The sequence below is a fragment of the Meriones unguiculatus genome, chromosome 3 (genome assembly GCF_030254825.1).
Source record: "Meriones unguiculatus strain TT.TT164.6M chromosome 3, Bangor_MerUng_6.1, whole genome shotgun sequence".
Lineage (NCBI taxonomy): Eukaryota > Metazoa > Chordata > Mammalia > Rodentia > Muridae > Meriones > Meriones unguiculatus.
The window spans coordinates 25,182,313-25,323,800 of NC_083351.1; the positions used below are offsets into that span (position 1 = coordinate 25,182,313).

General features: G+C 48.1%; 3 protein-coding genes and 1 long non-coding RNA gene across 8 annotated transcripts; all 4 read right to left on the reverse strand.

Annotated features, from left to right (window-relative positions):
• Positions 1-3,611: 3,611 nt before the first annotated feature.
• On the reverse strand, positions 3,612-36,274 carry Oscp1 (organic solute carrier partner 1). Of its 3 annotated transcripts, XM_060379563.1 has the most exons (12): positions 36,039-36,163; positions 30,098-30,261; positions 29,848-29,877; positions 18,485-18,639; positions 17,118-17,285; positions 16,495-16,575; positions 10,180-10,283; positions 9,532-9,660; positions 8,514-8,580; positions 6,783-6,922; positions 5,400-5,463; positions 3,612-4,950 (listed from the first exon to the last, which is right to left on the reverse strand). In XM_060379563.1, the coding sequence occupies exons 2-12, from the start codon at positions 30,156-30,158 to the stop codon at positions 4,834-4,836; spliced, it is 1,116 nt and encodes a 371-aa protein (XP_060235546.1). In that variant the 5' UTR covers positions 30,159-30,261; positions 36,039-36,163; the 3' UTR covers positions 3,612-4,833. The 3 variants fall into 3 exon arrangements, with proteins under 3 accessions (XP_060235546.1, XP_060235544.1, XP_060235545.1); XM_060379561.1 differs by lacking the exon at positions 30,098-30,261 and having other exon boundaries at positions 36,039-36,274; XM_060379562.1 differs by lacking the exons at positions 29,848-29,877; positions 30,098-30,261 and having other exon boundaries at positions 36,039-36,274.
• A 2,069-nt stretch (positions 36,275-38,343) lies between these two features.
• Positions 38,344-47,317, reverse strand: Mrps15 (mitochondrial ribosomal protein S15). The gene is made up of 8 exons (XM_021627124.2): positions 47,048-47,317; positions 46,786-46,827; positions 45,624-45,702; positions 43,780-43,828; positions 42,724-42,808; positions 40,614-40,672; positions 39,009-39,200; positions 38,344-38,791 (listed from the first exon to the last, which is right to left on the reverse strand). Exons 1-8 carry the CDS (start codon positions 47,175-47,177, stop codon positions 38,663-38,665), a joined length of 765 nt encoding a protein of 254 aa, XP_021482799.1. The 5' UTR covers positions 47,178-47,317; the 3' UTR covers positions 38,344-38,662.
• A 3,022-nt stretch (positions 47,318-50,339) lies between these two features.
• Csf3r (colony stimulating factor 3 receptor) lies at positions 50,340-67,562 on the reverse strand. Its single transcript, XM_060379564.1, has 16 exons — positions 66,015-67,562; positions 64,799-64,876; positions 62,821-63,120; positions 60,676-60,799; positions 60,280-60,467; positions 58,896-59,065; positions 58,660-58,813; positions 58,493-58,572; positions 57,907-58,120; positions 56,584-56,769; positions 56,077-56,178; positions 54,420-54,566; positions 54,170-54,310; positions 51,941-52,034; positions 51,693-51,774; positions 50,340-51,263 (listed from the first exon to the last, which is right to left on the reverse strand). Exons 2-16 carry the CDS (start codon positions 64,854-64,856, stop codon positions 50,799-50,801), a joined length of 2,505 nt encoding a protein of 834 aa, XP_060235547.1. The 5' UTR covers positions 64,857-64,876; positions 66,015-67,562; the 3' UTR covers positions 50,340-50,798.
• A 63,812-nt stretch (positions 67,563-131,374) lies between these two features.
• On the reverse strand, positions 131,375-136,375 carry LOC132653002 (uncharacterized). Of its 3 annotated transcripts, none has more exons than XR_009590604.1 (3): positions 135,836-136,375; positions 132,904-134,450; positions 131,375-132,420 (listed from the first exon to the last, which is right to left on the reverse strand). It is a non-coding gene; the product is annotated as an uncharacterized LOC132653002 (long non-coding RNA). The 3 variants fall into 3 exon arrangements; XR_009590605.1 differs by having other exon boundaries at positions 132,904-133,779; positions 135,836-136,366; XR_009590603.1 differs by lacking the exon at positions 135,836-136,375 and having other exon boundaries at positions 132,904-135,829.
• Between the last annotated feature and the right edge of the window lie 5,113 nt (positions 136,376-141,488).

The window sequence follows — 141,488 nt, forward strand, 5'->3', positions numbered from 1 at the left end:
TTTCCCTATGTAGCCTTGGCTGTCCTGGACTTGCTTTGTAGACTTGGCTGGCCTGGAACTCACAGAGATCCACCTGCCTCTGCCTTCCAGAGTGCTGGGATTATGCCACAGCACCTGGCTTTTTTTTTTTTTAATTATTTTATTTTTAAGATTTATTATGTAAACAATGTTCTATCTGCATGTACAGCTGCACGCCAGAAGAAGGCACTAGAATGTCTGCTTCTTTCCTACAGTCAAGCGTATTGATGCTTTCTTGATGTGGTAACTGGCCCAAGACAACAGAAACTTTGAGGCAGAGATGGGACCAGAGCTGCAATTCCAACAGTGCTGCAATTCCAACAGTGCTGCAATTCCAACAGTGCTGGGCATGGGGCCCTTGTGCCTCTTTGGTATTCATTCAATCATTCATTCACTCGCTCACTCACTCACTCATTCTGTGAGAGTGCCTGATGTGTGCATGCACGTGACATAGTGCACATGTACAAGATAGAGGACAAGTTTGAGGAGTGGATTCTCTCCTACTTTTACATGCATTCTGTAGCTTGAACTCAAATCTGTGTGTGTGGGGGTGTGTGTGTGAGAAGCACTTTACCTGCTGAGCTATATTGTAAACCCTTTGGTCTGATTTTAAATGGAGACTTGTATATTACTTAGTCGAAATTTTATTTAGAGTTTCTCCCCCCACCCCCACTACCCCGTGCTAGGAATGGAGCCTGAGGATTCACACAGCAGCTCCTATTTTCTTTTTGTTATTCCCTTCCTGACTCCCATGCTTTAACCACCATGCAAATAAACTTGCTTTTCTCAATATTTGTGCAGGTCTAGGAGCATGAAACTCAGGGATTACTTCATCAGCAGAGATGTGTATCTCTTGTTTATTTACTGAGAGGGCAGGTATGTCTCAGGCTGTCAGCATCTCTGCAGGACAGGTGGAGGGAGGAGGCTGTGACTTCTGGGCAGCTTGTGGCCTGTCTCCTAGATCCCATCCCAGATGACAGTGAAGTATACGGGTGTGACAGTGTGGAGAGTTGCAGAACCTTCCCTTCGCCTTTGCCCAGTCAGTCCCCAGCTGCGGGCCAGATTGGTTGGAGGCTAAACAGAATGCATGTAGTATATTTGCAGCAGGCAATCTAAGAATCGTCTTCTATAACAGAAACTGGTAGACCTAACCTGCAGCCTGTGGGATGCATGTGCCTCAGAATAACCATAAATGAATAAAGGGCCCAACAGAGAACTTTAAATTTAGCTGTACTCAGTAGTGAACACCTTTATTCCCAAGTACTTGGGAGGCAGAGGCAGGGGCATCACTGTGAGTTCCAGGCCAGCCTGGTCACAGGACAGTCAAGAGTACCAGGGCAGTCAGAGCTACATAGTGAGACCCTGTCTCAAAAAAAGCAAAAAGCAAAACAAGAAACAAAACCAACAACCAAACAACCCCAGAACCCTCATGATTGTAAACGAAGACATTAAAAAAGAGGCCAGCGATTGTAGCTCAGTGGATTGAGCTCTTCACTTCTAAGCCTGATGATCTGAGTTTGACCAGTGGGACCCACTGTGGAGTAAGAGAATAGATCCTGACAGTTGTCTGATGTTCTCCACATGCACTGCACGTGCTAATAAATACTAAATGGAAAATAAAAACGAACATTTCCTGCCGATGAGCAGTTATCTTATTCAGCTCACCAGCCAATGTCCATTCTTGTGCTTTCTTCCTTCCTTCCTTCCTTCCTTCCTTCCTTCCTTCCTTCCTTCCTTCCTTCCTTTCCTTCCTTCCTTCCTTCCTTCCTTCCTTTCTTTCTTTCTTTTTTTTTTTTGAGACAGGGTTTCTCTGTTTCGCCTTGGCTGTCCTGGACTGGATTTGTAGACCAGGCTGGCCTCGAATTCACAGAGATCCACCTGACTCTGCTGCTGGGATTAAAGGTATGTGCTACCACACTCAGCTGAAAGAAAACCCCATACCCCCCCTCCTCCAAGTTAGGGTTCTCTGTCTAACAGCCCTGGCTGTCCTGGACTGGATTTGGAGAGCAGGCTGGTCTCAAACTCAGAGATCCGAATGCCTCTGCCTTCCCGGGTGCTGGGATCACAGGCGTGTGCTACCTGGGGAGGGTGTCTTTACTGGGTAAGAAATAACAATTTCATCTGGTGGCTAATTTTCAGAGTTGAAACTCAATGCCTTGGGGCAGCCAAAGGGCAGGTTCCCAGATCTTGCGTTCCATCACCGTATCACCACACTTCCCATGGGGTGTGGACTCAGTGGCTCTTCAAAGTGACCCCATCTCACACAGTGGCCTGCTCAATTGTGTTGCCCTGCCATTCAGGTATTTCTCTTATAGGAATGGATTCTGACCTCTGACAGTTGGCTGGCCCTGAGGGAACTCAGGGTCACTGGTCCCAAGAGGGAGCATTTGGGACAGGGCTCCATTCTCAGGGAGCCCTGACTTGAGGCAGTTCACATGAGGCCCTGGGGGAGGCACACCACACACAGCCAGCCTAAGGCTCTGCCTCGTGCTTAATGGTAATGTAGAGGAGACAGATGTCACGGCACATTATTAAGCTGATGTCTTTGGAGATAAAGGTAGACTCAGGGAAAGAGTAAATGCCATGGGAAGAGCAAGCATCTGACCCCCAGGTGTCCTCCCTGGGCCTAGCAGGGCCTCAAAAAGCCTGTCTTGCCCTTGCCTGGCTTACACTGCCTCTCAGAGGTGACAGGTCCTCATGTGCAGGGGGTGGGAGGTGGGGGACAGGGGGCCTTCTAAGTGAGCCATGACAGACTGTCTTAGGGATTCTATTGCTGTGATGAGACATGACTGAAGCAAGCTGGGGAGGAAAGGGTTTATTTGGCTTACTCTTCCACGTCATTGTTTATTATCAAAGGAAGTCAAGTCAGAAACTCAAGAAGGGCAAGAAAAACCTGGAGGCAGGAGCTGAGGCAGAGGCCATGGAGGGGTGCTGCTTACTGGCTTGCTCCTCATGGCTTGCTCAGCCTGCTTTCTTATGGAATCCAGGGCCACCAGCCCAGGGATGGCACCACCAATCATGGGCTGGGCCCTCCCCCATCAATCACTAATTAAGAAAATGGCCTACAGCCTTGCCTACAGATTGATCTCATGGAGACATTTTCTCAACTGAGGCTCTGGTCTTTCAGTGACTCTAGCTTGTGTCAAGTTCACATAAAATTAGGTGCACACTGAGATAACTGCTCTTTTCTCTGATCTCAGACTTACCTGCAAGACAAGCTGAACAGAACACTCCTCAGAAGCTTTGGCTTTTTTTTTTTTTTTTTTTTAAAAAGACATTTAATCTTTAAATCTTTTTGTGTGTGTGAGTGTATGTGTGTGTGTGTATGTGTAAAGTGCAGATACACGTGTGCCATGGCACACGTGCAGGAGTCTGGGGACAGCTTCAGGTGTTGGTTCTTGCTGCGACTGCCTGGCCAGCTTCTAGGGGCTCCCCTATCTCTGCTTCAAATCCACCTGTAGGGTGCTGAGAGTACAGACACATGCCATAGCATCTGGCTTCATGTGGGTTCTGGGGTCTGAACTCAGGGCCTCATTCTTCTGCTGTACATCACCCACTAAGCCATATCCCCATCCCTGGGTTTCTTTTCTCTCTTGTCTTTTTTTTTTTTTTTTTTTTTAAGTCTAGGCTGGTCTCAAACCTATGTTGCTGAGGCTGCTCTTGAACTCCTGATCTTCTTCCTTCTACCTGTTAAGTGCTGGGATTACTGGTATGTGCCACCAAGGCCAGCCATTTATTTTAGAGTGTGTGTGTGTGTGTGTGTGTGTGTGTGTATGCGTGTCTGTGTATCTGTGTATGGTGCATGCCATGGCATGCATGTGGAGGTCCCAGGTGACCTGGCCCACAAGCCTCGAGACCATCCTCCTGTCTCCACTTCCTGTCTTGCTGTAGAAGTGCTGGGATTACAGATGTGTGCTACCACATCAGCTTCTTAAACATTAACTGGTTAATGTATTTTACGTATGAATACACTAGATGGGTGCCTGAATGCCAGAAGAGGGCATCAGCACCCATCACAGCCAGGCAGCGGTGTCACACACCTTCATCCCAGCATTTGGGAGGCAGAGGCAGGCAGATTTCTGAGTTTGAGGCCAGCCCGGTCTACAAATGGAGTCCCAGGACAGCCAGGGCTACATAAAAACCCGTGTTAAAAAAACACAAACAACAAACAATAACAACAAAAAAACCAAAACAACAACAACAACAAAAGAACCCATTATAGATGGTTGTGAGCCACCATGTGGTTGCTGGGAATTGAACTCAGACCTCTGGAAGAACAGCCAGTGCTCTGAGCCATTTCTCCAGTCCCCACATTAGGTTTTTTCCTAGGAATCAAATTTTGGTCAACAGGTTTTGTTTTTTTTTTTGTTTTGTTTTTTTTGAGACATGTTATGCAGCCAAAATGGCCTGGAACGTCCTATCCTCCTGCTTCAGTGCAGGGATTTCAGGCGTTTCTCTTTTGTCCTTATAGGCACTTATGAGATGCAGAAAAGCAGCCTTGGTAAAGCCACAATGGTAATTAATGGCGATGCCCCCTTATTGGCTTGGGCTCAGCCTCTGGCCCAGAGACTTGCATGAACATCAGCAAATTCATTATAATGGGGAAGGTCTGGATTAAGAGCCAGGATATATTTTGCTGAAAATACACATATGGATGCTGAGAGATCTTCACAGTTTGTTCTGACATAAAAATAGACCAGAAGTGCAGGCCTCAGTTGGAGAATCCAGCAGGCACACATTGGGTGCCCAGCCTTCTATCCCCAGGGTGGTCATCAGGCAGTCTCTTGAGGAGGGGGAGGAGTGCCATTTGTACTTCTATAACCTGTCCATCATGGCAAGCAGATCATCTCCCTTGCTTGCGCTTTGCTCTGGCTGCTCCGTGATCTCAAATTCCCCCATGATCCGGGCCAACTCCTCGTTACGTTGCTGGTCCTGTGGAAGAGGGGAGGGCAGAGGGAAGGAGAGGACATGTCTGCAAGGCTCCTATCTGGGGCAGGAAGTCATTTTACATTTTCATGCTACCAAAGAGCTCAGCTCTTTGCCAGATTAGGGAAAAGGAGAATAGGGGATCTTTGGCAATCAAATGCTTACAAGATCTATTTTACCTTTATTTTTCTGTGTATGAGTGTTTTGTCTTCATGTATGTCTGTGCGTCATACTGGGCACATGCATGCCTAGTGCCCATGGAGGCCAGAGAAGGCATCAGCTCCCTTGGAACTGGAGTTACAGATGGTTGTGAGCTACCATATAGGTACTGGGAATTGGACGGGAGTCCTAAGAGCAGCCAGTGCTCCTAACCACTGAGCCATCTCCATGCCTGGAGAGCAAACTTTTTACAAGATGATGAGGACAGGTCTGGACCCTGTGAGGCGCTCGCATACCTGTGTAGCCTGTATGTTGATGACTTCGTAAGATAAATCTTCTGGCCTGGACTGTGCTGCGTGTCTGGATGAGGCAGGAAGAAAGAGACCCATGGTTAGTGCAGTGTTCCCCTTCCCAGCATTGTGAACCATCTCACGAGAACATGGTAACCTGTTTTCTCTGCTTCATTTTCTGTCATTTCCCCTCGCCTTTCCACCCCAACTCTCCCCCACCCCCATTCCTGTATTTCAGAAAGTCATGTGCATTTGCGTCTCTGCCAACATTTTCCCTCTCTCTGCTCAGCAAGCTCTGAGGCTCAGGTCATGCTAGCCTCATCAGTCCACAGTGCAAATCAACCGTCACGTAAGGCATTGGTGACCTCGTAGCTGAAATATGTTCTGCATTCTCCTACAGGGCTGGGAGCCTGAGGACAGCTCAGGGTCCCATACTCCACATTTGTGTGTGTTCATGTGCCATGGCAAGCATGTAGGTAGTCAGAGGACAACTCGTGGGCATCAGCTCTCTCTTACCATGTGGGACCTGGGGCTGGAACTCAGGTCCCGGGCTTGTGACTGTTAATTGCTGAGCCATCTCACAGGCTCAGTCTGGTCATCTCCTAACTTTTCTTTCTCTCTCTCTCCTTTCTTTCTTTCTTTCTTTCTTTCTTTCTTTCTTTCTTTCTTTCTTTCTTTCTTTCTTTCTCTTTTTCAGTTTTTTTGAGACAGGGTTTCTCTGTGTAGCCCTGGCTGTCCTGGACTCACTTTGTAGACCATACTGGCCTTGAACTCACAGATATCTGCCTGCCTCTGCCTCCCTGAGTTAGGAGGAGCTAGCTCCTCCTAACACTTCTTGTGTATCTTTGTGCTTAGTAAAACTTTAGAGCTTTTGGAGGAATGATTTCAGGGAGCGACATCTGCTTAATCCTCAGGGAGTCTTTAATCAGGACAGCACTGATTGTTGGTATTTCACTTGTGGTTCTTACACATGTGTTTATGTGTGTTGGTCTGCAGCTGTCATGTCTGTGGTTTATATATGTATTTACACTTGATCTAAGCCTTAGGGAAAAGAAATGTACTATATATCTTTAAAGAGTAAGTCTAGGGCTGGAGGACTATCTCAGTTTGTACAGTACTAGATCCAGCATGGGCAAAAGCCCCAAGTTTGATCCCATATAAATGGAGTATGGTGGCACACACCTGCGATTCCAGCACTTAGGAGGCAGAGGCAGGAGGATCAGGAGTTCAAGGCTAATAAGAATTTGAGGCCATCTTGGTGATATGAGACCCTTTCAAAAAAGAAGGAAAGAAAGGAAGGAAGGAAGCAAGGAAAGAAGGAAAGAAGGAAGGAAAGAAGGAATGAAGAAAGGAAGGAAGAAAAGAAGGAAAAACAGGTTTCAAACATACTCCTCCTCTTCATCGGTCATAAACAGATTCAACCGGAATCCTGGTTCAGGGCCACTCGGTTTCTTGATTTCCATCCCTCCCATTAGCCTGGCCAAGAAATTCAGCTCTTCTTTGGCAAGAGGGTTTGGAGCAATGTTTTCCTGTAGAAACAACTGTGTGATTTGTAGCCACACAGGGAGATCACATTTCCTGCCAAGACCCCAGAGATGCAGGGAGGAATTATACAAGGCAAAAACAATAACAGTTTAAATTATTTCTGAGCTCAGCTAATGCACAGAAAGCAAGTTTAGCCAGAAGAATAATTCAGCCAGCAGCAGAGGGACTCTAGCAAAGACGCAAACGGCAGGCTTTCAACTTTGAAGCTGAGTGGAATGCCCCAGGGAGACACACTTCTCAGACTGCCTTCCTCCTGGAGGAGAGGTGGAGGGCCCTGCTTCCTCTTGAGTTAGTCCAATTTCCTCGGCCAAGTGGCTCCTGTCAAGTCTGCAGGTCAGGGGTACCATTCCGGAGGAACTCCCATACTGCCCTCTGGTGGTGACATCCAGGAACAGCGACTCTAGGCCATTCCCCTCTCTCACCACCTTTTCCAGACTTTTCCTACATGGCTCTGGGCTCTATGTAATCACTACCATCAGTTACAAAAAACACACTCTAATTTCTGTCTTGCTTGAAACAAAGCCCTCTACCTCTTGTATAAAGAACAAAATGGTGCCTGCCAGCCTGGTCTTCAGAGGAATTCCAGGACAGCCAGGGATACATATAGAAACCCTACCTCGAACGCCCCCCCCCCAAAAAAAATCTCAAAAAAAAAAAAAAAAAAAAAAAAAACCCAAAATCAAACAAACAAAGACTCTAAAAAGGAGCTAAGAGCTTTTTAAATTAGGCCCCAGTGTCCAGTACAGCCTCTGCCATCTGGCTCTGCTGTGCTATATTCAAGCCACGTGGAGACTAGCCACCTCCACACAAGACATGTTTCCCTGTCTCTGCTTGTCCTGCCACCCACTCCTCCTCCTCTGCTCTTTGGTGTCTTGCCCACTCTGGAGCCCTGTTTCCCTGCCACCTCCTATGAAAGCCTTTGCGATGCCTTGTCCCCCTGCCCCCACCCCGAAGGACAGAACGCAAGGTCTTCTGGCATAGACTGTCAACGTGCTCCTTCTTTCTTGTTGCCGTCTGTGTCTGCCATTGTCCTTCCCAGGGAACCAAAAGCCCCTTCAGGGTGGGACCGTCTATACCAAGCTTCTGTCCTGGTACCCAAGCATGGACACAGTTCCATTAGTACTTAATAACTGAACAGTCCGTGATTTGTCCCGTAGCTAGTATGCGGCTGGTTGGTGAAGAGTTGTGACCATGGAGCTCAGAGGAAGGAAGACCTCATTTTGAAGGTGGCTATAACGTTCTTACGACCAGGAAGCACCGGAAAGGGATGATTTGCTACCCACATCTGCACATGCGCTGGATGCAGCAGCCACGGGCCTCATGGCTCTGGTACAAGCTATCTGCCGCGTCCTGGTACGTGGCTCCTATTTAACTAGTCAGATCCATGGAAGGCTCTGGGTGAAGTGACAATCAAAAACCCGTGTGCATGTAAGGCCGAAGGGGAAGACTGCAAGCAGTGAGGGAAAGTTGACCGGCTCTGAAGGCCAGTCCTCCCTCACCCCCGTTCCTGCCTCCCCATATTGATTTCTGTGTGCAGAAGGAAGCAAGAGGAATAAGTGGGGAGCAGACACTCACCTGCGTTGAGGCTAAGCCCTTTGACGTTGCAGACATGTGGGTTTCCACAGGACGATTCACACTGTACCTGGTGTCAACAGAAAACCTGCTGTTATCCAGCCTGCGTCACTGACTTCTGTCTTTCTTTCTTTTTTTTTTTTTTAATATCAAGTGTTTTTAAGAAAAGATTTATTTATTTTTCATGTGTATGAGTGCTCTATCTGCACGTTCACCTGCAGGCCAGAAGAGGGCATCAGATCCCAGTATAGGTGGTTGTGAGCTACCATGTGGTTGCTGGGAATTGAACTCAGAACCTACTAGGAAGAATAGACAGTGCTCTTAACAGCTGCGCCATCTCTCCAGCACCACTGACTTCCTTCTAACTGGTGAACACAGCTGTGTTTATTCTGAGATGTTAACTGGCATCCAGAAAGGTGTGGTGAGTGTAGAACAAAACTGAGCCCTGAAAAGTTCACAGTTTACTTTTTTCCCTAAGAAAAGGCCCCAGAGAGAATTGTGCTGGGACACAGGGAGCATTGCGGGGAGGCTGTGTGGCCCTCCACAGCAGAGATGCTGGCTGCTTCTCCACGGCTACTTAAGGTTATGACTCTTTTTGCCTATGGAGGTGTTGCTAGGGATCCTTGGCACCTAAATGCCAGCACTCTGCGTGAGTTATATTTGGGGGAAACGGCTCCAGGGATCGATGGGTTTGGTTTGTTTTTTTCCCCATACACGGTTCCCATGTACTCCAGGCTGGCCTCAAACTCACTGTGAACTCACCTGGGCTAACCTTGAACTTTCCTGCCTCCTGACTCCATATCCCAAATGTTAGGACTAGAGGCTTGCACCATTATGCCACTGTACGTGGTGCTGGGGATGGAATGCAGGGCTTCATGCATGCTAGGTAAGCACCCTTTTAGTTGAGCCACTGCCTCAGTCCAGTTAGTGGGGATTTTTCAGAGCAGAAGTCTTTTTTTTTTTTTTTTAAATGAAGCAACCTCTGTATACGCAAGTTCATTCAGAGGGGGAATTTGCTTACATGTTTGTTCCCAGTTTCAAGACTCGGTCTCCATAAAGTTCAAAAGAGCCTTCCTTGTATGCAGGGATGTAGTTTCCACCATGCTTGAATTCTATCTTCTCCACTTCTTCGCCTTTGCCATTAAACATTCTGAAATAAAAAGCTGTCATGACGGGGAGTTCTCTGAGCTTGGGCAGTCTCAGAGGCCAACTCATTTGCACACAGCAGGACAAAAAGGAGTCTAATCCCTCTTTTGGGAGAAAGACTCTGAAGTTGGAGGTGTAGCTCAGCACACTTGCTTAGCAGGCCAGACCATGGGTTCCATCCCCAGTGCCCCTAAAGCCAACCAAAGAAAAGATTAAGACAATGGTTTCAGCTGGCAGAGTGACAGGAACTGTGTAAGCACTTCAGAGCACGGCCATTTATTCTCACTGCAGTCACTTAACAGATGAGGAGATGAGCCTAGGAAGAGGGTGGCTTTCCCCGGGATCCTCCTTTGACGTGGTAAAGCTGGGATTAGATCTTTGACCACTGTATAGCTGAGCTTTACTGAAGAAGGGACAGATAAGTTGAGCCAAGGGGCTCGGCAGTGCTGTGGTCTACGGGGTGGGCACCCTCTGTGCTTCTGGCCCCTCAAACACTGCTGGCTAGTCACCACGGAGGATTTACCTGATCACGCCAGGAACTTCAGTTCCCCAGGGAACAGGCCCAGACACTGGCAGCACAAAGCGACCGTTAGAATTCTGAACTTTGTCCTTTAGAAATGTGGACACCTGGAAAAAAAGATATGCATTCTGTGTCATTTTTCAGGTATGCTTTCATGGCCACAGATGTTCTGAGGATGACCAGTGGGCAGTGTTTTGTGAGTGCTATCTAGTGGGCTTGTAACACGAAGAGAGGGACACAGCAAAATGAGCATACAGGGGTAGAGTGGCCCCATCCACACAATGACTTCATGTGTGTGTGTGTGCAGGTGTACGTGTGTATGTGTGCATAAGTGAATGTATGTTGTGGGTGCTTATGGGAGCCCTGGAGCTGGAGTTATAGGTGGTCATGAGCCACCCAAAATAGGTACTCCTAACTGCTGGCCACTTCTCCCGCTTCGTATGATTGGATGACTTCTGAACTGCATCCTAGACCGTCCAAGTGTTTTCCTATTTTAAAGATAAGAAAAATTTACATCTAAAGAAACTAATCAAGAGGGAGGACCCTGCCTAAAATGCTCAATCCCCACCTCAAAAGGCAAAGAGGATGGACATCAGAAGAAGGCCTCTGAAAGGCTCTGCCCTGCTGACTATCAAAGCAGATGCTGAGACTTATGGCCAACTGTTGGGCAGAGTGATGGAATCTTATGAAAGAAGTGGGAAATAGTAAGATCTGGAGAGGACAGGAACACCACAAGGAGAGCAACAGAACCAGAAAATCTGAACACAGGGGTCTTTCCAGAGACTCATACTCCAACCAAGTACCATGCATGGAGATAACCTAGAACCCCTGCACAGATGTAGCCCATGGCAGTTCAGTGTCCAAGTGGGTCCCATAGTAATGGGAAGAGGGACTGCCCCTGACGTAAACTGATTGGCCTGCTTTTTGATCACCTCCCCCTGAGGGGGGAGCAGCCTTACCAGGCCACAGAAGATGATAATGCAGCCACTCCTGATGAGACCTGATGGACTAGGATCAGAAGGAAGGAGAGGGGGACCTCCCCTATCAGTGGACTTGGGGAAGGGCATGCATGAAGAAGGGGAAGAAAAGGTGGGATTAGGAAAGAAGGAGGGAGGGGCTTATGGGGGGGATACAAAGTGAATAAAGTGTAATTAATAAAAGTTAAAAAAGATAAGAAAAATTTACGAAAGAAAGAAAGAAAGAAAGAAAGAAAGAAAGAAAGAAAGAAAGAAAGAAAGAAAGAAAGAAAGAACTGGGAATGCAAGTCATCAGTAGAACACAACTTAACATGTATGCAGCCCTGACATCAAGGATGGGGAGTAGGCAGAGCCTATACATGGCACATGCTCAATAAATGTGGTAGCTAATTCTCTTTACTAGCTTGCTTGGAGGCCTGGGGCAGCAGCTCTTGCTGAGCATGGCTGAGGCCCTGGGTCCACACTTTAGAGAAAGAAAGAAAGAAAGAAAGAAAGAAAGAAAGAAAGAAAGAAGGAAGGAAGGAAGGAAGGAAGGAAGGAAGGAAGGAAGGAAGGAAGGAAGGAAGGAAGGAAAGAAAGAAAGAAAGAAAGAAAGAAAGAAAGAAAGAAAGAAAGAAAGAAAGAAAGAAAAGGAAAGGAAAGGCCTATTTGGACACAGGACACAGCATACATGTAAAAAGTACCATGTGGTGGCCTGAATGAGAATGCAAAGGCACCCAGGCTCATATGCTTGAATACTTGGTCCCCAGCTGGTGGAACTGTTTGGAAGGGATTAGGAGGTATGGCCTTGTTGGAGCTGTGTCCCTGGGGGAAGCTTTGAGGTTTCAAAAGACTTCTGTGATTCAATGTTTGCTTGCTCTTTTGCTCATTCTCTGCCTTATGGTTGTAAATCAAGAGGTGAGCTCTCAGATGCTCCTTCACACTGCCATCACAGACTCTAGCCCTCTGCAAGTACGCCCAATGAAATGCTTTCTTTTATAAGTCGCCTTGGTCATGGTGTTTTACCACAGACACAGAAAAACAACCAAGACACACCATAAAGCAAGACAGTCCACACAGTATACTTGAGCATAGCAGTTCACTGACGAGAACGATGCCAGGCCAGGGATGCTGGTGGCTAGGATGCTATTTGCTTTGGGGGAAGCAGGGATTGTGTATGATGCTTCAGAAGCAGCAATGAGCAGGCACAAGTCATGTTCTGAGGGGAATGGGTAAACTGGCTTGGTCAGAGGTAAGTGAATGACCTTCAAGAAAATTTTCACACCAGGCATGGTGGTGCATGCTTATAATCCTAGCACTCTGGGAGGTAGAGGCAAGCAGATCTCTGTGAGTTCAAAGCCAGCCTGGTCTACAAAATAAGTCCAGGATAGCCAAGAGACTACACAGATAAACCCTGTCTTGAAAAACCACATACACACACACACACACAGAGAGAGAGAGAGAGAGAGAGAGAGAGAGAGAGAGAGAGAAAGAGAGAGAAATTTCACCTTCAGGTTCTGTGATGAAGGAATATGAGTTTAGCAGAAATGAGAAAGCTGAGTCCATTGAATGAATGCTCCTCTAACCCACCTCAGAAAAATGTTCACTTTTATCTTTCCCAGCCTCCCTCATCCTTTAGAATTTCCAGTCTCAGTGAGTACCACTATCAGGCCACCAAGATGGCAATCTGAGCCACCTTCAACCACCTTCCTTTATCTCCTTGGATGCCAAGCCCTGCCAATGTAACGGGCTCCTGGCACCTGGCCACCCTACCCATTGCTCCTCACTGCTGACCCCTTCTCCTGTCTTCCTCATCTGTTTCGAGCCAACTCTCCATCCTAGTGATGAAGACACCCTTCTGGACTCCTCAGCAACCATGAACCTTTCTTAATATCCTTGGCTTCCTGCTACCTACCAGATCATGTCCAGCTGCAGGCACATTTCTGACTCCTGTGTTTCCCATATGAAAGTGCTGAAGCCTCCCCTACCAAGACCTGGCAGCCATATCCTCAGTAAGGTAACTGAGCCAGGAAGTCTCCTTTGTCCCTCTCCCCCACTTTTTTCATGGGCCCGACAAAAATCTGTCTTGGGGTGGAGGGCAGAGAGACAGAGACAGACAGACAGACAGACAGACAGACAGACAGACAGAGAGCAGGTGTACTGCATGCTGTGTAAGCACAGCGAGCCAACTTCTCCGGGGTGGGGGGTCATGTGAAACTAGGTGTAGTTGGCTTTATTGTGAGAGGAAGAGTTCAGAGTTCAGCTGCAGCTGCTGCCAGAGAGCCCTGTCCATCCAGAGACAGACATTCAGGACAAGCGATACTGACCAATGCCCTAAATATGTGCATGCCTATAACACCAGACAAGGACGGGCAGCTCCCTAGAGCTTGCCAGCCAGCCAGCTTAGCCTACTATGCCAGCCTCAGATCCCAATGGGAATCTCTATCTCAGAAAACGAGGTCGAAGTCTGGGTGTGGTGGTGCACGCCTTTAATTCTAGCATTTAGGAGGCAGAGGCAGGTGGATCTCTGTAAGGTCAAGCCTGGGGTTTGATAAGTAGCTGAAGGGGATTGTGAGGCTGAGATGGTTGTAATCGACTCTCAAGGAACCTAAATGGAAGCAGTCTTAGTGCAGTCTGTCTCTGTCCAGGTCTCTATGGACAGGTCAGGACTTTGGCCATGTCGAGGCCCGTCTAGACATGTCCAGGCCTTACTGTATCACATAGTGTACAATTCGATACTTGCTGCTTAGAACAGAATAATAAGATGATAAATCATAATATCCTGCTATGTTCCTTTTTCACGGGAGCAGGGAGCTGGAAGGTCCCTAAACTCCCAGGAGAGGGAACTGGAAAATCCCCAAGTTCACCTGCCCTATATACCAGCGAATCAGCTTCAAATGCTTTGTCTCGATACCTAGGCACAATGTACCTGGACATTCCATAAAGTCCCCACTGCAGGACCAATCAAATTAAAGGTCAGTTAGAAACACTTTGTCTAGCTAGTCAAAATGATGTCATGTCCTCCCCTGGTTAGTCTTTTCATAGAGACAACCTGCCTTAAAAGCAGACTGGCATCACAGTCTTGGGTCCCAAATCCAGACTGTGTCTCTGACCAGTTAGACTTTGCTAAGCGTAAACTTTCATTAGTCTGAGTCTAGTGTCTGAGTGGCCAGTGAGCAGCTATTCCTGAACCTCAACAGGCCACATTTATAATGCCAAATGTGGTTTCGTGAGATGGAAAGCTTGGTATTGGACATGCAGTTTTGTATTTGCTCTGCTTAAAATGGCAAGAGTTCTCGGTGCAGAGCTGTGTTTTCTTGATTTAGTTGGTTTTGCTAACAAATCTTAAAAACTATCAAGACTATTTTGAAAACAGAAAATTTGTATAGGCAATCACAAGTTGCAGCTGAACAGAAACATTAGTAAAGACCAGACATGGGAAGCCAGCCCAGATGTTCAGATCATCGGAAGAGGACTGCCAAGCTGTGTGATTCATCATCCTGCTTCAACTCCCCGCCCCTACCAATAGAGCTAAGGATGACTTTGAACTCCTGTTCTTCTCGCCTCACCTCCCAAATGGCGCATTACAGCCTGTGCCACCATGACTAACTATAATTTTGATGTTTCCTTGTCTACCCATTTAGCAATTAAAGTATATTTAGTAGCATGAAACATTTCACTATAGAATTATGATTAGGCCTGTCTTTTCATTACAGTGGATTTTATCTCCTCACAACTGAGAAATCAATATGGCTGTTTATATTATTACAATCTATAAAATATGCCTAAATATGCATGGCCCTGGTAACACTACTAAGTGGAATTTTCATTATGTTCAAATTGATTTTAAATCTGCTGCAAACTTAATCTTGCTTGTACTTTCATAATTTTATGTTTCACCCACAAACATTAGAGATTTTAGTTTAGATTCACGTTGTTCTTGCTCCATCCATAGTGAATACAATGAAATTATTCATGAGTGTTAAAAATAAAATTGGCATTAGGGCCGAAATTTATTTGTCATCCTGCCTTTGGAAAAAAAAAATGCATTCAGGCACAAACAGTATTCTAGTCCTTTTCTTGGTTTGGTTTTTGTGTGTACATAGGTACCGGGTTCCAAAGGAACAGAAAGGGCTGTGTCTCCCTGTTCCCCTCATCCTCCATCCTCCCTCACTCCCAGGAGGCAGCACTATGACCAGTTTCATGCCTATCTTTTGTAGACGTGTTCTATTCTACCATTCACATATGAGCACACATACATTATATATGTTCCTTCACTGGGTTCTTCCAGCAAACTCCAAATTATATCCTGTCATTTCCACTTTCAGTGAAGGAGACAGGAGTCGAGAGCCCAGGGCTCGACGTGGGGCTGATGCTGTCTGGCACCAGGGCCAGAGCTGGGCTTGCTGCAGCACGCCATTTTCCCACCTCAGCTGGGTCAACTTTAGGATGGAACAAAACCCTACCTAGGAGAGTTACCGCTGCCCACCCCCCACCCAAAAGTTTAGAAGTGTGTTTTTGAAAGTTAGGGTATAGAACTGTTTGGAGTAGGCGTGGCATAATGAGAGGGGGACATTTAGGGGAACAACAGCATGCAAAAAAAGAATGCAGGCTAAATCCTAGCTCAGTGGCAGGGAACTTGCTTAGCATATACAGGGACTTGGTCAGGGTCCCAGAAACTGGGGGAAAAAAAAAGTATGTGAGCCTAATGTGTCAGTAGCTTGGAGAGAAGGGCAGAACCGTAGGAAGAGCAAACCCTATGCACTTTAGAAGCAACTGGACAAATCAAGGATGGAGAATCAGAATGACGCTGGTTCTGAGCTGAGCGAGTGGTGGAGAGGAAGTGTCCTCAGCAGAAGCTGGAGAGTCAGGCTCAATTGGCTTTCAGGCAATCATCTAGTGGCAGACATGGAATTATAGGCTCACTGGGCCTGACTGTGATAGATCTCAGGAAGTAGGTGGATGGGCGAAGGCAGGAGGAGGAAAGCTTGGAGACAGGTGGAGGAAAGGCCGAAAGAAAGTGGGAAAGCCAGGGAAGGGAGCATCTCATGGAGCAGGAGGGCAGCCATGTGACAGTGTCTGATGCTGGGACACTGAGGATGGTGAGCCTGAGACAAGCTTTGAGGTCACACTAGTACCTGAACAGCACAGTTCTTTTGTAGAAGCTAAGGATGAGCCCACATTTCAAAGAAGCTTTAATGGAGGTGGGGAGACAATGGCTGAAATCTATTATGAGAATGCTTAGAGCCACATATCCAAAGCATGATGGGAATCACTAGCTGGGCAAAATCCTGTTCCTGGTCTTTCTGGATGACTGGCTTGTGGGCGGGGCAGCAGCAGAGAGGGTGTTCCAGGGACTTACTCGGATATGCAGGTCTTGGAAGAAGATCAGCAGGGTCTGCCGGATCATTTGGAACTCCCCAGCAGACAGACTCCCATATACCTGCCAAGGCAAGGCGGGGCAGGGGGGAGCATTGCACTTTCCACCATGAGCTGAGTTGTGGGGACAGGCAGGGTTGGGCCACCTGTGGTGGGACTCTGATAAGCAGGGACCCTGGCAGCGGGAGTGTCAGCACCCTCCCTCCCAGTGCAGCCCAGTGCACAGTGGGCCTGGACACCCTGAGGAGACACAGAAATGGGGTGGTAGTCCAGTGCCCAGTCCAGAACTCTCAGCAGGCAATGTGGTGGCAACCTGCCGTGGCACGTTCTCTACAGGTCTATTGAGCAGACACGCTCTCCCAACACCCTTTCAGATGTCAGGGGAAAGTTCTTTGTGCTATTTTCCCACTACAAAAGCCACAGTAGAAAGCATAAGATGATAATTGCCCATGGTAGTTACAAAATAGGCAGTTGTGGGATTTTAGAATGTTGTAGGAGAGTGGCAGGCTTTGGCCCTGTCGTTGTAATCATAGGGTCTGTTGGTTCTTACAGTTGGCTGAGAACGAGGGCTATGCCAGGGAAGGGACAGGCTGGTGATATGCTTACTTCTGTCAGTTGCCGGAAGGTTTCGTCTACTTGATGCAGGATGGTTGGGGAGTCTTGGATGAATCCCTTGATGGAGTCTAAGTGGTTGAAGGTGATCAGCAGCACATCCTTGGGGCGTGGACACAGCAGCACTTGATATTTGAAAGCCATGGTCATCAAGTCATAGAGCTGTCAACCAAGACACAGAATAGATGGGATCATAAAAGCAGATCAGAACCTGAACAGAGCCATTGCTGCAAGGCAGCCACGGGCTTGCCTCAGGCGGCCACATGGGTTGTCATCCAAGCCGGAGCACTTCTGGGAATTTGAAAGGGTGATGCCAGTAACTGAGTTAAGACAACAGGAGTAGCCAGAAGATCCCTGGGCAAACCGTGGTTTCTGGTCACCCTCTGTGTCTGGGACACATGAAACCACATTGCCTGCTGAGAGTTCTGGACTGGGCACTGGACTACCACCCCATTTCTGTGTCTCCTCAGGGTGTCCAGGCCTACTGTGCACTGGGCTGGACTGGAGGGAATGAAGCTTGGCTGGGGGAGGTCAGTGTGTGGGCAAAGAGCAGACCAGGAACAGCTTCCAAGGACTGGTTTGTTTATTGGGTGGGGAGAAAGGGATATTTATGCCCTTGGGGAGGTGGCCAGGGTCTCTGGGGCAAGGATTGTGTGGTCATGTACAAATGGCCACGACAGGGGTGTTGGAAGATACTTCATCTGCATACTCCAGGGCTGGCAGGAGACCTTATAGAGTTAATAAGGAGGGAAGCCTGGTAACTGTCAAAGTAACAAATTCTCACTAGGATTGTTGGTGGGGCAGCCAAACAACTCCCCCCCCCTTTTTTTTTCGAGACAGGGTTTCTCTGTGTAGCCCTGGCTGTCCTGGACTCACTTGTAGACCAGGCTGGCCTCAAACTCACAGAGATCCACCTGCCTCTGTCTCCTAAGTGCTAGGATTAAAGGCATGCACCACCATGCCCCGCTAAAACCTAATTATTAAGGCATATTTATTGCTCATATTAATGGGCCTCACTGTGACTTCTGAACATATCCACATCATGCTATGGTCACATTGGCTTTCCTAGGTGCCCTCTTTACCCTCTTCCCAGAGGTAAAGCTTAGGGAGTTGAGTGCTCGGTCCGGGGTAGCACACGTTCATGCCCGTAAATAGGCATGAGAACAGCTGAGCTGTCTCTGGACAGGTGAAACGTAACAGAGAGATTGGTACAGACGCCTCCTGAGATCCTCTCAACCTCACAACATGACCACAGATCATGTTTATACATCCTTGTTTTTCCCAAGACACCACTGCATATGGAATCCTATTTGGTCCTATCTAGGACCATCCACAAGCTGACTAAGTGGCTGCCTGCTCACCTTATCCATGCTGGCCTGGTTCAGCCGCATGATGGAGGCATGGGCCAGGCGGTCATACACAGTCCTCAGGGCCTTCTTGGAGTACAGCTCCTGGGGTTTGAATAGCTCCTCCATAAACTTCCTGTTGAACATGGTTGAAATGATGTCATTCAGAACTGCGGAGACAAGAGAGAATCCAGATGAGCAAGGAAGGTACAGCAAGAAACCTTGCTTAGGAGTGCTATGGGTACAGGTAGAGCTGCTTCATCTAAGATTAAACTTCACAAACATCGACAGAGCTGAGGTACGGAGTACTTGCTGAGATCAGCCCAGGTGTCCAGGAGGAAGCAGGGCTCAGGGCTGCTCCATGACAAGCTTTCAGGGCAAATTTCCACAGTGACAATGTTCCAGAAGACTGTGCTTTAGCTGTTACAGGCCACTTCACAAACACTCTCTATAAGGAAAATCTAATAAGGAAAATCTTTCTTTAAAAAAAAAAAAGTACTGCTGTTCTTGGCAGTGGTGGTGCATGCCTTTGATCCCAGCACTCCGGACGACAGGTGAGATCTCTGAGTTTGAGACCAGCCTGGTCTACAGAGTGAGTTCCAGGATGGTCAGGGCTACACAGAGAAACTCTGTCTCAAAAAACAAAAAAGAAGAAGAAGAAAAAAAAAAGAATGTGGGGATGGTGAGCTGGCTCAGCTGTTAAGACCACTTGTTGCTTTTTCAGAGGACTCATGCTCAGGGCCCAGCACCCACATGACGGCTCTCAGTCGTCCTTAACTCCAGTTCCATGGGATCTGATGCCCTCTTCAAATTTGTGTGGGTACCAGGCATTCATGTGATATATAGATATAGATATAGATACAGATACACATACAGGCAAGGAAAACACTCATATATACTAAAGAAAGAAATCTAAATTTTTTTCTATGAAAAAAGACTCTATAAACAAACAAAGATAATAAGTTAGAGCACATCCTTGGAAAGAGAAACAGCTCACATTCTTTAAATAATTGTTTTATTCTGGGTACAGTGTTGCACACCTTTAATCTCAGCCCTTGAGAAGCAGAGGCAGGTCTCTGTGAGGTTGAGGCCAGCCTGGTCTATAGAATGACTTTCAGACTAGGTAGGGTTATATGGTGAGATACTATCTCAAAACAAAACAAAACAAAATACCCAAAATAAATAAATTTAAATTTCATTATTTGTGTGTGGAGGTGTGGAGCGGTGTGTGAAGGCGGCCATGCTTCTTTCTATACTGCCAAGGGTTGTGGGAATTGAGCTCAGCTTGGCATGTTGCATGACTTAGCATGGCTCAGCATGGCAAGCCTTTTATTGCCTGAACCATCTCACTGGCCCTTTTACAAACCATATTCTACCTTATTATTAGTGCATGTGTGTGTGTGATGTGTGCTGTTTTTCTTTTGGGCAATCTAAACCGTTTTTCATCTAAGATTAAACTTCACAAACGTCAGGCAAACAGTGGCGATTTACTTTTCGTAACAAACATTTCACGAAAATGGACACACTGCCCACTGCCCACTAGTCATTACAGTGTCTTTAGTGCGTCTACAAAGCATGTGGTTCAGACTGCTCCATCTTAGCACGTCCAGAACCCTCTTTGTTTGATCTGTGATACTGATTTCACAGCATAGGAGCAGACCCCATCCCGTTGGGCCGGTGAAACTCCCACCTGTTGAGAATTAGAGACTTGTGCAAACCAGCATGGCCTCGGCTCTGCTGCAGATATTCTGCAGTAGCCAACCAAGTACCTGGTGAAGGTATGGGGATGCTCTGGGAGAAGGGCAGCAGGTACAGGTGAGCAGAGATTGCTCTGAACGCTTCTTATATTGTTATTGTGTGTTGTGGGTGGGGAGGACATACGCATGTGCTAAGGTGCGTATGTGGAGGTCAGGCGACAAGTTGGTGGCACTCCCTCTTTCCTTCCACCTTTCCAAGGCTTGTGGGGATTGAACTCAGGTTGGCACGTTTGCCCTTACCTCCTGAGCTATCTTCGGGTGCAGACTAGTCTTTGAAAAATTTAAAAAGATTATATGTCTGTGTGTCTGCGTGAGTGTCTGTGCAGGTGCCCTCAGAGACTAGAGGGGTCTGATGCCCTGGAGCTGGAATTCAAGGTGCTTGTAAGCCACCTGGCATGGGTGCTGGGAACAGAGCTTGAATCCTCTGTGGCAGCAGCACATGCTCTGATCGCTGAGTCCTCCAGATGATTCTTAAGCCAATTATTTTACTGTTAAGGGGAGAGTATATGGATATCAGGAGCATACATTCACAGACAGCTGGGTTATTTAGTTATATAAAATGAGCTTTTTAAAAAAGATTGTTTTTAAAGGCATATTTTTGTTATTTTAATTATGTGTGTGTGCAAACATGTGTCCGTGGTATAGGCAAGACAGTGAAGGTACCCGACGGAAGCCAGAGGAGTTGGGACCCCCTGGGACTGAGTTACAGGCGGTTCCGATGCACCTGGTGGAGTTCTGGAAGACGGAACTCTGGTCTTCCGGAAGAGTGGCACACCCGCATGCTTTTAACTGCTAAGCCATCTTTCTAGCTCTTATTATTATTTTTTATTTTTCAGCCCCTTTTATTTCTAATTCTGTGTATTGTGTCTGTGTACGAATGAATGCAGGTGCCTGTGGAGACCAGAAGAAGGCCTCAGATCCCTGTAGCTAGTTACAGAAGGCATCGAGGCACACAGTGTGGATGTTGAGACAGGGTTTCTCTGTGTAGCCTTGGCTATCCTGGGCTTGCTTTGTGGACCAGGTTGGTCTCGAACTCACAGAGATCTGCCTGCCTCTGCCTCCCGAGTGCTGGGATTATAGATGTGCACCACTACGCTGGGCATGAGTGCTATTTTTTTCTTCTTCCTTCTCTTCCTCCTCCTTCTTCCAAGAGACAGGGTTTCTCTGTGTGGCCCTGGCCATCCTGGAAGTTCCTTAGTAGACCAGGATGGCCTTGAACTCAGAGATCTGCCTGCCTCTGCTTCCCAAGCACTGGGATTAAAAGTGTGTGCCACCACTATCTGGCATGAGTGCTTATTTCTGAAAGATGTAAACTCCACTTTCTCATGCTGAATACAATGGAAGTGATATGGCTATGGCTATATACTTTTAAAGAACCAAGGCCACAAGAGCAGGAATAGTTTATTATTATTATTTTAAAAGCATTTTATAGAGAGAAGGGAAATAGGGCTGCACTTAAAAAAAATTTTTTTTAATTTTTTTTTTTTTTTATTTGAGGCCGAGTCTCATGTATGTAGTCCAGGCTGGTCTGGGATTAAGGCTTCTAGTTAAGGAAGGCCTTGAATTTCTAATTCTCTTTGGCTCCACCTTCAGAGTACTGGGATTAGAGTCAAACAACTACTCAGCTGGTACTTGAATCTTAAGTGGAATTGCTTCAGAGAAAGGGAGGAGGGGGCGTATTTTCTTCCCATAGTGACTATGGTGGTTTGAATGAGAATAGCTCTCAAAGGCTCATATGTTTGAACACTTGGTCCAAAGTTGAAACTGTTTGGAAAGGCTTAAGAGCTGTGGCCTTATTAGAGGAGCAGTGTCATTCAGTGCAGGCTTTCAAAGGCCCATACCATCCCCAGTGCTCTCTCTCTCTCTCTGCCTTGTCCTTGTCTCTCTGCCTTATAAACTCTCAGCTGTTCCTTCAGTTGCCATCATGGCCTCTAACTCCCTGAAGCCATATCCCAATTAAAGACTTTCTTTTATAAGTTGCCTTGGTCATGGTGTTTTACCACAGCAACAGAAAAGTTAAGGCATGGACACACACAGCTGATTCCTCACGGAAGCGTTGAACTCACACTTGACTTTTGCACCTTTGCATTTTACCCTCAACTCTGTCCTGCTCCTCCTCAGGCAGGAAGAATTAGACCCATGGCCAACACAGGCATTCTCGCACCAGAGGATGCCAGCCCAGCACGGTCAGCTGTCCCCCCTCCTCCCCCCCCACCGAGAGACGCTCAGAGACACAGGAAACAAGCAAGGACCTGCAATAAATTGGGTTTTCTAACTTTTTCTTCTTCTCATTGCCTTTGTATAAAGTACTGAATCTTCAAGGAACAGATGCCACTGAAAAGCCACAGAGTCCTCAGAAAAGAAAACAGGGAGAGTTTCCCACAGTTGATATAGGCCAGGGAGGAAGGCATCAAGTTAAAGCATCCCTTGTCAGCTGTGATTGGGTTAAAACTTACAAAGAGCTGAGTCATTTCTCTAGGGTCTTTGAGTGCACTCAGGATCCAGGAGAATAGTTTACTCTCAAATAAATTGGCTTGAAAAGTGACAAAACCCCAAGGCGATTGTTACTGACTTTAGCAAAGCAAAAAAGAGAAGTGGAGTTTTTCCCCAGAGACATGAACCAGCCAGGCATCACCATGGCTTCTGCATCAGACTTCAGTGATGTTCACCTCCTGAGAACTGAGGGCAGCAGGGTCTGTCTCTGTGGGCACAGCAGGGGACACATAAGCTGCCAATGAAGAAATGGAAGTTTCATGGCTGGGCCCTGCATCCGGGATCCCTTGTCCCAATTCATTCTTTGTGCAAGTGTGGAGACAGATGCATTTTTCTCTCCCAGTTTGCTTTCTGTGGCACTTGGATCAGGCAGGTGTGCAGTGTACAGGACCAAGGTGACCACCACAGGGACACAGAGGCAGGAGCAAAGCAAGCCCTGAGATACACAGTGCACAGATTCACATCTGCACAGTAGATTTAGTCAGACACTCAGGCTGCAGTTAGATTTCCCTGTCTCTTTAAAAGGCAACAATGAGGAAATTCAACTCGGTAATGGAAAATGAATTTATAGTTTGCCTACACCAGGGCGAAAATGTCTACTTTTCCTTGTCTCCTCTGCAACATTACAATTTTATAGAAGTGATGAAACACAGGCCTTTGTGTGCATATCCTGATGTAGTCGTGAGGTAAATGACCAGACCTGTATGAAATCTTTTCCTATAAGACAAGTTCCTCCTTTGGCTGAGGCCAGAGCGTCATAGTCCCTGAGATACACAGCATGGGACTTTGGGAAATTTGAGTTTTTTGGAGACCGTTGTTCCAACAGTCTGACAGCTAAAGGGAGGGGCGCACATGTCTTCAGCTAGCAGATCTGCATCCCTGCCAGGGCCGGGCTTCCACCTCCGTGTTTGTTTTTGGCACTCGAATGAGCCTTGCCTCCTCTTCATGAGGCAGAATGCAGTGGGAGTCGGACTGGATCGTGAGGAGAGTGAACCCAGGAGAGGGAGGGTCTTTCACAAGGACATCAGAAGGGCTGGTGGCCGGGCTCCTGAGGAGACTCCTGCTCTGGGCTCAGACAGCTGATGAAGTCAGTGTCTGCTGGTTATTTTTGATCAATTATATTAAAATAAGCTCCAGTGATCTAATCACACACATGAAAAGCCCTCAAGATCCACACTTCACACCTGAAATTCTGCCAGGCGTCGAAGCATGGGCCAAAAACTGCTCAAGAGAAGTGTCAAAAGATGGTTGTGAACTATAATAAAAGCAGCCCAGCACTTCAGCGGGGCTTCTCTGAACCTAGGCTGATGAAATAATTATCTTGATGAAAGCAATTCAGTTTCTATCAATTACCCCTGCTCCAAAATCACTTGTTCATGGAAAATCACAGGATGGAGCCAAGGTTATGAGAGAGAAGCCAGGGAATGTCTCCAGTTACAATGGTTTGAAGCTTTATGCTGTTCTAGACATTAGGCTTAGACCTTCACATGCATTATCTCACTTAATGTCCAAGGCAACTCTAAATCATCCCCATCCCCACATTGAAGAGGGAAATTTAATCGAAGAGGGTTTAAAATCCAAGCTGACACCACTGATGATGGAGGTGAAATTAGAAAGGCTCTGTCTCACTGTATTATTTTTTTTATTTTTTATATTAATTACAGTTTATTTACTTTGTATCCCAGATGTAGCCCCCTCCCTCATTATCTTTTCCCAATACTACCCTCCCTCCCTTATCTCCTCCCTGTCCCTCTCTAAGTCCACTTATAGGGGAGGTCCTCCTCCCCTTCCATCTGACCCTAGTTTATCAGTTCTCACCAGGACTGGCTGCAATGTTCTCCTCTGTGGTCTAGCTAGGCTGCTCCTCCCACAGGGGGTGGGGGGTTGGGGAGGTCAAAGAGCTAGTCATAGAGTTCATGCCAGAGACAGTCCCTGTTCCCCTTACTAGGGAAGCCACTTAGATACTGAGCTGCCATGGGCTACATCTGAGCAGGGGTTCTAGGTTATATCCATGCATGGTCCCTGGTTAGAGAATCAGTCTGTGCCCAGATATATTTGGTCCTTGTGGAGCTCCTGTTCTCTCCAGGTCTTACTCTCTCTTCTTTCATATGATTCCCTGCACTCTGCCCAAAGTTTGGCCATGAGTCTCAGCATCTGCTTTGATACACTGCTATGTCGAGTCTTTCAGAGGCCCTCTATTGTAGGCTCCTATCCTGCTTCTCATTTTCTCCTACTTCCAATGTCCATCCTTTTTGTCTTCCTAAGCAAGGACTGATCTTCTAACTCTGGGTCCTCCTTCTTGTTTAGCTCCTTTAGGTGTACAGATTTTAATAGGTTTATCCTATCTTATAGGTCTAGTATCCACTTATAAGTGAGTATATACGGTGTGTGTCTTTCTGCTTCTGGGATACCTAACTCAGGATGATCTTTTCTAGGTCCCACCATTTGCCTGCAAATTTCATGGTACCACAATTTATGTATCCATTCCTCCATTGAGGGACATGTGGGTTGTTTCCAGGTTCTGGCTATTACGAATAAAGCTGCTACAAACATGGTTGAACAAACGTCCTTGTTGTGTACTTGAGCTTCTTTTGGATATATGCCTAGGAGTGATATAGCTGGATCTTGAGGAAGCACTATTCCTAATTATCTGAGATAGCGCCAGATTGATTTCCAAAGTGGTTGTACAAGTTTACATTCCCACCAGCAATAGAGGAGGGTTCCCCTTTCTGCACAACCTCTACAGCATGTGTTGTCACTTGAGTTTTTGATCTTAGCCATTCTGATGGGTGTGAGGTGAAATCTCAGGGTCGTTTTGATTTGCATCTCCCTGATCGCTAAGGATGTTGAGCATTTCTTTTAAGTGTTTTTCTGCCATTCTACAACCCTCTACAGGGAGTTCTCTGTTTAGCTCCATACCCCATTTTTTAATTGGATTATTTGATTTGTTGCTTTTTAACTTCTTGAGTTCTTTATATATACTGGATATTAGCCCTCTGTCAGATATAGGGTTGGTAAAGATCCTTTCCCAATCTGTAGGCTGTTGTTTTGTTTTGACAACAGTGTCTTTTGCTTTATAGAAACTTTTCAGTTTCATGAGGTCCCATTTATTTATTGTTGTTCTTGGAGCCTGTGCTGTTGGTGTTTTGTTCAGGAAGTAGTCTCTTGTGCCAATGAGTTCTAGGGTCTTCCCCACTTTTTATTCTAACCGATTTAATGTTGGTTTAATGTTGATTTAATGTTGGTGTTTTGTTCAGGAAGTAGTCTCTTGTGCCAATGAGTTCTAGGGTCTTCCCCACTTTTTATTCTAACCGATTTTATGTTGAGGTCTTTGATCCACTTGGACTTTAGTTTTGTGCAGGTTGATAAATATGGATCTATTTTAATTTTTCTGCATGTAGACATCCAGTTAGACCAGCACTATTTGTTGAAGATGGTCTTTTTTCCACTGAATGGTTTTGGCTTTTTTGTCAAAAATCAAGTATCCTTAGGTGTATGGGTTTATTTCTGGGTCTTCTATTCAGTCCCATTGACCTACTATTCTGTTTCTATCCCAATACCATGCAGTTTTTATTACTATTGCTCTGTAGTAAAGCTTGAGATCAGAGATGGAAATACCTCCAGATGATCTGTTGTACAGGATCGTTTTGGAAATTCTGGGTTTTTTGTTTCTCCAAATGAAGTTGAGAATTTTTCTTTCAAGGTCTGTAAAAAATTGTGTTGGTAATTTGATGGGAGTTGCATTGAATCTGTAGATTGCTTTTGGCAGAACGGCCATTTTCACTATGTTAATCCTACCAATCCATGAGCACGAGAGATCTTTCCATCTTCTGAGATCTTCTTTAATTTCTTTCTTCAGAGACTTGAAGTTTTTCTCAAACAGGTCTTTCACTTGCTTGGTTAGAGTCACACTAAGGTAATTTATGTTATTAGTGGCTATTGTGAAGGGTGTTGTTTCCCTAATTTCTTTCTTGGCTCTTTTGTCTTTGGTATACAGGAGGGCTTCTGATTTTTTTGACTTGATTTTGTAGCTAGCCACTTTGCTGAAGGTGTTTATCAGGTGAAGGAATTCTCTGGTTGAATTTTTGGGGTCGCTCATGCATACTATCATATCATCTGCGAATAGTGATACTTTGACTTCTTCCTTTCTGATTTGTATCCCCTTGATCTCCTTTAGTTGTCTTATTGCTCTAGCTAGGACTTCAAGTACTATGTTGAAGAGATATGAAGAGAGTGGTCAGCCTTGCCTTGTTCCTGATTTCAGTGGGATTGACTTAAGTTTCTCTCCATTTAGTTTGATGTTAGCTATAGGCTTGCTGTATATTGCCTTTACTATGTTTAGGTATGTGCCTTGTATCCCTGATCTCTCCAAGACTTTAAACATGAATGGGTGTTGGATTTTGTCAAATGCTTTTTCAGCATCTAAGGAGATGATCATGTGGTTTTTCTCCTTCAGTTTGTTTATATGGTGGATTACATTGATGGATTTCCGTATGTTGAATCACCATTGCATACCTGGGATGAAGCCTATTTGGTCATGGTGGATGTTATCTTTTATGTGTTCTTGGATTCAGTTTGCAAGTACTTTATTGAGTATTTTTGCATCAATGTTCATAAGAAAGATAGGTCTGAAGTTCTCTTTTTTTGTTGGGTCTTTGTGTGGTTTAGATATCAAGGTGACTACGGCTTCATAGATTGAGTTTGGTAATGTTCCTTCTGTTTCTATTTTGTGGAATAATTTGAAGAGAATTGGAGTTAGCTCTTCTATGAAGGTCTGGTAGAATATTGCGCTGAAGCCATCTGGCCCTGGGCTTTTTTTGGAAGGGAGACTTTTGATGACTGCTTCTATTTCTTTGGGTGATATGGGACTATTCAATCTTTCTACCTGATCTTGATTTAATTTAGGTAGATGGAATCTATCAAGAAAATTATCCATTTCCTTTAGATTTTCAATTTTTGTGGCATACAGGCTTTTGTAGTATGGCCTAATGATTGGATTTCCTCAGTGTCTGTAGTTATGTCCCCCTTTTTATTTCTGATTTTGCTGATTTGGATAGTTTCTCTCTGCCTTTTAGTTAGTTTGGCTAAGGGCTTGTCTATCTTGTTGATTTTCTCAAAGAAGCAGCTCTTGGTTTCATTGATTCTTTGAATTGTTTTATTTGTTTCTAATTGATTGATTTCAGCCCTGATCACTGCATTATTATTATTATTAAGCATTATTTATCTGAGACAGAGTATGTAGCTCTGGCTAATCTGGAGTGCTATGTAGACCAGGTAGATTTTGAACTCTCAAACATCTGCCTGCCTCTGCCTCCTGAATACTAGGGTTAAGGGAGTGGTGCTTCAGAGGTTAAGAGCACTGGCTGTTCTTACAGAGGACAAAGGTTCAGTTCTTAGCACTTACATGGTGGCTCACAGCCATCCATTACTCCAGTTCCAGAGGATCAAATTCCCTCTTCTGACCTCTGTGGTCACCAGGCATGGATACAGTTCACATACACTCATGCAGGAAAAACACCCATACACATAAAAAACAAATCTATCAAGTACACCACCACATTCAGCCTAATTATTTCTAATTATTCATTTCGTGCGTGAATGTGTATGTGAGTGTGTATATGTTTATACAGAGACCAGAGGACAAAGGGCAGTACTGGGGTTAGTTCTCTTCTACCATGGGGGTCCCAGAGATAAGACTCAGGTTGTCAGGTTTGGTAGCAAGTGCCTTTACCCACTAAATGCATCAATGGAATATATATATATATATATATATATATATTTTTTTTTTTCCTTCAGAGATAGCATTTCACTGTATAGCCTTGATTGGCTTGGAACCAGGTTGGCCTCAAACCCATAGAGATCTGCCTGCCTCTGCCCCCTAATTGGTAAGATTAAAGGTGTGAGCTATCACACCCTGATATATATGATATATAACATATGGATTCAGAATGTTGTAATCCATTAATATATCATGCTTAGTTCAATTTATCAAAATTTACTAAATAGATATTTTACCTTATTTGTCTCTCATTATACTGTTCTAAATTCTTTTTCATTCCCTATCCTGGCATTATTTGTTTTAAATTTATTTTATAATAGTTTTTTGTTTTCTATAATATCACATTCTAAGTAAATTTCTATTACAATTAGAAAAATATTTACAAAGTCAAAAACATTATATAATTATGCTAAACTTTCAAAAATAAAGAAAACAAACCTACACCTTTAAAGTCAAAATCATAAATATGCTTTTAAGTGGGCCTTTTATATTTTCTCTTACATATATTTTATGCACAAAAAGTCAAAAATGTTTTTGTTAGCATATATTAATTACGCATAACAATGGGTTTTGTTATGCCATTTTCACACATGTACATAATGTACCTTGATCATATTTACCCATTTTGCTTTTAGGCATGATAAATATACAGAACTGGCATATCTGGTGTGATAAGAGATTTAAAAATACTGGGGATGGCCAATGATAGGCATAAATTGTTCCCACTTGTCAAGGGAAGGTGGGCACCTGAGACATATAAAGACTGAGAGAAGCTTTGGTTTTGTTGTGACCTGCAGCTTGCTGTGGCTGAGAGGGAAATAAGATTTAACGGAAGGCGACAGTGCATGCATGATCCCATGCCTTCTGCCCACTCTCCTGGCAGCCATGCAGCCACATGCTTCATCGCTTCAGCTGCTCCACCGTCATCTCTGTGTGTGCTAAGGGCAACAGCCGGGGAGGGCCACTCCCACTGAAGCCCAGGACCGGAAGGATACTTTAGGACTGCTGCAGTTCCCGGGAGTGGAGCTTCTGCCCCAGCTGTCCCTGAAGGCTTGGAACAAGGACAACAACAAAGAGGGTGGTGGAGAGATGGGGGTGGGGGCGGGGAGTCCTTCAGATGCAGTGTGGTCCTTATTTGGAGTCTGCTGAGTTTTCAGCTTACACAAAGTTGTTTATGCCTTTGGAGCACAACATCCCAAGGCAAACCCAATGTCTTAGCTAAAGAAACTCACACCTATTTCTTCCCTAGAAATACTTAAAGTGGTCTTGCTTTAAGAGAATCCACTAACCGACCGACCGATTGGACCTGTGAACGCAGACTGAACGCATGCAGCCCAGAAATAGCATACCTCGTTTTCTGTCCACCTCTGTCCATTCATCTATATGAAGCATACAAAAAGAAAAGACCGGTTCATGAGGCAAGAATGTTAGTCGCACGGAGGCTTTACAAACTCTGTATCTAGTTATCTGGCCTATCGAATCTTATCTCCTATATTTGAATTTAATGTCTTATGTGCATGCTCCACCTTCAATTGGAAACTGGATAAATGCCTAGTGAAAAAAAAAACAAGGCAAGAGGAAGCTCAAGAGCACTGCTACCTTGGGGCTCCTCTTGGAAGGCTCCAGAAGTCATGTTCTCCAACGCTATAAGAACATACATTGGGCCAGGTCGGGGTGCTAGCCAATATCTTTAATCCCAGCACTCAGGAGGCAGAGGTAGGCAGATCTCTGTGAGCTCCAGGCCATCCTGGTCTACATAGACACTGTCTCAAAAGAAAAAAAAAAATCAAAGCAGGCTTTTACCACTAGCTCCCCAGTGAAGAATAACTCCAAGAGCAGACTGAAAGAGTAGTTTCTTTTTATACAGTCCGATTTCCCCCTACCCCTGGGGCCCTGTGCATTTTAGGAAGCAACTGTTGTACCACTCACTAATCTATCCCCTAAGCCCTGAAAATCAGCCTTTTTCCTTTCTCATTTCTTTGGTAGGAAAATTTCACTCTATAGCCTTTCTCCACTTCCATTTTCCCAGCCCATCCAACCATCCAATAAAGAGTTCTACACATATCCACATGTGGAAAATATTTCACAGCTAATGGCATTTTGGGAAACACTTGCCACTATATTGTTTGGAAATGATTTCTGAAGTACACTGAAATTATGCATGTTCTTACCACACACTGGCATAGCCTCAGCATGGAATACAAACAGCTCTTTTTAGACTAGTGTGTACCACTGCAAATCACCATCTTTCTCTCTCAAGAGTCACAGGCTTAGCTGGGCCTGGTGGCACAAGACTGGAATTCTAGCTACTCAGGAGGCGGAGGCGGAGGCGGGATCAATAGTTTAAGATCTGTCTGGATCTGCAGAGTGAATTCAAGGCAACTTAGTGAGACCATGTCTCTAAACCAGCAGGGCTGGAGAGGTAGCTGAATGGCAGGGTGCTTGCCTGGTGTGCAGGAGGCTCGAGGTCCAGTTTCCAGTCCTGGAGGGAGGGGGGAGTCGTGATAAAGTCATGGGCTGTGTACAGCATGTAGTAGAGAAGCAGGCCCTGTCCGGACTTCCTAAAGCAGTTATTTCTGTCTGGGCATTGTATCGGTATCTTCTGTTCTCTGTGGTATTAGAATCACAGGCTTGCAGCTATTTAGAGGTGGGGAGCTTTCATCCTCTGGAAGGTGTGTCTGGGGACAGTGATGCTCTCTCTGCGAGGGATAAAACAGAACTGGAAAACACTGCCTCGTCCCTCCGGTCAGCAATGGCACCCAGCGCCAGCAGAGGGCTCTAGAGAGCTGCTGTTTCCTCCCCACTTCACCCTTTAAAGAGCCAGGCTAGGTATGCCAAGCTCTGCCTTTCACTCTCCAGACGACTTGTTTGGGACAATTCAGCTTCCGTTATATTTTGCATGGGATGTAGGCCCAGGGGTTCCAGGGCTGGCTGTTATAGGTGAACCAGAAAAACCAGAACAGAGCTCCACTGCTATTTAGTCCTTCAGTACTAAATAGTCTTAGAAAAACACAATAAAACAACAACAACAAGCAAACAAACAAAACAAAAACAAAAGCCCACTTCGCAGTCGTGGGCTCATGTGTCTCAGTTTCCTCTCCTGTAATGAAGAAGATGAACAAAATGTAACAGGGTTGTAGTTGTAGGGCTTTTATGAGGACGGGAGTGAGGCATGGGCAGATTTTATTGCTGCTTCTATTGCTTAAAACGTGGGACATTTAGCATGCAACTCTCACAAGCCACGCCACTCAGAGCACACGCCCCTTCTGCTCAACACTAAACTGTGGCTGCACTGTGGGAGAAATAGCAATGCCTGCACTGGCCTTTTGGGAACAGGGATGGCCTCCAGGAGACCAATTAGTTGTGTAAGATAATGGAAACAGCTCCAAGAGATACGATTTCCTTCAAAGCGTGCATGAGGACTAATTTACCACATCTGGGTTTTTATAGGCCTGTGTATAGGCACCTGTCATGATGGCTCTGGCACTAGTTCCTGCAGCCTTGCTGACTTTTAACAGTAGGACAAGCTCTTCTCAACTCTCTCTCTCTTTTTAAAGAGTTATTTCTTTATTTGTTATATATTCAATGTTCCATCTGCATGTACACCTGCACTCCAGATGAAGGCACCGGATTCTTTATGGATGGTTGCGAGCCACCGTGTGGTTGCTGGGAGCTGAACTCAGGACCTCTGGAAGAATAGCCAGTGCTCTTAACCTGAGCCATCTCTCCAGTCCCCTCTTCTCAACTCTTAACTTTTAGGCTGTTTTGCTTTCTCTCTCTTCTCCAAGGCCCCACTGACAAACTGCTTCGGAAAGTAGGTGGCTGTATGTTATGCGTCCACATGTGGACATCACGTTCATGTGTGTGTGTGTTTCAAAGCCTTCCCTTTCCTCCTGATTTGCCAAACCCCGCACAGCTCCCGTACAGCCCCTTCAGGCGAGGCAGCACAGCGGAGCACTTAAGGACACGTGGGTTAGGAGAGGGGGCCCTGGGGTCTCCAGGCCCGGAGTGCTCAGATCACTTACTCCCAGCAGCCATGCCACCCTGGGCAAAGCAGCTTCGGTTTTCCTCGTAAATGGGTGGTAGTGTTAGCTATGGGAGAGAATAACTGTGGGCACCGTGGCATTGAAATGAAGTACTGATACAACTGAACAACTGTTTCAAGAGTCAGGAGTGGTGGCTCGCGTCTACAGGCTCGGCACTCGGGAGGCTGCGGCGAGGCGGCTGCTGAAAATTCCAGGGCCGTCTGTGCTAATCAATGAGTTTGGGGACAGCTGAGTTTTGGGACTGCAGCTGCAGTGTGAACCCTGTTTCAGAAAAGGCAAAATATTTTATTGTTGTCTCGATGTGTCTTGAGCTTTAGAATCATTTATGGGTTGGACTCATCAACGGCCCCTTCCAGGCACTGTACAGAAGGACTTCGCTCAGTTCTCTCCAGAACAGGACCTGGTATGACATCTGCCAACACTCCGGAGTGAGTGAACGTAGGAGAAGTTGAAAATGACTTACTAAAGATGTCTGAAACTTGGGGCTGGAGAGAGGGCTCAGAGGCAGAGAGCACTGGCTAAGAGGTCCTGAGTTCAGTTCCCAGCAACCACATGGTGGCTCACGACGCTCTATAATGAGATCTGGTGCCCTCTTCTGGCGTGCAGGCACACATGCAGGCAAAACATTGCATATATAATAAATAAATAAATCTTGAAAAAAAAAAAACAAAAAAGAAAAGGTGTCTGAACCTCGATAAAACTGAATCTAGGTAAACCAGAAAGACTATCACTTCTTTGTTTGCTTGTTTGTTTTTTGAGATAGGGTTTTTCTGTATAATAGCCCTGGCTGTCCTGAACTTGCTTTGTAGACTAGGCTGTCACAGAGGTCCTAAGTGCTGGGATTAAAGGCATGCTCCACCACTGCCCAGCTAAGACTATCACTCTTAAATTTTTTTTTCCTGGATATAGTGGCATACTACTGTGATACCAACACTAAGGTGATGAGAACCAGGAAATCAGAGTTCAAGTCCAGCCTTTGCTGCATGAGACCCTGTCTCAGAAAAACCAAAATAGTGGGCTTTTCTGTAGAAAAAAAAATGTATATATTGTACTTTTGAGATAGGGTCTCACTATGTGGTGCTTGCTGGCCTGGAACTTACTAGATAGACCAGGCTGGCCTTAAACTCTCATTGAAGCCTTCTCGTACAGCCCCCAGCATCTGGTTTAAGGACTATAGTTCTTGTTTTTTTTACATTTTTAAATTTTTAATTATGTGTATCTGTCAGGCTATGTGCATGTAAATGCAGATACTCTGGGAGGCCAGAGGAGGGTGTTGAATTACTTAGAATTGGATTACAGGTGGTTGCAAGCTTCCCAGTAGATGCTGGAAACGAAAAACTGATCCTCTCAAAGTACAGTAAGTGCTCCTAACTGCACTGATCCCTTTCTCCAGCCTGGGACTACAGTTCTTAAAGGCAAATACCCTTGTATTCACAGAGTCTTGCCCAGAACTCCTTTTGAAAGACAACACCAGCTACTACTAATTGTGTAGAGCCAGTTAGGGTGGCACATGCCTTTAATCCCAGCACTTGGGAGACAGAGGCAGGTGGACCTCTGTGAGTTCAAAAGAAGCCTAGTCTACAGAGTGGTTCCAGAACAACCAGGGCTACACACAGGGAAACCCTGTCTTGAAAAATCAAAACCAATCAACCAACCAAACAAGTCACCCTCTTAGTGTAGTAGGCAGCTTGTCAGTCTCATAAATTAAAAAAAAAAAAAAAAAAAGTGAACATGAAATGCATGTTCATTCAATCCTTACAGCTTTGCTTTCAGGTGCGTGTTATAATTCTCATTTTATAGAGAAACTGGCTTATAGAAGTTACACCCCAAGATCCCACAACTAGCTACATGTGGGATCTAAACCTGTACTCCTCCAAAGGGCAGACTCGTAATTGCTAATTTACATCGCCTTTCAAGATGCAGGCTACCTAGAGAAGTCCAGTCTGTCACTCCACTCAGCCTGAGTGAAATCATGTGACACAGGCAGCAAAGAAACAAAGGAGCCTCCTGAGGAAGGAACACAAAGCCTTATCAAACTGCCAAGCGGTTCAGCAGACCTTCAGTGAGCACGGATTCATTCTGATCTGGGTCCCGATTGCTGGATGCTGAAGTACTAACATCAGTAGGTCAAATAAGTGGGGACACACACACACAACAGTTGAGTACAAAACAGCCAGGTGGTGAGGTAAGGGGAGGCACGGACAGGGTGCTGTGGGAGCACAGGGAGGCCCTTTTCCTAGGGAAGGAGGCCTTCCGAAGAACAACGATTCTTCGGTCAATGGTACAGAGATGAGGGAAAGAACGGAGGGGTAGGAACCGCAAGCACAGCGTCATGACGGACATTTTTTTTAAAGATCTACATACATTAATTAATTAATTAATGGTGTGATTTGGACTCAAAGCGTGAATCAAACAGCGATGGGAAATCAGGCTGGAAAGGGCCACAGCATGACCTGCACAGGACTGGGTCTCCGCTTAGACAGGAGTGGGAAGTTGACTGCAGGCTCTAAGGAGAGATGGCCCTAGGCATATCTGCATTTTGTAACGCCTTCTGGTAGCAATGCTCCAAATGAATGGAAGGGAGTGATCTAGGGAGTTCCCTTGTCTGTCTACACATGAATTTACACGCAACCAGACACAATGATTATTATCTGAGTGTGTGTGTTTAGCATCAGCTGATTATACATAAGCTGTTGGGAGAAAATAGTGTTTTCACCAGTGTTCACGTCAACTGTTAAACTTCTACTCCTCTACCTAGAAATATAACAGTTCATACTTAATACCAGGAAATTGGTGAACAAAGTTGTTTGCTAAGAAGAAAAATTGTGGCAGTGTTCTGGGTGGTCGTTTCTCCGTGAATTAATATGGCATAATTTTGCACTTTACAAGCTTTCCAACATTTTCACAATTGCATTTCCCGCCAACACTTTCAAAATAAAGAAGTATGTTTTCATTCTTACATTATTTTAGGACCCTACCTTTATAGAAATGGCTTGTGGAATGGGCAAGACTTATCTTCAGCTTATGTGGGAGGACGGAGACACCGGGGAATCAGTATCTCTTCCGTGGGGGGTTAACAGGGATGGTTTTACTAGACAAAAATATATTGCCAGCTGGGAACTACTTTTGGAAAGGGGCAAATTTTAAGGGACCTGAAAATTGAGGGTTCAAGCTCTGTAAGTATGTCCAATGTACTAGGTTTCTCTGTGGGGAAATGCTCTTTGAGAGCGTTAATTCGACTCCCAAGGGCTTCCAACTGCGTGGGTGCTGCGTCTTTTGGGAAAGACAGCCGGCTGTCAAAGAGAAGTGCGTAGAGGCGTTGGTCTGGCTATTGGGGGTGCAGAAAAGAGGGCCAGGGGCTGGCTTGGCCGTAGGTGAGGGCGAAGGCGGGCAAGCGGGGCTTTCGCGGAGTTTGGTGGGGGGAACTAGGCTGTGGGGCGGGATGGGGACATTTAGTGTGGTGATGAGGGGACCAGGCTGCGGGGGCCTCTTACCTTTGCGGGCCTTGTCTCCGGGGATGTTCTGGGCCCTCAGTCGCTGGTCTAGGACGTAAAGCATCTCTCCACCTAAGTTCAAAAAGAGCAGCGGTAGAGTCCGCACAGACATGGTGCAGGAAACCTGCAGGGCAGGTGAAGGAAGAGCCCCAAGGTTTAGGATGTGCCAGCTTGGAGGCCCCTCCGCGTCCCATAGCCCGGTTGCTGGGGCAACGCCACAGAGCAGAAAGGCCAACCAATCATATGGCGGCTTGATGGGAGGTGGCCCGAGGAGAGCGCTCATTGGGCTCAGTGACAAAGACCGCGCTAGGCGATTGGTCCGAAGGGAGGCGCACAACTTCGGCCTCCGGGGAGCGCTGCTTTTGAGTTTTCCAGCGGATCCACCTTGTCGCTACAAGCCTTCCAGTCAGCTCCAGCGTCTTGGGTGCTGCCCCGCCCGTCCCGCTAGTCCCGGCCCCTGTCGCCTGCTGTGCTGCGCCGGGTAGATTTGTGATCCACCGCCCAGGGACTTTCAAGAGGAACTGGTGAGATCACTGCAAGCGCCACGAAGGCACCCTGGAGTTACCAGTCCCTCATCTGTTAGATCATCTCTATTTCCTGTCTAAACCCTCCAGGAAGCGATGCCTCACCGGATTTCCCAATCGGTGGAGCCACCAGTCCCGGTCCTCCTAGCGGTTTAAGTAGGCCCCGTACACATTTCTCCTCCACCGTTGGCTCCAGGATCACGTTCGGCTGGTCCTCTTCAGATAATTCTTGTAGATTTCAGTGTTTCTGCTAAGCATTCACCCCTGCAGCCACAGCAGTCTTGAGTCTTGAGCTTTGGCTCCCACATCCACCTCCTTGGGTCCTATTAATAACCAGCCACCTACTTTTCTTGCAGAATCTTGTTACATTTGTTCCTTAATTTCCATTTCTGTATTCCTACGTTTCTCCATAACAAGTGCACTGGCTGCTGCCCTTATGTTGGGCGTTATGCATTGTGTTACCTGCTGGTCGGTGGTGGCTAAGGTGTCCAAAGCAGCATTCAAAACAGTGCCTTTCCTGCAGGCCTGATCCACTCGTGTGACTTTCTCCTTACCTGGTGGTCCGCTGAAAGATTGGCACCTGGTCCTGCAGCACAGGACCTCTAAATAGGTGACTACTCCAGGCCCATTTCATTAAGGCCTTTATTGTTCCTGGAGGGGACTCCTGTGCCCTCAGGAATCACGTTCCCATCCTGACATGGCCAATTTTTCTTTCGTATTTCTTTCGTGGGCAATTTAAAATCTCAAAGCGTTTCATGTAGTCAAGACTGGCTTCAAACTAGCTATGCAATCAAGGATAGCGTTAAAACAATATTTTTGCCTCTCCCACGTGCTGTAATTACAGTCATTCAAATACTATAGCCCATAATCCCTAGGCAGTTACACAGCCAGGGCTTCAGGAACCTTAACAGCTCCCAAACCACTCTGGTTCAGACCCAGCCCGGGTCTTCCAACAGTTCTTTGGTAGCACTCTACCATATCTTTCGTTTTGTGGGGTTTCCCTTCTCAGAATGAGGTCCAAAGTATGATGAACTGAAGGTTTCTCTATGTAACCTTGGCTGTCCTGGAACTTGCTCTGTAGACCAGGTTGGCCTCAAACATACAGAGATGAGCCTACCTGTGCCTCTCAAGTGCTGGGATTAAAGATGTGTGCCACCACTGCCAGGGAACTGAAGGTTCTTATGCCCCAGTTTCATTCATAGGCTGAAGCCCTAACTACAGTGTTACGGTATTTAATTGCTGAGTCCCACTGTCTAATACGTACGTCTACATTTCCTTCCCTTTTAACTTCCAGTTTTTTTCTGCCTGGGTGCCGTTTCTCTCTGCCCAGTGAACTTCTCTTCATCCTTTAGGGCCCAGGATAGCAGATAGCTTCTACAGCAGCCCTCCTGCCCTGGCAGCATCACCTCTCTATTGTGGGTGATTCATATTTACTGTTGCCTTATCTTTTAGTTAAGCAGCGGTTATTCCTAAACCAGCTGTATGCCCAAATCACCAGACACTGGGATTTATTTAGTTAACCTAGAACACAATGCTGGGCAATAGGTACTCCATCCTAAACCTCCAAGCCCGCATAGTTTCCTACCATTCAGATTTCACCCATTATACTTGCTTTTAGTCACATCTTAGGTCTGGTTCATCTCTCCTTGTGGTTCCAAGTTCTCTCTTGCCAACCTCTCTCCTACTCTTCTGCTTCCTTCTCCTCCCCTCCAGACCAGGATGTCCCACCCTGTTCTCCCCATTGCACAGCACTGACTGGTTGTTTTATTGACAACACAACAAATGGTGGCATGTTTACACAAACTTGAGACAGGTGATGCTTACAATAAATATCACAATGCAATGTCCGAATTAAAACCAGATAATGGGGTAGAGAAATCAGCATTTGAATGAACAAGGGTACATTCCACAAGAATATTATACCAATACCTCTCTAAAACATACTAAATGACATTTGTTTCTGTGACTGCATCCTCCGGGGTGATGGCAGGGACTCTTGCCTCTGAGATCCCAGAGCCAAATGAAAAATAAATTCCTCTTCCTCAGGCTAAAAATACAAAAGTCCATTTTCTATCATTTTTCAAGGTGGAACAGACTTTATTAGTTTTCTTTGGTCACCTCTGGTAAGGATTGGGAAGGGTTCTCCGGCGAACCCTGGTTATGTTGTTTGTTGGCAGCAGCTTCTAGGGCCTGTTTTTGCTTCTTCAGCTTTTGCACCTCCTGGAAAACCTGGTGGTGGAAAGGTGATAGGAAAAGACTTTGTAATTTTATGCAAAACCTCAGATTTGGAGCAGGTCTGTGGGAATTATCTCAATGGAAACCTCATTCTTTCTCCACGTGTTCTCCACGTGTGTAGGCCTTGGTCAGAAACAGACAACTTATCCCTTCTTTTTTGCCCCTCAGTCCAGGGAGGCCGACCAAAGCAACCAACCATACTGATTCGTACCCGAATGCACAGAGCCTTCTTGGCCAGGAAGCGGCGGTGGACCCTGTGGAAATGCAGAGGGGGTAAGGTATACTCCACCCCAAGCTCCCTGCACGTCTTCTCAAAGACATCATAATTGGTCTGACGGAGGATTCTGAGCATCTTTTTCCTCTTGTCGATGCTCTTCAGCAGATAGCGCTTGTGGGCTTTGTCCTATAGAAGAATATGTATTACTATAATTATTTGTTGTTTTGAGACAAGGTCTCACTCTGTAACCCAGGCTCTTTTCAAACACATGGCAATTCTCCTTCCTTGGCTTCCTGATTGCTGGGATGACAGGCCTAAGCCAGTATACTTACTCTTAATTTCAGTATTTTGTAAGAATTAATGTTTTTTACCATTAATGATATATGGTCATGTCATCATTTTATTGAAACATCTCTACAATCTTATGCAACATTACTATAGTTCTGCAGGAGCTACTGTCACACTGTTCATTGCTTACAGACAAGAGAATAAAGGTTTAGAGGGCTTATCTGACTTCGAGTAGCTCTTTAGACTGTGGACCGTTAGGTCAAGTCTTGAGTCTACTGACTGGTCTAACACTGAATCTCAGTCTTCCCCTGTACCATCTGCTCAGCTGTTCCAGCACTGAATCAGACTGTCAGCTTGAGCAGAGAAAAAAAGCACCTCATCCTCTGTTCCAGGTCCTGCTGTGTGAGGGGCCTTTGCAGTAGAGCTAGGATTCTACACCTCAAATGAGCAAAACTGTAACTTCCAAAGCTCATGCAACCAGCTCCTAGGAGCACTAGACCAGTCTATGTTTACAACTGCATACTTATTTAAACACACACACACACACACACACATACACACACGTAGCTGGGTATGATGGCACATAACCTATAATTTAGCTCTCAGGTAGCTGTAGTGAAAAGTTGGAGAGGTTAAAGTCAGCCTGTGTAGCACAGGGGTCAAAACTAATGACAATTTCCTATTTCTGGCGGCCCCGTGCTGCTCAGCTGAGCAATGACACAGTGCTTAAGAATATGGGCCCTTGGCAAGACTGACTTATTCCAAGTGTCAGGCATCACTTCCTAGCAGTCTCTTGAGGGATAATGCCACTCCATGGCAAGACTGCTCCTCTGGAAGATTTGAAAGAAACAGTTCTAAAGGTTATGAGATGATGTTAATGGCCTAGAGAAGTGTTATGCACCATACTGACTGCTAGCAGTAATTTTTGTAATCCTTGCAATCCTGTGGCAGTTTTCCCACTTTACAGATGTGAGAACATAGGCTCAGATCAATAAGCTTCCCTAAATCACAGCGACTTTAAGTAGAAGGGACAAAGCTTTTATCCATGCATTTAAAAAACATTTACTAAGCACCCTCTATGTGTCAGTGACCATGCTCTACAGTTCGTTTTCTTGACCACTGATGACTTGGCAGAGTCCTGTAAGGCTCCCTTTGTTGATGTAGAGGCAGGAGGGAAGTGTTTTCCTTTTAGAGTTGATGTGTGGCCTCTCCTTGTCACAGTCATTAGCTTCTTGGGACCAAGAGCCCTTTACTCTCAGACTCCCCTCGCCCTAGCTTCTGTGGTTTAGTTGAGTGAGGCCAAGGCCTTACCTTTCGATGTTTCTGCATATGTTCTTCATAATTGTGGATCCTGACAGTCAAGGCAACAACTGAAACCACAAACCACAGAGGATGAGAGCTGGGCACAGAGGAAGGAAGGGCCCAGGCCCACCTCATGTTTTAAGAACCAAAGGAACAACAATCACCAATAGCTCTTTCTAAATCCCAAAGCACTCTGAATTGCAAGATCTCAAAAGCTTGATTATCTTTCTATTAGAAAAGCAAGTTCAAAAAAAGGAAATTACTTAGTTCCATAAAGGTCATTATCTGTCATAGCAAATAGTATTGTGTGTGTGTGTGTATAGTGGGAGAACGCAGTTGACATGAAGTCTCATTAGGAGGCTTAGTTTGACCATAACCTTGCTATGTAGCCTAGACTGAACTTGTAATTGGCCTGCCCCTTCTTCCTTTATGGGTGTGTGCCACTCTGCCTGGCTGGTAATCAGCACTCTCAATGGCAAAATTGTACTTCTCTATTTTTTGACCTCGTGATACAATGTTTTCATCTGTAAAGCTCATGCTTGAGAACCATGCAATTTAGTTACAAAAATAATAAAGGTACAGGCAGGTGGATCTCTGTGAGCTATTGACATTGTGGAGTTTGAGGCCAGCTGGGGCTACATGGTGAGACAGAGTCTAAAACAGTGCTTCTCAACCCTGTGTGTCACAACCCTTTTGGAGGTCAGATATCTTATATATCAGATATCTTGTATATCAGATATTTACAGTACAATTATAATAATAGCAAAATTATAGCTATGAAGTAGCAATGAAATAATTTTATGGTTGGGGGTCACTACAACATGAAGAACTATATTAAAGGGTTGCAGCATTAGGAAGGTTGAAAACCACTGGTCTAAGAGGAAACAAATACCTTAAAAAAAAACAACAACAATAAAACAAACAAACCCCTCTATGTTTTAACTATGATTTTGTGCTGAGCTGGGCTGCATTCATAGCTACCCTGGGGCACACGCTGCCTGCAGGCCACAGGTTGAACACACTAGCAAGGGCATTAAAATTAGGAGTTAACTCTAGCATGCCATCATGGTTAATGATTCACTATTATACTAGAGGTCCCAGCCAGTCATTAAGATGAGACCCTACAACTGTCAAGAGGACCCAAAAGTGTCTCAGTGGGCAAAGGTACCTGTGGCACAAACCTGACAACCTGAGTTCAATCCATGGAATCCATGGTGGAAGGAAGGAATGGACTTCTGAAAACTGTCCTTGTGCGGCACACAAGTACATGCACTCACACATCATATACTTTCACATACAATAATAATAAATGTCAAAAATTTACTCTTCTTTCTGTGCTTCCATTATCAACTTTTCATAATTAAAACTTTTTACTTATAGGACTGGAGAGATGGCACAGGTTTAAGAGGCTTCTCTTCCAGAGAACCTAAGCTTGATTCTCAGCACATGGTGGCTCATACCTGTAACTCCAGCTCCACGGGATCTGAAGCCCTTTTCTCTCTTCTACTGGCATCAGACATGCATAGTGCACAGACACACATAGGCAAAACACCCACACATATGAACAAATTTTTTAAAAAAGTGAATGAGGCATGAAGAGGGAGGAGGCGGTCTAAGCTGTAAGAAAAAATGCAGATGCTGCATAGGGCCACCAATTCACCCCACTGGTGCAGTGGTTCAATGAACCAGGTAGGCTTTCACTCATATCTAATGAGGGATACTGCCAATTCCAGCTGGAAACCAAAACAGGAATCTGGAAATGTTCCATGCTGGTAGGCACGACAGCACTCCACAGATGTGCACTGTTATTACCCTAAGTTTTGTTTCCAAGTGTGTGTGCATATTCTTTAGCTTCTTAGTCTTGCCACAAAGTAGGAAATAGTACTTCAGCCTGGTCCCCATCCATCTAGCTCCACCTCCAGACTAGGAAGCAGACTTCAGAGGAGACCTGTTTGATTTCACAACAGAGCAGTGGGCAGGACTCAGCTGATGACTTTAGCATCACTGAACGTGGAATTCAGAGTTCCAGTCCACCATGCCTCTCCCCTTCCTAAGTCACATCAAGAGCCCCAGGCCAGGTATTAGCTGTACCCCCACTTCCAAGGGCCCCTGGACCAACTTCGAGCTTCCAAGGTTCTGGTATCTTCAGGGTTTTCCACAGTCTTGTTCATCAATTGTTCTTGCTTGATTTTTAACTTCTCTTTCTGTTGGAGAGAGAAATTTGGGGAAATCTGTGGTTTATGGTTCTCTAAGGACTACCCTTCCTGACTGCAAGGGTACAGTTACAACATGTAGGCCCAGAAAAATTGGGGTCGGAGTTTATTGCATTTACTATGCCTTGGCCAACCACATGGCTATCCATATCCTATGATCCAAGGCCAAAGCTAGAGATAAGGAAAACTGAAAATGTGCTTACTCAGCTGGGCACAGTGGTGCGCACCTGTGATCCCAGCACTCTGGGAGGCAGAGGCAGGTGGATCTCTGTGCGTTTGAGGCCAGCCTGGTCTACAAACTGAGTCCAGGACAGCCAGGGCTACAAAGAAGAATCCTGTCTCAAAAAACAAAACCAAAACAAACAAACAAAAAAACCAACCAACCAATAAAACAAAGAAACTTGCTTACTCATTCATGTACACGTCTCTGCTGATTTGAACAAGACTGACCCCTATAGGTTCATCTATTTGAATGCTTGATCATCAGGGAATGACACTACTTGAGAAGGATTAGGAGGTATGGCCTTGTTGGAGAAGTGCATCACTGGGAAGGGCTTTGAATTTTCAAAAGTTGAAGCTAGTCCCAGTGTCCCTCTTTGCCTATGGATCAGGATGTAGTTCTCAGCTACTGCTCATTGCTTCCACCATGACGGTACTGGACTAAACCTCTGAAACTGCAAGCAAGCTCCCAAGTAAATGTTTTCTTTTATAAGAGTTCCCTTGGTCACAGTGCCTCTACACAGCAATAACAAAACCAAAAAATGGGGACTAAGACAACATCTTTACTGCATCTATCAGACGTCAGAGGCACAAGAGAGGAGCAAAACTCTTCATGGTGCTTAGTTTGAGTAGAGAATGACAGTGGGATAAATGTTCTGACTGGGGCAGCCTGGGAGGGATGTAGAGAGTTCCCAGGGAGAAGACTGAGGGAGGCCAAGATTTAGGGTGGCACAGGCACTCACCTTGTTGGCCATTTCCAAAGACAAGATTCTTTTCACAACATCATCAACCCTGCCAAAAAACAAAGCAATGAGACAAGGACTGGGAAGGGGAAGAAATGCTTTTTTCTTAAGAGCTAAATGAATTTATATGTTTGTAGATTATATTAATGGGCACTTAGATGCCTGTGGAGGCCAGAAGAGGGTGTGCAACTCCCAGAAGCTCTGAGTTATAGGTGATTTTGAGCTATCTGGTATGGATGCTGGGAACAAAACTCGTGTCCTCTGGATGAGCACCAACACTCCTAACTACTTGTCTAGTTTGTCCAGAAATGCTATTTTCACAGTTGTTTAAAAAGGAAGAATGGCAGAGTGTGAGAGCTTATCTTGAAAGGGGGAGGTGGGGCTGGAGAGAGGGCTCAGTGGTTAAGAGAACTTGTTGCTCTTGCAGAGGACCCATGTTTCCAGGACCCATATGTGGCTTATAACTATCTATAACTCTAGTTTCAGGGGATCCAGCACCCTCTTCTGACTAATGTAAGCACCTGGCACACACGTGGTACACAAACATACATGTGAACAAAACATATAAATAAATAAATCTAAAAAGTTGAAACAACCCTCTCAAGTCAAGAATAGGGCTGGTCAGAGGTATGGAGGTGCTTTCTGTGTAAGCTTGACCACAGGAACCATAAAGCTGTAAAGGAGAACTGACCCTACAAAGTTGTCCTTCAATTTCCACATGTGAGCTTGGTAGGAGACCCACCCCTCTGCCTTAATTAGGCACACATACATACACAAATAATAGTAAATACAGATTAATAAAAGTTAGCGGCTAGAAAGATGGCTCAGTGATTAAGAGCACTTGTTTTTGCAGAGGGCCAGAGTTTGATTCCTAGCACCCACATAGACTCACAACCTCCTGTGATTCTAACTCCAGGGAATCCAATACCTTCTTCTGACCCCTGTGGGCACTCACACATACACATGCTGACACACATGCACATAAACAAAAATTGTTATGAAAATTTAAAAAGCAAACACAAACAACAGCTATTTCTATAAGAAATGCAGCTCTCTGGAAATGGGCAGTCATTTCTCAGGGACCCAAAGACAACATGGGTTTGTTGGGCAGAAGACAGAACCAGACAACTGGGGCCACTGGCTTGAACGTTCTGGTCTCAGGGAATGCAAAGGGATGATCTCCACCTCAGACAGACACAGCCAGAATGCATAGTTAGATTGGAGCTAGCCCAACTCCCACTGTGCAGAGGACTCTGGTTTTGGTGTCCATCAGCTCTGGATTCTAGTCCTAGCTCTGTCTCTTAGATGTATAATACAGAGCAGTTAGGAATACTTAATACAAATAGGACACAATTTCTTCTCTTATAGGGCTTTCTGAGGTCAAGAGAAGAGAGATTTCTACCAAGACCAGTAAAGTATGTTAGTTCTTTGGCATCTATTGGTACAAGCTCTTCATAGTACCAGAAAAAGGACAGCTGAGTTCTATGAGCACCAGCTGCCCCAGCTGCCCACCTGAGACCACCATACCCAGGGCCCGTACTAGGCTCACCACAGGCAGGGCTTTACATAATCAAGCTTCAAGTATAACAGGCCACGTCTTTTCTTTTTTTCCTCCCCATGAGGCAGGATTTCTCTTTGTAGCCTTGGCTATCCTGGACTTGCTTTGTAGACCAGCCTGGACTCAAACTCACAGAGATCCGCCTGCCTCTGCCTCTCCAAGTGCTGGAATTACAGGCCTGTATTACTGTGCTCAGCTCAGCCAAGTCTTTAACTCACCCTTTTCCCACTCCCTGCCCACTCTCCCAGGTACTCCTGTATTCTTAAGTAGGTTTCTTTGTGCTTACTTTTCCATTCTGGGGATGACGTTCTTGTAGTCTTTGATGATTGTGGAAGGGGGTAGTTCATCATGCTGTTTGGTCTGGACTGTCAAATACAAGGATGGAAAATATCCACTGTTAACTCTCATTCTCCCAGGCTCCACTCTTTTCAGACAATCCCCAAATCTGTGAGAAACACCTAGAGTCTCAAGAAGGCAATGGGCAAATCAAAGCTCAGGTTCTGTTTCTGCACACCCTGTGGGCACCTGCTTTGATATTTCATGTTGCCAACAGATGGCCTTTTCTAAGACATGTACTGTGCCTGCACTTCTCACAAACCCTTTTGGTTCTCCAGTTATCAGATTCCTCAGTGGGATAGGTTCTCCTGTGGACAGGAGTGAGCGTGGCTTTGTTTGAACCACTCACTTCCCAGTCTGGTCTATGGTCTGGCCTAGATTAAGCACCTAACAAAGCTTGCTGGTTGACCACACAGGAATGAAATAAAGAGGTAGAGGAAGTGCAGCTAGTTTTAGGGGAAATGTCAGTATTCAATACAGGTCACCAAAAGCTCAGCTTCGGTGCGTGCATTCTTGCTGTGTCCCTTAGAAGTGAGGTTGAAGCTTGGAGACCAAGTCCAGCCCAACCAAGATTATCTCTTCTCTCTAGTCAGACTCTGTTCTGCCACTATGCAAAGGACACAAACAGCAAGAAATATTACTATATCTTACAGTTTATTGTGCACAGGGCTAAGGGTGCTTTTCATATGTCATACTGATTGAATCCTAGTAACAGTATGTTTCAATGGATCCTCTGACACTTACTCATTTCAGCATTGGCTCAAAAAAAGTAATTTGTCTCAAATAACATCTGCTGGTTAGAGGGCCCTAAGGTATACTAACTTGGGATGGGAAACTACACCCTTCATCTCAGAATGGCAGATAAAAAGCGGTACACTCTAGGAAGGTCTCAGTGTTGCCAGCCAAGTACTCACTCATTTTCGGTAATATACCACTCCAAAGCTTCCTCCTGCTTCCTCGTGGTCACCATAAACAAGGTCTTAGGGCTCTCAAGACGTGGATGTAAGGTTCTTCTGGCCCGCCCCTTTGAACACTAACTCTGTCTCACTGTCCACCCCAAGCCTTCCAGGAGGTCTCTCTTCTCCCTCAAATCTCAGCCTAAGTCCTCCTACCTGGTTTCCGGATGGCGTAGCTACGAGCGGCGTGCAGGAGACCTACGCAGAACAGAAAAAGCTGAGGCTCATTTCCTGAACGAGCCAGCGTGACCCTTCTACCACAGACTGCGTGCACCTGCACCTAACTAGCGCCCCATTTCCCTCTCTCCCGCTTCGTCACCCCTTTCCTAGCCACCGCCCTCTGTTTCTCATCTTCCCACTCCTTTTCTCCGGTCCCCATCTGCGCCCAGCCCCGATCGGCCCCTGCTCCGCAGCTCACTCGGAGGCTGCAGGCCGCAGCGTGCTGAGGGCAGACTGGCGCTGCCTCCGCCCCGCAGCGCAGAGACCGGGTCCTGGGCTACTGCCTGGGCACGAACGGAGCTCAGCGCGCGCCACGCGGCCCGCAGCATGGTGACTCCTATCCCCGCAGGCCCGCGCCTGTCACAGTCCCCTTAGCGCCGGTCCCGGGTTAAACGGGCGCAGCCATGACGGCTCAGGCTCGACCAATCGAGGTGAGAGCTCGACAAGAGCAGTCGAGGGCTGAGCGAATGGATTGGCTCCGGATTGCCTTCGGAGGTGGTGGGGAGGAAAAGTAGGGGGTGTAGGGGAAAAGGGCCAAGGAAAGAAAACTTTGCCGCTGGCCTCAGACCAGGGCCCAAGGAAAGTGGACACAGACATAGATAACCGCTTTTCTGAAAAAGGACTCCAACAGCATAGGAAGTAATCTCAAGAACTGACTAATGTCTTTGCATGAATTAAGAGGACCTTTGGGCAACTGGGGATGTAGTTTGGTTAGCAGAGCCCTAGTACACTGTCTAGAATGCACAGTCCTGGGTTGGATCCCCAGCAGTACGTAAAAATGGGTATAGTGTCATAGGCCTGCAACCCCAGGACTTTGGAATTGAATGAAAGAGGATTAGAAGTTGTTCAAGGTCATTCGTGTTTGCATAGCAGGTTTGAGGCCAGCCTGGGCTATGTAAGACCCTGTCTCAAAAAGGGGTGGGGCAAGGAAGATGGTTCAGTTGGTAAAGTGCCTGCTGGGTGAACTTGAGAATCTAAGATCCCAGCAGCCATGTAAAAACCAGGCACAAGGTCTATAGTTCCAGGGCAGGGGTTCGGGGAGGTAGAGCAGATGAATCTCTGGAGCTCATGGACCAGCTAGTAAACCCGTGGGCTCCAGGTTTAGCGAGAGACCCTGCTTACAAAGTGAGGTGAGGGCTGGAGAGATGAACACTTGTTGCTCTTGCAGAGGACCTGGGCTTGGTTCCTAGCACCCACATGACAGCTGACAACCTTCTCCTGTTCCAGATCTATTCCGGGGGATCTGATGCCCTTATTCTCACCTCTGAGGGCTCCAGGCATTCATTTGATGCACATACATACATACTTGTAATCAAAACACTCATATATGTAAAATAAGCAAGTCTAAGAAAAATTAAAAAGAAAAAAGTAACATGGATGGGCATCTCAGTGCATGCCTTTAGCCCTAGCCCCTAGGAAGCAGAGACAGGTGGATTTCTATGAGCTTTAGGCTAGCCTGGTCTATGTAGCAAGTTTCAGGCCAGCCAGAACTAGTGAGATTCTGTCTCTAAAACAAACAAACAAAATAAGACAACAATCATGGAAAATAAAGCTCAACCTTTGATATACACATGTGTGTGGAGCCTACAGAATGGGAGAAAAATTTGTCAGCTAACGGTATTACAGATATTATACAAAGACCCCCAATAATTAAACTCCTCATACCAAGTCATCTGTCAACACGTGGATAAATGAATTGATCAGATAGTTCTCAAAAGCAGAAATAAAAATTGTCAATAGATATTTGAAAAAAAAAATTCAGCACACTTGGCCACAAGGTAAATGCTAATTAAAGGTGCATTGATATGCCACCTTACCCCAGGAAGAATGACTATCACTAAGACCATAAGTGACAGCACATGTTGATGAGAATGTGAAGAAAAAGAAATTATTATTATTATTATTATTATTATTTTGTTTGTTTGTTTTTTGAGACAGGGTTTCTCTCTGTGGTCCTGGCTGTCCTGGAACTCACTTTGTAGACCAGACTGGCCTCGAACTCAGAGCTTGGCCTACCTTTGCCTTCTGAGTGCATGTGCCACCACTGAACAGCTGAAAAAGAAATCCTTATTCATTGCTGCTGGGAATATGTGTGTGTAATCACCACATTAATCAGTATTGGAGCTTCCTCACAGGGGAAAAACAACAACAACCAGATGACACCAACAAAAGAAATCAAAAACCCAAACAATTAACAATAGGGCTGGGTAGGAGGCTGGATTAGGAGTGCTCGCTAATCTTGCAGAAGACCCGTGTTCAGTTCCCAGCACCCAAGCGGTGGCTCTCAGCCATCTGTAACAACAGTTCCAGGGAACCAGATGTTCTCCTCTGGCCTCTGTGGACACTGTCTCCATGTGGTGCACAGACATATGCAGGCAAATGCTCAGACACGTAAAATAAAAATAAATCCTTAAAAAAAAAAAGGTAAAGCTTATTTTTTAATTAACCTCTTAGTGATAGCCTGCCATGACTCTACATTTGGCTCAGTGCTTACTAAATAATAATGATTTTTTTTTTCTGTCCAGTCAATGGAAAGGGACTTTCTTTGGTCCCAGGGTCACTGGCTCCAGCTTTACTTGACCTCCATCTTGGGGCCCAGGTTGCTGGTGTGGCCACACTTCCTGCGGCGGTGGGCTGCAGGGGGTGGGAGGCAGACCTGTATAGTGCTTTCGGCAGATCATTTTGTCACTGTTGTTTGTTTTCTCAAGACAGGGTTTCTCTGTGCTGCCCTAGCGGTCCTGGAACTCACTCTGGAGACCAGGCTGGCCTTGAACTCAGAGATCCACCTGCCTGTGCCCCCTGAGTGCTGGGATTAAAGATGTGCGCTACCACTGCCTGGCAGTGTCCTTTACTTTTCAGGGCCCGGCAGTAGGAAGATATTTCTCAGAATGATTCATCTGTTAATTTATTCCTTCCTTCTTTTGGTCAGCTCTTGCCTAGCATCTAAGATTCAGAAAGGACAGCTTAGTCCCCCACAGAAAGATGCCATACTAGCGATGGAGATTTGAAACTGATTATCAGGAAACGGGCAAGACCTGGAAGGAATTGGAGTGCTGGGGAACATAGTGATGAGACCTGGGAAGAGGCTAGCCCTGCTGCTGCTGCAATTCCAACATGTAAGGAGACTGAAACAGGATGATTGTACATTTGAGGCCAAACTGTGGCACAACAAGTCAAGAGCTCCCACCACCAGGTGTGTGTGCATGTGCATGCATGTGTGTGTGTCTGAGCATGGCTCTGTGTGTGTGTGTGTGTGTGTGTGTGTGTGTGTGTGTGTGTGTGTAGTGGGGTGGTAGGAGAGAAGGCTTAGCACTTATAAATAAATATAAGTCTCCATGTCATTATTCAGAGCAGAGGCAAGCATAGGATCACAGTGAAGCTTTGAGTTCACTTCCCAGGTCCCACACACTGGAGGACAGAACTGATTCTCACAAGTTCTCTTCTGACCTCTGCATGAGAGCCCCCACCCCCAACAAAATAAGTAAATGTAATTTAAAAAAAAAAGTTTACTTTTTATTTAGTTTTTGCTCAGTTTTTGAGACAGGAGCTCCTTATGTAGCCCAGGCTGGCCTGGAACTTGCAATGTTCCTGCGTCTCCTCCCAGTGCTGGGATGATAGGTATGTGATACCACCATGTCTGGTAAGAATTTCTGAAAACGCCAGTCCCAACTCAAAACCTAAAATCAGTTTAACAGACTGAAATGATAGTAAATACAAAAGGTGAGTGCTGTGCTGGAAACAGCATCTATCTGGACCTTGAAGAGTGAGGGTGACTTGGGGGTGCAACCTGTGGAGGTTGGGGTGAAGGAGAGGTGCTAGGAACCAGGGATGGAAACAGACTGGGCCTTTCTGCTTCTCTCAGAGCCAGTAGTTTTCAGCGGAGAGCTCTTCTCCTTTAAACAGCCCAGGGCCTTTAAGATGCAAGGCCCCAGAAAGTCCTAGAAATTCCCTTATTCTTCAACTCCCTGGACCTGGAGCCCCTGAAAGAGGGGAAACTCAAACGGTGGCCCGAAGACACAGTCATCTTCCTGGCTTGGAGGCTGGGGCACAAAGGTCTCCTGGGGTCTTGAATGGAACCAGGCATTTTCATAGGATTTAGGGCTGGGTGTGGGGGCCCCCAAGAGGGGTTGAGTGGAGTCACAGCGAAGGTACCGCACTATGTCTGGGCTGGTGGGGCTCCCCAGCACCTGACCATAAAGGACCTGGTCACCAGTGTCAGAGTGGGGCTGGAACTGGTTGGAAATTGCTCTTGAATCTCCTTGGAGAACATAGCCCTGAACCAGGGCGGGGAGGCTGCTGGTCCCAAAGCTTTCACTGGAATCCCAATGGGTCGGTTTCTTGTCTTCCTCCAGTACAGTGATCTTGGTGATCGGTGGCATGCCGGAGTCCCAGAAATTAGGCAGCTGGAAGATTTCCTGAACACAGGGATACAACGTGAGGCCTGGTTTATCTCAGACGTCTCCCCCTACACTGTACCTTCCTGAGATGAGACAGCTGTGGGATCTCTTTTGCTGCTGTGTGGCGGAGCGCAAAGGGATGTACTTAATTGGCACCTGTACATCCCTGACGAGTGGCCTCTAACCCCCACCTGCCCGACCCACTGCAGCACCCATGCACCCATTGCCATTGCGTAGTGAGGTGATGAAGCTTTGAGAGTCAGACTCCAGCCTGCATCTCTCCAAAGCAGCGTGCGTGTGTTTGTGTGTCTGTGTGTGTGGGAGGGCATCTCTGGTAGGAGGGTGAGGCTCAGGTGTGCCCTCCTCCAAAAGGCAGAAGGCCACCTGTTTAGTGACTGTGCCTTGTATGCCAGTCATAGTTTATATCCGTTTCTGCCTCATGAATACCTCTGGCATGATGGTGGGCACCCAGGAGCTCAGGCTGCTGTGGGCTGGGTCTGGCACATTTGGCCAGAAGAAATTCTTCCTGCTGGAGAAGGAGACAAGTGACATTTGGGTCAGGCATGCTCTCTCAGCTTGCCATCTGGCAGCTGAAGAGGGGGTGGGGTGGAAGGCCAGACTTGCAGACTGGGGCCTGGAAGTCTGGGAAGGCATGGAGGGACTTCTGCACCCATGGGTAACAGGAAGTCACTCACCTGTGCTTGCAGCAGAACCAGGCAGCTGCACAGAAGCTGATGAACAAAAATAGAATGCAAAGTATAGCCAGGAAAATGTGTAGCTCGGATGTCTCTGGGGTGAGAGAAAGCGAGAAGAGTTTTTTCCACTATGGTGGCAGAGGCAGGTGGATCTAGTCAGCCTGCTCTACAAAGTGAGTTTCAGGACAGAGAAACCCTGTCTCTAAACAAACAAACAAACAAACAAACAAACAAACAAACCAACTAAAAAGTTTTAAAAAAGTCTTTGCAAGGCAGAAACCTTTGTCTGTATAGCAAACATACTGAGATTCTGGGGTTCATAGGGTTCAGTAGTCTTGAATCTGAGACAAGGTGCGCAGGGTTTAGAACAAAGGCTGCAGTGAACTTGTGTGAGTTCACTCACACGGGTGAGTGCTGCTGGAAGTATGTTGGATTTGTTGTGTGTTTGCTTTTAATTCCTTTTATTTTATGTGCACTGGGGTTTTGCCTGCATGTATGTGTAGGTGAGGGTGTTGGATCTTCTGGAACTGGAGTTACAGAGAGTTGTGCACTGCCATGTAGTTTCTGGGAATTGAACCTGGGTCCTCTGGAAGAATGGTCAGTGCTCTTAGCTACGGAGCCCTCTCTCTCTCTCTCTTTTTTCAGCCATCTCTTCTTTCGGTTGAGTTGTTTGTTTGTTTGTTTTTTTGTTTTTGGCTTTTAAGACAGAGTTTCTCTGTGTAACAGTTCTGGCTGTCCTAGAACTCACTTTGTAGACCACGCTGGCCTCAAACTCGAGATCCACCTGCCTCTGCCTTCGGAGTGCTGGGATTAAAGATGTGTGCCACCAACTACTGGCTGGTAGTTGGTACGCCAACTACAACCAAAATCAACTTTTGTTTGTTATTCTTTAGAAACATTTTACTCCTGCCAAACTTTTTACCATTTTGTTCTAGGACTAAAGGCATGTGCCACTACACCTGGCTGAAAACAGAAAGCTTTAAGATTTTCCTGCCATCAATCCTTGGCACATGTATATTAAATTCGTGTATCTTTGGATTGTATCATATTCAAATGGCTGGTTTTAGGAGTTGCTTTTTTGAGTTGCTGACTTGAGTTTCCCAAAAAAGAAAGTAAAAGTGGGTGAATTCTGACTTGAGATTAGGCCAGAATTTCCAGCAATTTCTGAAATGGTCTTAAGCATATATTTTGCCATTTGGTACTATATATATCTCTGCAGTGTGTTCTCCTCAGCATTGATGACTATAAAACTCAAAATAGTGATTAACTCTGAAAAATGCTGATGAGAGTTGAGGATGCCCTTTGACCTGCAGTTTCAAACATCCAGTCAACATTTAATTATCTGTGTAAAAAGAAACAAGCATGTCCATGCCATCAGTATGCGTGTTTGTCTTAACCTTTAGTAAACGAAAGCCTATATGCCTACCAAAGAGTTGTTTCAATATAAGAGTACGGTTTGTTTTCAGTGTTTGGTCTGGATGTGGTTTACCTGTGTACGGACCCAGAATAATGTAAAAATTTCTTGTGTGGAAAGGGGTTAAAAGTGGCAAAGTTGAAGAAGCCTTGGGCAGGAGTGTTTGTAAGTCAGCGATGATGGGTAGGACTGCGTCTTCTCTCACCGGTGGGGATTCTTGGATGGGCTCTGGTCTTCCCTCAGATCAGCAGATCCGAAGGCAGGGTCCCTGTTACTCTCAAGATTAAGACTTCACTTTTGTTGTTTTGAGACAGGATTTTTCTGTGTAGCCCTGGCTGTCCTAGGACTCGCTCTGTAGACCAGGCTGGCTTTGAACTCAGAGATCCACCCACCTCTGCCTCCTGAGTGCTGGGACTAAGGTGTGCGCCCCAACCACCTGCCAAGGATTTCCCTTTTTAAACTAAAAACAACAACAACAACAACAACAACAACAACAAAAACCAAACAAAAACAAAAACAAAACAACAACAACAAAACACTTACATAATCTCCTCTCCTCCCTTTAAAATCAGGTTTTCTATTTATTTTTATTTCATTATTTATTTTGAGAGAAGGTCTAATAGTAAATGAACCCTGGTTGGCCTGAATTTCTTTGTAGATCAAAATGGCTTCACACTCCCAGAGCTCCACCTGCCTATGTGTCCTTAGAGTTGAGATTAAAGATGCGTGCCACCACACCTGGCAAAATCCAAATTTCTTGAAAGACAAAGTGGGGCACCCTCCCAATGGCCATCACTGTCAGCCTTTCCCCTTACCTGGGGCCATGGTCATCAGGGTAAGGCCCGTACTGTTGGTGGACCCTGCCCGGCTAGTGGCCATGAGGTAGACATGATACAAACTGGCGGGCTGCAGGTGGTTCAGGACAAAGCCATGGAAGGAGATGTTCAGGATGACAGCTGCGGGCAGAACATATGGTCAGTTTGGGGTGTTACAACACCTCTGTGTCTGCTGAGGAACACCCCTTCCAGGCCCTCTAGGCTTGTGGGGAGCTAAGGGTAGACTCACAGAAGGACTGGTTGTGAGCATCGGTCCAGAGGATGGTATAGTGCGTGAGGGGTATCATCCCCAGCCACGGGGTCTCAGGTACCCACTCCAGCTGTGCCCAGGTCCTGCCAATTTGTTTTAGCTGTAGCTCTGGAGCATGAGGAAGGGCTGTAGAGAGAGAGAGAGAGAGGAGGTAAAAGGGCTGGTATGATCGGAGCAAGTACACCTGACTGGACTCCCGTGGTTTCGGGACCCAGGATCTAGAACGTACGCTGGATGACTGAGAAAAGAGAGCTCAGGGGGCTGGGCGTACTTGTGCATGTCTATAATCCTAGTGCTCTGGAGACCGAGGCAGGAGGATTGCTGTGCATTTGAGGCCAGCCTGAGCTATGGCATGAGACCCTGTTCTAAAACAAATATGAAAGGAGCCGACAAAATAGCTCAACAGGTAAAGTTCTTGCCCTGCAAAGTTGAAGGCCTGAGTTCAATCCCTGGAACCTACAGGCTCTACTTTGCTTTTCTGTTGCTGTGATGTATACCATGACCAAAAGTGATTTGGGGAGGAAAGTTTATTTCAAGCTTACACTTCCAGTTATAATTCACTGTTGAGGGAAGTCAGAGAATAAATTCAAGGAGGAACTGAAGCAGAAACCATGGAGGAATGCCGTTTGCTGGCTGGTGCTCATCTAGCTTTCTCATGGCCCATACCCACCACCTAAGTAGGGGTGGTGCTGCCCGTAGAGAGCTGGGTCCCCCCACATCAATCACCAGTCAAGACGATTTCTCATAGATGCAATCACAGGCTGATTATGAGGTGGGCAGCTTGCTCGGTGGAGGTTCCCTAGCTCTGGGTGACTCTCAGTTGTGTCAAACTGATGATGAAAACTATCCAGTACACCACAGAAGCTGTTGTCTGGTCTCCACAAGTACTGTGGCACGTGTGCAACTGTTTCCACATATCATGCACACATGATAGTAAATGAATTAAAACAGCAGCAAAACCAACAAAACATCAAACATAAAACCCCCAAACAAAAGCAAATGTGTGTGTGTGTGTGAGAGAGAGAGAGAGAGAGAGACAGACAGACAGACAGACAGACAGACAGGTATCCCTTCCAAGAGGGTACTCTGTTTGTTTGAGATGGTGGGTGGGTCTTACCACAAAGCTCAGGCTGTCCCTGAACTCACAGTTCTACCTTGTCAGAGTCCCTAGGGGAAGAGGCATACACCAATTTGTCCCATCCCATCCCTTGCCAGCTCATCTGAGGTCCCTTTATGGCTCCTAGAGGCAGAGCCTGGGTTTGAATCCAGTTCTGTCTGGTTGCAAATCTTTGCCCTTCAACTGCTGCCACACCTGGTTTTACCTGATGTGGTTTCTGATTTCTCACTGACCCTCTGAAGTGTGTCGGGTGCTCTGTTTAGTTCTGTCAGATGTGACACTGTGTTTCTGTTGGGGATGTGGATTGATTCTGTGAAATTCCCTCCCTGATTCTCTCCCTGTCTACTACCCTAAAACCTGAATTCTGCCCAGCTTTGGGGAGCCCATTGTAAGCCAGGATGAAAAGCATTCCTCTCAGAGGCCACAGGGGATGGGGTACCATTTCCTTATTCTCCCTGTCGCTGGGGCAAGTCAGGGAGAAAGGAGAGGATTCTGGGAACAGGCTGATGGTAGACAAACCTCTCTCTCCAGAGTAGGTGTAGACCTTTACAGAGGGTCCCACGGTGCCTGGGTATAGGGGAGCCACTGAGATTTCGTAGAGCTGAAAGGGACTTATGTTGTCTGCAGAGAGAAAATAAGATGACATTAAGGTTGGGGGCTAACCTCTGCTATCCAGCCTTAGAGTTTCATTTCTGCATGGCCTGATTTTTGACTCTCAGAGCTAACCTCTGCTATCCAGCCTTAGGATTTCATTTCTGCATCACCTGATTTTGGCTCTCAGAGCTCTCTTTTATCTCATTTGATGGCTGTCACAAAGGGAAAGAGGAACAGAGAATTAGAATAGGAGCAGACTGTGGGCTAGACAAGGACAGGATCTGGCCAGAGTAGAGGAAGAATGTCCCCCATGTAAGGGTTCAGAAAAGGCTGGGGAGGCTGCCTCTGTTGGGAGGTTCCAACTGCCCCTGCTACCCTCTAGACATGCACCACAACCTCTGTTCCCCTTTCCTGTCCCACAACTCATCTCACCCTCTAACAGAATTCCAGTGATGTTCCCATCAGGTTCCATCCTCCAGTTCTTACTGCTGTAATTGGAGATGGGCCCCAGGCCCCACTCAATCAGATAGCCCTGAGGCAAAGAGCTGGGCGCTTCCCAGTCTACCCAGATGCTATCAGGGTCTTGGGCCATGGCATGGAGTCTGGTCACAGCTGGACCTGGAGATTAGGTGGGAATTAAGAATGAAGATTCAAGTCCTGCCTTTGCTACTGACAAGACCTGTGATCCAGGGCATGTCAACCAACATGAGCCTTGATCTTCTCATATGTAAAGGGGAACTGACAACAAAAATCCTCACCTTGGAGATGTTTGGTGTGAGTTAAAGGAAGGTGCATAGAACAAGCCTATTGCAGAGTCTGGCCTGTGGATACTTCCTGGCACCATTCTGCTTGATATATATGATTCATTGAGTTCTCTATCAGTCACATCAGGCAGGCTCTATGGTTGTCTCCATTTTATCAATGAGTAAAAATGGGAGATACAGAGAAGGTGAGAGGCTTACTAAAGATCACACAGCTCGGGGGCTGGAGAGATGGCTCAGCGGTTAAGAGCACTGGCTGCTCTTCCAGAGGCCCTGAGTTCAATTCCCAGCACCGACATGGCAGCTCACAGCCATCTGTAATGGGGTCTGATTCCTACTTCTGATATGCATGAAGACATGCTTATAATATATAAAATACACGAATAAATAAACTTAAAAAAAAGATCACTTAGCTCAGGGCTGGAGAAATAATTTAACTGGTAAAGTGCTTGTAAGGCAAGCACAAAGACCCGAATTTGATCCCTAGAATCTATGTGGAAACAACAACAAACAAAACAGGTATGTGGCATTTCTAATCCCAGCACTGGGAAGGTAGAGGCAGGTGGATCCCTGGGGTTAAGACTCTAATCAGTGGGATATCCTGTCTCCCAAAAAAGTGGACAAGAACCCCAAGAATGACATTCGAGGTTGTCTGCTATATTCATCCACACACCCAAGACTTGTAAGTGGGAATCTGAGCTTCTCTCTCTTTCTGTGTGTGTACGTGTGTGTGTGTGTGTGTAGAGTGTGTGTTTGAAGGTATGCATATTCTCCCAGATCAACCTAGTTCTGGCTCAAAGTTTTCTGCCCCAGAGAGCAATGCTAGTGCGTGTGCTTGCAGGTTCTGGAGACAGCAGGGGCCAGGGAGAGAAGACACCTACCTGTCCAGGCCACTCCATTAGCAAGTGGCTGGACTAGACAGGCAGGCGCCTAGGCAGTCCGGCCTTCAGCTTCTCACGCTGCTCTCTACTCTTCAGCCGCCGGTCCCATTTACCTTTGTTCTCCCGGAAAACCACTGGAGTAGGCAGAGAGGTGCCCCCTGTGTTGTAGGCCACAAGGGTCACATTCTGGGCCTCTGAGGGCAGGCGGAAGGTACAGCTGAGCTCCGTGGTGTTACAGAGGTGTGTGTCCTGCCCGGGCCGATCTGAGGAGCTCCAGGAGAGCAGGTAGCCCTGTATCTGCCCACTGTCTTCCTGTAGGGGTGTTGGCTGTGACGTGTGAGGAAGAACATAAAATGAGGGAGTTGTCTAGTTCATTGTGGTCAGTACCCCAGGGTCATGGACTGGCCATAGGACTGGGCCCTAAGTCCTTTCTTCCCCTCCCTCTCTTCCCCTGTGGCAAGAAGGAGGAAGCCAGTTAGTACACGAGCAGTTGCTTAACTATTCTTTGACTGGATCCTTTGGGGCACAGGTGACCCCAGAGGGGAGCCGCGCATTGCAGTCTCTCCCCAAAGCCGCTACCCAGCGTCTGAGGCACGGGTAAAGTGTAAGCAAACTACCTCCTAGCCTCCCAGGCATACTGCAGTCTTGAACCCTACGTTGGGGCTCTGTTGAGGTGTGTGTGGGGTCTTAGAGAGTCACCTTCCAGAACAGTTGCACACCCACTGTCCCAGGATCCAGTTGCTTCTTCTGCCACCATGTGTCCAGTCTGATGATGGGGGCTGCAGATGGGGTGAGATGAGAGGGTTTTGATGGGGAGGGGCCCTGGGGACTGGACTGAGCTCTGATGGCTACTCCTGGGTTCTCACCTTTAATGGTGGGCCTCAGCCGCAGGCCAGGACTCCAGCTGCTCCAGAGTCCAGGCAGAGGTGAGCGGATGCATCGCATCTGCAGGGTGTAGACTGGGGCCTGTTGGAGCCCGCAGAGCTTGAACTGGTCCTTGCTGGAAGGCAGGTGGGACACCTGGTGTGTGGGAGGTGACACTAAATCCAGCTTGCCCTCTCTCAGTCCCCCACCTCCATCCGGAGAGTGTTCTCTGTCTCACCAGTGTCCAGTTGGCTCCTTCGAGCTCTGGCTGGTAACGGAGTTCACACTCCTGCTCCATGAAATTACTGGGTTCCCATGGCTTCCAGCTCAGCCACAGGCAGCCAGGCAGGCGTGGGACCATATCAGGGCTAATGTCCAGGGCCCGAAGCGTGGGGGGCTCCAATTTCACTGCAAGGGGTAAGGTTGTCAAATTTTTCGATGCCTCATGGAGAGTCCCCTGTCTTAGCTCCCCTTTTCTTTCTGGGTCTCTTTGAGTCTTTTTTTTTTTTTTCCCTCTGTCTGTTGCCTTATCTCTAGTTGTGCTTGGGTATGAGTATTATTAGTAGGTGAAGACCTGTCACAGGGACTATCAACTAGTTGTTATGTCTGCTAACAGCATTTTCTTTCCGGATATTCAGCGGCTTGCTCCCTCAGTTCCTCCAAGAGTCTACTTAGCTGTCAACGCCTTTTTTGTTCGTTTGTTTTGAGACAGGGTTTCTCTCTGTAGTGTTGGCTATCCTGGACTGGCTTTGTAGACCAAGCTGGCCTCAAACTCACAGAGATCCACCTGCCTCTGCCTCCCTGAGTGCTGGGATTATTTATAGGTGTGCTCTACTGCACTAGCTAGCTCTCAATGCCTTAAGTCACCTGACATCCTATTTTATTTATTCTGCCATCGAAATGGTTACAATATTCCGAGGGTGGAACTTTTGAAGTTCGTTCACTGCCATGTCTTTAAGACCTCCACAGCCTAGCATGAGGTGAGGGTACTTCAAGAAATCAGCTGAAGGCTGGCGTAATGTATTGTTGGATAAAAGTGCTAGTTAGCTTTGTGAGGCTGACAACCCAAGTTCCAGTCCAGTCCCCAAACTCATGTCAAAAAGCCCAATGCAAGGTGCATATTTGTAATACCATCACTATTGTGGCAAACTGGCAGGTGAAGACAGGAAAATCACTCTGAAGCTCCCAAGCAACATTGCCTGGAGTCAAGGGCAACATCAGAGACAAGAGAGACCCTGCCTTCAAAGTAGAAAGAGAGAACTACTCCAGAAAGTTCCCCCGGCCTCCATGTGTACCCTATGATATGCATGCACTGTGCCTACAAATAAGTACATAAATAAGATGAGCAGGCAGTGGTGGCACATTCTGAGGCCAGCCTGGTCCACAGAGCAAGTTCCAGGACAGCCAGGGCTACACAGAAAAACCTTATCTTGAAAAACCAAGAATAAATAAGATGAAAGAATGAACATGTTCCCTAGCCTCTGGTCCCCATTTCTCCCTTCTCTGCCTCTCTCCAGGTCTCCCAAAATCTCCCTGCCTGAGCCTAGGTATTTCTTCCCTGTGCCTCTCTGGGCCTCCCAATTTAGGGACTTCTCCCCTTTCTGACAGCCAGTGTCACTCACCAACATCCATGGGGTCAAGGCACAGCTTTGGGGACTCACTGGTCCCTAGCACATTCTTTGCTTGCACCCAGATGACCATATTCTGGTACAGGATCAACCGTTTGCGGGGGATGGAGCATTTGCTCTGCCTTTCCTCCGGCACACAGTCAAAGATGGAGTCCTCCTGGTATTGGCAGTCAGCACGGCTCCTGCCAACAGGCTGGGCTTTGGTGCCAAGCAGACGAAGGAGGCAAGGCTTCTCTCTCTCTCTCTCTCTCTCTCTCTCTCTCTCTCTCTCTCCACACACACACACACACACACACACACACTCCTTTCCCTCTGGATCCTCACCTCCACAGGGACTTGTGTCCCAACCCAGGACCTGGAGGAAGGGACTGACATGGAACCCCTACGTACCTGAAGCTCTTTAGGAAGAAATTGGTGGGCAGGTGGGTCTCAGGGCCTGGCTCCCACTGGCAGACCAGGTTGTTGTTGGTGAGGTACATGAGGCAGGACAGGTTGGAGGGGCTGGCAGGAGGATCTGTACAGGTGGGAAGAGTGTTAGGAGCCTGTATAGTGTGTGTGTGTGTGTGTGTGTGTGTGTGTGTGTACACCTGTGGCCTTACTTCCTTGGTGGGATCTTCTTCCTGCAGTGTGGACCTGTAAGGACAGCTATGTTACTGTCAGGTACACGGGCAGGCATCCCAGACCATCAGTACCCTGGTGGCCCTCTTCTCAGTGACAATGCAGCTTGGGTTCTACTCTGGTTTGGTCAGTCATTAGCCATTCGATTGTCAAGTGAATGAACTGTTCTCTGCCCCAGTTTTCTTATCTGTAAAGAGGGTTAATGCTAGTCAGCTTCTTTCCTATGTTTCTTTTCTTTCCCCTTTCTTTCTTTCTTTCTTTCTTTCTTTCTTTCTTTCTTTCTTTCTTTCTTTCTTTCTTTCTTTCTTTCTTTCTTTCTTTCCTTCTTTCTCTCTCTCTCTTTCCTTCCCTCCCTCCCTCCCTCCCTCCCTCCCTCCCTCCCTCCTTCCTTCCCTCTCTCTCTCTCTCTCTCGCTCTCTCTCTTCTTTCTTTCTCTTTCTTCTTTCTCTCTCTTTCTTTCTTTTCTTTCTTGAGACAGGGTTTCTCTGTGTAGCCCTGGCTGTCCTGGAACTCACTCTGTGGACCAAGCTGGCCTTGAACTCAGAGATCCTCCTGCATGTCTCCCAAGTGCTAGGATTAAAGCCTGTGCCACAACCTGGCTCTCTCGGGTTTCTTTAAGGCTGTGGTGGTTTGGTTGAGAATGAACCCCAAAGGCTCATCTTTGAACAATTGGTTCCCAGTTGGTGGAACTATTTTGGAAGCTTGTTGGAGGAGGCGTGTCACTGGGGGTGGGCTTTGAGGCTTTAAAAAATCTGTCCTATTTCCAGTTAGTCTTCTCTGTCTCCTGCTTTTGCTGTTCAAGCTATAAACTCTCAGCCGTTTCTATTATCATGCTTTTGCTCCACCATGATAGACTCTTAAACCTTTGGAACTGTAAGGCCAATTAAATGTTTTCTTTTATAAGTTTCCTTGGTCATGATATTTTGTCATAGCAATAGAAATAGCATACAGCATCGGAGTGACTTCCTGTGTATAGGGAACTCACAACTGTGCCAAGAAGGTGGCAGCTGAGATGGTCACTGCTTTCTTTTCTTTTGGAGACAGGCTTTGTGATATGGTCCAGGCTAGTTTCTAACTCACCATCCTCCTGTCTCAGCTTTCAAGTACTAGGACCACAAAGTGTAGCTCTGTACCTGGCTCTTTTATTGGTTGGTATGTTGCTAGGATTAAAACTCAGAACCTTACTCATGTTGATTATGTATTCTACTCTGAGGCTATGGCACCCATTTCTTTTTTGGGGTGGGATAGACAAGGACTCATTATGTAGCCCTAGCTGCTCTGGAACTCTCTATGTAGATTAAGCTGTCTTCAAAAATCACATAAATCCTGAAAGGCAGAGAGAAAGAGGCCTTTTCTGGGCAGGTGGCACACACCTTTAGTCCCAGCACCAGGGAGGCAGAGGCAGGCAGATCTCTGAGTTCAAGGCCAGTTAGGGCAACACAGAAGAAACTCTGTCTCAGAAAACAAACAAACAAACAAACAAACAAACAAATTCACAGATATCCATCTTCCTCTGCTGGGATTAAAGAAAGACCACCATGCCTTGGTTCTTCCTTCTTTCTTATAGCTCATCTTGGCACAAACTCCAGCCTGCTCAATTTAGAAAGAAAACTGGGACCAGACTTAGGAGGAGCTGGAAGCCAGCCCCTCTTATGGCTAAGAACCTAAGCGTGCTAACCAGCCACACAGACAGGCAGTTCTGCAGGGACCACTGTGGGGTGCAGCCTTTAGTAAATCACTTGTTCTCACTGGATGGCAGTTTCCTCATCTGGAGAATAGGCTAAAGAACAACAGCTGACAGGAAGACCCACACCCTCTATCATGCTCTCAAAGGGCTACCTGAGTGAGGTCTTAGCTCTCCCTGGTTTTGGCAAAGGGGTATTAGAAGCAGATGGGTGGATGGTGGGAGGGACTTACAGCCTGCCTGAAGCTCAGCTTGATCCAGGATCTGGAAGCTGTCAGCCCACGGCACTAAGCAGGAGAGAAAGGCCTGGGTGTAGTTCAGGTGAGCGAGCGTGATGGTGGATTCCTGGGTCCCATCAGGCAGAATTCGCTGTCTGTCTCCATGCTGGTTTGGCTCATTTTCCAGTCTCCATAGGATCTGTGGCTCTTGGTCCAGTTTGCTGCAGTTTGGGCTGATAGTGCAGGAGGCCACGACAGGGTCCCCCAGGCGGACAACGGGGGTTGAGATCCTGATGTGCCCGCAGCTCTCCAGACCTGAATTGGTTAGAAGGTGGGCCCTGGAGGACTCTTGCTAGGCCAACTTGGGCCATGCCGAGACCTTTGGATTCCCAGTCTTAGAGCCCTCCTCTGTCTTTTGACTTTCCCATCAGGATCTGGGGGACTAAACAGGAAGAGGAAGTATGAGGCCTTAGCAAGATGTCCTATGTGGAGAGAGAGAGGAGAGAGAGAGAGAACCATCTGCCCGCAAATGGTTATCAATGGGCTCTGCAGAGAAAAGTAGCTCCTGCCTGTGTTTGTCACTTTCCATGGTGTGAAACCTCCTTATAGTGTAAACCAGAGGTGTGAACCTTACTGAAAGTAGGGCTACTTCCTGGGGTGTGAATATTCCCTAGGTTACAAACACTCCCTGTCACGTGAGTGTGCTCCATGATATGATTGTCCTGTGGCATAAATACTCCCCATGGTGTGAACACCCTCCCCACCCTGAATGACGTAAATACTCCCCAACTGTGTGAACCTTTGCATCCCCTACCCTCCCTGAACGTGGCTGTGAATGAAGTCTAAGTCCTCCTAGCCAGCTCGAGTTCCCCATTAGAGAGGGACTGGGCGGTGCAAGCCACAACTGGAGTGATAAGAACCCCCAAGGCCACAGCAATCCTTGTCAAATACAGATCTGATTGTAAGAGCCCTTTTTGATTGAGACACCCCGAAGGCATGCGTCTGCCTGCACAGGCAGGCTGGTACGATGGGTGTGAGCCTGGGACACACAGACTAGACTGCATGTCTTGTTATTAGTGACCCTGGTATATACGTAAGTAAAACTCCATGTGCCTTTCTTCTTTCATCTGTGAATGGAGATTTAAAAAAGAATAACACCTCAAAACCAAAATGGTTTCTATAAGTTAGCTTCCAGAGCCATCCCTGTCATGCCTTACATCTCCTCCACTCTAAAGGAATGTCCCCTGTTCTGTGGGATGCTGTCACATCTCCGCCATATTCCAGCCTTCTGTGGCAGGGTGGCTGGCATTATCAAAGACCTGACTACTGGCAATAGTAAGTCTCAATGCCTGTCTATGATGAGTCAGCATCAGGCTTGTTTTCCTTTTATTTTATTTTTATTTTTAAACCTAGCACTACCTTTGTGTCGCAGGAAAAACCGAAAGGTTTTGTTGTTCTCTGTCTTTTGAGACAGGGTTTCTCTGTGTCACTTTAGTTGTTGAGGAACTCACTTTATAGACTAGGCTGGCCTCAAACTCACAGAGATCTGCCTGCTTCTGCCTCCCAAGCGCTGGGACTAAAGGTGCCAGCCACCACCACCCAGCTAAGGGAATCAGAACAGTATCTGGCAGGTCATTACATGCGGCCAAGGTTAGGATGACATTTCAGATCCTCCACATTGCCCCCGGCCTCTCGCTGTGTTTGCTCAGACACCAGGTCTGTTCCTGAAGAAACAACACGATCTCTCCTCTGCACCTGCTGCCACCCCTTCATGGCACTCTTCCCACCCTCTCCCACCCGGTGAGCATGTGAACATCCTGGTGAACCAGACTATAGCCTTTGTAATTAGGGTCGTAACTGCCCTGCTACCTCTGAGTTTTGTGATGTAGAGGCCTTGGCTATTTTGTTCATTGCTTCACTCCCAGGGTCTGGCACACAGCCACCTGGGGACCAGCACCTCTCTTTTAATCTTCCACCCCAGCCCCTGACTTACTTCTGGGGAGCAGCGAGAGGATCAGGGTAACTTCAGCCAGGCTGCAGGCTCCCACCATCACGCCAGCTTGGTGCTTACCTGGAGGCAGTGAGAGATGCTTAAGGACAAGCCGAGTGGCCGAAGCTGAGTCGAGTCGTTGCCCCGCTGCAGTTTGGGTAGGTTACCTGACCTCTAAGCCTCAGTGTTTGCAACATGGAGGTAACATTGGCCTGTGCCACTTGGGACTTTGAGAGGAAGATGAGAAATGGTTCGTATCCAGGGTTTTCCCCTGAGCTGGGCATCAAGGAAATGACTATGTGAGTGTATCACACCACCAAGTTCAAACCCGCCTTCCGGAAAACAGGGACCAGTGCCACGAGGAACACACGCTTTCCTTCCCTCTTAGCCTGGCTACCTCTGTTTACTAATCCTTCTTTGGTAACTTTGCTGGCTAGTTTTGTGTCAACCTAATAGAAGCTGGAGTCATTCTGGAAGAGGGACCCTCCGTTGAGAAAATGTCCCCACAGATTAGCTTGTGGGCAAGCCTGTGGTACACTTTCTTGATTGACTCTCCACGTGGAAGGGATGAGATCACTGTGGATAGTGTCACCTGGGCTGGTGTCTCTCAGGGTTATAAGAAGGCAGGCTGAACAAACCGTGGGGAGCAAGCCAGTAGGCGCACTCCTCCATGGCTTCTGCATCAGTTCCTGCCTCAAATTCCTGCTCTGACTTCCTTCCGTGATGATGGTTGCCTGGAAGTAGAAGCAGACCTAAACCCTTTCCTCCCCAAGTTGCTTTTGGTCAGGGTTTTTTTTTTTTTTTTTTTTTTTAATCACGGCAATGGAAACCTTAACGAAGACAACAACCTCATATTAGCACACTAGTCTGATTATCTCCTACCCCCACATTCTCACACACATATACACACTGCGTGGGAAAGACACAGCCCTCTGGTTCTCCTCTCCACTCATTTGTGCTTGTAGCAGGCCTAGCCCACACCTGGTACCATCGTGTCCTTCCCACAGGCCTATGTCAAGAGCAGACATAACGGAGAAGACCAGGCATCTGCCCTATGTTGCCTGCGGCTGGCATGTTCAGCATCAGTAGTTCCCTGCAGAAGGCCTGGGGGTGGCCCATGTTTAGGGGCTGGGGCCCATTGGAGCCTATGCCTATTGTTCAGGGAAGACATGTGAAAAGAGGCAGGGAGCCCATTTCTGACCCTGGCTCCAATACTTACCTGCCTGGTGAACTTGGATGAGTTACTTCACCTTTCTGAGCCTCAGTTTCTCCATTTGTGAAAAGGGCATTAACAATAAGACTCATGTCTCAGCAGGGCTATAACGATGAAGTGACACAGTTAAGATTAAAGCCTCTGGCCCAGTGCTCCAGGAACAAGCTCTCAGAAGCAGTGGGCTATTTATATGAGCCCTGAAGCAGGAAATCAGCCAGTGGAACCAGCAAAATTTAGTGCCGGTCCCCACAGCCCTCTGTGACAGCCACCTTCTCTTTGTGCTCCGTCGCATGGTTCCGTTTCCGGCTCTACTTTCAGCTCCGATGTTCTCAGGCTGTTCCCCATCACTGTAGCCATCTGTTGGGCTCAGCAGCTGCTCACTGTGCCCACTGTGGACACAGCTGGTGCCATAAGCCATTGCTGTGACAGCATCCTCCCTTCTTGCTGTCCTCTCCTTTCACTCATCATTGCCACCTTTCTCCCTTGGCTCCCTTCCCCTGTCCTGTTCTTTTGAAATTCTGTCTGTGGGAAGAGAAGGGGGAAAGGAACACTGGGAATAAACTAAGGGGGAAGGCTTCCCAGGTGTGACAGAGGTAAAGATAAGGATGGATGGATGGATAGAGAGCTGGACTGATGGGTAGACAGATGGGTAGATGGGCTGGGGGATACACAGAGACAGACTGAGACAGAGCCTGGTCCAGTGTTATAGGCCTGAGATCCCAGCTACCCTGGAAGTGGAGGCAAGTGTATTGCAAGTTCAAGGCCAGCCTATGCTATAGAAGAAATTCAAATCTATTTTGAGCAACTTGCTGAGAACTTATCTCAAAAATATAAAGCAACCAGGGCTGGAAATGTAGCTCAGTTGGTAGAGTACTTGTCTAGAAGGCACAAAGACCTAGGCTTGATTCCGCAGTACCATATTGAGAACCAGGCATGGTGGTACAGGCCTGTAGTCTAGGAGCTGGGAAGCAGGAGGATCAGAAGTCCAAGGTTCGTATTTGCTTACATGGTGATAAGCCTCATCTTCATGAGAGCTACATAGTTCAGTAACCACCACCACCACCATCACTACCACCACCACTAAAGACTAGGCTGGAGAGATGGAGAGATGCAGAGAGACAAGGAGAGGCAGGCAGAGAAAGCCAGCCGAGTGGATCTAGGGACAGAGGCCTGGCAGGCCAAGCCTTGCACCATTAAAGTTACGAGGCAAGGCAAAGAGAACCGGGAGAGGAGAAAGAAGCCCAGGCTGAGACAGCCATACTTGTTGAGAAGAGGCAGGCCAAGTGGCTGAAAACAGGGAGCAAGCCAAGAGGGAAACCAGAGCAGATGGGGGCGGGCAGTGGGGGGGGCAGTGAGCGGCGGGGGCAGGCGGTAGAACACATCTGAGGGGTAGAGACTCCAGAGGGATGTGTTCATCCCTGAGCTCAGCTCAGCTCAGCTCGTTCCCAAAGAGGTTCAGCCGTCTGACTTCCCTGATGCTACACACAGATAAACTCCCATTTCCCAAGGGTCACCTGTCCCAGGCCCCCTGCTGTGGCTAGCCCTGGCAGGCCTGAGGTCTCCAGGGCTCCACCCTCCCCTACTTACACCGGGGCTAGGGCAGTGTGCCCAGCCTCCAGCCTCCGTGCTTGCTCTCTCTTCTCTTGTCTCCTCTCTTCTTGGGGCAAGTTCCTGAAACTTCTCTTTCTAGCCCGGTCGTTAATGACAGGCCAGGGGACCCAGGATTGCGACACCTTCCTGGCTTCCCTCCTGCTCTCTACCGTGGGCCTTCACCCTTGGGGGACATAGACAGCCCCTTCCTCTCAGGAAGGAGGTTGAGGGAAACCGGTGAGCTAGCGACCTTCCTGCTTCAGGGGTCTTAGAGGGCTGGGCACATTGTGGCAACCTGGCCGAGGTCCCCCTCTCCCTTCTCTCCGGATTTCCTGAGCTCCACATTTTGAGGCTGGGCAGGGCACCGGAGACAAGACAGGCCCGGGGTTGGGGGGAATAGGGGTGGAGGTGTGGTGACGCGGGGGACTGGGGTCTTCAAGTGTTTATTCAAAGCTGAAGCAGGAACAAAAAGACAGGGAAAGTTAAGGGGGGGCGGACCCCCTCCCCCTGAGTCTGGTCGAAGCCCCTGTTGGAGGAGAATCAAGATTCCAGCACAGCTAACATTTACTTAAGGTTTTTTTTTTTTTCTTTTTTTCCTTGTCAGATGTAGACCTGCTGTTTTCTAGGACTCTGATCAGAACTCCTGACGGTAAAAGATCACACCCTCGCCCCTTTGTACATTCCTAGTGGCTCCTGGTTTTATCTCATCAGATTGTAATCCCTTTCAAAATGCCTCCGGACCCACCCTATAATTTCAATTCCCAAGAAAGAAAAGGGAAAAACGGTTCTTAGTTTGAAAATCACCAAAATAGCATATATTAGTATATTAGTCAGGGTTCTCTAGAGCAGTGGTTCTCAATCTTCCTAATGCTTGCAACTCTTTAATATATGGCTGTGGTGACCCCCCCCACCATAAAAGTTATTTTCATTGCTACTTCATAACCGTTACTGTTGCGAATAGTAATGCAAATATCCGTGTTTCCGGATGGTCTTAGGCGACCCCTGTTGCTCTAGAGGAACAGAACCGACATAGCGTACACGCACACGCATACATGAATTTATTAAATTAGCTTATGCAATACAGTGGAAATAGTAACAGCAGCTGCCACACACCTGAGTGAGAACCCACCTGGGAAATCCAGGACATGCTGGTGCCTCAGCATTCCCAAGGTGGTCCTCAAGACCTGGAGGGTGTCCGGTCCTCAGTGTTGAAAGCCTGGAAACTCTGCTTTTGACTTGAGCAGAGGAATCATCACCATGGCGGTGGCAGCACCAGGGTGGATGAACTAGCAGCAAGGGGGAAGGACAGGCGAGCAAGGGCTGAGCAGTCTTCTTTCAAGTCCTGCTTTTGATCAGCGCTTTTGCGACCAGAAGGTGACACGCCCATATTTAGGGTGGGTCTTCCTGCATCAATCAAGGCAAGCAAGATAATTCCTCAACTAAGGGCTCCTGCTTAGGCCGTTCTGACACACGGCAAGTCGACATTTAAGATCAAGCAGCGCCATCAATCCCTTGTCAACAAGGCATGAACAGGTCACTTTGAAAACCATAATTCTCTCTTTTTTAAAGAATTACTTATTTTATGTATACGAGTGCTTTGTTTTCATGAACACCAGAAGAGTGAATCAGATTCCATTACAGATGGTTGTGAGCCACCATGTGGGTGCTGGGAATTGAACTCAGGACCTCTGGAAGAGCAGCCTGTGCTCTTAACCACTGAACCATCTCTCCAGCCCCCAAATTCTTAAAAATCTCAATGCTTCAAAAGTCTCACATCTTAGCCAGGTGTGGTGGCACATGCATTCAATCCCAGCACTTGGGAGGCAGAGGCATGCAGATTTCTGAGTTCAAGGCTAGCCTGGTCTACAGCTCAAGTTCCAGGACAGCCAAGGCTACTCAGAAAAAAACAAAACAAAACAAAACAGAAAACCTGTCTCAACAACAACAAAAGTCTCATATCTCTTAACTGTAAACTTCAATGAATATCAAAAGCAAATTACACGTTTTCAACATTATAGCACTAAGTAAATATCTGTTCTAGTTTGCTTTCTGTCACTGTGATTAAAAACCATGACCAAAAGCATTTTGTGGGAGGAAAGCCATGCTCAGCTAGTTTTCTTATATAATCCAGGTCCTCCCGAACAGGGATGTCACAATGTGCTGGACCCTTCTATATCAATCATGAATCAAGACGCTCTGATCTGGACAATTCCTCGAGTGAGCTTTCCTTTTCTTACCTGACTCTAGTCTGTGTTAGGCGGGCAGTTAAAAATTAACCAGCACATCTGGCTAGGGCAGCTACGTGTGACCATTTTTGGGAAGCGCACATCCATCCTCTTAGGTGCAACTTATTTCTGAGTGTCTTTCTTGTAGGTATGTGTGAGTGTGTGTGTGTGTGTGTGTGTGTGTATGTGTATGTGTTTGTTTGTTTTCAGGCAGGGTTTTTCTATGGAGCCCTGATTGTCCTGGAATTCATTATGTAGACCAGGTTGGCCTCAAAGTCACAGAAATCCATCTGCCCCTGTCTCCCAGGTGCTGGGATTAAAGACTCGTGCCACCATGCTGGGCCTTTCTGCCATGTTTTTTGAGACAGTATGACTCACAATGGTTCAGAGACCTGGAATGTTTTCCACAGATGATGTTTTTTTGTTGTTCATGTTCGAGATTCTCTTGCAATTATCTACAGGTAGTTTTCTGAGGATTCAGCTGCTTGCAGTTATATACAATTCACTAACTGCTAAAGGTTAGGTAACAGCACACAGGTCCTCACAACATGTTAATCCCATGACTCTTCCTTCACAATATACCCAGCATCCTGTGCATGTATATAATGTGTACGAGTACACAGTAAAATTCAGCTTGGCTCCTGTGTGTCTGGATGTTTTCATGATCACACGTTGGAATAGCGGATGTCATGCTGCCCTCTGCCCCAAGCTCTCTGATGGTTCCCATCAGCCAAATCAAAAGACTGCTCAGTGATCTGCGTGGCATCCTTTATCTTCCACAGCCCTCTTCCCCCACCCCTACTACCTCTTACTGCTTTCTTCTAGCTTCTCTGCTTTTCTTGTTTATTGAACCTGCTAGCCTCTCTGCACCTCAGGGCCTTTGTGCTTGCTGCTTCTTTGGCCTGGACGCTTTCACCTCAAATGAGGAAGGTAAGTGAGGCCACTCCTTTCCCTTTTCAGGTCTTTGCTCAAATATCACCTTCCTATTGAAGGAAGGTCTTCTGGGCACCCTTAAAACAATTGTCTCTTTTGTCCCTTCTATCCCCCTCCACCTTCTTCTTCCCTTCGATATTGATTTTCCCCACCCCAGCTAGAATTGAACCTCTGTGCTGGAAAGTATTTTTTGCCTGTTCTGTCCAAAACATCAGCCTCAGATGACGGTGGTGGCACACACCTGTAATCCTAGCACTTGGGAGACTGAAGCAGGAGGATAATTGTGGATCTGGGGTCAGCCTGAACATCACAGTGAGTGTTAGTTCAGTCTGGATTACTGAGGGCGACCCTGTCTCAGAACAAACAGGGCTGGAGAGACAGCTCAGTTAGGAGCACTCAGCGCTCTTTCTGCGCATGGAGCCAGAGGACCCAGGTTCAGTCCCCAGCACCTACATGGCAGCCCATAACTATCTGTAACTCCAGTTCCAGGGAGCCTGCTGTCCTTTTCTTGTCCTTTTCCTTGGGCACCAAGTAAATGTGTGGCGTGCAAACTTATATGCAGGTGAAATATACACATTAAGAGAAATAATTCTAAAAAAAAAAACCCATAAAATAAAGTAAATAAACCCAAATCAGCTCACTACTCCCAGCGTCTATAATTTGCTCACCACAAGGTAAGTCTGCAACTTACTGAGTTATTGAAAGACTGAATGTTTTCATTTCGTCAAAACGGTCCCCAGCCTGGCACGGTGGCTCACACCTGTAATCTCAGCACTCAGGGAGGCAGAGGCAGGTGGATCTCTGTGAGTTCAAGGCCAGCCTGGTCTAGCGAGTCCAGAACAGCCAAGGCTGCACAGAGAAACCCTGTCAAGAAAAGCAGAAACAAAACAAAAACAAACAAACAACCCAAACAAAGCTGTCCTCAATTCTCATCGACTTGACCCAGTATTTGACCACAGTTCCTTCCCCCTCCAAATGGGGTCTCTGCACAGTGTTGCTCCTCCATGTGAGGCGAGAAGGAAGTCGGGTTCAACGTTATGAGACTCGGTAGCTAGTGTTGGCTCAAACTTCAAGATTTTAAAATCATTTTAGGCATGCTTAATTACAGCAGAATTTCGAAAAAAGAAAAGAAAAAATTCCTGCCTATGGTTACCTCCAATCCTGTGTTCCACAATAAAGCCTAAGGCATGACTGCACTGACATTCTTCGTGAAGAACACATGACACCTTCCATAAAGATGGGTTCTCTAGATTGACTACATGTGACGTCTGAAGGGTCTGGGGGAGGATCTCCTGTGATCTTAGTTCTATAGATAGCGCAAAGCTCCCCAGCCCATAAACCACCTCCATTCCTAGCCTTCTGGGCAGAGAACACGTTATATGACCCTAAGTGTTTAACGTGCCTGGTTTCCCTGGTGCTTATCTGAGACACAAGGACCTCGTACTCTCTCCCTCCTCTTCTCAGGGCTCGCCCACACCCGTCAGTCTTTCTGACGGAGGAGAATCTGCCTAGCATCCCAAAGACGGGTTTTTTGATCCAGTTTGGGGCTGGGGATGTGGGTGCTAGTTCCAGCTCTGGCCTTTCTAGACTTCTAAACTCTGTCTTCCTGCTGCTCCAGCTCTACGGCTTGTCTCCCTTAGGGGGAGAAGCCTGATCTCCCCTTTTGCCTAACCGCAGTTGCCTGGTCTCCTAAATTCTTAGACCATTGGTTCTCAACCTTCCTGATGCTGCGACCCTTTAACAGAGTTCCTCATGTTGTGGTGACCCCCGCAACCATAAAATTCATTGCTACTTCATAATTGTAATTTTGCTACTGTTATGAATCATAATGTAAATGGTATTTTTTCCCCAAAGGGTCGTGTCCCACAGGTTGAGAACCACTGCGTTAACGGTTCTAGCAAGCTGCCCACCTCCTGTCCCGTTTCGTAGGCCTCTGCTTGCACTTGCCTCCTGCTCTGGCCAGGTAGTGTTTTCCAGTCTCCCTAGGCTCTGTGTCACTTCTGTGCTTTTGTTCTTGCAAGACAGGTGAGGCCCTGTCTTCTCTCTGCCGAGCGAATCCCTGTCCTGGTCTCGGCTTCCAGCTGCGTCAGGTGTCCTTTCCCTCGTCCATCTTGTAACACAGTAGTGGACCGTTGCTGTCTGCTTCCTCCATTAAACTTCGCAGTCTATGAGGCCAGAAAATACACCTGGCCTCTGCTCCCAGCTGGGCACAGTGCTGAGCTACAGACGGAATGCTTTCCTGTTGGGCTGCAGGGACACGGTTAATCCTCCAGCCTTGGCTTTCCCTCCTACCACAGAGATAGTAGCTCTCCCCAAGGGAGGATTAAAGCAACTCTCAGAAACGCAGTGCCGGAGCCTGCCATGGTCGTGCTCTTCTGCAGTCCCAGGAGGATTGAGGTCCTCGTACTGTACCCCAATGAATGAAACAAGACGACGACAAAAAGAAGTGCAGCCAGGTGCTCGGCGCGGTAGTCAGCGCATAGCGGGCATTCAGTACCGCTGCTCCGCCTTTCCCTCTGCCCGTTTTGATACTTCAGGAAACCACCTTTCTGTTCTCTTGGTCCAGTCGCCTCTGAGGACTCAGGCTAGGAAATGGAACTGTTGGGGCTGAAGTATAAATTAGATGTAAGGAAACGAAAGTTGGGTTTGCGGAAGCACTCCCCTGGGCGAGGATCAGAGAGCAGAGAGGCTGAGAGCACTCGCTGAAGAGTCCCGCTGCTCGCTTTTGTCACGTCCTGTGTGAGCCTGGCAAGTTATTTAAGGTCTCTGAGCCCCAGTTTTGTTCTATTCTGTTTCTTTTTTTGGTTTTATGTATCTTTCTGTGTGCCAGATGTGCACCGCATGTGTGCAGCTGCCTGGAGAGGGCAGAGGGCATCAGCTCTCCCAGGACTGGAGTTTTAGATAATTGGGATGACTCTGACGTGGGTGCTTGGAACCGAGTCTGGGTCCTCTGCAAGAGAAGCGGGTGCTCTTCACGGCCAGCCTGTCTCTCCTGCCCTCGTCCCCATTTTGAAGAATCTTTTGTTTCTGTTTTACATACACGTGTACTGGTGTTTGCCTGCATAGATGTGCGTGTACCGTGTGCATGCCTGGTAGGCCTTGGAGGCCAGAAAACGGTGTCAGATCCCTGGAACTGGAGTTACAGATAGTTTTGAGCCGTTGTATGGGCGCTGGGAACCAAACCTGGGTCCTCAGGAAGAGCAGCCAGTGCTCTTCCCTGTGGAGGCACCTCTGGGTTTTTTTTTTTTTTTTGAGACAGGGACTCATGTAATCCAGGCTGACATTTAACTATTATATATAGTGACTTTGGATTTCTGAGCCCCCACCTCCTTCCTGAGTGTTAAGATTACAAGCATGTACCACTATGCCCAGTTTATGACATGCTGGGGTCAAACCCAGGGCTTTGTCCATGCTGGGCGATCTCGCTAGCAACTGAGGCACATTCCCAGCCTGTTTTGACAGCTGAAAGAAGGGGATCACGATATCTGCCTCACAGGATCCTCGCGGGAAATCAGTGAGAAGTAAGGCTCCTGGAACGGGGTGAGGTACCAGGTAAATGCTTAAGGGGTGTTTAACTACGGAGAGGCGAAGCGCTCAAGGCAACGAGGCGCCGCTTCTTCACCTGCATCAGGCGTCTGCCGCGCGGTACTTCCTCCTCTTATGCCCGGTTCTTCCTCCATCAAACAAGGCCTCCGTGGGTTAGAGCAGCCCCTCCCTTCTCAGCGATGCCCCATTCTCAAAAGCCTGAACAGCAAGAGCTGGACCATGGCGGACTGCAACGAGGGTCAGGGAACTGCTGGATCCAGAGGGGCCTGCTCAGGCGTCGCGGGGTCAGCCAGGCAGCTTGAGTGTGCAGAAGCAGAGGCTTTGCTTCTGTGCCAGGGCTTGTTCTGGGTGGAATACAGCTGAGATTGTGCAAACAGGTCGTTGTGCAAGCACGTCCCCGTGTGTGACCTTGATTGTGCAAAAAGGTGTTTACTGTAGACTACCCGGCTTGGGCAGCGTGTTTACAAAAAGTGGCGGGGTTGTCAACCCAGAACCAGCGTCTAAGCGGGGTGTGTGGGATGAGTCTATCTTCCCAGTGCTCCAGTGGCAGGAGGATCAAGAGTTCCGGGACACCCTGGGCTGTGTGGGGCGACTGTCTCAGAGAACCACCGCCCCCACCATCAACAATCCCTCCAACAAACAGCACCATCTATGCAGAACTTGATAGTTTCTTTTTTTATTTCCAGGCTCAGAGACAACACCCTCCTGTATTTCATCATAAACTCCCTTTCATTTGCATACTCAAGGCATTTGACACTCAGGATTGATCTGAAAGCTCTTAAAAAAAGATATAACCATATTTATTTATTTATTTATTTTTAAAGCTTACGTGAAAAAAAAAAAGCTTATGTGTGCATGTCTTGTGTATGCCGGAAGAAGTCTTCTTCAGGACCTATATGTAGACTTGGAGTTCAGGCAGTTGTGAGCACCTGACAAGGGTGTTGGGGATAGGATTCTGTTGCCTGTAAGAGCAGCCAGTAATCTTGACTTCTGAGCCTTCTCTGTAACCCTCTTAAGGCTGTCTCAAGATGGCAGATTTCCCAAGTTCAAGAATCTTTCCTTCTTTGCTTCTGAGAGGTTAGGAGCTGAGGCCCAGGGTGGGAAATGGCCTGCTACTGTCACACAGCTTGAGGCTGGGGCCCTAATTAGACCACACCCTCATCTCTCTTTCAGACCCACCCACTCCTGATCCTCTATCTCAGGCTCTAGTTCTGGAGTGGAGTGGGAATTGAGCTAGGAACTGAGGGATTTGAAAGAGGGAGAGGAGGGTTTGCTGGGTGGAAGAATGGGAGCAAAGGCCTAGGGGCTGGATGAGGAGTGTGTGTGTATTCCCCAAAGAGATAAGAGGGACTTTGAAGGGTCTGGGTCTGGTGGTGGGCTGAAGCTCTGCATTCTAGATTAGTTACAACCTTGGCTCTGTATGACCTTTAATAGTACTTATGTTCAGTTCTGCTTCCTGAGTTCCCATTTATGCCCTGAAACCCCTCAGACACTCCAACCCCTCACCCCAAACTGAGTTCCTGTGCATTTCCTTGCAAAATCTATTCCTGTTCTGTCAAGTGGTCCAGCTGAGGCCCTTCTGGCCTCTCACCTGCCTATCTGGCCTGGCATGCCTTCTGGTGGGTTCTGCTCCTTGTCTGCAGCCTCAAGGCTCCTCAGGAGCCCAGGATTCTGCTTGTTCCAGTTAGCAACTCTCTCCCCTCAAAAGAGTCTCCGTTGAACAATTTCTTTGTCAGGTTGTTGTGAGCATGTCTGTAGGGGGGATTGTCTTAAGCGACATAGGAGGGTCATTGTGATTGGCATCGTTTCCTGGGCAGGTGGTCCTGGGCTGTTTAAGAATTTAAGATTAGCTAGGAGGAAGCCTGTGGGCAAGTCAGAGAAAGAGTCAGCAGACAGCTTTCCTCCATGATTCCTGCCTTGATTTCCCTCCTGCAGGATTGGGATGTAATGGCTTCCAGCTTCGTCTCTGGGTTACTGCCCACAGGATAAAGTGCCAGGTGGCTTTTGGGACCCCGCTGCTTCCAGTCCTGGAGCCCCTTCCCTTGGTTCTTCCTGTCACTTTGCTTCTTCTCTCTGTAGGCCCAACACTTGACCCATTCCACCTTCTATTGATGCCTCACGTGGCTTTTTTTTCTATAGCTCCAGGTCTTTCCTGTCCCTTCCCTTTCCTTGGAATGCCTTTCCTCTAGTTTCTGCGTCTATTGACAGCTCCCTCGTGCCTCCAAACTCAGCACCAGCCATCCTGGGAACCCCCTAAGTCACCCAGGCTTGGTTGGGTGCTGCTCTGCTGGGCTCTCAGCATCCTGAGAAGGCAGGGATAGATAGACCCATGACTCTAGGACCCTTTGGAACCTGGCATGGAGCAGGCGTCCACAAGAGGCTGATTTGCTAGGGGCTGTCCAGTTACAGCGGGCTGGAGTAGTCTTGTCCACTCCGCAGCAGTCCCGTCACATTCTCCTGCTTCCCCGGCACTCAGACAGGCAGGATTCCCTCTCCGCCCTCTCCAGGGCAAGCAATGAGTGAATCAGGACTTACATGACCCTGAATGATGGTGAGGTGATCACAGGACCATGGATCGACAAGAGCGAGCTGCCCAGGGGCTGTCCTGGGGGAGGAAGTAGAATTTGAACTTACTCTCTCTCCTCTTTCATGTCCCCTGACTGTGGTCATCTGCGACTGACTGGGGGACTTAGCTCTGCATCTTAGGACCTGGGTGCTATAGTATAGTCAGGGAAGGTTGTCCTGGTGGCGACTGGTGTGGAAATGAAAGGCATGTGTGGAAATAGACACATGCTTGTTCAGATGCGTATCTGGCTTTCAGGAAACCTGTCCCTTAGGTGAAGGTAAGTGCCCCTGGGCCAGGCCAAATCTGCCCTATGGTTAACTTTTTTGGGAGAAGGATGTAGAGCCCTTTGCCCAGACTGCCAACTCCTCCTAAACAGGCAGCTGGCGTAGGCTCCACTGACCTGAGGTGTGCAGGTACGAATGAGAAGTTGGCTACATCTGCATATCCCTTTTTCCTAAAAATCTTGCCAGGAGCGAAACGACTGGCTGAAGAGTAGAGAGGGGGGAGAGCAGAGCAGTCTTCTGGATTATCATCTGGGTCCGCAGACGCCCTGCTCCCTCATTTGGAACTGGATCCTGAGAGGAAAGAGGGTTCTACTCCCAGGAGTAGCCAGTTTTTGGGCTCCACGTCCTCTGCCCTGCAATCTAAACCCAGGTAGTGCAGGTTCATGTGTGTGTGTGTGTGCGCGCACACGTGGGAACATGTGTATATATTTGTGCATTTACATACACACATGAGGAGGCCAGACCTCTTCTGGGTGTTGGGAATCCTCCTGCATCACTTTTTATTATATTTCCTAGAGGCTGAGTCCCTCACTGAACCCGGATCTCTTAAAAATACCCAGGGTAGAGCTAGAGATGTAGTTCAATTTAGTGAGTGCTTGCCTACTGTGCAAGAGGTCTAGGAGGTAATCTTCAACACTGTGTATGCGCACATGCACACACACACACTGAGAGAGAGAGGGTAAGAGAGCAGAATAGGCAAGGATATAAAGATAGAAGATAAATGATTGGGTAGGGCTAAGGGGTGGGGCCTGAGAGAGGATGGAAGAGAAGAAAACGGTCATGGAATCTCTCTCTCCCTCCCTCCCTCTCTCTCTGACAATATCAGCTTGTCAGGCTTGTGCAGCGAAGTGCTTTTGCCCCCTGAGACATCTTGTTGACCCCTGGAATCTGTTTTTGGGGAGTTGAGAACACACTGAAATATTTGTACAGCTCTGTGAACCCCCAAGGTACGATTTAGCTGAGTAAATTGTGCAATATGTGAATTATATTGCAATAAAACTGTTTTATAAAAATATTTAAAAGGAAGTCTCTCTCTCTATATATAGAGAGATGTATATATATATATATATACATACACACACACACACACACATATATATATATATATATACATACATACATACATATATATTGGTTTTTCAAGACAGGGTTTCTTTGTGTAGCCCTGACTGTCCTGGAATTCACTCTGCAAACCAGGCTGGCCTCAGACTCAGTGATCTGCCTCTGCCTCCTGAGTGCTGGGATCAAAAGTGTGCGCCACCACTGCCTGGCTCTCTGTTTGTCTTTATAAGAAAGTAAGCCGAGGTAATCCAGCACTAACAGACAGATTTCTTTCCTGTTGTTCTTCTTGTCAGTGTGCTCAATGGGAATTCTAGCTCCATTGGTAGACTGCCCTGATTCATAAATTGTGAAAAAAAAAAAAAAAAAAAAAAAAGCTGAATACATCTATAACGTCTTGACAAAGCTTACCCATTTCTTCCTCTGTATGGTCCAATGTGTATTTATTAGTTTTAGCCACTTTTTTCATATTGCCCTTTGACATGGTTTCTTTCTTTTGGTGGGGCAAGGGTCTTTCTGTGAATCCAGAAGGGTCTGGCCATGAACTCACTCTCTGTTCTATTTTATGAAAGTGAGTGTTCTGCCTGTGTGTATGTGTGCATGCCACACGCATGCTTGTAGAGGCCGGAAGTGCACCTTGTCTTTTTGGATTGGAGTTACAGATGGTTGTGAGCCACCATGTGGGTGTTGGAAATTGAACCCAGGTCCTCTGTAAGAGCACCCAGTGTTCTTAGCCACTGAACCATCTCTCCAGCCCTGGTCTTGAACTCTGGATATTCCTCCCTCAGCCTTCCAGATAATGGAATCACAGAATTGTGTCCATGAGCTAAACTGACACTCCTCCTCCTCCTCCTCCTCCTCCTCCTCCTCCTCCTCCTCCTCCTCCTCCTCCTCCTCCTCCTCCTCTTCCTCCTTCTTCTTCTATGCAGGATTTAGCTACAGAGACTAAGCTGGCCTCAAACTTGTGATCCTCCTGTCTCCATGCTGGAATTATACTATTGACCGTCTTGACCATGTTTCATGGTCCCTCAGGTTTTAAGTTGTTTTTTTTTTATTATTATTTTTTAGAATCACTGAGCAGAGTGTGCAAAATGTTCAGACTTACAAATGGGGCCACCTTGCTTTCTGGAATGCTGGTGCTAATTCACATGCTAGCTTGCTGAGTGAAGGAATATCTGCTTATTGGGTCCTTCTGCTGAGTTAGCAGATGGACAGTCCCGTGCTGTCTTGGTTTTATCAGTGGAGTTGATCTTTTCTGACTTTGACTGGTCTCTCAGGTCCCACTTCTGAGAAGTGCCTGTTCATATCTGTTGCTCATGTTCTCCTTGGGGCCATCAGTGGTGTATGTCCAAGTGACTGTGCCCTGTCAGAGGCTTGTCTTTTCATTTTCTTTACGATGTCTTGATGCAGAAAAGGTCTAACTTTTAATGTAACCAAACTTATGAATGCTTTCTTAAATACTTTCTTTCTTTCTTTTTTCTTTTTAAGACAGGGTTTGTATGTGTAGCCCTGGTTTTCCTAGAACTCACTCTGTAGACAACGCTGTCTTTGAACTCATAGAGATCCACCTGCCTCTGCTTTCAGAATGCTAGATTAAAGGCGAGCACCACCACTGCCTAGCACCGTAGTTTTTATCTTATTAATGATGGATAGTGGTTGAGAATTGAATTGAACACTGGGCCTTTCTCTGCATGCTAGTTAAGCACTCTGCCCCTGAGCTATATCTTTAGCTAATGACTTTCTTTTCTTCTCCTTCTTTATACTAAAATGAATGATTTATTTTTAATTATATGTGTGTCTGTGTGTGAGTGTGTGCACATGAGTACAGTTGTACATGGAGTCCAAAAGAGGGCATCAGATTTGCTTGACACCTGTTCTGGGAACCCAGTTCAGCTCCTTTGGAAGAGCAGTGCATGCTGTTGACCGTTGAGCCATCTCTCTGGTCTCACAGCTTTATATCTTGTTAAAGAAAGCATTCCTTTTCTGAGGTTATAAAGACATTTCACACACACACAAACACACTCACACATACGAAACACACATATATTTATATTGATGCATTTGTGTTTAAGGCGAGATGTCACTATGTAGTCCTAGTTAGTACTGAACATACAGTAATCCTTCAGCCTCAGCCTTCCCAGCGCTGGGATCACAGGTTCGCATCACCACACCTGTCTTTGTTTTCTGTTGGTGATTTGTCTTGTTTTGTGATAGTGTTTCGCTACGTCGCCCCAGCTAGTCTTGAACTTGCAACCCTTCTGTCTTAGCTTCCATGTGCTGGATTACAGGCATCTATAATTGGTGGTTGCTCTGAGGGGTCCATTCTGCTCCAGGGGTGGTCCATGTGACCATCCATCCCGACAGCTTCACTTTCCTGTGTCGAGATATCTGGTGGGGAAAATTCCTTCACCATTCCTCCCTTTCCAGTGACGTCTACTTATATGTCTCTGGTCTTTCAGAGTATGTTAGAGTTTACCTGCCTAGACCCACAGAAACTCCGCTGTGATTTTGGTCGGAGTCCCATTGACTCCACCAGTTTAGAGAAACTCAGCATCTCTAAGTATCAAGTTTACTTTTTCACTGAAGGATCTGTGTGTGTGTGCACGTGTGTGTGTGTGTGTGTGCATATGGAGGCTGGAGGACAACCTGGGGTGTCATTCCTCAGAAGCCACCTACACTGCTTTTTTTGTTCATTTTTTATTTTTTAATAATTTTATTTTACATGTATGAGTATTGTGCCTATATGTATGTCCGGCTCTTGAGCTGGCCAGAAGATGGCATCAGATCCCCTAGAACTGGAGTTACCCAGAGTGGGGAACTTTTAGGTGGGTGCTGGGAATTAAAGCTGAGCTCTCTAGAAGAACAGCAAGCGCTCTTCACTGAAACCGCTGTGCCATCTCCCTAGCACCTGCCTTATTTTTGGGGATGGGGGCTGGAGCTTTCCTGTTAGACTAGGCTGGTTGGCTAGAACCTCAGGGGATCTGCCTCTCCTCCTCCCAGCTGTGGGATTATAAGCACACGTGTCCCCCATCCCCACCCATAGGGATCCCGGAACTGAAGAATCTAAAGACATCATTAATGTGGCTAAGGAGACACAAGCATGGCGACCTGACTTTGGATTCCTAGCATCCAGGTAAAATAGGTTGCGGTGGCACCTTCTGCAACCTGGGGTCAGGAGTGAATTCCTGGAGCCTGCTGGCCAGCCAGTGTATCCAGTCAGTGCCCTCCAGCTCAGTAAGGGAACATGCCTCAGAAAACAAGGTAGAGAGCCGCAGAGGAAGGCCAGACATTGACCTCTGGTCTCTAGGTGTGTATGCATTCATGTGTATGCATAGCCCTAGGCACGTATGTATGCATTCACATACACTCCAAAGATAGCATTTGTTACCTTTTACATTTACAGTCCTACCCAGGCTTTACACATGATTTGTGAGATTTGTTCCTGGGCACTGTATTGTCATTTTTTGTTATTGCGTGTATACACACACCGACGCACGTATATACCCTCCCGCACCCCAACAAGACTTTGCGCATGCTAAGCAGCTTCCTATCATTGAGCTACGTCCCTCGCCAATGGTATATATTTCAACATTCCATGCCTATTGTGCTGCCTAGTTTCATGTCAAGTTGACACAAGATACAGTCATCTGAAAGGGGGGAACTGCAATAGAGAAAATGGCTCTGTAAGATCTGACTGTAAGGTCTCTTTCTTTCTTTTCTTTCTTTCTTTCTTTCTTTCTCTCTCTCTCTCTCTCTCTCTCTCTCTCTCTCTCTCTCTTTCTTTCGTTGACACAGGGTTTCTCTGTAGTGATTGATAGGGGAGGGCCCCGTTCCCTCTTATTGTGGGTGGTGCTATCCCTGGATTGGGGTCCTGGATTCTATAAGAAGGCAGGCTGAGCAAGCCAGCAAGCAGGACCCCTCCATGGCCTCTGCATCAGCTACTGCCTCCAGGTCCCTGCTCTGTTTGAGTTCCTATCCTGATTTAGTTCAGTGATGGATCATGATGTGGCAATGTAAGCCAAATAAACCCATTACTCCCCAAGTTGCTTTGGTAATTTTTTTTTTTTTTAAATCATAGCAATAGAAACCCTAAAAGCCTCCTACGGCAACCCAACAGGCAGTATCTTACTCTGTACCTGAAGATGACCTAGAACTCAGCATGCATCCCAGATTGGACTCCTGGCAATCATGACTGAACCAATTGATCAGAGGTTAAAAATACTCACTGCTCCTACAGAGGAGCTTAATCCCATCCCCAGCACCCACGTGGTGTCTCACAACCATCTGCAACTGTAGTCCCAGGGGATCTGGTATCTGGAAGCACTTCATGGATGTGGTATACAGACATACACGTAAGGAAAATATCCATGCACACAAATAATAATAGTAATAACAATGATAATGATGATAATAGTAATAATCCTCTTGACAGTTCTACCTCAGCCTTCTGAGTTCTGGGACTGCATGCAGCCACCATACCAGAACTAAATATTTCCTAAAAATTTAGCGACTCCATTAAATGTCTTATTCCCATATTTTACATGTAGTTCTTGGGTTTTCTATGAAAACAAAAGCCGGAAGTGACATTCAGCTTTCCAGTCTTTGTGCATTTCCTCCTTTTTCTTGTCTTACTTTGCTAGCTAGGTCTGTGGGTCTGGATTTAGAGAGAAGCAAAGGTGGAGAGGATCTACAAAGAGAATGCTGAGGTCTTATCAAGAGCAGAAGGCTTTGGGTAGGAGAGATGGGCCAATGGTTAGGCAAGCCAGCAAGCAGCACTCCTCCATGGCCCTCTGTGTGCTTCTCTCAGAGGGCCAGAGTTAGGTTCTCAGCACCTATGCTTGTCTGGTCACAGTCTCTAACTCCAGCTCCAGATCTGACAGCTCTGGCCTCAGGGCACCTGAACCCATGTGCACAGAAGCACATATGTACACATAATTCAAAACAATAAACCTAAGCCTTAAGAAAAAGAGCTGAGGCTCCAAGTTCACAGCACCGTGTGACATGCATTCCCCCTTACATCTTAACACAGTGTTGGTACCTGGCCCATTCCAAAGGCAAAAAGCTAGGGTGGGAGACATGGCTCCTCAGGGGGAGGGACTTCCTGCCAAGCCTGACAACCTGAGTTTGGCATTCAAAAGGTACATGACGGATGGAGAGAGGCAGCTCCCACAAGCTATCCTTTCAGCTTCCCATACTTGTAGCACACTTGTGACCAGACACACAGACAAGCACATACGTACACACAAAGAGAGAGAGTAAAAATAAATGTAATAAAAGAATCTCAAGTCTTCTAGAGGTTTTGAGTAGATACAATCTTTTATTGTTAAGTTTCTCCTCTTAATTTTCCTTTCATGATTTAAAAAAAAAATCACAAGTGTTAAATGATATCAAATACTTCTGTATTTATCGAAAAGACACTTAATAATAGTGTATTGCACATTTCAAAATAGCGAAGAGAGCAAATTTCAAATGTTCTCACCACAAACAGTAGTGTTTGAAGTGATAAATATGCTAATTAGCTTGATTGTGTTCCTAAAACATAACATCACTTTGCACTCCATAAACGCTTATGATTATAAATTGTCAATTTGTTATAAAGAAGAAAATAGATGTATAAAAGAGAAGGATAATGTAGCCTTTCTCAATGAGTCCACAAATGAGACCAGTTCGCTTACAGACTCAAAATATTAAGACGTTCTGGCAAGGCCTGTGAAGCTGGATTGTAGCCCCCACTACTTAGGAGACAGAGGCTGCAGGATTGTGAGTTCAAGGCTAGCATGAGCCACTCAGAGAGGCCCTGTCTCAAAAAGTGACAAGCAGGGCTGAGCATAACGTTGTCTAAGATTGGATTCAATCACCAGGATCTGGGGAGCCAGGGAGACGTCTCAATAGTTCTAGGATACTTGTCCTGTGGGCACTGGCTTCAGGTTCTTCATTATTTTGGGCTCTTGTATGTCTGCTCTCTAGATCTTCCTATCTTACAGTCTGCTCATTCCTATTTGGAGTCAGAGTTACGCTGCCCCCGGGGGACTGGGCTGGGCCTGGATGAGTCTCTGTAGGCTGGAATGAGCTGGTCGCATTCTTGCTTTCTGTCTCTCTAATCTCTTCTGGACCCCAAGCTTCTTCTGTATTTTTAATAACAGTCCTTGGGTCTCTCGTTTGTGTTTGATCAATTTTGCCAGAGGTTTATCTTTTTATTGGTTTTTGTGAGAGACCAATTTTTGACCTTGTTGATTTTATTTTTCATATTGCTTTTTTTTTTTTTTTGCTTTGATTTAACGATTTTCTCTTCTTTGCTTGCTTATTACTTCCTTTGGGCTTATTCTATTTTTAAGAAATAGAACTCCTTAAATTGGGGGTTTACCTTATTAATTTTTTGGCTGAACTTTCAAGGCTCTGTGTTTTGTTAAATGCACTACTTTGGCGCTTTCTCTGTTTTTAATTTGATTTTAATTGGCTACAATTTTACATATTTATGGGTACAGAGTGATATTTTGATACACGTACAGAATGTGTAATGACCAAATCAGGCTAATTAGCATATCCATCTCCTTAGAGCTTATTGTTTCTTCGTGTTGGGAGCAGTTCAAAGTCTTCCCTTCCAGCTATTTTAAAATAGACAGTAGATCATTGCTAACTACAGTCAGTCTACTATGCCAGAGCCCTAGAGCTTAACCCTGCTTTCTTGGTTCCTGTCTCACCATCCAGTTTCTTCTCCTCTCTTCCTGCCTACCTGCCCCAGACTCGGATAATAAGCATTGCTACTCGTCCTCCAACCAAGTCTCACTATGTAACCCAGGTGGGCCTCCATCCTCCTGAGTGCTGGGATTACAGATTGTGTCACCATGCCTGGCTGTTGTTATACTCTCAACTCATACAAGACCTTTTTGTTGTTGTTGGAAACCAGGTCTCATGTAGCCCAGGATAACCTTGAATGTCTAACCCTGCAGCTCTGTGCCTCTACCTCCTGAGTGCTGAAATTTCTGGTGTGTGCCGTGAAACCCGGTTTTTGCAAGGCATTCCAGGCAAGCACTCTATCAACCAGGCTATAGCCATGTTCTACCCCTCACTCTGATCAGCTTTTAAAATTTCCACCTACGGGCCTCACAGTTTTCATTTGTTCTTTCTTCCTTCCTTCCTTCCTTTCTTTCTTTCTTTCTTTCTTTCTTTCTTTCTTTCTTTCTTTCTTTCTTTCGGGGGTGGGGGACAGGGTATCTCTATTATGTAATCTTGGCTGTCCTGCAACTGGCTATGGAGACAAGGCTGGACTTGGAACTCACAGAGATCTGCCTGTCTCTGCCTCCTGAGTGCTGGGATTAAAGGTGTGCCACCCAGGGCAGGGCTAACTTGACAGGCAATTATTTTTATTGTCATTAAAATTTTTTTTCTTTAAAAAAGAAAAGGAAAAAATTAAATGACATTAATTTCCTCGTGTGTGTGTGTGTGTGTGTGTGTGTGTGTGTGTGTGTATGTGTGTGTTTGCATATGCCCACACTTGCACAGAGGCCAGAGGACAACTCAGGAATTGGTTCTCTTCTACCAGCTGGGGACATTAAGCTCAGGTCTTCAGACTTGGTGCCAAATGCCTTTACCTACTGTGCCATCTTACTGACCCCTCATTGTCATTTTAAGTACTTAAAGATTTCCATTATGACTTCTCCTTTGACTTGTGAATTACTCAGAGGAAAGCCTTAATGGTCAAAGGGGTGTGTGGATTTACACCCATTTTCTTCTTAGAGCGGTCTAATTTAAAAGTCCTGCAGTGAGGGAGCCTGGTCTGTGGAGTGAGACTTGCTTGATAGCTAGTCTAGTACGCCACTGACTAATTTAAAAAGAGCTCGGCGCCATCACTCAGCATTTGCACCATTCTGGATTCTCTCAGTCATGGCGGTAAGGAGTGGAGTGGCGTGGGGGAACGCAGCGCTTGCTGGAACGTTTGGTCTGCAGCGATGTTCCGCAGGCTTCCACTGAGCCTTGAGAGGTATATGGTTAGGAACCCCTGACTAATGTGCTGGCTCCTTGGCCATAGAAAGTCATGGGGAGCTAAGCATAAAAACCCACTCCAAGGGTCCATCATTGCCTTTAAAAAAAAAAAAAAAGATGTATTGAACAGGACTACTCTATAGTCCCGGCTGGCCTGGAACTTACTATGTAGACCAGGCTGGCCTTGAACTCACCTGTCTCTGCCTCCCAAGTGCTGGGATTATAAGTGTGTGCAAGCAGGCCTGGCCCCAGCACTCTTTTGCTTGGCACTGATGTTCTTCAACCTGTCTCTCTATGTGTTAGGTGTACACAGAGAAGAGTCGGACTTTAAAATCCTATCCAACAGCATGACTTTTAAAGGGCACGCTTAGAATCTTTATGTGGACTGCGATTATTGATGTACTCTGACTTGTTTTTATTATCTCATTTTCCTCCCCCGGTGCATTCTTTCTTCCCCCTCTTGCTCTTCCTCTGGTTGGATTTATTGGGTTTGTTAATTTTCTCATGCTGTTCTCGCCTACTCCCTTTGCTGTTAGGAATGCGTCTGCCTCAGTCGGTATTTCTAGTGATTGCTTTTAAAAATGATTTTTATTTGTTATTATGTGTGTGAGGTATGTGCTTGCCATAGCATGTGTGTGGAGGGAAAGTGAGTGCTTTGGGGAGCTAGCTCTTTCTTTCCACTCTGGGTTCCACCACGAAGCGAACCTCAGGTTGTTAGGGCTGGTGAGGCGAATGCTTTTCTGCCACCTTGCAGGCCCCCGGGGTTTGCCTGGGAAATACGGTCCTGTCTGTATAGGAGTCCTAGGTGATTAGAAGTTAGACCTGACTCTGTTGCAGACTGGCATGATTCTATTTCTTTCGACATTCTAGTTCTTTCTCTACCCACAGTTTACTGTTACCTCATAGGTTTGTACAGATTTAGATACTTAGCTTCTTTGCTCACAGCTCTTTCTGCCACACCCAGTCTTCCTTCTGGGCTAAACTTCTATTTTCTTCTCTTATGTCCTTTAAAAGTTCTGTTTATAAAGATTTGCTGTTTGGTTTTCTTTCTTTCTTTTCCTTTTCTTTTTTTTCTTTTTTTTTTGAGATAGGGTTTCTCTGTGTAGCCCTGGCTCTACTGGAAGTTACTCTGTAGACCAGGCTGGCCTCAGACTCAGAGATCTGCCTCCCAAGTGCTGGGATTAAAGGTGTGTGGCACCATCCTCAGCTGCTGTTTGGTTTCCTTTACGGGGCTTGTGTCTCTGCTTTGCCCTCAGCCTTGCGTGGCAGTTTTGCCAAGTTCACAGTTCCTGGTTGAGTTGCCTTCTCTCTGGCGTTGAGGATGCCTGTCTTCTGGATGCTGTAGTTGGGCACCCTGATACACAGCTGCCTTTGGTGGTGCACAGCCTTGTCACCATGGCCATGTATGTTGGCTTTATTGACCTTGTTGCTGCTGGGTCACTCCCAATATTTTTTACTAGTTCTGGAAAGTTCCCAGCTGTTGTGTCTTCAAATTACTCCTCCTCTTTTCTCTCTCACCTCTTTCCGGGACATTCGTTCGTTCATCCATTCTTTTTTTTTTCTTATTTTTTTCTTTTGGTACTGGGGATTGAACACAGCCCTGGATCATTCCTTCAGCTCCAGTACCTTTGCTGCTTTACCCCTTGTGTCAAATATGCCAGTTAACCTATTTCTTTGTTCTCAGCACATGCCAGTGTGTGTGTGTGTGTGTGTGTGTGTGTGTGTATGAAAGTGTATAGATATGAGCACCCAAATGAGTTTTCAGAGCTCAGAGCATGACCTTGGGTGTTGTCCTCTATCTCTGCCTCATTGCCTTGAGACAGCGTCTCTCCTTGAACTAGAAGTTTGGCAAGGCTGGGTGGCCTGTAATATGGGCGTTAGGTAGACTAAGGCAGGATGATTCCCTTTTTGATTCAGTTTCAAAAAATGCAAACCAAAGCACAATGTACAACAAACGAACCCCAAACAAATGACCACGTTCAAGTCATGTCTGTGTCTCTTAGCTTCCTCATAGTTGGTTCTCCAAAGGCCGCCAGGTACCAGAATCTAAGCTGTCAGAGGCTTTCTGGGATGGATACTGACCACTCGGGGCCTCCTGCTTCCACCACATTCTCAAGGTCACGCACTTCTTCCTGGAAATGCAGGAAGTCTCCCCCCCTTTTGTTCTTTCCCCTTTGCTCTCCTCCCCCTGCCACCTGGGAATCAGACACAGCCTGTTAACATATCCTACACTCATCAATCACCATGGGCTGGAACCTTCCATTCTGCCCCAACTCTGCCATGTGACCTGAGCTCTCCCCAGAACCTCCACCATGGGGTCTTATTCTCTTCCCCAAAGGACAATCTGCCTCCATGTATCCCTTGAGCCACAAATCTAAGACCTTTAAGAAGAAGAAGAAGAAGAAGAAGAAGAAGAAGAAGAAGAAGAAGAAGAAGAAGAAGAAGGAGAAGAAGAAGAAGAAGAAAAAAAAAAGACAGGCTCCAGCTGAACTGAGACATTTGGAAATTCCAGATTTTCTGAGCCACAGGCAAGGCGCATGCTCCATCCAGGACCTTCTGTCTTTTCTGCCTCTTGACTCTGTCTAGTTCTTTATAAGATTTTATTATGCCATCCATGCAAATGAGTTCCTGGAAGTATCCGTCACTGTGAAGGAACTGATTAGCTTCCCGTTTCTGGTAATACGAATCTCGGAACTTAGTGTTTCCTGTTCTTCTGCCTTCCAGGAAGCTCAGAGTTGAAATTCAGGACTGATCACAGCATTACAGGCAACCCTTCGGGTTGTCCCTTTCTCCAATCAGCACCGTCAATCTGCTGACGGAACTAATTGGTCTTGCTGTTAAGCCATCTCATAGCCTTTGGGGGGAAAAAGTTAAATGGTTGCAGGTTCTAAATCTGCAACAATACTGTGGTCCATCAAAGCCACAAGATGCTGAGGAGAGCCAGGCTGCCTCAGTGCAAGCCCAGCTCTGCCTGTCACTGCCTCAGGGCTCCTGTGCAGGAGTCTAGTGATGTCCCTGCTGGATAGCTGATGGACTGGGAACCTGGTCCCAGCTGTGGCTCCCTCTTGGTCTATATGTAAACTAAGTTCACTGGAACTTGAAGGAGAGCCATGGAGGACAGAGATGGAGAGGCCTTTTGTGTGGAGCAGACGACCCAAGCAAGCACTGCTTTGGGGACAGGGAGGCAGGGAGGCAATCAGAAGTGTGGGACAGGAAGGAGAGCAGAGTCCACAGCTTCTGGCACAGGGAATACAGAGGGGAGGGAGTGTGGGAACTCTGAAGGAAATGTCCTTCCTCAGCCTCACTGCTTCCCTCCTCCTGGGACTCCTGGCTGGGCCTCACAGGGTGGGGATGGGTGTGTGTGTGTGTGGGAACAAGCAGAGGTTTGAGTGCCATTCCAGGGCCCTGTAAGGGCTCTGCACTGTTTCGAGTTCTCAAGAGCTTAATGACAGGGGTCCAGGGGACCAGTGCTGCTCTGGCTAGTGCACAGGGGGGAGGGGGGCTGCCTGGAGAAGTGAGGCAGGCTGCCAGGAGTCCCTGTGGGTGGGGCCCTGGTACTGAGGAAGCAGACATTTTCCAACAGGTGACTTGTGGGGAACAAAATACCAGAAGTTCTTGCTGGGCAGAACTGCGGGCTCCTGGGAGGCAAAAACAAAACAAAACAAAACAAAACAAAACAAAACAAAAAGCTCTGTGTAACAGTGGAACCTGAGCAAAGATGTGGGGTGGAGACTATGGACTAGGCATGTAACATAGAAGACCGTAAGCTTGCTGAGGAAACTGTAGGGGCAGAAATAATCTGAGAGCTCAGAGCCCTTCCTTCTATTTCCCATAGAAAAGAAGAGAAAAGCAAAGCAAAGCACACAGCCATTTTGCTGCAGCAAAGAAATAATTATTATGCATTCATGATTTCTTTGCACTTGGGAGGAAGAGGCAGGCAGTTCTCTATAAATTCAAGCCTGAGTTCCAGGACGGCCAGGGCTATGGTGTAAGACTCTGCCTCAAAATAAATAAATAAATAAATAAATAAATAAATAAATAAATCATCTCTAGTCCCTGAGAGTGAGAGGTTCCAGCAGCCTCCTAAAAGTTCTAGGGTAGAGGGCCCCCAAACCCATGCTTTGGTGGTCTTCACACTCCAGGCAGAATTTCAGCACCTTCCTGAAAAAATGTCTATAGGAAGAGAGGCATCTGTGAACAACACCAAAAACTCAAGGGCTGCCAAGGAACTCAGTTAGGTTTGACCTCATAAGGTAAAACTCTCCTTCGCAGGGAAGGTGACTCTAAAGGAAGTCAAAGGACAAACATTGGACCCGGTGTGGAAGGGACAAGTAGAGAAGGACCTCTGATCCTCACTCAGGGGTCCCGGGCCTCAAGAGTGGAGTTTGACAGGAGTAGAAGTGGGACAGCTGTGGGTGGAGATGTGCCCGGGGGTGGGAGGAAGACAGAGGATGGTGAAGGGTGAGATGCAGCAAGGCCAGCGTGCTCCAGGTTAGCAGGCCTCCAGCCCTGTCAGTATAACAACAGAAAGGGTGATAAAGCAGCAGAGGTCAGTCCGGGACAAGGAAGCCGACACTATTCCCTTCAGGAAAGGCTTATTGTAGAAAGGGCCTCAAAGTGAACCTCATGGCCAAGGAAGAACATCAGTGGATAATGGTCCACTCTGTGAGAATCACACACAGTGGGGGCTTAAAGGCTTCCCTAATGCAGCCCGAGGGGGCCCGGTGCCCTCTTCTGGCCTCTGTGGGCACCTGCACTCGTGTGACATTCATTCACACAGGCAAACACATGTAATAAAAAGAATGTAAATAAATGTACATGTAAATAAATTTACATGTAAATAAAAAGAATACAAATATATCTAAAAAAAGTGAGAGAGAGAGAGAGCGAGCCAGCCACCATTTCCAACAAAGGGAAACTTGGAAGAGAGCTTGCTCATTCCAGGTAGCTCACTCTATGGCCGACCCTCGAATAAGAAAAGACCAGGGAGCCAAAAAGCTGACAAGGAGGGCCAGTGAGACAACCCAGCAACTAAGGCTTCTATTGCCAAGCCTGACCCCTGAGTTAGAACTCCACATGTGTGCCCCACATATATGCATACACACACACACACACACACACACACACACACTAAATAAGTGAGTGAAATTTAAAAGATAAAGAAGAAGCCAGGTGTGGTGGTACGCACCATTGGTCTCAGTACTCAGGAGGGCAGAAACCAGGAGAGGCAACATTCATGAAGGGGGTCAGGGAGCCGGACTTTTGCCTGTAGTGCCTCCAGGGAGAGCATTCTCTTTCTCTCTCTCTCTCTCTCTCTCTCTCTCTCTCTCTCTCTCTCTCTCTCTCTGTGTGTGTGTGTGTGCGCGCGTTCATGAGCGCTCATGTGAGCACACGTGTGCTTGTGCATTGAGGAAGAAATGAAAATACATCCCTATGCCATGGAGGACCTAAGACTCTGTTTCTAAGGCTGGTCTTAGAAACACATGTGTGAAGCACGTGTGTGTCTGCGTGATGGAAGGGGCAGGGTGAACTTTTCTGATGATCTTTTCAGTTATCCCCTAAGCGCTTTCTTGAGAGAAGTGAGTCTAGGTTCTGTGAGGCTCAGCCCTACAGAAGGAAGGGCCAGCAGGGTGACGCCAACCAGAATATGTTAAGAGAGGGAGCTTAATGCAGGACATTGGCTTCCCTGGAAACTGTCAGGCGGAGAAGCCATCAGGGAGCAATGAGACAAGCCCAAGGCCAGGAACCACTGGAAGCCATCAGCACCTGTAGGCAAAAAAGACAAGGGAAAAGGGAGGGGTACAGAGCCTTGAAACTGTGTCAGCCCCACTGGGGTGCTGACAAGCAAGGGTTGGCAGTGAGAAGTGGACACAATGGTCATCAGAGGTGTACCCAGGTGGGGGCGAGGCTAAGCATGGCTCTGGCTTATTTTTCCTCCTGTCTTTCAGTCTCCCAGCACTCCTTCTTATTGGACCAAAGCCTGGTACCTGCAGCCTTCGGGGTCAGCCTCTGGCTTCAGAGTCTAGCAGGAGGTCTGCAGGGAAGGGAGAGGGGGGGAGGCTGAGGTCTGCACAGAGGGAAATAGAGGAGAAGCTGACAGGAGTAGGTGGCCAGGTCAGGTCCTGAGGCTGGGCCTCTGGAAACTGCAGTGATTTTTCCAGTGGCAGGGCCCTACCAGTGCCCGAGGTCAGAAGAACACCCAGCGCCAGGTCTGAGGGGCCTTGGTGGGATTTTCCTGTTCTCTGGCAGGGGATGATCACCACACTCAGCAAAGTCTGTGCACACCAAAACCCATGTGGTCTTCTAGAGACTAACCCATAGCTGTGTTCTGCTGGGTTCTGCTGGGGTGGTGCTGCTGAGGATTTAGAGCTGTCCGTGGTGCTGGTGTGTGTGTGTGTGTGTGTGTGTGTGTGTGTGTATTTATGCATGTGAAGGTGATTGTGTATGTGTTCGCCAAAGGAGAACCTCAGGTCTCATTCCTTAGGAGCTGTCCACCATGTATTTTTGAGACCGCTCTCTCTCTGTGTCTCAGTCTGTCTGTCTGCCTGCCTGGAGCTCACTGATTGGCCAGCTAGACTAGTGAGCGCAGGGATCAGCTTGTTTCTGCCTTTCCAGCCTTGGGGTTACAAGTGCACATCACTGCACTTGGTGGTTACTTTAAAATTAGATTCATCTTTCTTTCAAAGTGTGTGTGTGCAAGCATGTGCCTACGTGCGTGTATGTGTGCGTGAGTACAGGTGCCTGTGGAGGCCAGAGGCATCAAATATCCTTCAAACTGGAGTCACAGACGGTTGTGAGCTGACTGACATGGGTGCTTGGAGTGGAACTCAGATTCTCTGCTCTTAACCGGTGAGCCATCTCTCCAGCTATGATGGCTGTTCTTGATTGACAACATCTGGAATTAACTAAAATCCAAATGTCTGGGCACACACACACACACACACACACACACACACACACACACACACAAATTATTTACTGTGTATACAATGCTCTTTCTGCAAGTAACACCTGCATGCCAGAAGAGGGCACCAGATCTCAGATGGTTTTTGCTGGGAATTGAACTCAGGAGCTCTGGAAGAGCAGACAGTGTTTTTAACCTCTGAGTCATCTCTCCAGACCCGAGGGATTTTTTTAAAATTCTGGCATATTTTGCACACCAACCTCATGGGCTGAACAACTGCGGGCCTCTTGGACCTTCTGTTCATAGGCAACCAGCGTTGGATTAGCTAGACCACAACCTGTGTGCTGACGCTGAGGAAACACTCTCCAGGGATTTCACCTCAGTGGTGCTGGCCTCTTCTTGACCACAGTTTATTCTTCAGCCCTTGTTAACTAGAACTACGGATTCTCAACTCAAATGGCCCAATAAATTGTCTTTGCTGCCCTCTGAAACATCAGAAAGCCAGGCATCCATCATCAGCGCTGCTCTCAACATTCTTATCTTTCAAGCTCCTACAGAACACCCCACTGAACTTTCAACACTCAATGGCTTCTCCAGCCCAAATTTCCAAAGTCCTTCCACATGACCCCCGCCCCCAACATGGTCAGGTCTGTCACATTAATGCTCCACTCTGCTGGTACCAACTTCTGTCTTAGGGTTTCTTATGGTGTGATGAAACATCATGGCCAAAAGCAAGTTGGGGAGGAAAGGGTTTATTTGGCTTACACTTCCACATCATAGCCCATTGTAGAAGAAAGACAGGACAGGAGATCAAGCAGGGCAGGAACCTGGAGGCAGGAGCAGATGCAGAGGCCATGGAGAGGTGCTGTCTTGCTTCCGATGGCTTGCTCAGCCTGCTTTTTTATAAAACCCAGGACCACCTGTAAAATGAACCTTTTTAAAAAACTCATAGTTGTTTTTAGATTATTTATTTATCTATATACTATTCTGCCTGCATGCATGCTAGCACACCAGAAGAGGGCATCAGATCTCCTTATAGATGGTTGTGAGCCACCATGTGCTGGGAGTTGAACTCAGGATGTCTGGAAGAACAGCCTGTGCTCTTAACCTCTGAACCATCTCTCCAGCCCTAAAATGAACTTTTATTCTTCAGGTTCAGTTGTTGTCTGGGAGGCTAACTGCCTCCTTCTGCTAACCTAGGCCTAGTCCTGGAAGCTTCTAGCTTCCATGTGATCTAATTTAGGCCTCTGAGACTTACTGCTTAATAAGCTCACCCTTTGTTGGTCTTACTGAGCTCTCTGTAAAACTCTTCCGGTAAAATTGCCTCCTCTCTCCTCTCTGCATTGCTCCTTAAATAGCTTCTCTCTCCTTTCTCTGATTCATCCCTTTTTCTGCCACTCAATTAGACATCATGCTCAAACATGTGTGCTTCCCTTTACAAACTTTACCTCCATTGTTTGGGATTAAAGGCATGTACCAGCACGTCTAGACCTAAGTAGTAGTTTTTTTTTTTTTAAACCTGGAACTTGCTCTATACCAAGCTGGCCTTGAACTCAACACTGCTTGCCTCTGATTCCTGGAGTAAAGATGTGTCTGTATTCCAGCTGGATCCACACAGACCTAAAGGTCTTTGGATGTGATCTCCTGTCAGAGCAGCCATGTTCTAAATTAAAATTCCTCTACACTGCCTGTCCAGGGGTGCATCAGCCACTAATTAAGAAAATGCCCTACAGGCTTGTCTACAGCCCAGTCTCATAGAGGCATTTTCTCAGTGGAGGCTCCCACCTCTCTAGTGACTCTAGCTTGATGTAAAACCAGCCAGTACAACTGACCCCTTGTCAGCTTGACAAACAAACACGTCACTATTAAGCAACAACCCTTCCTTTCTCATTCATCCCCAAGATCTCACACTAAAAACACAAACAACTCTTAAAGTCCCAACGTCTTTACAAATCCAAACACACTAGAAGTTCACTCCCTTTAAAACATTCAGTCTCTTAAAAAATCCAAAGTCTCTTTAAAATTCAAAGTCTCTCATCTGTGGGCTTTCGTAAAATAAAAAAGTAAATAAGATACTTTCTCACTTCGAGAGGGAAGAGCCAGGGCACAGTTACAATCGGATCAAAGCAAAGCCAAACCCCAACTGCGTAAATTATTCAGTATCTAATGTATGGGATCCACTCACAATCTTCCGAGCTCCCCCACAGGGCTTGGGCCACTTCTCCAGCTCTGCCTTCCAGTGCTGCACAAACAATGCCTCCTAGGCTCAGCCTGGCTCCACTCTGTACTGTGGCTTTCCTTGGTGCTCATTCCATGATACTGGCATCTCCAAAGCCCTGGGGTCTTCTGTTGCAACTGGAATGCGCTTTCAGCAATAGCCTCTCCAGCCCTGCCACGGCACCACACAGCTCCACATAGCATAGCCCTGGCTGCTCTCCACGGTCCCTTCAAAATCAGTACCACTTGATTTGGCTGCCAACAGGAAGTACAACCTCGACCGCTTCTGGAACATAGTTTCTGTGTGTTTCAAGGCACCAGTCACACAATGTAAAAATATGGATGCATTCTAGGAACACAAAAATATTCCCAACATCAGCAGAGCCTGAAGGGCCATTCAGCTTACTTACTTATTTATTTAAAATGTGTATGCTGGGGCTTGAACTAAGGTCTTCTCTAGGGGTTAGACTCAGGTTCTCATTACTGCAATACTTCAGCAGCTGAGCCATCTCCCCAGACACCCACCATGGGAACTTTCTAAGGGAGCCCAAAACTCTCTGGTTCAGAGGCATGGTGGGGAGAGGCAGGGAAAGGGCCAGTTCAGAGGAAAAGCTAGTGGGCTATGGAACTGTCCTATGCCCTTTTCAGACTGCCGTGGTTCCAAATCAGTGTGTAGGCAGGGAACCAGGTGGAGCCCAGCTCAAGGAAGAAGCCCGTGGTTTATCCTTGGTGCTCTGGGGCCCAGTCTGTGATGGTGAGGTCCTACTAGAATTGGGAGCCTGAGGACAAAGGTTGGATCTGGCCAAATGCCTGGCTTCAGGCTGCTCCTGACAGCACTCCAAGATTCTGGGACAGCCTTCTGCATGCTCCTTGGTCATGATCATTCCCGGAGGCCAGAACCCACTCATGCAGAGACCATAAGCTTCAGCTTCCTGACCGGAGCCTAGGCTGGCCAGATATCCCCATCCCTGTTCAAACCTTGGCTCTGATGGATGCCACACACCTCCCATGACCTTCTCCATTCCCAGCCCCGCTTCTGTGCCCACTGCTGGGATGGCCTGCCATTCCTGGGAAAGAGGAATTACAGCAATTCTCAGGGCGGCTGGCCTAGCTTCCTCCTGACTATGAGCAAGCAAAAATCAGAGGCAACGCTGTAGGTTATGAGCCTTGGGCCCAAGGTACAGCCCTCAACCTGTCACACCCATTGCACAGATGGGGAAAACCCCAGGGCTAGAGAGATGATGTTTCTAGTTCTGAGAATATTGGGGAAACAGAATCTCATTTTGTCTCTGACAGTCATGATAAGGTCCTCATTCCTGCATCCCAGCAGCACCCAGGCTCCCTCATCTGTAGATCTGCTCTTGCCTGATCCCAGCTGCACACTTCATGTCACCCTTCATTTTCCACCTTGCTTCTAACTACTCAGTCTGGTCAGACACAGGCTCCCTTATGTCAAGAACTGGCCTGTCCCTGTCTTTCCAAGTCCTCTACACACAAGTTGAATTGAAGGGGGGGGCGTAAACATTGTCTCTTGGAGGACATTTTGGTGGCCCTGAAACAGAGACAGTGTCCTGGGTCCCCATGTGATGCCTTTCTCCGGGAGGCCTTTGAGGTCTTTTTGATGGTTGAACAGCTCCCATCTTCCCTCCCAAGCCGGTCTTTTGGTGCTCTCCTATGGTGGCCACCAGGTGGCGCTGCGGCCCCAGTTTTGCAGGCCTCACCTCAGAGCTCAGGCCCGCGCTTTAGGGGCTGGTCTGCGCTCCGGGGTGGGTTGATATGCCTCTTCCTGTTGTCTAGTGGTCACAAGTTCACAGTGTACCCTTTGTCTCAGCTCCTTGCTGAGAAACCACCCAGCTAGCTGCCTGGCTGTTTTCTGTGTCCTGGGCACTTTAGTCGCTAGCTATTTCTATGTATCGTGCATGTTGGTAGACACAGGAGTCAGATCCCCTGTCTTTAACACAACCCCATGAAAAGGGACCCATGGCATGAGGTAGTATGCCAAAGCTAGGGTAAAATCCTGTGGGGTGACCGCCAAGCTCAGGGAAGATGGAACACCCAGCCTAGAGCATTCTTACCCTCTGCTGCATGCCAGATACATCGCTGCTCTGAGACTGGCAAGCTTCAGGCCGAGACCCTCTTCCCTGCTTACCAACTATCTTTAGTGTCTGGGCACATGGTCCACCTATGTAAGAAATGACAGTCCCAGATGGCAGCTGGGACCGGCCTGATGGGAGTGTGCACACTCCGAGGGAGGGTCAGGATGAGGGAGTGACGTGGTGCCCACGCCCACCCTGCCCCCTGAGGTTGGAGGCTATCTGGGCCTCTGGTTCCCACCCTGCCATCTCCTTGCCCTGCTTTTCCTGAGCTCCACCCCCCTCCTCCTGCTTTCAGGTTCTCCCCACTCTGCCTCTCCGCCCCTTTTACTATGCCTGTCTCTGCCTCTCTGTCAGCCCGTCTTTCTCCCTTTCACGTCCCCATCTCTCTCCAACAGAATCAGAGTTAAGTGACAAAAGAAGAATGATCCCCTCCTGCCAGGGTTATTAAAATCATGTTCTGCAATTGAGCGGCCAGAAGAGCCCCGGCTAATGACGGATGATGAGGCCGCAGAGTCCCCACAGCGGGAGTGGGGCTGTGGGATTACCACCAATTACTCTGCTCTCTCTCCGGATCATCTTTCTCCTGCTTCTGGCAGATAAAGTCTAACCCTTGGCAGGGGCGCTGGAGCTGGGGTGCAGGGATGAGCAGAGCTGCAGTGTGGTCCTGAAGGTCCAGGCACCCTCGGCAGCTGTGAGGACTATCTCCTGTCATCAGGGCTCCTGTCTCCACACATAAACCCAGAGGCAGGCAGCTCTGGGCTCAGAGCTCTGGAGAGATCAGGGTTCAGAGAAGTTAGGTAAGTTGCCCAAGGTCACAGAGCCAGGAAATGACACAGCTGGTACTTGAACATCAGACTCACAACATCCATTTAGTTATTGGGCAACTTTTTCTCCATGCAAGGAACACTGGGAAAGGAGATTAAGAAAAAAACAACCCAGTTTATTTAATTTTATTCTTTGTGCATTGGTATGAAGGTGTCAGAATCCACAGAACTAGAGACAGTTGTGAGCTGCCATGTGGGTGCTGGGAAATTGAACTCAGGTCCTTTGGAAGAGCAGACAGTGCTCTTAACCACTGAGCCATCTCTCCAGCTCCTAGGAAAGGAGATTTTTTTGATCTCTGGAAAATGAAAGTCACAGTCTACTAGGTGTTATATATGTGTGTCTCTGTGTGTGTGTGTGTGTGTGCTTGTGTTTTCCTGTGTGTTTGGATGCATTTGTTGCTGTGGGCGTGGAAGCCAGAGGTGAATCTTAGGTGTGATCTCTGAGGTGCTGTTCGCCTTGGTTTTTTGGGGGGATCTCTGGAGGCATGAGGACAGCCTGAAGTAGTTGGTGCTCTTCCTCCATCATGCGGAACCAGGAGATTGAGCAGGAGCAAAGACTCATGAAACCATCTCACCAGCACCGTTCACCCGTCTCTCTGCTTCCCCTGACAGTGGGAATGTGTGCCACTGTGCCTGGCTGTTTCAGGTGGGTTCTGGAATCGTGCTTCAGGGAGCAAGCAGCCTAGTCACAGAGCCACCTCCCCAGTTCCCCTACCAGACTCTCATTCTAGAGGGCACCGACGACAGCGGCCACGGAGGCCGGAGACCTGCTCAGTGGCTCAGGGCACATACTGCTCTCATAGAGGATCTGAGCTTGGTTCTCAGCATCCAGCTCAGGGGCTCTCAACTGCCTCTCTAACTCTGGCTCCAGAAGAATCCCAGACTCTCTGGCCTTCTTGCGTGTTGCACTCACAGGCACAGACTCACACTCAGATACATGCATATATATAATTAAAATTTTAAAAAAAAGTAAGCAGCTACGTTGCAGGGAAGTGGAGGTGAGTCAGGTGTTTGAAAGCACTTCCCAAAGGAGTGGACGCTAAGAGGGGACTGAGAACCTGTGTTCGCCTTCATTGAGGGTCTTTTGAAATCAGAGTTAATATCCTGGAAGTCTTCCTAAACCAGGTTCTTTAACATCGCAAAGGTGCTTTGCTGGCTCTGGGAAGTCACTCAGGACTCGTGCGTGTTCTGGGTGTGTCTGTGGGATCCAGAAGGCTTGCCGAGGTTATCAAAGCAATCGCCTCAAGGATCTTTTGTTAGCCCAGGGCTGAGGCTACCTCGAGGAACCAGGCCCTTGGGGTTAAACAGAGGCGCTACCTCTTGTGGGTGGAGTCACACTCACCAGGCCCGCCCACCTGCAGCCAGGTTCGGGGCGGGGGGTGGGAAGGTGGGGGAGGGTTTAACTTCACCCTATGGAGTGAGCCTCCCGTTCCGGGTGAGCTCTGGCAGAGGGGAGTGTGTCTGTCAAGGTCACACTGGGAGATATGACCTTGTGCCTTGGCTTTGAGCAGGCTCCTCCCAAGTCACCTAGCTGTGAGGAAACCAACCGGGGCTTCAGCGTCCTGGGCTCCCAGCCCCCACCCCGCTCCAACTCAGCTCATGACTCTGCAGCTACCCACCCCGGTGCTGGGGCTCACACTGGCACCGCCGTCTGTTCAGGACGAATGAGTATCTCTTTCCCATCTGGATTCTATTATTTTTCAGTTTATACCGGTCAAAAAGCACAAGATGAACGTCTGGAGGAAAAAAAAATATATAATCTTTGAGAAAATTGAAAATATATATCATTGTTTGGGGCTCGGGCCCCAGGGTCTCAGGAGAGTGGCTCTCCCTGTTTCGACTGCAGCTTGGTGCCTGGCCAGCTCTTCCTGGCACACGGCTGGCAATGCAGGCCCAGGTACCCTCAGGGAACCTCCCTCTCAGCCTTGGGGCTCTGCTCAAGAACTGATCTCCAGAAAGGGTGTGTGTCCGCAAAAGACAGGGTGATGCCAGGGAGGGAAAGGGAGAGCTACCTCCTTCTTTTCTTTTTCTTTTTTTTCTTCACAATTTGTTTATTATGTATCCTAATTGAAGCCCCCTCCCTCAACTCCCCCAGTCCCACCCTCCCTCCCTCTTCCCCTCATCCCCTTTCCCTAGTCCCCTGAAAGGGGAGGAGTTCTCCATTGCCGCCCGCCCATAGCTTCTTAAGTCTAGGGAGACAGCTTTCCCGCATGTTTCCAGGATCTCCAGTTGTTCTCCAAAAGAAGCAGTACCCACATTGGTGGAGACTTCACCGGGCCAGAACCCTTCCACGCCTCCCAAGGACTTCTCACCTCCTTCATCTTCAAGCCAGCATCTTCATCATCAAAACGCCAGCACCTGCTTCTCTGTTGTGAGAAAACTTAGTCCCAGAGCGTGAAGGCACACATCAAAGTGCACACAGTAGGGATGAACAGGATGGGACCACTAAAATCTGCGACTGAATTTCAGGGTGCGCTGGTCAACCACTGCTTTTGTCAGGTTTTCTCCCACAACAAGAGAGGAAGGGGCAAAGGAGGGAGAGGAGAGAGAATATGCACACGGGGGAGGATTTGAATGATTCCAATGACGCCCCTGTGGGGCTGGGAGGAGTACACAGTGGGTGCATACTGTGAGCTATCGTGACTATGCTTGCTTAGTCACCCATCGGCCACATCTCTCCTCTCCATCTGTCTGTCTGTCCGCCTGTCTATCTGCCCACCCATCCATCATCTTATTTATCACCTATCTCTTTCCATCTGTCCATCCATCTATCACCTATCTGCCTGGCTGTCTATATCCATCACTTCTCATCTGCTTTAAAGCTTCCTGTCACATGGATGTGGAGGCTGTCCCCAGGCATGTCTGTGAACATGCTGTGTATGTCTGGAGGTGTACAACGTGTCGGTATAGATCTGGGTGTCACCAGAGACCCTTCTCCCACACCCAGAAAGCCTCAGGAAGGAGAGAGGAAGAGGCCCAGGGTCCTGGATCCCCATAGAGCCCCAGCAGAGAGTTAATTAAGCCCTTTCTCAACAAGTGTGGTAATTAGTGCTAATGGCTCAGGTTCAGCTTGGCAGCTGAAGAGGCTCCTGATGGAGGGTGTGTGTGTGTGTGTGTGTGTGTGTGTGTGTGTATGTGTGTGTGGTAGGGGATAGGTTGGGCTTTTGAGAGAATCCTATTCCTGATCTTTGGGGGCCCCAAGAAGCTGGGAGGGTGAGTCTCCATCTCCTGGTTTGGGGACCCTGGTTTTGTGAGTGTGTGTGACGGGACCTGGCCGTTGAGTGTGCCTGTGTGGCTGCCTGTGTGAAGGAGGGACGCTGTGTGTCTTTTACGTATAAATGACAAGCATGTATTAGTTGGTGGGCGGTGCCCCTTGAGTTAGCAATGTGACGACCTGCCTGGAACATGGGCCCTGGGTTTGTGTGCCGTGACAGGGGCATGGCTATGTGTTTCTGGGGGTCTCTCCACGTGTGCCGATGTGTACCCGAATGCGGATTCTTGTGTGTGTGTGTGTGTATGTGCCTGTGTGTAAAACAAAAGGCAGGGCGCAGCAGGGCAGCTGACTTCCGGGGCCTGACTGACACCCCTTGCAAATAAATGTGACAATGAAATATAGTCCTGGAATTGCTGTGGATGCTCCATCAAGCAGGCAACACAGAATAGGTGAAGTTGTAAAATGTTCCCCGCGGAGTTCCCCGCGGAGCAGCCGTGCTGAGTGACAGCCCGAGCCCTGCCTGGCATTCCCCAGCCAGGCCCTGGGGCTGAGACTCAGTGGCCCCGTCCATAGCTCATTTGAGGGGCAAAGGGCAGAGATGACCCCTCGGTCCCCCTCCCTGTGTTTACTGTCTCACACCCCCTTATTTACTGGTCCCAGGGTCAGGCCCTGATTCCCTCAGGCGAGGCTTCCTAAGGAGAGGGTTGTGTTCCTCTTTCACTGCAGCTGCAGAGGACACGGTAACCCCCTTTCTGAATGGGCTTCCTGTGGGCATAGATGGGATCCCCTCAGGGGACTGGGAAATGTTCTCTGGAGCCCTGGCATGCCTGACTACCTTCCATCCCCACAAACCAGCATGTTAGCATGCTTGATCACTCACGAATTCTTCTCTGGTTGTATGTATATTGATGTGTGTGCCGAGTCTGAAGGGTATACATTGCGAGACACATGAGGTGAGGCCGTGGGGGCTTGATTCCAATCTTGCAGTGACCTCAGTCATTGATGATAGCTTCCGGGACTGCTAGCCAGACTGCTCTGGAGGCTCTGACTCAGGCTGCCTGACCTGGAAGGTGCTCTGCTAACACATTAGTCTGAAGTTGTCTTCAAAGCTCACAGCAGCTGGCTGGAATGGGAGATGATGGGGAAGGACCTCTCTTCCTTTCTTTCCCTCAGTCCTCTGGATACACTTCTGGGGCCTTCAATGCTCTTCCTGGGACTGCCCCTGAATCTATCAGGACACTAGAGGTCAAGTGTAGACAGGGAAGCCCTTGTCACCTGCTGTGTGTCTCCAGCCCTTTGGCAATGGGTTGAGAAGTGCCTGGAAGGCCTCCAACCCCGTGGCTGGTTCTCAGCGACACCCAGGAACCAAGCGCAGGGAATCCGTTCCGTGAACATGTTACAATCCCATGATCCATCAGTCCATAGCTGGGGCTTCTAGCAACCCATGTGGGTCATGGCAGAGGTGAGCATAGCGGCTACTCAGCTGGCAGATGGTCCGGAGAACTGTGGAGAGGGATGCAGGTCAGACAGACCCAGATGAGCCCCATTCAAGAGAGGTCTTCCTGAGCCCTGGGGTGGGGGTGGGGGCCCACGATGACGGTAGGTGCAGACTACCCTTATCAGACACGCAGCTCAGTATGATGTTCTGGTCTTGCAGGGAGACGACTATCCTTCTGGCTCTTGGTCTCCTTTCTAAAGGCTCTTAGCTCGTCCTGGAATCTTCCAAGTAGGCCACCCGTTGACCCCTGGGAGTCCTGAGGCCAATTTGAAAATCTCCAACCCTCTTAATGGACCCTACGAGGCCTGACTATTTCACCTCTCGCAGACATATTCCTGTTTACAGATGAGGTATAAAAATTAGCTCCTGGCTAGAGGCTCCCGCTTAACAAAAGCGCATATTCAGGCCAATTTAATCAGAACAAAAGAAAGACATCACGCAGACATCTGATCATCCAGTTGTTCAGAATCATTCCTGCTGCAAAGAGCTGCCCACGCCCAGGTCACCGGTAATTTCATTTTTGTATCAGACTATTGTGTGGTGAGTAATTACACACCTCAGTGGCATGCATGGTAGCTGGGATGAAGGTGCAGGAGGGAGGCGTGGGGCTCGGCGCCCAGAGCACACGGGCTTTCACCCTCCCGGTGGAGAGTTTCGTCGCCACTCTGCACCTCCGTTTCCATGACTCTAGGGTAAGAAAGACAGCCGCTTTGCAGGGTTTTCATGAGAAGGAAGTCACAGATTGCACGTAAGAGGCTCGTTGTTACCTAAAAACTGGACGTGTGTTGCAGATATGTGCATATGTGTACATGCAAGTGTACATGCGATGGAGGCCGATGTGTCACTGACACCTGCGTATATGTGATGGACACCTCAATATCTGCATGGGTGCAGGTGATGAATCTACGTATGTATTTACACGTGATATGCAGTGTGTATGGATGCCTGCGTGCCTGCGTGTGCGTGTGTGTGTGTGTGTGTGTGTGTGTGTGTGTGTGTGTGATGGACATCTGCCATAAATATGTATGTGGAAAACAGTCATGACTGTGTATGAAGGATCCTATGCGTATCAAGTTATTTATATATTGTCAAATGACAAAAGTCACAACAAATTTAATTTAAAAAAAATTTCTTTTGGCGATACGGGAATTGAACCCAGGCCCTGCGCCAAGGCAAGCCCTCCGTCTCTGAGCTACAGCTCCAGGCTTCTTTGACCTTTAAAAATGTATTTTAAGACAAGGGTATCCAGAACTTGCCCAGGCTGGCCTTGAACTTGTGACTCTTGTATCAGCCACCCAACTGTATAAAATTATAAGCCTGAAAACACTGGATGTGGCTCTTGCCACGAGAACTTATGGGCTTATACTTAGCATTCAGGACCAGGCAGCCCTGGTCCGGTCAGGCTGAGTGGGTGTTCTACACAGAGAGGGCCCCCGGAGGCAGGAGCAGAACACACACACTAGACTGCTTACCTCAAAGTACCCTATCTCATTAAGACTGAAGCAGGGGATGGTAGTTGCGGGGGGGGGGGGGGGAGGAGGGCACAACACACTTCCTGGCCAGTTTGGAGGATTGGCTGATGCCTCCCACTCTCCTGATGGCTGAAACGTTAGCACAAGACACTCCATTTTGAGCTGTGGCAACTTCCTGCAGATTTTACTTGATGATCACAGAGGGCAGGGAGCCGGCGCCGGCCGTGTCCTCAGAGCTTGGGTTCTAGTGCTGTGCATGTGACACAGAACAGCCCTTTCTGCCTACCTTCTCGCTTGTGAAGTTGGGATATGTCATGAGTGCTCTCGGATGCGCCAGGCTAACAAAGGCGCCCTCACCCTGGGCACCTCGGAGGCTTATGTTAGACTCACAGGCGGTGCCCGCACTCGGGGTGGGGGTGGGGGGAAGGCTCTGAGGAACTATCCTTGTACATAGTGTCTTTCTCTGTTTCACAGCCGAGAGGAAGGGACACACGCTTGCATACAGGCAGTTCCGCCCGCCTGAGTGTGTACACGTACCCACACACAGCCACATCCGTGCTCACACATGTGTGTCACACACGTCACTCAAGCCAGTTCGTGCTTTCTGACACCTTCCCGGGTGGGTGTGAATGCGCCCATGTGTGCATATATGCATTCTGGCGCAAGCCTTGTTCCATCCCCACGTGGCCTGCTCACTAGTATCAGCACACACACCCTCTTACAGGTGATGGAGACTGAACCCTGTGGCTGCCCCCCCCGGGGGGGGAGGGGGTGACAGCTTCAATCATCCAGACTTGTTTCCTTGACGTTCTGAAGGCTGCAAGCCTGAGATTGAGTCGTGGGTGGGCTGAGCACGGATGAAACACCATGCAACCCCCCTCCCTCAGTTTCCCTTATGTGTAAAATGGGAAAAAGTACCTGCCTCATAGACCGGCCCTAAGAATTAAGTCCATTAATCTATGGGAAGTGCTCAGGCCGGAGCTTGGCATACACTAAGTGCTCAATAAAGAGCTGTTGAGATGATCATCTATTATTTCACATTATCAAGAGTCTCTCCTTTAAGATGAATAGTCTCTTAGGCTGCATCTGTAGTGGCTGGTGGTCCAGGCAGCCAGGGACTGGATGAGGTTCAAACCTCTCATGTTGGTTTCCTGCTTAATGCTGCCGGGACTGGAAAAGTCACGGTCAGTGTCGGAGAAGATGACCCTGGTCACAGCGCCTGAACTCCTTAAGCATGCCTGTGGAGTGGGAGCTCGCTAGCAACCTCTCCTGAGGGGGAGCTCACCTCTCACAGAGTGTGGGAAGCTCTTTCCGGCTGCTGTCCTGAGCTGTGGGTGCATCCTTCTGCCCTCCATCCCTCTGCCTACCCTTTGCAACCAACCTGCTCTCATCTCCAAATGGTTTCTCTCGGACTTCAAAGCCACTGAGAGTGATGTTTGCTATAGTCGCAGGTTGGGGCCCAGCCAGTTCTCCAGCACATACAAACAAGGCGGACATCGAAAGAAAATGTTAATGGTGCCATTATTTTTCTTGATTTGCAAATGTAAAGTACGCCCATTAAAAACTCCAGGCAACATAGGAAAACAGAGGAAGAAAGTAAAACCATCGCTTTAGCAACCAGAGCCAACCCGCGCTAGCATTTGTTAATTTAGTTTTTGAATAGGCAATACATTCACTGGGTTCAAAATTAAAAAAATTATAAAGAGGTATTATTCAGTGAAAAATTTCTTTCCTGCATTCAGTTTTCTGGTTTCCCTGCCCCTCCCCACAGATGAAAAAAAGTCATTAATTCCCTATGTATTTATCTGCAGATATCCCGTGCCTTATAAAGTTATTTTAAGACAGTGCCAGGTTGGGGGTTGGAGAGATGGCTCCGCAGTTAGCAGCAGAGGAAGGTCTACTCTTGCAGAGGACCCGAGTCTGGTTCTCAGTATCCACCTCAGGTGGTTCACAGCCACCTGTCTCTTCAGCTCTAGGGGATCTAACCCCCTCTTCTGGCCTCTCCATGTCCCTGCATGCACGCACACACACACACACACACACACACACACACCCCTTCACTCGTGCTGCCCGTGAACCATTTAATCAACAGCTCCGACTGATTGGCTATGATGGTCCTGCCTCACCCACTTTGCACAGAAATGAAAGCATCTGGACAGCTCTGTGAAGCGGAGCTTGGACCCTCACCCTCTCGGGAAGCTTATGTTTGCGGACACAGTGGGCACAGGGTCTATGTGGCCCAGAGTTGTCTGAATTCTCAGGGTAGCCTCAAACTTGTGGCCGTCTCTCCTCTGCCTCTGCCCTCTGAGTGCTAGTATTTCAGGTGTGTACCACCATGGCCAGCTGACCACTGGCTGCTCTGGTGAGGTTCCTAGTTCCTGGCAACGTTAACAACCGAGAAACAAGTGCTCTCCCTGCCAGGGCTGGGTTGAACTCTGTGATGGTGTTTACTCCTTTCAGTGACCTTAACAAGAATGTACTGTTACCAGGCTCAGTTTACATTAAGGAAAGGGTTTCAGAGAGATGACGTAACGTGCCGAGGCCAGACAACATGGTGAGCCCACGTTGGGGGCCAGCCTCTGAGTTCTCCCGGCTGCTGGTGGTTCTATGACAGTGGAGGGATGCTCTGCAGAGTTCTGCCAGTGCCGGTCCCAAGCTCCTGCCCCTGCAGAGCGGCTCTTCCATTGGGCTTGGTTGGCACAGAGCTCCAGGCCTCATAATGGAGTCTTCTCTTCACCGGGTTCCAAGGGGCGCCATTCCTTATGTTACCATGCTCCTCCTTTGAGAATTCCCCTTGCATCCGTTTGAGGATGTCTTAAATTGCATTTTTGAACATTATTCATTGACAGGGTCACACATGTATATGGTATATTTTCATCATCTTCCCTTCCTGTACCCTTCTCTCATAATCCACCCTCTACGGAGCCTTTCTCCTCCTAACATGACTCTCTCCTAATTTCACGATTTTTCCGAAAAAAAAAAAAATTACCCAATGAGTTTAAGTGTGGCAACGATGTGGGTTTATTTACTGCAGCATGGGCCATCCGTCGGTAGCTACGCCAAAGGAGAAAGTTGACAGCCCCTCCCCAGCAGCCATTGATGCCAATGGTCCCTCAGCTTGAGGTGCTGTCTGCCTTTCGGGGTCGTGGGGTGGGGGTGGGGTCCGCAATGGGTGACAATGTGATGAAGGGTACAGGTCCAGAGGCCAGACCACATTTCAGCCACAGCCTATCCCTGACTTCTGTGTGTTCCTGGGCTGGTTTCCCAGCCTCTCTGGGCTCCCAGGAAGGACTGCTGAGATGCGCTGTGAGAGACCCTGCATGTTGGGAAGGTACTTTTGTGACTACAGCAGCCAGCCCAGAGCTCGGAGCACTGAGGTCCTTCCCCTGGGCCATCTTTTCCACCACTTCCCCAGCTTCTTCCTCTCCAGTGTACAAAGCATCTGAGCCCTTGGCTAGGCAGGGTCATACATAGGGCAGCTGTAGAACTGGGCAGTCCTAGGCCTACCTCAGAGGTTTCAGCATAGTGAGTGCTAGTGAGTACAGTCAGGGACCCAGGTAATGACAGATGGGGGGTGGGGCAGAGGCCCAGATTTCTCCTTCTCTCCCTTCTTTTCTCTCTCTTCCTTCCTCCCTTTCTCATGCCTGTCCCTGTTTTCAGAGAGAGTCAATCCCAGACATGCCTGGCCCTTGTTCCATCTTTCTCTGATGATTCTGGCCTTTTGTCCCATCTGGCCTGGGGAACCTGATGGTAAGATGCTGCAGATCTGATGTCCCCCAGCCTTGGCTGGAACCCCCCTCTGAGACTGGTGGACTCTGCTGGTGGGCTGGGTCTCTGTCCCAGACAGAAGCTTCCCAGGGTGGGAGGGATACTTCTTTGATTGAGCTGTCCCCAAACAACTATGTCATTCCTCTCAGAATGAGGGGTCTCCAGAGAGAGGAAGAGAGAGACAGAAACATAGAGACAGATGCACAGAGAGACATAGAGACACAGAGAAACAGAGACACAGACAGACAGAGAGACAGACGCACAGAGACAGAGACAGAGAGAGAAACACAGAGAGACACGTACACAGAGAGATACACACACAGAGAGAGACATAGACACAGAGAGAGACAGAGACACAGAGATGCACAGAGAGACAGAGAGAAAGAGAAAGAGAGAGAGAAGGAGAGATAAGGAGAGAGAGGAATGAGAGAGAGAGAGAGAGAGAGAGAGAGCCTGTGCTTCCTCGCTTCCTCAGAACAGTGCCCTCTTGTGCCCCAAGATCAAGCCCTGGGCCCTTCCTCCTCCTCCTCCTCCTCCTCCTCCTCCTCCTCCTCCTCCTCCTCCTCCTCCGACTAGGGTTCCCCTGGGGCCAAGATGTGTGTCCTACAGGGCTCTTCAGGGACAAGGTTGTGTCCTCTCTCAGACCAGACACCCCCCCCCCCCCATGCTGGGCTGTGTCCTTGCTCAAACTGGGACCACCAGGCTCAGCCGGCCCCCTCCAGGTTCTCCCAGGCTGCTCTGGCATGTCCTGGCCAGGAGCTCACTGCCAGGCACGTAATTGAATTCTTGCACATTAACAAGTCAATCATAGAACTGTAATGAGTCCTGAGTAATTTCAGACATGTGTGTTAATTAAATAGCTGTCCCGTGCTTAATCCACTGGAAGTTAATCACTGGGGAATTAGAAGACATCAGCTGGGAACCTCATTAAGGCAGGGTGGGTGGGAACGGCCAAGGTAGGCCAGGAGGGGGTGAAGTCGTGCCCTCCATCCTGATACCCAAGCTAAGGAACTCTTCCATCAGAAGGGCAAGGCAGGGTAAGCAGCCCAGGACCCAGTTCCTGGAGGCTTCAGGGGTAAGGACAGCCTTATTCTTGGCTTTTGCCAGTCCTACAGACTGAGGAGAACTCCTACTCACCCTACTATACCCCAGGCCCATCTGCCCAGCCTTGCTTTGGCTTCACTTTCTCTACCTCCTAAATGCTGGGATTAAAAGTATGTGCTACCACACCTAGATCCTTGAATTTTTTTTTTTTTTAACTTTACATTCTTTGTTAATTTTCTTTCTTTTAAAAATTTCACATAGTATATTTTGGTCATATTTTTTCCCTCCCCTGTGTTCTTCCTGAAATTTTTGTTTGTTTGTTTGTTTGTTTTTTCAAGATAGGGTTTCCCTGTGTAGACTTGGCTGTCCTGAGCTCAATTTGTAGACCAGGCTGGCATCGAACTCACAGAGATCCGCCTGCCTCTGCCTCTTTAGTGCTGGGATTAAGGGCGTGTGCTACCACTGCCCAGCTTCTGATGTTTCTGAAGATGATGTTTTATTTATTTTATTTTTTGAAAGTGTGTATATCTTTCTGTGTGAGCGTACAGCGTGTGTACGTGTGTGTGTGTGTGTGTGTGTGTACACACTCAAGGACACGTGCCTGCAGAGCTCAGAGACATGAGGATCCCTTGGGACTGGAGTCATAACCTAACAGGGGTGCTGGGATTAGAACTCAGGTCCTCTGTAAGTGCAGTGTGTACTTTTAACTGCGGGGCCATCTCTCTGGCCCCTCCTGAATGTTTCTGATCCGCAGCTGTTGCGTTTTGCAGCAAGACAGAGTGTCCACGCATAGTAAGGTATTATAAACACTTGGTTCTCATGGGTCTAAAGACTAAGAGATCCCATCATCAGCGAGTCTCAAATCCAGTAGGTTCAAGACACAGAAGCCAGAGTTTCCATTGGAGCCAACAGCTCTAAAGACCAATGTCCCAGACCAAGGCAGGGCAGACACTCTCAATCTTATGGGATGTGGTGGTTTGAATAAAAATGCCCCCCCCCAAACCCATAGACTGTTAGGAGGTGTGGCCTTGTTGGAGGAGGTGTGGCCCTGTTGGAGGAGGTGTGGCTTTGTTGGAGGGGGTGTGGCTTTGTTGGAGGAAGTGCATCCCTAGCGGTGAGCTTTGAGGTTTCAGATGCTAAGGCTTGGCCAGTGTGTGGCACTGTCACTTCCTGCTGTCTGTTGGTCAAGATGTAGAACTGTCAGCTACCTCTCCAGCACCATGTCTGCCTGCTTGTACGCCACCATGTTTCCCGCCATGCTGATAACGGACGAAACCTCCGAAGCTGTAAGCCAGCCCCAATAAAATGTTTTCCTTTATAACAGTTGCCATGGTCACGGCGTTTCTTCACAGCAATAAAGCCCTAACTAAGACATGGGAGAAGCAGTTTTCTCCCCCTTTAAGATTAAAAGTGTATTTTTGTGCGTACACATACATGTATAGGTGTTTTCATGCTATGGCACAAGTGTGGGCAGAGGACAAAGAGTACAAGGGACTTCTCTTTCCTTTTGCCACGTGGGTCCTGAGGATCGAACTCCGGTCATCAGGCTTGGCAGGAAAGAACCTTTACCTGCTGAGCCATCTTGCTGCCCCCCCCCTTTTTTTTTTTTTTTTTTTTTACCTCAGGCCGTCATCTGACCGGATGTGGCCCACCCACACTAGGGATGGCAGTTGGCTTTCCTCTAAAGTATGTATTTCCTACCATACACCTCCTAGAGTCCTTGGTATCTCGTAAGTGATTAATGTCCATTTGTGTGGTAATGACACGTCTGGGGCTCGGTGCCCCTCCCGGACAGCTCCAGAACCGTGACTGGTTACCAGGGCAACAGACCATGTGACTGGAGGGTTGGTGCCATGCCTAGGCCTTCAGAGGGAAGAGAAGGCCAAGGGTGAGCTGATCACCAAGGCCAGTTATTTAATCGGTAATGTCCACGTAGTGAATTCTTCATAGAGTTTGGCTCTGGGGGCCCCAGACTTACTGAGTGGGATACATCTGGGAGGGCTTGGGTGCCCCGCAGCCAGCGCTCCATTTGGTACACCTCGTCTATCTAGCCGTTCCTCTGTAACTTTCATAATGCCCCGTGTGATAAATGGGAAAACCTAAATCAAGTATTTTCCCGACTTCCGGGAGCTGCTCTGGTAAATTAATCAAACCTGAGGAAGGGGTCGTGGAAGCCCTGATTTATGGCTGCCTGGCCAGAGGCACAGGCTACAACCAGGGGACTGCACAGAGATCTGAAGTGGGGGGCAGCTTTGTGGGATGGGCTCCCAACTTGTAGGGTCTGAGCGTCTCCGAGGGAGTGGGTCTCAGACCTGTGTCACGGTTAGAGGAGTGTCAGGGGTGGGAGGCGTATTCATGGGGCAAGTGACCCTCTTGCCTTCCCAGATCATGGTGGATTAGGCTTCCTTTTGTGCTGGTTTGGTCTTTGTCAGCTTGATACAACCTAGAGTCATCTGGGAACAAAAAGAACCTCAGCAGAGAAAATGGCTCCTTTGGATCTCCTATAGGCAAGCCTTTGGAGGCATTTTCTTGATGAATAAGCAAGCCATGGGGAACAAGCAAGTAAGCCACATCCCTTCGCCTCTCTACTCCAGGGTTCTGCCTTGAGTTTCTGCCTTGACTTCTCTTCACCATGGACTGTGATCAGAAAACACAATATGAAAAGCCAAATAAGCCTTTTTTCTCTTGAGTTGCTTTCAGTCAGGGTACTAGGCAGGGAGGGCATGGCTGCAGGAGCAGGAAGCTGCTGGTCAAAGCCTTCCTGCAGGAAGCAGAGAGTGAACAGAAACCATGGCCAGGCTATAAAGTCTCAAAGACTCCCCCTACTCTCTCAAACTCTGCCCCACCCCCACCCATGACTCCATCGAGGACCTCCTAACAATTCCACAGCCTTTCTAAGCAGCACCGCCAACTTAGGACTAAGTGTCCAAGCTCCTGAGTCCATGGGGGGAGGATATCTCACATCCAAATCACACCACGATGTGGCTTTAAAAGGACGTGTGTGTGGTATGCACCTTTGCGTGCACATGGACTCGTGTGTGTGTGTGTGTGTGTGTGTGTGTGTGTGTGTGCGCACATTTGTGTGGGGGCCAGAGGTGGATGATGGGTGTCTCCTTCAATTGCTCTCCACCCTTTAGATTGTGCCAGGTTCTCCACCTTGAACTCAGAGCTCTCTGGTTTGGCTAGTCTAGCTAGCCAGCTTGCTCCAGGCATCTGCCACCTCTGCCTCCGGCTTGCTGAGATTACAGACTCTGCCTGGCATTTACGTGGGTTCTGCTGATCTGAACTCGGATACGAACGCTTATGTGCAAATGTGTAAGTAGCTGAGCTGAAATGTAGTTTTTAATCCCAATCTGTGGGAGCCCATGGAGGCTTTAGAGTGCACAGGTGACAGGGTCACACTAGGAGACTTTAACTGAGGGTCCCAGGGCTGGAGGAGACGACAGGTGCTGGCCGAGAGGACATCCACCTGGCCACTTTTGGCCCATCAGAGGGTTTTCATCATTTCAGCTGTGTGGGCTGGCTGGGTTGGTGCCATTCTCCCATGGAAGGGAAACAGGCAGCTGACCCTGGGCGTGGTGTGGGTAGGTATTTGGGAAGTGGCATTGGCTGAGGGTCCATGGGGAGTTTGCCATGTGGTTTGGGTAGCTTCAGGCTGCCAGGCCCAGGAGGGAAACTCCTGCTCTCTCTTGTTTGGGGGTGTGTAGATACAACCAATTTTATTTTCCATTTTTGAGACAGTGTCTCACTCTGTAGCTCAGGCTGGCCAGGAACTCACCAAGTAACCACGGCTGACCTTGAATATGTGCCAATCTCTTGTGAGTCTCCCAGTTCTAGAATTGCAAGTGTGTGCTGCCCCACCCACATCCATTCATTTTTATTAGTCTATATTAATTGTACATGGTAAAGGATCTCACGATGGCATTTCATTTTCTTTTTGATGCAGGCTCTCACTATGTAGTCCTGGTTGGCCTGAAACTCAAACTCACTATGTAGACCAGGCCAGCCTCAAAAACCACAGTTTCCCCTGTCTCTGTCTCCTGAATGTTGGGATTAAAGGCATGCAATCCCACACTTAGCTGGATAGTTAGTTTTTATTATCAAATTCGTTGGAATAATAAGCACATAGGACATTGGTGAGACATGCTGCAAGTATATCTATGAAGGTGTATCAAAACAAAATAGATGCACACATTCAAGAATGTGGGCACCACTCTTGTGGACAGCAGGCTTAATGTGGCTAAGAAGGGGGGAAGGAGGAAGCTAACAGAGCACCAGCCTGGATCTTTCTGTGCTTCAAGTAAGCAGCCGTACTTACCATATTAGCGTCAGGGATCTCTAGAGGAACAGAACTTACAGGCCGGATCTCTCTCTAGGCATAGAAAGGGGATTTGTTAGAAAGGCTTACAGGCTATGGTCCAACTATTCCAACAATGACTGTCTATCAGTGGAAGGGCCATGCATCCAGTGGTTGTTTAGTCCATGAGGCTGGGTGTCTCAGCTGGTCTTCAGTATACACCGGAATCCTGAAGAAGTGGGCTCTAATGCCAGTGACAGAAGGAATAGGCTTGTTAGTGAGGGAGAGAGCAAGCAGGCAAAGTTAGAGGCTTCCTTCTTCCCTGCGTTTATCGAAGCTGCCAGCAGAAGGTGTGGCCAAGATTAAGGGTGGATCTTCTCACATCAAAGATCCAAATTAAAAGTGGGTATCCTCCCCCACTTCAAATGATTTAATTAAGAAAACAAAACAAAACAAAAACCTCTGTGAGTTCCAGGCCTACAAAGCAAGTGCAGGACAGCCATGGCAACAAAGAGAAAGAAACCTTGTCTTGAAAAAACAGACAAACAAATCCCTCACAGGTGTGCCCAGCCATTTGGGGTTTAGTTCATCCTGGATGTAGTCAAATTGACAACTGAGAATAGCCACCACACTTAGCCTCCTGCCACCACAGCCGTGGCCCAGTCCTGCCCTTATGTCTTTCCCACTGCAATGGACTGTACCCTCAACCGTGAGCAGAAAAAAGCCTTTCCTCTCTCAAGCTGCCTTTTGTCAAGGATTTGGTTCTGCAACAAGAAAAGCAGATAATGCTTCTAGATGTCACATGTGAGTTGAGCTGGCTAGTTTTATGTCAGCTTGACACAAGCTATAGTCATCTGAGAGGAGGGAACCTCAATTAAGAAAACACTTCTTTAAGACTGAGCTATAGGCATGCCTTAGGGCCTTTTCTTAGTGTGGGAAGGTCCAGCCCAATGTGGATGGTGTCATCCCTAGGCTGGAGGTTCTGGGTTCGGTAAGAAAACAGGTTGAGCAAGCCATGGCGAGCAAGCCCTCTATGCCCTCTGCATCAGCTCCTACCTCCAGATTTCTGCTCTGCTTGAGTTCTTGTCCTCACTGCTTTAATAATAAACTGTTACATGGAGTGAAATAAACCATTTCCTCCTCCAGTTGCTTTTGGTCATTGTGTTTCATCACGGCAGTAGTAACCCTAACTACGACAGGAGGGAAACACTGCTGTGTTTGTCTGAGCCTGGTTTATTTTCTTTTACATGATAATCTCTAGTTCCATCCATTTTCCCACAAAGGCCATAATTTCATTCACCTCTATGATTGGATAAAACTCCATTGTGACTATGAACCACATTTTCCCTTCTTCCTTTTTCTTCCTTTTCCTATAGGGTGGGGTTTTGAACTCAGGCCAGCTTCAAACTCACTCTATCATCCAGGCTGGCCCTGATCTCCTGTTCTTCCTCAGAGCTGAACTTAGCATTGCATTCTTCAGCGTGCTGTCTCCATCTCGCCGATGTGTGTGCATTCAGCACCTGCCTTGGCCATCCTCGCTATCAGCAGAGTGATGCTCAGTACTGACCCTGGCATTGCTGCAAACGTCTGCCGAGCCCTTAGGGGCCAAGCATTTGGCACTGCATACTGATGTGGGGCTTTAAGCATCAGCTAAAACCCGCCGGTGGCTCCCTGTCTACGCTGCAATCAGCTAAACTCCTCATTGAGTCACAGATACATCTTTGGCTTAACTTTACGCTCCACTTTTTGCTCACTTGCTCTGGCTATAGGTCTTTTTGTTGGTTCCCAAACTTACCAGGTTTGCTCCTGTCTCAGGGCCTTTGCACCCCCCTTTCCTCCTGTTGGGATATTTCCCCAGCGATGTCTGTTCCTGTGGTTCTCTCTTTCGTAAGTTATGTGTGTATGTGTTTCTGTAGGCCAGAGGCCAACGTTGGGTGTCTTCCTCAGTCACAGGGTCTCTCAGGAAAACCGGCCCAGGAGGATTCTCCTGTTTTTGACTCCTAGTGCTGGGGTTATTACAGGTGTGTGTTTCCATGCTCAACTTTTTACGTAGGTGCTGGAGATCTGAACTCGGATCCTCATGCTTGCATGGCAGGCACTTTACTGATTGTGCCATCTCCTCAGCCCATGAATCCCTTTTTTCTTTATCTATTCAAATGTTGCCTTACAGAGCGAATATTCTAGATGACATTGTACTTCAGGCTCCTGTCTGTTTCCTGTTCTCTGCTTAAGTTTCCTTCACAGACCTTTTACCACCTGAAATACTAGGTTGTTTATTGTTGGTTACGAGCTGACAGGGCAGAATCTGCCTTTGCCTTCTCTCTGTAAGGTTCCTTCCATGTTGTTCCATGAAGTCACGGATGTAAGCTTAAGCTTTGCATCAGACCCAGGAGGCAAACACTCTTAATGTCACCATGTAGAAACCAGACAACAGTTACAGATCAATTACAAAGTTTGCTCGAGATCACAAAAAAACAGAAAGTGGTTTGGCTGGCTTAGAGCCAGGTAGTATGTCCTTTCACTGTCACCTTCCTGGCTATGGGCTGCTATATGTCCCTGCCTCACGGGGTTGGCTGACTTCGTGACTGATGACAAACCAAAGGCAGCAGAGAGGGCTGCAGGCGTCAGGATTTCTCATGGACCCCACCTCTGGGTCCCTCATAACTTCTTAAGGTGACTAGGCACCCTGTCTTTTTGGGGTCCATGTGGTTCTGGACCTGTGGCTCAGGGTAAGCAGGGGAAGAGAAGTGCCTTGCAGGTAATGAAGAACTGTCATCAGTCTACCTCCCCACTCACAGTCTGGCCTCCCTGGCTATTTTCAGTATCTGGAGGCAGAAATAAGCTTTTCTTACACAATACATTAGAACGAGTGACATTAAACCAACACAAGTTCAACAGAGTTGAGTTCCCATTTCTCTTGCCCAAAGAAACTTGCCGCGCTTTTTAATGCTTTCTGTTTGCAGCAGACATTATTATTGTCGATTCACATCAGATGTCTCTTTCCTTCCTGGACATGCAGACGGCCACACCACCCATACCACGTGTGCTACACAGGTCACATGATCAGTCCAGCCAACGAACTGTGGCTTCTCTATCAAGACATTGCAATCAAACCTGCTAGTGGCCTGGGGAGATAGATGACTCAATCAGTAAAGAGCTTGCCACATAAGCACCGGACCTAAGTGTTCAGATCCCCAGAACCCATGTAAAAAGCTGGGTGAGGGGGGCTGGAGAGATGGCTCATAGGTTAAGAACCCGGCTTTTCTTCCAAAGGTCCTGAGATCAATTCCCAGCAACCACATCGTGGCTCATAACCATCTATAATGAGATCTGGTGCCCTCTTCTGGTGCGCAGAATGCTGTATAAATAAATAATAAATAGATAAATAAATCTTTAAGACAAACAAACAAACAAAGGCTGGGTGAGGAGCTGTATGCACGTAATCCCTGCACTGAGGAGAGAGAAACAGGAGGCTCCTTGGAGCTTGCTGAACATATATTCTAGTTGACTCAGGAAGCTCCAGGTCCAATGAACAATCTTATCTCAGAAAATAAAGTTACTGGTCATGTTGATACACACCTTTAATCTGGAGGCAGAAACAGGCCGATCCCTGCTGAATTCAAGGCCAGCTTTGGTCTACATAGAAAGTTCCATCAAGGGCTACATAGTGTGACCTTATCTCAAAATAAATAATAAGTAAGTAAGTAAATAAATAAAGTGGACAATGACTGAGGACATCTCTGGTCTCCACACACATGCATGTACATGTACACATGCATGCACACACGCACACACGCACACACACATGCACACGCATGTAGGCAGGTCTCTCTGAAGCTTGTGTCTTTCAATTTCACTCCTTGAGGCAGGGACTCTCCTGAGCCAGATTGAATCTGCCACTTGGACCAGACATAGATTTTTCTCCGTGTCATGCCACTTAGATTTGAAGGTTAATTTGGCATGGACCGGCCCTTCCTGATGAATGCCATCTTCCTGATCTATTTCCCACGCCCTCCATGTTTGTGGTCCCCATCTCCTGTGCCAAGAGTGGGAGTATAAATTGGTTATATCCATCCTGGGAGACGATGTGGCCATACGCACAGATGAAAAGCTCTAAATAAGTGTATTGTCTTTGACTCAGAAATTCCACTTCTAGAGATTTATCCTAAGGAAATAATTGGACAAGTTCAAGAAGTTGTCTGGATAAGGAGGATATTCATCACAGAAAATGGTGAGAAATTGGATCAGCCTAAATATCCCCCAACAGCAAATTGGTTAAATAAATTGTGATTCTGCTCGACAATGGAATAGTGGCCGCTGCCTGCGATACATATTTATTGACACGAAGAGAGTCACACTCCATTGCGGTGCCGTGTCTGCATAATGTGAACCATCTTTGTTAAAAAAAAAAAAAAAATTTGCATGAAGACAGTCTGCCTGACTGTGGGTGGATGCTTAACAATGGTAATTCCAGAGCGTGGAACTGCAGGTGATTTTGCATCGATTGTTTTTTACTTTGCCTCTTTCTATTAATTTTTCTTTCTTTAGTGATTTTTGTATCATGTGTATAATTAAAAATAAAACGGGAGGGAAAGAAACGGCCGTGATCTTGGATGAATGGACCTCTAAGGTTCAAGTTAGATCACGTGTCACGGTGCACCTGGCACCTACAAGAGGTGCCAACCCCAAAGCCGCTGTGACTAGTGAACTAGGAGCATTCGAGGCTGTTGGGTTTGTTAGTGAGCCCATTCGTATATCCACTCATTCAATAAATACGTTCTGAAATCTCCCGTGCACTTGGCCATGTCCTGGGGAAACAGAAACAAAGGAAATAAGAAGAGCAAATACTTCGACGTCTTACAGTGCTGGAGAGCGCCACGCCCACTCTATGTTCATTCACTAATTAGCAGAAATGACTATTTCCTCGCTCTCAAAGGCCAGGGGACCCACTAGGAGGAGGCCTCTGAGTCAGACAGCCAGCTGCTGGATTCTATGCTGCTCGGGAGGAAGGTAAAGCTGGGTTCCGCTCTGACCTGGGGTCCTTGCTTGTTTCTTAGCTTGGAGGAACAGAGCTAAGCCCCAGCTGGCAGAGGGGCTCAGCAGCTGGGCTGGAGATCTCAGAGCAATCAAAGCATCAGAGAGGTGTTAGCAGACGGTGGAGAGTTTTTATGGGGAAGCCCTCGGCTGAGCAGAGGATGGAGAGACAACTGCTCTGCCCTGGATCTCAAGAGTCCAGTCAGGGCTCACAGGATGCCCTGGTCTCACTGGTCTCCTGTTGGTCAGTTGACAAGGTGGAGTCCCTGTGGGCTGGGCTCCCTGTGGCCAGATACTAGGTGAAGCGTCTTAATGCATTTTGTCATTCAGTGCCAGGGGGTAATTCTCTGAAGTAAACACTATTACACAGAACAGGAAACTGAGGCTTGGGGAGGTAAAGTGGGGCTGAGGATACGGCTCAGTTGGTAGGTTGCGCATTAGCTATAACGTGAGACCCAGTTTTTAAAAGCCTTAGAGAGAAGCCGGGCGTGGTGATGCACACCTGTGATCCCAGCGCTCAGGGAGGCAGAGGCAGATGGATCTCTATGAGTTCAAGGTCAGCCTGGTCTACAAAGGGAGTCCAGGACAGCCAAGGCTACACAGAGACACCTCCCTCCCCCTGCAAAGAAGTCTTAGAGCAGTGGAGTGACTCACTCAGTATCTTCCATCTTGTTAGCGGGAAGCCTAGATTCAGAATAGTGTTCTCAGATAGTCTTATAACCACCGCTAACATTCCTTTGGGGGTAGCCCTTCCCCATCTTACCCCCATGGGGCTCCTAGAGATCCCTGAGAGCTGGGAGTCTGCCTTCTGGTCTCATAGACAGGCTGGGAGTCACTGAGTCTGCAGTTGCCAGGGCTCACTGGCCCAGCCGTGGGACTCTGTCCCGTCCAAACAGAAGCCAGGGAGACCTAGAGACGTGTGGGGCTATCCAGGATGGCAGTGAGCTAGGAGGATCCAGTGAGGTGGAGGAGTCTTTGGGAATAGGAACAGGAACGGATAAAGGACAGCCCAGCCCAGCCTCTGATTGGCACCCTAGGTTATGGCATCTGTGTCCAACTTCCCTGGGTGTACCCACCGCAACCCCTTCCTCCAGTTCGATTCATTTGCTAGCGTGAGTCACAGAACTCAGGGAAATGTGATTTGTGGCCACCGAGTTGTTGTTCAGGTATGCTACACAGGTTACAGGTGGACAGTCGGATGGGTAGGGACGGATGTGACCACAGAGAAGGAGCACGGAACTTTCACACCCCCTCTAGGACTTCTCCTCTCCAGGTGCCACCTTGAGTTCAGCAAACCCAGATCACCCGGGACCCTGGCTATGGAAATGGCTGGCCATTTGGTACCGATTTACTTACAGTCCCTTCGTTTTTCCTGGGGAGATGAGGCTGAAAGCCTGTGCCTTAGCCCTTCTGGTGGCCAGCCTGAAGCTATGTAGGGCCATCAGCTGTCAGCCCTCTCAGCATATGCTATGGTCAAATGCTGGGATCCCCACACCAACCCTGGTTTATATGTTGAGAGCTACAGCACAAGATGATGGTATTAAAAGGTGGGGCATTCAGGGAAGTGATAAGTGTGAGGGCTCTGCCCTCCCCCCTGGGGTTACTACCCATATACAGGGCTGCCTGGTTCTTTCTGTCACTCTGGTCACATGAAGATTCACAGCCATGGGATACTGTCATGAGCCTTCCTAGACATCCAATCTGCTAGCCTCTTGATCTTGGGATTCCCAGCCTCCAGATCCTCAAGAAATATAATTCTTTCATTTATAAATTAGCCTGTCTAAAGTATTTTGTTAGAGCAGTCCAAATGAACTAAGATGCTACACAAAAGACTTGCTGTTCCAGAGAACCAAAGTGCTTTAGGAACTGTGTGCCAGAAAATGGGATCCAAGACCTAATCTAATATAGATTTTACAATCTCACACCTTCCTTAAGTGTTTGCTGAAAATCCCCAGGGAAGCTGTCTGATTCTGAAATTATCTTGTGGGAAGGTTGTTACTTCAAATTCAGCTGGATATGTATATGTATATATATGTTAATATCTGTGGAATCTTGGGCAGGGGAGATGGCAAAGTGGGTAAAAGTGCTTGCTGCTTAGGCCTAATGACCTGGGTTTGAATCCCTGGAGCCCACATGAAAAGCCGGATGCATTGGTATGAATCTGTAATTTCAGGACTCTTTTAAAAATTGTTTTAAAATTATGTCTGTATGTGTGGGTTTGGGTTTGGGTTTGTGTATGTGAATGCCAGGGTCTGTGGGATCCAGAGGGCATCAGATTCCCTGGAATTTGAGTTACAGGCGGTTACGAGCTGCCTGATATGGGTGCTGGGAACTGAACTTGGGCATGAGTGCTGAGAGGTGAGGACAGGAAGATGGTCAGGAAGCTTATGGACCAGCTAGCCTGGAGTATGAAGGACAGAACAAGAGAGACCCTGCCTCCACAAGGTGGAAGGAGAGAACTGGCTCCCCAAAGTCATCCTCTGACCTCCCATGGATGCATGTGTGGTGGCTTGAATGGGATTGGGCCCCCGTAGGCCGCATAGATTTGAATGCTTAGCCATCGGTTGGTAGACTAGAAAGGGTTGGGTGTGTTCTTGTTGGAGAAGGTGCACCACGGGGAATGGGCTTTGGAGCTGAAAAGCCCAGCCCACCCCAGTGTCTCTCCCTCACTCTCTTTCCCTCTTTCTCTGCCACCTGCTGCCTGTAGATCAGGGTGTAATGCTCAGCAACTTCTCCAGCAGCATGCCTGTCTGGGCAGCCATGTTCCCCACCATGATGATAATGGAATAACCTCCTGAAACCGTAAGCCAGCCTCCGATGAAATGCTTTCTGCTATAGGTTGCCTTGGTTGTGCTGTCTCTTCACAGGACGAGGACAGTGACTAAGATAGCACGGGACACACACACAGAAGAGTATCTATGGAGTCTGTAATGATACATTCTCTTTCATTTCTGGTATTGGTAAACACCCATCTCCACATTCATTCCCTGATTGGTCCAGCTGGAAGTTTATTGGTTTCATAGATTTCTTCAAACAAACATCCTTTGTCTTTATTAAATTCTTCTATTATTTTCTAATTTATGGCTTTCAATTATAGTCTTTTTTTTCCCCCTGTTTTCTTCAGATTTACTTCAGGTTTAATTGGCTCCCCTTTTCTTAGTTTCTTTCTTTTTTAAGATTTATGTTTTGGCCGAGCGCAGTGGCACACGCCTATAATCGCAGCACTAGGGGAGGCAGAGGCAGGTGGATCTCTGTGATTTTGAGGCCAGCCTGGTCTGTAGAACGAGTCCAGGACAGCCAAGGCTACACAGAGAAACCCTGACTCAAACATTTATGTATATGCAAATGTGTTGCTGTGTGTATGTGCCCATGGAGTGCATTAGAGGGTCGCTGGCCCAGTATTATTCAGGGTTCTCTAAAGAGAACTGATAGAATAAACATACATAGTAAAAGGGAGGTTGTTAGAGTGAGTGTCAGGATATAGTCCAGGTTGTCCAGCAATGGCTGTCTCAAGGATGGGAAGACGGGGAATCCAGCAGTCGTTCTGTCCAGGAGGTTGGATGTCTCGTGATCTTCCTGGAGCTGGAGTCTGGGAGGATTCCTGAGGAGGCTCTGGTCTTCAGTCTGCGCTAAAGTCCTGAAGAACTTGGATTTCATAAGGGCCAAAGCAACAGGGTAGAAAAACAGTGAGAGTGAGGGCAGAGGGCAGGAAGCAAAGCTTCCTTTTCCCACATGGTTTTTTAATGGAGGCTGCCCACCAGGAGGTGTGGCCCAGATTTAAGGGGGGTGTTCGTTCTGCAAATAACCTGATTAAGAGAATCTCCCTCTGGAGTGCCCAGCGGTTAGGGTTTCAGTTGATTCCAGATGTACTTGACAACCAAGGTTAGCTATCACAGGTCCCGTGGAGCTGGAATTACAGGCAGTTGTGAGCCATGACGAGTGGCTGGGAACCACTCAGGTCTTCCGCAGCAAGCATCTTACAGCTAAAGCATCTCTCCAGACCCTTCTCCTGGTCGAGTGAGGCAGAGGCTGCAGTCCCTGATGTCAGTCTTTTCCCACTAGACGACTGGGCTCTCTCAATATCCTCCTAGTGCTTTCATAGTGGCACTCCACTAATTTTGAGTTTTCATTCACCTCAAAATACTTCGTTATTTCTCTTTTGACTTACAGGTTATTAAAAGTATATTCTCTCTCTCTCCCTCTCTTCTCTCTCTCTCTTTCTCTCTCTCTCTCTCTCGCTTTCGCCGTGTGAAGGCACACACATGCCATGCAGTGCGTGCAGATGTCGGGGGACAACCTCAGCTGTTGATCCTTGCCTTTTGACTTTGAGACATCACCTCTCCTGTTTCCTGCTGCGTAAGTCAGGATAGCTGGTCCATGAGCTTCCAAGGATTCTCCCACCTTAGCCTTATCTTCTCACAGGCTGTGCAGAACTTCAGATGCGTGCGCCACTGCGTCTGGCTTTTACCTGGGTCCTGGGAACTCAGGCCATCAGGCTTGCATGGCAAGTGCTTTACCTCCTGGGCCATCTCTCCTTTTTACAGGCTCTTTCGTGGAACCTAAAGCTCACCAATTTGACTAGACTGGGTGGCCAGTAAGTCCCAGGGGTCATCTGTTTCCATTCACCAAGCACTGAGGTTACAGGGATGGACTGCCAAGCCCAGCTTTGGATGGAGGTGCCAGGGTTCTGAACCCAGGTCCTCATGGTTATGTAGCAAACACTTTGCAGACTAAACCATCTTCCTAGCCCATGATCTACTTTAAAAAAAATTTCCATGCATACTTGAAAAGAATATGTATTCTGATGTTGAATGGCGTGTTCTGAAAAACATCAATTAGAGCAGGTTGGCTATAGTGTTGCCTAAATCTTCCAAAACCTTTAGTGATTTTTCTGCCTGCTTGTTTTATCAGCTGAGAGATAGATAGTGAGGTCTCCAGCTGTACCTGTGGATCTGTCTGTCTCTTCTTGCTGTTCTATTTTTTGCATCGTGTATTTGGAAGCTTTGTGATGAGATGCATATACAATTTGAATCGTTATGTTTTCCTGATTAATTGGCCCCTGGTCATTACGATCAGCAATTTTGCTGTCGTTTGAAATATATTTTGTCTGATGTCAGGGTAGTTACTCCAGCTTCTCTTTTCTTAAGCAAACAAACAAACAAACAAAAAAACAAACAAATTTTTTTGAGATAGGGTCTCCTGTGTTTCAGGCTGACCTTGAACTTGGCATTCAGTGGAGGATGACCTTGAATTTCTTATTCTCTTGCTTCCACTACCCAAGTTCTTTGATTACAGCTGCTCACACCTGGCTCAGTTTTTGCTTATTTAGTGTTAGGAAGATATGCCTTTTTACATTCTTTTATCCTTAACTTTGTTTTTGGGAACAGGGTCTTACTATGTAGCCCTGGTTGGCCTGGTACTTCCTACATAGGCCAGACTGGTCTTGAACTCACTTCCATCTGCCTCCAAAGTGCTGGGATTAAAGGTGTGACCTACTATACCCATCACATTCTTCTAGTCTTAACCCACTTTATCTGTATATTTAATGTACGTGGTTTTTGAGACAGGTTCTCTCTGTTTAGTCCTGGCTGTCCTGGAACTAGCCACGTATACCAGGTTGGCCTCACACCATAGAGATCCTTCTGCCTCTGCCTCCTGAGTGCTGGGATTAAGGGTGTAAACCACCATGCCTAGCATAATATTTCTTTTGAAACAACACATAGTTGAGCCTTGCTTTAAAAAAATATTTATTTACTTTTATTTTGTGTATTTGTGTGTGCCTGCATGAATTTATTTGCATCATGTGTGTGCAGGAGCCTTCTGAGGTCCAGAGAGGGTGTTGGATCCCCTAGAACAGGAATTAAACCTGATCATGAGCAGCTATGTGGGTGCTGAGACCTAAACCTTGGTCCTCTGCAAGAGCAGAAAGTACTCTTAACTGGTCAACCATATCTCTAGCTCCAAATCTCTCTTTCTCTTTCTTTTTTCTTTTTAACTTACGTGGCTGCTTCTGCCTTTATAACTGTGGGTGTTTGGGTCATTTGCATTTAATATAAATATTGATATCAGACTTAAGTCTATTATCTGGTTATTTGCTTAATAGTTGTCTCATCTGTTTGTTTGTTTTTTTGTCTTTTAGATTTTACTTGTAAGGTTTGTTAGGTGAGGCCAGAGAAAAGTGTTTAATTTAGGACCACTTATTTAGATTTAGGACCACTTATTTAGATTTAGATTTGTCAGGTGAGGCCAGAGAAAAGTGTTTAATTTAGGACCACTTATTGATTACTGTTGAGACAGGACTCTGATCGATCTGGCCTTCGCTATTTTACTGAACACACATGCTGCCCAGTTCTCTGAAGGATGCTTGAAAGGACCCTACTTCCTTCAACTAGCTCCAACTTCCCAGTTTCCAGAAACCTCCAGAATAGTACCATCACCTGGGGACCAAGTGGTCTAAATATGAGCCTGTCGGGGAAATTGAAACAATTAACAATTGTCTAGCCTCTGCCAGCGATAGAGTGTGGCTTCCTTGAGGGCAGAGACTTGGTCTTGAATAGGGCTGGGTTGCTTGTTTCTGGTACAATATTGGCATACAGTAGGTGGAACAGAGCAACGAATGAACGAATGAATAAATATTTTTGGACATTTAGTAAATCTACTTTCTGTGTGATCCTGGAACAGTCAGGTGACATGGTCAGGTGACATCCATAATGGGCACTGTCTATTCTGCACTCGTCTAAGCTGGAGAGGGCGGGTTCCTGGATGCGAGGGTGATTGACAGCTCCATGCTTTGGATTGGCACAATCACCACCAGAGGGCGCCCGATGCTCACACTATGGACCAGGGGCTTCCCGGGGCTCCCGTGGTACCCGGGCCCTGGAGGCAGGTGGTGCAGAGCAGGAGGCCTCAGCTCCTCTCAGGCTCCCCACTTAGAGACAGCTCTGGAGGAATTTCCCACCCGTGTTTTCCCAGGTAAAGGAAAGAAGTGGGCCCATTAGGGTAGGGACTGTTTCAGCTGCTCCGTGACCTCCTCTGTGTCCTGGGACAGGATAAGGACATTCCTGGTATGATGGAGCTGGAACCCAGCCCAGCGTCCTCAGGTCCAGGAAGACCCTTCCCCCAAGGTTACCCTTCAGACTCATAAGATCCCAGAAGACAAGCTCCTGCAGGAGCGGAGAGAGGTCTTCTGTGTGGGGCACTTGAGTGAGCAAGCTCCTTTCATTCCTCCATAGGTTGGAATGTTTTTGCTGTTGACTTACACACAGAAGGGGGAACTGAGCTTCGGAGATGAGAGAGGGCAGTCTGAGGTCACATCTCAGCAGCAGGTGTGTCTGGTCCCGCTGCACCTTCTGTTTGGGTGTGCCACGAGGTCAGACATTCCCTCGAAGAGGGAACCTTTCGTGGCCATACCGCACCCCACCTGATCATCAGCTTGTTTTGTTTCCTCTAGAGCAGTGGTTCTCAGCCTGGGGGTCGAGACCCACTTGGGAGACTCTAACGACCCTTTCACAGGGGTCGAATATCACATGTCCACATTACGATTCATAACGGTAGCAAAATTACAGTTACGAAGTAGTTACAAATATAATGTTATGGTTGGGGGTGAGCACACCATGAGGAACTGAATTAAAGGGTGGCATTGTTGAGTTGAGGCCCACTGGGCCTAGAACATTACCGTCTGACGTCATCGGAGTTCCTGGTTTCCGATGGGTGGTGCCGTCACACAGTGGAAGGAAGGCCCATGCCCAGCTTGTCTCCTGAGAGGCTCTGTGTTGCGCTTGGCAGTCCGTGGGAGGAGCTGTGTGAGCACGACCGAGCGAGGGAACAGGGGTATGGTGGGTTGCCTGTCACCCTGCAGGTCCTCAGACACCTGACCAGAACCTCAGATCCTCCTGGCAAAACCCTGGCTTTCCAGCAGCGAGGAGGACAGAGTGGTGGCTGGGAGTCAGAGGGCGAGAGAAGTTTCCCCTGGGGATGCTTTTGTGTGAATTTCGAATTACATGCATGTACCGACTATTTTAAAAGATGAATAAGAGGTTAGGGGAGATGCCTCAGGGGATAAATTGTATACAAACAGGAGGACCAGAGTTTATTCCCAGAATCCAAGCAAAAACCCCGGTGCTGTGGCAAACATTTGTAATCCTGGCACTGAGGAGGTGGAGGAAGGAGGATTCCTGGGATCCACTGGCCAGCCATCATAGCTTAATTAGACAGCCTCAGGTCGACCAACTAGAAGACTCTGTCTCAACACACGCACACACACACACACACACACATGCACACACACACGATCCATAACAGCAAAACAGAAGATGTACCCGCCCCCCCTGAAACAAAAACAAAAAACAAATAAAACCCCACAAGGTGGATGGCTTCTAAGGTGGCCAGAGGTTAACCTTTGGCCTTCGTATGCAGTCATGTGCACATGGGACCATATGCACCAACCAGGACATGCCCCACCTTCACCCTGTTTGAACAAACAACAAATCTCGGCAATCAAGCCAGCCAGCCCAGGTAGACCCTGCAGACCACGGTCAGGCCCAGGAACTGATGAAGCTGCTAAGGGGCAAGTGTGGGGTTGCCCACTGGACCACACTGTCTTGGGGCAGCCCCTGCCTGTGCAGGCAGGTGAGGCAGAGGCCAGCCCTCTTGCAGCGTGAGGGATGGGGGCACTTGTTTTAATTCTCATCCGTGCAGCTTGGTCACCGAGACCATGGCACAGCACTCTAAACTCAATTAGAAATTTAACAAACCTTATAAATCCTCCCTGGCTCGAGCCTTGTAAATCTCCAGAGTGGGGCTGGCTTAGCACTTATCCATCTCCAGCTAATGACCTCCCCAGCCCAGCCTGGGAGTGATTCCGGCTGGTGACAGGTCTAATTAGAGAGCAGGATCTGCAGCTCCCTGGCACTGTTGGGAGGAAGGGCGGGCTGTCCCTGTTCCGGGGGCACCAGAGAGGTGAGTTCCGACCCTTGTCTAGTTCAGGTCTCCAGACTCCGGTCCTTGACGAGAGAGTTGAGAATGGAGTGATAAGGTGGGTGTTAGCCCTGCTGAAATTCCCATGCACACCACTGTTTAGGGATGGCTGCTGGGTGAACAGGGGTCACCAGGCCCCCAAGTGGCTTCCCAGGTGACAGCATGCTTGTAGGATGATCTGAGGCCATATGGTCAGTGTGTGTGGTGGAGTTTGGCTAAGGGTGCTGATGTCCCAGTGACCGGAAAGGGTTTGGGTAGCCCTACCTGTAAGGAAGGGTTCCTTAACGAACGGGGTGGATTTTCCAGCCATGGGGGGATACTGAGACTCCTGTTCGTGGCTCTACAGGGCAGGATGCTCTACTGTGAACCTCAGCAGACACTGGAACCCAGCATCACATTGACCTTGGATGTCTCACACTTGCTAGTGCCACAAGAAGTGAATGTTTATTGCTATAGGCCACCTGTTTACATGGATTTGTCACAATGGCCCAAGGGCCCAATATACCGACGGTATAGGTCTGAGGCCCTCTCTTTTACCCATGGCTCCCCATGCCTGGATGCAGGAGGCGCCTTGGCTCTGTTGCCTGAGTTGACTAATGCCAGCTTTTACCTCACCAAGGCTCCTCTGACTCTTCCTGCCCTGACCTCAGAGCAATTGCCAGGAGGAGGTCCCGGTAATTGGTTTCATCCAACCCTCATCTTCACTGGTGTGAAAGGGAAAGTTATAAATATTTTTTATCTATAACTCAGGACGAATAAAAATTTAATTACACTGAAAAATTTAAATTTCATAAGAAATAAATATTAATCTTGGAGAGTGACTTTTGTGGGGAGTTAACTTTCAAATGTCTTCAGTCTGGAGGGACCTGAGGTCCGAGAGGGGGCAGGTGGCTGGCTGGTCGGTCTGGGTCTGGGTGTGTGGGGGCTGGGGTGGCTACTCCCAGGAGCTGAGGTCCCCAGGTAGGAACAGCCTAAGGGTCCAGGTAGGATTGCCCCCGCCCCCAGCAGCCTGACAGCTTGCCTTCCCCACTTTTTGCCTAGCCTCGGGCGCCCTCCCCCCTCCCCGGCAATAATAAATCACTTACCAGGCCCAGACATTTTACTAGGTTCTGAGGAATAACTGCAGGAGGGAGATCAAGCCTTGTCCTTGTCCTCGATCAGTGTAGGTCACGTGAGGGAGGCAGACAGGGATCTAACGGGGACAAGACCATCCCTCTGCTGGCCATTCCTTCGCCACTGTTTTATTACTGTTACTTCGTTATTATTATTATTATTTTTTACTTCACTATTTTTAAGAATTCAAATAAAATGCACATTAAGAAAGGAGCACGAGGGAGAGACACTCGCGGCTCACGATGGTTTGTAGGAATACGAACTGCCTGTGTTGGAGGGCAACACTAGTCCCCTGTGCTGGGCGGGCGTTTGGGGGAGGGAAGGCCTCACCTTAGGGCTCTTCACAGGCTGATGGATGGATGGTTCTGGAAGTCCAATCAGGGAGCTAATGCGGATAGGATGGCCCAACAATGCTAGCGTTTATCATGTGCTGGCTCAATTCTAGGTTCTTGAAGGGTATCAGCTCACTGGCCCTGAGGAACTCCCTAGGGTAGGTGCTGATATCTTCCCATTTTACTGAGGAAAGGATGACTCACATGGAGGTTATGTAACAAACTCAAAGTCACTGCGGTCATGGGAGGCAGTGCTGGCTTACATATGGGTCCCTGGCTTGGAGCCTCCGAGCTCCTCAGAAATGGGAACACCTAGGCCTTGGTTGTAGGAGGCCTGGGGGCTTTGGGGCTCCGGTAGTTCAGCACCCCTTAGTGGTCCTCTGCTAGGGAGCCTTGGGCGAGGCTCTCAGTCTTCCTGAGTATCAGTTTCTCCTTTTGATGAATGGTAATGGAAGCTTCATTCTGTTCATGCCAGGGTTTGCAGGGGGTGGGGCCAGGTGGCAGGGGCAGATGGCTCTGCCCTCCTGACTGAGCCCCTCTGGCAGTGCTGGTGGAGTCAGGGACATTAAGCATGTTGTGTCTCACCCACTCTTCACTTTGGGCATCATTCTCTGTTAGTCCCATGGGCCTTGGGAAGAGCAGGAAAGGATGGGGTGGCCAAAAACTTGGGGAGTCTTCCTGAGGGAGAGCGAGTGAGGACCTGCCATCTTGGAGGGTCCTGCACCAGCAGACGTTTGGAGGAGGGCGTTGCGTGGGTGTTGTATAGGGGACTAGAGTGTTTTCCACAGTGCTGAAATGAGCCTGGCCTACATCATGAGCTGTATCCGTCATGTTTCCACCCCACAGAGACAAGAGCAGAAGCCATGGGGCTGTACCCCGATGGAGGAGAAGGCAGTAGGCAGGAGAACAAGAACTTGTCTTGAAATATAAACCCGCTTCTCTGACTAAGCTGAGACCAGTGCCAGCTCAGGGCAATTGTCTGAAGGCCAGAGGTCTTGACAGCCTTCAGGTGCCAGTGATATGGCTGGCTGGGACACTGTGGTTTTGTATGACAAAGTCCAGAGGGGTCTATGTTCCCTTGGTGTCTCTCCATGGAAGTGGAATAGGAGATCTGCCTGTCTCTAGGGACCAAACAAGCCAGGCTCCTCTTGGAATTCGAAGGTACCTGGAGTCTTACATGGCTGACTCCATGTACAGGCCTCTACAAGGGGCAGAGGGGAAGTTCATCTTTTGTAAATGTGTGTGTTGTGTGGTGTGTGTCTGTGCGCGTTCATGTGTGACTGTGTGTGTAGGCCAGAGGTTGACACCAAGTGTCTTCCTCGATTGTTCTCTATTTTTAAAGACAGAGTCACAAGTTGGCTAGACTAGCTGGCTAGTGAGCCCGGGAACCGCCTGTGTCCACACACCCTGAGCTGGGATTAAGGACAGACAATGCCACAGCTGGTTTTTATTACATGGGGAGCCAAACTCAAGTTCTCACGTCTGCGCAGCAGGCACTTTCCTGACTGAGCCATCTCCCCAGCCCTGAAATCCTCCTTTTACAACCCAAACCCGGGAAAACTTGGTTCTCCTCCAGACACACCCACAGCTTCCCATTTCCAGGCATGGATGAGACGTGCACACACATACGTCACAGGCCTGTGTGCCCCCTCCCCCCCACTCCTTCATTGATGCCCACACCCCTGGGGAAACAGGGTGCTCATGTGTCCCCGGAACCCACCCTCCTGCCTTCATTCCGCTGATGGAATGCTGTAATATTTTTCTATTAAATGTTGCATTTGTTGTGCCTTTTAGTAGCTTCCCTCATTAAAAACGATATTATCCCCATAAATAAGCTGCTGCCCAGGAAGAGTCCCGACTGCATTTCTCTTCCTAATTGAGACACTTAGCTTTGATTTGCACGTCGGCACGTAGTGAGCGGATTAATTTTCAATTAATGCTCCTAGGCGGACGGCTGCAGGCGGCGTGGGCGTGCCGCCCAGTGGCCTGGGAACAGCTAGCTGCCTTCGCAGGGGGCTGGGGTAGGCAGGGACCTGGTGGCAAAAGAGGTCCCTGGAGATGCTCTGGAGTTTTGTGCTTTTGTTTCTGGAGGCAGAGGGTCCCTCGGGGCTCATCTGTGGGAAGTGCCCTGCTCCAGCACCAGGAGAGCCCTGTATACTCTGGCCCTTTGGTAGTGGAAGCCTCTGGGCTCACTTAGCCCTTGGCTGTTGCAGCTCCTACTTTGGAGACACTGCAGATTCGAATGGAGCGTTATGGTCGCCCTTGTACCTCTGCTGTGCAGGACCAGCGTCACCCCTGCTGCCTGCCTGACAGGACCTGAAGCCTCATGTGTGGGTGGCTGTCCCTTTTCTCTTGGGACCTTGAGGGGACACAAGAGCTGGGGAACAGGTGTGAACATTCTCTCATTTATTTATTTTACTATTTTCTTTCCTCTTTCTTTTGTGATAGGGTCTGACATAGAATGGGCCATCCTTGAACTTGCTACATAGCTGAGGATGGCCTTGAATTCCTGATCTTCCTGCTTCGGCTCCCAGAGTATTGAGATTATAGTATGTACTGCTATGCACACATTTATTAGCTCTTTTGTTTTCTTTTGCAGGCCAGTAGTACAAACTGGCCTGGAACTCAGAGCAACTCCCCTGCCCTGACTCCTGAGGGCTGGGCTTACAGATGGGTGCCACCACACCAAGCCAAGCCTTCCCACATTAGCAGTTTTTCTTCGATGGCACCAGTGTGGTCATCCCCCAATCCTGGGTCCCAAGCAAGTCCTCTCAGTTCTTGTCCTAAGGGAAGGCTCCCCCCAACCCCATCTTGGTGCTCTAGCCTTTTGCCAGTACAGTTAGCTATTTATCTCACACGGCAAATCAGCTTGGAGCTTTTCCACTAAAGCGGGAGATACTTCCAGAACCAACCAGCACCTGTATTCTGGTTATAATAACAGTGTCTGTTCTCCAAGACACAGCTTCCTGAGCAAACCCCCAGCCCCGCCTCCCTGCAGGCCCCTGGCTTCTCAGCAAATGCTTTGGGAGATGGCATAGCACCAGTGTGGGTGACGGACTCAAGCAAGACCCCCTGGCTTCACGTACTGATTTTTCCATTTAGCCAGTACTTTGATCCCATTATGCCATCTCTGAGCCTCAGTTTCTGCTGTCAGACAAGGATGGTGGCAGCAAGACCCGTCTCCTTGCGTGTTGTGGCAGCTAAATGAGACAAAACATTAGCTCCTGACACTCTAGGGATGACCTTTGGACAGTACAGCACCAGGATCTCAGCCCACACCTGCTGGATCCAACTCTGTATTTCAACCAGGCACACAGGGGTGTCCGATGCACAATCAAGCTGGAGAAGTTCTGATCTGGGCTGGTGTGCTTACTTCTGCCTCTCTCCACCTCCTGTCCCTCTCTGGAAACATGGAGAAAATGGTCCATCTCTTGGAGCTGATGGAAGGTTGAAGATAAATGAGAAGGTGCTTCTTGAGGTTAGGGAAACCAACCATCACACACACACACACACACACACACACACACACACACACACACACACATTGAGATAGGATTATACAGTCCAGGCTGGTTCTGAACTGGCTAACGATGACCTTAAGCTCCCGGTCCTCTTGCCACTACCTCCTGGGTTCACAGACGTGTGCCACAAGGCCTGGCTGATATTTTTGAAAGCATTCTTGCTCATGCTTTACTGATACTTTCTCCTATTTTCATTTCTAGCTTTAACAAATTATTACTCACGAAGCTGGAGAGATGGCTCAGCGCTCGAGAGCACTGCCTGCTCTTCCAGAGGACCAGGATTCAATTCCCAGCACAAAAATGGCAGCTCACAACTATAACCCCAAGATCTGACAACCTCTGACACACAGACATACATGCACGCAAAACACCAAGGCACATATAAAAATTATTACTCACAATCATTATTGTGTGTTTGTGACTACAGGTGTGCAAGCATCATGTGGATGGTCAGAGGACACGCACGTGCAGAGGTCAGAGAATGACGTTACGGGTTGATTCCTGCCCTCCGTTGTGCTGAGGCACGGCCTGTCTTCCTGTCTCCTCTGCGCCGTGTAGTCCAGGCTGGCTGATTCTCCCATCTCCACCTCCCATCTCATGCCAGGACTTCTGTGGATGTCAGATGTGCACCATCGCATCTGGCTTTCTACATGGACTCCAGGAATTGAACTCAGGTCACCAGGCTTGTGTGCTGATCGCTTTTACCCATGATATCATCCTCCTGGCCTGGTGAGAAAAGGAGGCGTTCCAAACAGGAGCTTTCATAAAATTCCTGGAGCCGATTGGCTCCTGAACTGGGTCTAGTCCTCGGACCTCAGTCTATGGCCAGTGAGGGACTCCTTAGAGACTTCCTGGGTTCCCAGATTGGCCATTCAAAGTCCGTGGGTTTCACTCACCAGCCTGTCACCCAGGGGCACCTGCCCTGTTGTGCTGTGACCAACGCTGTTTGTTTGCTCACGTTGAGGACGTTGGTGACTGCAGAGTGGAAAGGGTGGGGAAGGAAAGATGGGACCACGCTGGGACTTGACGGTTAATTAAAATGTCCTCAGAGGTGATCAATCCAGAGTCAATGACTTGAATCCACAATGACCTGGCTCCGTCGGCTGAGCGCTCAGCCTTGGCCTTGCTGAGGCGGTAGGCAGGAAGCCTGGCTGACCTCCTTCTGGTCCTGGGAGGCCTGGCACCGGGCACTGCTGTCCACACCGCCTCCCAAATATTCCTGTCTTGTTTCCATAATAGCTTCTGTCACTGCTCTTGACAGGCCAGCCATTAAGTCTTTGGCAAAATTGTAAGAATTATTAACATACGAGGTTTTATACTATTTGACAGCTGTCGGCTCCTTTAGAATCCCATCATCCCTTTCCCTCCCTCCCCTCTATCCCCTCCCATCCTGGGGGGAAGGGAGGAACCTTTCAGTCACTGTGGAATGGAAAGGAGGCCAATCATTCTTCTTCTTCTTCTTTTTTTAAAATTGTATATTTGAGTCAGTGTCCCTCTATGCAACCTAAGCTGGCTTTGACCTTGTAATCCCCCTGCCTCATCATCCCTAGCATTGGGATGAAAGGGATGTAATAACCACACGGGTCACACAAGTCTTCCAGAGGTCCCCTCACGATCCCTCCTACACATCTGTGGACTGCTCCTGTGGTCCCTGGGCCCCGTGTCTGGGCTTGGCCTGGAACCCTTCCTCAACATAGGGCAACATCACGCCCTCTGCTTCTGTGCCTCCATGAGACTCCAGCTCTCTCTCATTGTCACAAGGAGCACGCCCATGCCCTCCTGCATGTGGCAGTCAAGCTGTGCCTCAGGCCCACATTTTATCTTCCTCACAACTTTGTGGGGCCGAGAACCTTGGAGCTTCAAATCCAGCCTCATGGTGATGTTTTGGTAGTATGGTCATCCTGGGGTTACGGCCCAGCTCTGGACGACTTGGGCCTCTACAGGGTCTGGGGACAGGTCAAAAGTTGTCTCAGACCCCAAGGGGCAGGCTTCTCTGATATCTTTTTAAAGTGAAGTTTGGTGTTCACACAGCTATCAAGTAAGAGGTACAGGACGTCAATGCTGAAGAGAAAGGCCCCGCTAGACATCAGACTGTATCCTAAGACAGGCCAGACAAAGCTGGTGTTGGCGAGCACAAAAACCAACAGACTCACAGGTCAGTTCCCAGGAAATGATAAGAAGTGACATTTCAAATTAATGTAGAGAGGGTCAATTTGTCCCGAAATGGCGTGGGCCATTAACTAACTGCTTGGGGAACACAGACTCCTGGATGGTGGAGACGCCACCGGGTGTCACAACATTTACGTGCAGAGAAAATTGCACAAGAGCTGCACAAGAGCTGCACTCGGCAAAAGGTGAGGTCACCTTGGAGCATAGAGACAAGGGGGTAGACCACAGCCTGCAGTGCAGACCAACCAACTACAGAGAATCCTGCTGTTAAAAGCATCCGGTCTGGCCGGGTGGTGGTGATGCACGCCTGGAAGGCCCACACTTGGGAGGGCCTTCGTTTCTGTGCTCGCCAACGCCAGCTTTGTCTGGCCTGTCTTAGGATACAGTCTGATGTCTAGCCGGACCTTTCTCTTCAGCATTGACGTCCTGTACCTGTTACTTGATCTCAGAGTTCGAGCCCAGCCTGGTCTACAGAGTGAGTTCCAGTACAGCCTGGGCTTCACAGGGAAACTGGCTCTCAAAAAAGAACAACAAAACAGAAGCAGCCAGCCAGTGGTTAAGAGGATGTACTACTCTCGTAGAGGACCTGAGGGTGGGTCACAACTGTTTGCAACTCCAGCTCCAAGGATTCTGACACCTTCTTCTGGTCTTTAAGGGCATTTTCATTTGAATGCATTCACACACACACATGCTCACACATGCTCACACACATACTCACACACATGCACGTACACACACGAGCATGCACACATGGACATATACACATGCACACATACACACATGTACGCACGCACGCACATGCTAGGACTTACAAGATGTTCAGTCAGTAGAGGAGCTTGCTGCCAAGCCCAACAACCTGGATTTGACCCCACAACTTGCCCTCTGACCTCTATAGGTGTGCTATGGCATGTGTGTGTCCCACCCTTCCAACACACACAAAATAAATGAATAAATGTTCAAAAAATTAAAAATAAGCAGGCCAGCTGGGAAACTATCTTGGCAGGATCTACTGCAAAAAGCTGGAAGGATCTAGTGTGGGGTCCGGTTGTTCAGCCTGTCTCAGCTGGCTTGTGGTGTCCAGTACTATGTACTTAACGGTCAGCCAAAGCTAGGACAAATCCTGAAAAGGCAAAACTTTGGGCATCTATTGGTAAACACTCACCATCCTGAAGTTCTTTTGTTGTCTACCTTGCATTCCTCTTGCTGCAAGAATAGTTTCTTCTGTTGTTCAGTTCCCAGGGGAGTGGGAAGACCTCTTCCCTTGAAGTGACTCCACGAACAGCGTGTGGCTCCCAGGGCATCAAGGCCTGGTGTGGAAGCATGGTTCAGTGACATCCGTGGTCCAGGGGCTCATCTCAGAGTTATGGCCCCAGCTGGTTCTGGTCTCCAATCTGGTCTCCCATTTCCACCTCCAGAGACCTCAGTGAGCGCCTTGACTCCTGGCACGGTCCTGCCTTTGTCTGGAACCTGTGGCTGGTCTTGAAGGGTGGTGGCTACTCCAGGCTGGCCTGGCTGGGTAGGCTGGGCAGGCTGGGCAGGCAACAGCTGGCCCCTGTGGATTGGCGGCAGCGCGGAAGCTAATCCACTTTTATCTCGTTATGGTGACAGCCGCCCCGTTAAATGGAATGGACTATCGATCTGGGGCTCACGTCCAGCCCTAGGATTTTCCATCACAGACCTGAGTAGAATAGGAGAAAAGCAACACTTATTAACTCGGGTGCCAGTCAGGAGCGGAGGCTGGTTGAGGGGCCAAGTGTGGGTGCAGAGGAGGAGGGGCGTAGACACAGGCTGAGGGGCGGAGCCATGGGACCCGGCCAGGATAGGGCAGCCTGTTTCCCCGCCTCTCTCCGCGAGGGGAAAAGGGGCTGCCGTGCAGCCCTGTTCACACACAAAGTCCACGCGAAGCCAGTGCGGGAACACACATAAATACGACTCCACATGGCCCCTAGAAGCACGTGTCTGCCCGCATGCTTGTTCATTGCCGACACACACCGATACAGTACCATCACAGACATCCCCAGTACAACGCAGGCACACATACTTCTGACAGCAACACATTTACTCTCCCAGTATCGGCACGGTGTGTCCGCACGCTGCCTGTGCCGGCACCACGTGTGCACGCGTTCTCGGTCCCAACACACCCCCCTCAATCCAACGCCCGCAGTACCAACACACCCCCAATACCAACACGCACCCCTAATACCAGCAGACACCCCCAAAACTAACACATGCCATTGCCAAAACACCACGTATAAACACTCTGATCACTACACACACTCAGTCCCCATACCCACACATACGTAACTGGTACTGACACATGTACGTACCAGGTTGGCACGCATTCCACACTGCACACACCTTTGTGTGCTATTTATTGCCACAGGTCCACACAGCGCCGGCACACATTTAATGCTGGCATACATAGCATACAGTAGTGATACAGCCACTGTCGACACATCTGTGTGGCCAAGCTGACACATACCTATACACGTATCCAGTACTGACAGACAGGAACACACAGGGCTGTCTTCAACAATGACACACACACACAGGGTCACACAACGCAGACTCACACACTGACACGCACATGTCATTGACATAGGTACATACGCACAGCACTGTCCCAGACTCTGTCTGTCTCTCTCTCGCACACACAGACGAAGCATGCGACAACACAATTCTGATGTAAGTAGGTAACAGAAATGTTATGCACTGTGACACACACCCACCGCTGACGAATGTGTGGATTACCCGTCAACACACAGCTACACACAGTCAGCACTGGCATACAGATCCACCAGTGACACGCAGCTATTTACATGGCTGACACCGACACACAGCTACATGCAGTCAACACTGACACATGCATGGACCCACCCCCGACATACACCTACTGACAGCCTATACTGACAAAACGTCTCCACAGTACCATGCCCGTATACAGACAACACGGACAGCCAGTTAAGCCAATTCCATGGTTAATCTCCACCAACTCGACTGTATCTAGACTCTCCTGGGGGGCTGAGGCGCACCTCTGGGTGTGTCTGTGTTTCCAGCGAGGTTTGACTTGGGGGAGTGGCTCGGGCTGAGCCAGCATTTTTCTTTTCCGGGTTCCTGCCTGCCATGACGTGAGCCTCTCTGTATCCCATGCCCTTCCCACCGTGATGGAATGAAGCCTTTAAGACCATGAACTGAAGTAAATTAGTGCTCTGGTCATAGCAACACAGAGGGGCTAATACATCCGTCATGGAGCCGCCACACTGAACACTAGTGCCAACACACGCTTGCGCTCGCCCACACGCTGCTGACGCACAGATACAGACCCAGAAACACATGGTGTGCATATACCTCCCAGCACAATCCACATGTGTACATGTATACACACACACACACATTTTAACACATCTAGCACCTGCTAACGACACACATATGCTGTCTACTGACAGGCACAAGCACAGCATTGACACTGCCATTTGCCGTCTATTACTGACACAAAAACTACACATGCACACACACAGGCACTGGCTGGCTCCTTTGTTTGCCCGAAGCCTCTGAGGCTGGCTTTCTGCTCTTTCCAGGGGGAGGCTGGGGCAGTGGGTGTCCTGGTTAGGCTTCTCTTACTGAGATAAACACCATGACTGAAAGCAGCTTGGGGATGAAGGGGTTTATTTCAGCTTGCAGTTGGAGCCCCTCTTGAAGGGAACTTCAGGCAGGAACCCGGAAGCAGGAGATGAATTTGTAGAGCTGGGAATGGAACCCAGAACATGAAGGTTCAGGGCCTGCGTGCCTGACCTCTTTGTAATCCCCTCACTGTCATACCTGGACCTTTCTGCACACACAGACACATTCCTGCAGCATCAGTGTGGCTCACCGGGGTGACCCGTCCATGTCCATGCTGGCCCCTGGCAGGGCTGAGTGGGAGGAGCCCTGCCTGGGGTGGGGGTGGTGCTCATGCTGGGAAAGGCCCCAGAGGAATTCTGGACACAGGGTGAGCACTTTCCTTGGAGAAGTCAGGGCCAGCAGCAGCCCTCTACCCCAAGGACCCTCCTGCTCTGGCTGGGCCCCCTGCCCCATTCCCAGGCCTTTGTACACCCCATCCGTGACTGCTCTGTGTAGCTGGGATCTCCTAGGGATCAGGGCTTGGGGGCCAAACGCTACCACGTGAGGCAGTAGTTTTCTCAACAGCATGTGGGCTGGGCTTTGGGGGCCTTTCTTCTTGGGAGTCGTCTTGGAAGGGTAGACTTGTGGGGCGGGGAGGGCTGCAGATTGGGAACTTGTCAAATCCCAATCATCTGACCACAGGCAGTCACTCCAATCCTTAGTTTGCCTTTTGGAAAATGAAACACGAAAGTATTGGAGAGATCAAATCAAATGAGACATGCCAGGCTGGGAGAATGGCTCAGTTGGCAGAGAAACTGCTTAGCATATCGAACCCCCAGAGTTCGATTCCCCAGCACTTGCTTCATAAACAGCGGAGTAGCACACACTTGTAGTCCCAGCGTCCAGGAGGTGGAGGCAGGACGAGCAGGAGTTCAAAATGACATTGAGGCTAGCCTGGGACACATAAGACCTTGTTAAAAAAATGCACATACAGTGGTGACCAGAGTGGGTGGAGACAGATGTGCTTAAGACCAGGGTGTCTCCTCCTCAGCCCAGCTGTTCCTACCTCAGCCCAGCTGTTCCTGTTCCTACCTCAGCCCAGCTATCCCCTCCTCAGCTTAGAGATGTCTCTTCCTCAGCCCAGCTGTCTCTACCTCAGCTCAGCTGTCCCTACCTCAGCCCAGCTGTCCCTACCTCAGCCCAGCTGTCCCTACCTCAGCCCAGCTGTCCCTACCTCAGCCCAGCTGTTCCTACCTTAGCCCAGCTATCCCCTCCTCAGCTTAGAGATGCCTCTTCCTCAGCTCAGCTGTCCCTACCTCAGCCCAGCTGTCTCTACCTCAGCTCAGCTGTCCTTACCTCAGCCCAGCTGTTCCTACCTCAGCCCAGCTATCCCCTCCTCAGCTTAGAGATGTCCCTACCTCAGCCCAGCTGTTCCTACCTCAGCTCAGATGTCCCCTCCTCAGCTTAGAGCTATCTCTTCCTCAGCCCAGTTGTCCCCTCCTCACCTCAGCTGTCTCCCCCTCAGTTAGCTGTTCCCTCCTCGCCCAGCTGTCCCCTCTTCAGCTCATCTGTCCCTTCCTCAGTCCAATGTCTCCCCTGCCCCCCTCTAGTTCAGGAGTCTCTCCCTCAGCCAAGCTGTCAGTGTAGGTGTTCCCTGTCAGCCAACTGTTCTTCCTTATTAACCTTGGTGGCTCCCTCACCTCAGGTCACATGTCACCCCTCAAGTTGTTCTTCCTCAGTGCCAGCATTGCCCCCGCCAGTGCTTTGGCTCACCCCACCTTTCACACAGCTGCCCTTCCTGCATCTGTTGGAGGTTCTCCCAGCCTCTTCAGTCAGCCCAGCTGTTCCATTGGCTGGCGCTCCTCCCCTGATGTGGGCAAAGCCTTTCCAGGGCTTAGAAGGGGTACTCTGCTTCAGTTCCTTCTTCCAACGGGGCAGGGGCGTGGCTTGTAGTGCCTGATCCCAGGGTCACTCAGATGGTGGGGAGTATCCAAGACTGGAAGAAGAGGTAGGATTCGGGTGTTCTCATCCCCCTAAACACTGGGGGTTCCTCCAGCATCATTCTAGTCCCTCCCAGAGCCAGGGACTAGATCTGGCCATACCCCAGCCCCAAGAGGCAGGAGGCAGCCTGGGAATGCCTCAGTCATGACTCCAGGCAGGAGATAACTTCCCCCCACCTCTGTATCCATCCCCAGATAGGAGCAACACTGGAAGCATCTTCTCTACCCCAATCTGAGCCCCCAGAGGCTTAAAGACAGAGCCTGATTAAATATGAAAATTCAGGCAGATGGCGGATCCTGGTGACGGACAGGTTGTCAGCGGAGTGTGTCACTCTGTGATGGGTGCAAGCCTGTGGGATGGGTGTGGGGATGCTGCCCGGGGGAGGGGCAAGGGCCTGGGGCACAGGGGTGGTCTCTAGCCAATGGGCTGGGCTTCCTGGGTGGGAAAGCCTGGGGTGAAGAGAGGAAGAAGGAGGATGTCTTTCCACCAGCAGCCAACCCTCTCTGCATCCAGCTCACCAGGTGTCTCCCAGCCAGAATGCTAAGACCAGCAGCACAGGGCTGGGCCGGGCCAGGAGGGGATTCGTTAGTATAATCTGCACCTGTATCCCTGCTCTTGCCATCGGCCAAACAATAAAAGACACAATATTTACACAACTTACCGGGGGAAGCAATATTGGGCCATTGATTTTGTGTCCCTCGGATTTTCACGGTCTAAACCTTAATGGTTTTTAATCATAAAATATTAGCACCGCAGGGCACTTAGTGTTGGCACTCACTGCTGGGGGATGGCAGCCCCCTCTGCAGCTCCAGGGGGTGCTCCCCGACGAGGAGGGGCCGCATCCCAGTCGCACGCACACTAGCCTGCCTCCCAGGCACCGCTGTGGGGTCGGCGCAGGCTTAGGCACAGCTGTGGGAGTCCCGGATACCTGTTAGTCTCTGAGCGCCGGGGTCAGGGCGGGGAGTGGGCAAAGCAGGCTGTCTGGAGAATGTGGAATCTTCACCGGGGATTTTAGAGAGGAAAGCTTGGGCTTTGTGGACCTCTGTCGGAGGAAGCCGTCCTTAGACCCAGCTCGGAATGGGAGCATCTGCCCACTTTTGAACTGCCCTGGGTGAGGTGTTCCAAGAGGATCTGAAGCAACGGGGTTGCACAGCGCCTTCGGCGGTGCCTGGAACTCACTGTGGGCGGAGCGAACGCAAGTGTGGATGGGTTAG

Excerpts from the sequence above, each read along its gene's own strand:
- Mrps15 (XM_021627124.2), bottom strand. The coding sequence starts at position 47,177 with ATGCTGCGGGCCGCGTGGCGCGCGCTGAGCTCCGTTCGTGCCCAGGCA. Across the intron at positions 43,829-45,623 it reads GTCATCCCCAGAATGGAAAA|GGTTGATGATGTTGTGAAAA; the intron begins GTAAGCACAAAG and ends GTTTTTTGGCAG. Across the intron at positions 39,201-40,613 it reads ATATGCAGAAACATCGAAAG|GACAAAGCCCACAAGCGCTA; the intron begins GTAAGGCCTTGG and ends ATTCTTCTATAG.
- Csf3r (XM_060379564.1), bottom strand. The coding sequence starts at position 64,856 with ATGGTGGGAGCCTGCAGCCTGGCTGAAGTTACCCTGATCCTCTCGCTG. Across the intron at positions 59,066-60,279 it reads CCTTGACCCCATGGATGTTG|TGAAATTGGAGCCCCCCACG; the intron begins GTGAGTGACACT and ends TACCCCTTGCAG. Across the intron at positions 54,567-56,076 it reads CACCTACTCTGGAGAGAGAG|CCCTTCCTCATGCTCCAGAG; the intron begins GTTTGTCTACCA and ends CTCTCTCTACAG.
- Oscp1 (XM_060379561.1), bottom strand. The coding sequence starts at position 36,150 with ATGTCTGTGCGGACTCTACCGCTGCTCTTTTTGAACTTAGGTGGAGAG. Across the intron at positions 18,640-29,847 it reads AGAGGTGGACAGAAAACGAG|TTCTGAATGACATCATTTCA; the intron begins GTATGCTATTTC and ends TTGTCTCCGCAG. Across the intron at positions 16,576-17,117 it reads CCTTCCGGCAACTGACAGAA|GTATATGGGAGTCTGTCTGC; the intron begins GTAAGCATATCA and ends TTGCCTTGGCAG.